Source organism: Pelodiscus sinensis, chromosome 2 (genome assembly GCF_049634645.1).
Source record: "Pelodiscus sinensis isolate JC-2024 chromosome 2, ASM4963464v1, whole genome shotgun sequence".
Taxonomy (NCBI): Eukaryota; Metazoa; Chordata; order Testudines; family Trionychidae; genus Pelodiscus; species Pelodiscus sinensis.
Window position 1 is genome coordinate 165,228,085 of NC_134712.1, and position 144,179 is coordinate 165,372,263.

General features: G+C 41.9%; 1 long non-coding RNA gene across 1 annotated transcript; it reads left to right on the forward strand.

Moving 5' to 3' along the window:
* The first annotated feature begins 10,284 nt into the window (after positions 1-10,284).
* LOC142826805 (uncharacterized) lies at positions 10,285-82,689 on the forward strand. The gene is made up of 3 exons (XR_012901056.1): positions 10,285-11,509; positions 77,378-77,503; positions 82,159-82,689. It is a non-coding gene; the product is annotated as an uncharacterized LOC142826805 (long non-coding RNA).
* The last annotated feature ends 61,490 nt before the right edge of the window (positions 82,690-144,179 follow it).

Consider the following 144,179-nt stretch of genomic DNA (forward strand, 5'->3'; position numbering starts at 1 on the left):
TTGGATATCCCTCTGATCTGCTGGGTGACATCTGACAGCTAATTTCACTGGTTTCTTCTTTTACCCTCTGTGCTATCTATTTAAATTTTTAAATCCTTCAAGACTGGGACTGTGTCTCACTATTTGTGTAGGCCCTACACTGTAGGACAACGGGGTCTTGATCTCAACTGAGGCCTATAGGTATTGCTGTAATACACCCAATAATAATGGGAAGACATTTACTAAATTTTAGCTGTAAAGATGATAGTAATTCTCAAATAAATGGTTTTATAATGTTGTTAGACCCTCCAATGTAGTAGCCAGAGTTGCAAAAGTGAGGCTAATGACATAGAATTAGGTTATTTATACCTCTACTTTAAAAGGTAATGGAGTATAATAATGTATTGAGTCTCAAAGATCTAACTCTGAGAGAGAGCTGTGATTACTTTTCAGGCCAAGAGGTAATGTCAAGTATTATTATTTTATTTTCAATTAAATTTAAAATTTTCTTGCATTACCATCTTGTTCTAGAATAATGAATTTCCATCTGGCCAGGAACCTAAATGAATAGCCACAACCTCACAGTGATGTGTTGCACTGGGGAATTATGGTCCTGCCAATGTTTTAAAAAAAAATCTTTCCAGCCTGAAAAAGTCATTATCCTCCTAAATAAATGTTGATTGTTGGAATATACGGTCCCAGGCCTGACAATTCTGACTATTTTTCTGGAAGTGAGTGTCTGTCTTTTGCAGAAATTCAATGACAATCACCCCATGGGATAGGAAATTTCCTGCAGGATAAGGCAGGATTTTAAGGCATCAGGACTACATCTGTATGAAACTAATTTGATTTGTATCAGTGATAAAGAACAATGGTTTTTGGTTTGGGACAGCTTTCCACTCTCTAGACCAGTGTTTCCCAACTTATGGGTTGGGACCCAAATATGGGTTGCCATTACATTTCAAAAAGGTCACCAAGTGTCTCCCCAGGTGGCTCTGCCCCTCTTTCCCCCCCCCCTCTGTTTTTGAATTGCCTTGGGTCACCAAGTCTTTCTGAATTGTCGAAATGGGTCCCCACATGGAAAAGGTTGGGAACCGCTGAACTAGACACTTCACTCCTAGGACTGCTGATCTGAAAGTAGGAGCGGCCCGAGGCCGGCTGCGACAGCTGGCGCCCCAGGGGGAATGTGCAATCAGTGACCCCGCCTGCACAGCCATCAATGGCGTGATGTAATCATCGAGCGCCCCAGGCACCCCATTGAAGGTGGTGCCCTAGGCGACTGCCGAGTCAGCCTATACTCACGAGCCGTCCCTGTCTAAAAGGCATAGTCATCCACAGGTTGCACTCTTTGGAATGTGTCCTATCAATTAGGGGCTTTGTTAAGTGAAGAAGAAAAGTAACCACAAGTTACAGTAAGACCTTACCAGTTCACTCTGATGACCAGAAAATTCACTGTGAATCACTCAGTTTTTGTAGTCTGACTCCCATTGAAATCAGGTAGGATAATAGTTCATGCTATTCTGTTACATGTTTTGTAGTACAGGAGATTGCTATCAAATTGAAAAGATAGTAATGCTGAACCAATATTTTGCTACACTTGTACATTAATGTGAGATCTCTCTGCATCAATACTAAATATTACTGCTGTACTATTAAATTTTTACTTGAAAGTGTGACTATTTTAGTTTGTGTGCTGATTTTCTACTGTCTTGCAACTAACTTCTTTTATATATTTTTTATATCTACTGGCTCTTCTTATAAATGTTTTTACTGTCCAAACCATTTTTCTTGAGAAGACTAAAAACACTACTGTATCTGATATAAGTGAACTAGCAATATAAAATACAAGATCGCAGTGGCCTTGTTAAAGAAATACATTTAAAATTTCACAGGCCAGATTTCATAGCACTTAATACTTAAACATAAAGGCTAGGAGTTTCAAAAGAGCCTACGTGACTAAGGTCAATAGGACTTGAGCTTCTAAGACACTTATAGGCTTTTGAAAAATATCACCCTATGTCTAGTAATAATTTTGTTTGAAATGTTACAGCAGGGCTATTCAGCCAAGCTTTGATTCTAGGAAGTACAGTTAAATCAAAATCCAGAAGAGGGAGCCCTCTATCAAAATAAGATATTAAACTGAATTATTACCAAAATTCACAGAAGTTTCCACTTTCTTTTTCACCCAGAGTGGTTTCGCTCTGGATTTTTTCCCCTTATGTACTTTAAAGATTAGCCGCTCACAATTTCTGTCTTTAAACAATATTATTTACTATTTGAGACGCATATGTGCAATTTTTATCTGAGGCTAGGCATATCAGAGGTGGAACCTGGTCCACATAAAATAAGTTGTTTCCATTATGCCCAAAAGCCAAACGTTTATATGACCTGTATTCAGATCAGTTCCCTGAATCGTTTTTCAAATCACAATTTTGATTTAGGGAGGCAGTTTCTATTTTGAAAGCAGCATAGATACCTTGGGGCCGATCCTGCTACCATTGAAGTCAGTGGCATATTGCTATCGTTTTCAGTAAGAGAAGAAACAGGCTCTTAGTTATAACAGATGATGTTTATGCAGGAATCTCCCTGTATCCACTCAAAGTGTTTCAGCTCTCAGCAAGAAGGGCCAATTTGTGTCAGAAGGAAAAGGTTATTTTGCTTGTGGATATATGGTTTGTTATTTTTGATGTGTACTGCACTCACTGTTTAACCATTCTTTCCCCCCCCCCCCCCTCCACACACACACACTCCCTTTACAGTCATCCTTAGAAACCTTTTGGCTACGTCTAGACTGGCATGATTTTCCGCAAATGCTTTTAACGGAAAAGTTTTCCGTTAAAAGCATTTGCGGAAAAGAGCGTCTAGATTGGCATGGACGCTTTTCCACAAAAGCACTTTTTGCAGAAAAGCGTCCATGCCAATCTAGAGCAAAACAAATCTGAGCTGTCTACACTGGCCCTTTTGCGCAAAAGGGACTTTTGCCCGAACAGGAGCAGCATAGTATTTCCGCAAGAAGCACTGATTTCAGACAGTAGGAAGTCAGTGTTCTTGCGGAAATTCAAGCGGCCAGTGTAGACAGCTGGCAAGTTTTTCTGCGGAAAAACTTGCCAGTCTAGACACAGCCTCTGTCTGCCTGGAACTGCACTGATTTACTCTAGATCTAGATTTCAGTTGAATCCATTTACATGACTCTAGAAGACTTTACCACTTGTCCATTACTTTAAAGCTGATGTTCAACACAAAAGAGTTTGTGTTGTTGTTATCGGTTTTTTTATACTAGTTATTTTCCTGCTTCATGTATTTGTTTATTTTAAACTTACTAAATAGGAGACATCTCAAGGATGGTCTTCCCTAGCTTTTCAGGAAAACTCAATGGACATCAGATGTTGATTTCCAGCTTCATCTGCCACTAATCTTACCATTTTCTTTGTAGTCCAAAAAAAATCTTCTAGTAAAATAATAGACAAAACAAAAACGATAAATAAATATGTATTTCTAATGCAAAACAAATCTAGCAACCACACAACAGGCTGGAAGAAATCTCTTTCAGGCTGGGTTTAATTTGTAATAAGAGATGCGAGGGCTCAAGCAATTAGGTGCAAAGCTCAAGCAATTTTTTTTTTTTTTTTTTTACTTTCATAAGTGATGCAGCAAGCCTAGCGCTGCTGGGGCTATGAACTGCCAGGACTAAAGGAGCCAAGGCCCATCTCTGTCAAGCCTTGTCACAAATTAAGCCTGCTTTCAGGGTTATTTTATAAACATCTAGATAGAAATGAAGGCAGCTCCAGAATTTCACAAGGGGGGATTATAAGCTTCCAAGAATCATCCACCTAAAGGCATGATTTTGCCCCTGAAGTAAATGTAAATCCATCTTAATTGCCTCTCTGGGCTTGTCTTCATTGCTAAAAATGGATATATTTTTTAAACCTTTGGGTGTACAGGCAGTCCCCGGGTTACATGGATCCGACTTACATCGGATCCCTACTTACAAACGGAGTGAGGCAACCCCGCACTAGCTGCTTCCCCCCAGCAGACTAGGGAGATGCGAAGCTAGTGCCCGACCCAGCAGACCAGGGAGACGTGGAGCGGCTTTTCTCAGCAGACACCTCAGCTTGAGAATAAAGGACTGAGGGAAGTGAGGTGTGGGAGAATAAAACTGAGCTCTGGAGAAATGTTTGGCTAGAGTTTCCCCTACAATATCTACCAGTTCCGACTTCACATACAAATTCAACTTAAGAACAAACCTACAGTCCCTATCTTGTACGTAACCCGGGGACTGCCTGTATCTTCACTGCACCCTTACCTTGAAATAGCTTATTTTGAAATCTGGCGCTGTCTACACATGGATAAATAAAGGCTGGTCTTCCAAATTGTGGTCTGCAAGCTATGAAAGGGAAGGAACTGGTGTATAAGTTCTCTCCCATTTTGTCCCATTGCCGAATGTGAGATTAGGCAGGCAAATTCTCTCCCTCACGTCCAAGGGTTGAAGGGTGAGATCACCCTGGCCAATTAACCCCTGCTGGAAGGTAAGAGTAGATTGCCAAATTAGATAGCATCCCACTTCTAGAGGAAGGGCTTGAATTACCTCAAAGCAATGAACCTTTTGTTTACGTTGCTGATGCTTAAAATAGGCCCAGAGGTAAATAATAGATGATGTAATGGTTTACAGACTATGCTTTCCATTGCAAGATGGAGAAACTTTATAAACAAGGCAACACACAGTGTTTTCACACTGACATTTGGTTTTTTAATAAAATGCAGCCTATTTTTTTTTTTAAAGATCTAAATAAAATCAGTACTCTAGCAGAGCTCACTGGATCACTGCAGTAATGCCCTTAAAGTAACCCAGCAATAAATGAAAAAGCCTCTTACTGCCCAAAGACAACCAGTTAACTTCCTTATATAAAACTGTAGGCCTTTTATTAGGCTACAAAACCATTTCAAACAAATGAAAACCAAATGTGCAAACAATGTGATTTTTTTTTTGCCAATCTCTTATACTTAAAATAGTACAAGTATCTGGGCTCTTCAGGCTAAAGTCTACCTCAATCACTTCCACTCGCTGGCTTGTGCTTTCATGAGTGAATACAGGACACATCTTTTGAGAAACATGCTGCATCCTTGTATTAGACAGAGGAGCTATTCAGTAACTGTATGAGAGAGATTAAGAAACTTCTGTATGGAACTATACAAAGTGAGGAACCCTGAGATATGCAAACTATTATGCAACTCAGATTGGCACATGTTGTTCTACAGCCCAAAATAGTTGCTATTGTAGAAACAGCCTTTTTAAATATTCACATGCAAAAGCTTTCAGCATGTACTAAATCAATGCCTCATCTGGTATTATTGTACATTCTTGTACTAAACAGACATGGAGTCAAAAGCAGTCCTGGTGTAAATGATCCTATTGCCATCAATAGGAATTTCATCTGTTCACACCAGGGTTGAATTTTGCCTATAAACTGCAAATGGTGGTTCTATGTGTGTAAAAATATATATATTATCCTTCTGTGAAGATACACTTAGCTTGTGTCAGCTGTAGGATTTTGCTTTTCAGTGATTGCTTGGAAATTGGAGAACCAGTTTAATGTTTTATTAATAAGAGAACTTAATTTCTTCACATTACACCTGTGGACCCTGCTCCAGCTCCCTTTACTTATATGAGCAGTCACACTGGCCGAAGCGGAACTATTCACATGATTAAGAGCAGAAGGGCTGGGCCCTGAGGCCATTAAGAATTCTTTTCTGGATGGAATTAAGAATAATAACTCCTTGGCAAGGCTTCAAGTCAGGCTGCTCTAGCCAAGTGAGTGCAAGAACTGGAACAGCAATTAGAAATATTACTAAGTGAGACAAGCCTTAATGGGCCAAATGTGGGCTTCACTCGCTAAGAGCCCTGTCTCATGAGCATCCTAATGCTCATTGGTCCCAATGCTACCCAGATCCTATTTAACTTAGTGGCAAAACTCCCTTTCTCACTGTAATAGTGTGCTCTCACTGTAGAAGAGGCCCAGATCCGCAAACCCCACATTTTAGGCACCTAAATTTCACACTCCACTATGATACACAAAAACTCCCATTGAACAACTGTGGGCATGTAGGCTCACTCAGGCTGCATCTAGACTGGCAAGTTTTTCCGCAAAAGCAGCTGCTTTTGCGGAAAAACTTGCCAGCTGTCTACACTGGCCACTTGAATTTGCGCAAGAACACTGACGATATCATGTAAGATTGTCAGTGTTCTTGTGGAAATGCTATGCTGCTCCCGTTCGGGCAAAAGCCCTCTTGTGCAAATGCTTTTGCGCAAGAGGGCCAGTGTAGACAATGCGGTATTGTTTTGTGCAAAAAAGCCCCGATGGCGAAAATGGCGATTGGGGCTTTCTTGCACAAAATCGCGTCTAGATTGGCATGGACGCTTTTCCACAAAAAGTACTTTTGTGGAAAAGCGTCCGTGCCAATCTAGACGCTCTTTTCCGCAAATGCTTTTAACGGAAAAACTTTTCTGTTAAAAGCATTTGTGGAAAATCATGCCAGTCTAGATGTAGCCTCAGTGTTTAAGTTTTCAGGGTAGCCATTACCTCAGCACCTACATTTCTTCCTCTAAGCATGTGCACTGTTGCCTCATTCTAGGTATCCAGACGCCTGCCTTCCAAAAACTAGGGGGAGACAGGGATTCAAGGGCCTATATCATGTGTGGGGCCTGATCCAATATAGATGATCTCAGAAGTTGCCAACTGGATTGGGTTCCATTTGAAATCACAACCCCAGGTTCAATTCCACTGTTTGCTAGAGGGGAGAAGGGATTTCAACAGGGACCTCTCAAGAAAGTGCTCTAATCACTGGGCTAAAAGTTACCACTTATGTTCTTCCTACCCCAGGATTTTTAATGGGACCTGATCCATCAGGCAGCCTCTGAGCATACCCATTGAATTGGGTGGTCAAATGCCTGACTTCCCCTGGTTAATCAGTGAAATTTAAAAGTTGCATGTCATAGTCCCTTCATGGATCCCACCCAAAGTGTCTACAGTAGTAGGAGAGAGGCACATTAGTTTGCCTCATTCAGGACTTGACTCTGCATCACTGAAGCCCCCAGGAATTGGTCAGTGACTTCAATATGAGCAATCACTCTACCAAGCCTGTTATTTCAAAATAATGGGCATGTTATTTTGAAATAATAACTCTTGCTTGTGAAGAGGAATAAGCTTATTTCGAACTACAGGTTGAATCTCTTTAGTCCAGAACTCTGTGGTCCAGAAACATCCATCGTCCAGGATGATTTTAGTTACCCAGATGTCCACTTTTCATGGGTGTGGTCAAGTTTCCCATGGTCCCATAAAGTTTGTTTGCAGCCGCCAGTCCTAGCACTCAGTGGTCTGTGCTGTCATTTAGCTCTAATTTACTCCTAACTGTCCTCTAGCAGCCCAGCAATGAGCAGAACTGTTGCTAATGCTGCTAGACGATATTGAGCTCTTCTCATCCGGAAAATTCTATTGTTCGGAACTGGTCAGGTTCCAAGGGTGCTGGATTAGAGATGTTCAACCTGTAGTTATTTTGGGAGTTATTTCAAAATAAGTTATTTTGAAATAACTTGGTAATATAGATGTCGCCTGAGTGCTTGGGACAGGCCATTCCACTGGTGCATACAATCAAATAGTTGCAGATCTTCTTTACAATCCTCTCTGAAATTCTGTAGGAGCGATACCTCATTCACTATGGCTATTGCAAGTTTTGATGATTAAAGTAAGTGTGCAGAAGCTCTTCCATTGTTTACCATGTATATAAATAAGTTTACTGGTGCATCTCTAGTAACACAGTAACAGAAGCTATTATATGAGTATCTAAGATGGTAGAAACATATACAAATATAAAATTAAGTCAATGGCTCAACTAAATATTGCTCAATGAAATAGTATGTAATCATGCAATTAAAATCTACACTATATTGCAGATGCATAAAGGAGTGTGGTTATATTTGCATATACAACCTTAACTTTAGCATCTTGTAACATTTGAATGTTTAACTGTACTATCACTGAATGCAGGTGGTGGTTGTTTCTTTAGAAATACAGATTGCATATGACACCTAGTCTTCTGTAGAATGATGTATAACATTTGGTTAAATGCATTTTGCTTCCAGGATAAATTATAAAGTATTTAAGTATATTTCATTACACGTTATATTTAATCTTCAGGCAAAACGCATTGTCAAAATATTGCTTTTTATTATCAGGACACATTGTATATTGTCCAGGACTGAATTTCATTGTAGGGAGCTGTGCAATTTGTCTAACCACTCCAAGGAAAAAGGATATCAAATGCATATGAGCAACTCTATTGGCAAAATGAATTTTAATCATGTTTATCATCCTTCCAGATACACTGTATAATGAAATTTGATAAATTTCATTCTCTGGACCTCACTCTGATCACTGATGAGATAGTCATGTTACAACGTTCCAATGGCAGCAAGCTGTATTCCTGCTCTTAATAAGAAGCTGATAATACAGACACTAGTAATTTATCTGTTACTTAAGAAAAGTTAAATAAGATCCTATGGAAGGTGGCAATGAAGCAGGTGAGACGTTATACAGACGTGGCCTAAATAATCTTCATGGACTCATTTAATTACTTCTGGGGAGTGGTTTTGTTTTCATTTTGTGAAACAAGATTGAAAGTCAGGAGACCTGGATTCCATACTTGGCATGGCCACTGATTTTGCTATATGACCTTGAGGAAATCTTTTAGTGTTAACCCTACCCCCTGGAAATTAACAGGAATTTTTCTTCGGTGAAAGGACACAGCTCTGTACTACAATTCCTTCCGTATATAAAATTTGGATAACAGCACATACCAACTTCACATAGCTGTTGCAAAGCTAAATCTCTACTATTTATGGAGTGCAGTGGGCACTTCATATGGACCCTTGTTTTTCAGTTCCACCATTATACGCTTCTGCTGCTGGACCTAAAGGAGAACTCTTTCTCTGCTAATTGCCACAGAGGGCTAATTCTTTGTGTAGGCTAGCCATTACAGAGCAGCATCATTATCACACACTCAAAACAGCACTTACAGACCTTGATCCTAAGTGCGTGGAAGTCACAGGAATTCTTACCCTTGAGTTCACCAGCTTTTAGATTAAGTTTTTACAGTGCTGTAAACATGCAAACTTATTTTATGTCAATACAGGTTGGACCTCTCTGCTCTAGCACCATCAGGACCTGACCGGTCCCGAATGAGGGAATTTGCCAGACCAGAGGTCCCCTGCTACCGGCTCCCTAGGCCATCCTCCCTCTGCTCTTGGCCCCTGATGCACCCCCTCTCTCGCTGCCGTGCTGCTGCAACCTTAGCAGCCCGGACTGCCCTGGCCCCAGTCCCACTATCAGGGCTGCCATGTCCCTGGCCCTGGCCCCGTTATCAGGGCTGCCATAGCTGCCACTTATCCACCCTTGGCAGCACTAACACAGCTGCCACATCTCTGGCCCCAGCCCTGCTACCATGGCTGCTGTGACTGCCACGTCCCTGGCACGTCCAGAGCTGCTATCGTGGCTCCAGTGCCAGTCTCAGCCCCAACTCCGTTATGCTCTAAGCCATTAGCCCTCTTGCCATTGGGGCTCCCAGCCAGGACTCCCTGGTCCTGCCTGACCATGGATGTTGCCAGATGAGGGAGTTCCAGTTTTGGGAGGTCCAATCTGTATTAGGTTTGAAGTTAAAAGAGCATGTAACTCCCATAATATTGTTCTTTTATAAGAACAACAATATTCTATAGTAAAAAAAAGGTCTAAAACCCTATAGTAACTTATTTTTAAGGATGTATATTGCAATTACTGAAAGCTATAGTGTTGTGAGCGAGGACTGTGTATCTTCACAAGCATTTTTGTTTAAGTTATTGTTGTTATGATTTATTTATGACACATAGCAATTCAAGCCTGCTAGGCAGGCATGTGCACAATGTAGAAAAGAAAGACATAGGAGAGAAATCCTGCCCTCACTGAAGTCAATGGCAAAACTTTCATTACTGTGGTAGGGCCAGATGAAAAACTTATCATCTAAGGATGTGATCTGACAAGACTCATGACTCAGATTCATGGAGGGACTCAGGACCTAAATGCAGTTTAAGCTTCACTGTGACCCACAAAACCCCTGCTTAGATGCTACCTAATTCTGTAGGAACCGAAACTCACTCAGCACGTACATTTTCAGAGTCAAAGTTTCTTAGGTGCCTAAGTTTCTGCCTCTGGGCCTGCTTACTGCTGCCTCCATCTAAGCACTTGGGTGCCTATTTACTGCCTAAGGCCCCAAACTGAAAAAAGATGGTGAATGAATGCCTGTCTCACTTGCAGGGCTCCATCTGGTGAATGTGCTCTGAGGCCATGTATTGGATGAAATTCCACTCAAAATCTGCATGGAAGAACAGGAGATGCTGTTAGAACATCTCCTGGATGTAGGAAATCTATGCTCAGTTTCTTTATCTACCTCTTGGGAAGAACAGATTCGAACAAGCATCTCCTGCTGTTGTAGTCAGCTAGAAGCAGATAAGGATGTCAGTTTGTTTCTACAGCTTTGAGTCAGTGAGCTACAATTCTCAGGATGATTGGGGGAATAGATGGGGAAAGAGGCAAAAGGAAAGGAAGTGTGTGAGCTCTGTGAAAGAGCACAAGGACTAAAACTTACTTTTGCTATAATCAAACTTCCCTAGTTTTCCTCAAGGGGGGGAGGGCAGCGTCAAATAATCTATATTCAATTCCCTTCTCTACCTAATGAGGAAAAAGGAGTTGGACAAGGATTTCCTCTCTCTCAAGAGGGAACACAAATCATTGTGCTATGAAATATTCTGATGGAAGGGTGAGGGGTTCTCTCTCAATCTCTCCTGTAAAGCTGTTCCACTGTATATCAATATTTAAAGAGGCACTGGGGCAGAAAGAGACCATAAAGGGGAATGGCTCTATAGCTTGGTGGTTAGGATACCCATCTGGGAGACCCAGGGTCTAGTTCTCTGCTCCAATACTTTCAATTATTTCTCCAAGGTGGAACAATTTCACCAAACAAGATTCCCAAACTGAACTGACTTGCTCAGGTTGATCATGTAGACCTGTGTCACCACACCCCTTTTGGTTTCAGCTTATCAGATTCTCCAGCTGTTGATGTTTTTATAACTCTCATGTGTGTGTCTGTATATGTTTGCATTTTAAAAAAGAAACATTATAATAGTCTATTCCCTTTGCCCCTTTTTGGCTAGGTGCATGAAAGGGCCACCAGCCCAGTCCAACTATAGAGAGGGAAAACAAGAAGAGAAGGGATGGGAATAACAACAAAAATAAAACTATCATAAATTGGTATTTGCAGCTTCATCCCTGCAAGAGACTGCAGTAATACATTTCTATCAATGTGTGGTGCTGTGGATGACTTTCAATCAGCTGCATACCCAGATTTCATTATGTGCTTCTAAAATGTTGAAGTAACTATTGCTGGTTTCTCTTGGGTTACTGGTCTTCAAAGCCCCCCTGTAACGCCAAAGAAACATTCCCTTAAGGTAGGAATATTTCTCTAGTGTGGTAGAAATAGGGATGAAAGGGCCTACCTTTGTAGTATGTACACTGCTGTGAATTCCTCCTCTGTTTCTCACTTGAACTCCATGTTAGGGTATGATGTAACTTAGTCTTTTTTCTGGGTTAACTCACTCTGCTGCATAGGTCTTTTTCTCACTGGTGGATTGCTCCAGAACAATGTCACTCATGGTTGGTAAACAGTCTTGGTTCTGAATTTGCCAAAGCACAAAGATAGTTAAAAATAAGATGCAAATTTCAAAACCTCAAAATGGAGGGATATACAAATTGTATGTGGGGAACATAAAATGCTGTGGGAGTCATCTGTTTAGTGTAAACAATGTTCTCTGTAACCATAGTTTCACAATTTTTCATTTTGATATAAAGAATGTCAGATGATAAATGTGAGGAGATGATAATTTTGTGTGGTAATGTGTAATGTTAACATTAAAATGAGTGATTATTCCTCAAAATGAGGGACAACTGATTCTGGGAAGTATGTGGTTAGTATAAATGGGTTTAAATTCTTCCCTCACATACTCATGCACTGTTCTTAGGGAATCTATGTTGAGTTGTATGTGTGTGTACCAGGGAGCAGTATTTGGCCCATGATGTCAGAAGACATGCAGATTGCTAAGATATTTGTGGGGATATTCTTTTATCTCTTCTTAATAGACAAACACCATGAGCATTGCAGGGTTTCTTATGAAGGTGATTTAAAATTGTACCTAAACATCAAATAGTTAAACTTTGGGCAAGTCTCTTTAAAGTATTTGGTAGAAGCTTGCTAATTAGAAAGCTGTTATTAATTTGTCTCTATTATGGTAGCAGTTGGTACCCCCCAATAAAGGATCATAGTCCCATTGTGCTAGGTACTGTATAGTCACAAAACAAAGACAACAGTCCCCACCCAGAGGGCTCACAGTACAATTGCTGGGTCAGACAGAAAATGACAAGAGGACAAAATAAAATTCTGTCCTTCCCCACTCTGGGATTTCAAAATGAACAGGGTTGAGAAGAAAAGCAGAAAAGGTGACCCTTTCTCTTTGCTGTAACTTTGGTGTGGCCATCACTACTGCTGCTCTGCCTGTGGGTCTGGTATACAGTTCTGAATAGCTCAGCCGAGGTTGGGGGAGAATCGGGAGAGGTTATGGAGTGCTTTTCACTCCCCAAATGCTGACTGGTGCCTCTCCTTTTCTCCTTCCTAGCCAGTTCATGTCAACCCCCTCACTAGTTTTCTGTTCCAGGTTGCTCTGTGGTGAGAGCCTTGTTCGTTCCAGCACAGGTTTTCTTTGTAATTTTTCTCACCCATCTGGTATATAAAAAACTGTGTTAAAGAAGAAATGCTATTGCTTTAAATTCTCAGGAGCTTTCCTGGTCCTGCTTGCTGACTAAGGAACTCCAAGGGAAGCATGTAATCTGGGTCTTTCATCAGTTAGCCTATGAGAAGTCAGCCTACATAAAGGTAGGGTGAGTTCTGCTGCCCTGCCTTAGGGAGAAGCCCATTTTCTCTCTCTTTTTGGTTCTGGTGGTTTAAGGGTCTAGGTTAAAGGTGTGGATTATAAAAAAAATAAATTAATGTTGTACTGCAACCTTCCAGAATGAGTCTTTTTATCTAAATTTGTATGCTGTGACCATTACAACCTCATTATCTGACACTATAGCATTCCCGGGTTAGAGAGTTAATATTAGGAACTCTGCAAGAGTGCAGGTGTGAGATTTGCCTACACATCTCTAGGAAGGCTGCTTTGCTTGGTTCTACCAATAAAGTCTACTTAAAAACTGGTCACTAATATAATCTCACAGATTTATTGATCACATTGGTCCACTAGGTCAGTAGCATAAGGTCATTCAGAGTAAGGTCTCTACCTCTCACAGAATACACTTCTTTCTAAAACTTTTGTGATCTAAATAAAATCATTTTTATAGAAGATTGTCATTTCCCCCCAGAGAATTTAATTGTCAGAATGCCTTTCTAGAAAATGAGCTACAGCCCTCAGTTCTAATTAAGGATGGACTGCAATTCCTGTAAACCTGTTGGCTGAAGTGACATGCTGTTTCACAATGCATTAACAGGTGTGTTGTAAGCAAGATACGAGAAGTCATTCTTCTACTCTAATCTGTGCTGATTAGGTCTCAGTTGGAGTATTGTGACCAGTTCTGGGCACCACATTTCAAGAAAGATGTAAAGAAATTGGAGAAGGTCCAAAGAAGAACAACAAGAATGATTAACAGTCTAGAGAACATGACCTGTGAAGGAAGACTGAAAGAAATGAGCTTGTTTAATTTAGAAAAGAGAAGACTGAGAAGGGACATGATAGCGGTTTTCAGGTATCTAAAAGAGTGTCACAAGGAGGAGGGAGAAAAAATGTTCTTCCTGACCTCTGAGGATAGGGCAAGGAGCACTAGGCTTAACCTGCAGCAAGAGAGATTTAGGTTGAACATTAGGAAAAAGTTCCTAACTTCCTAACACTGGAATAAATTGCCCAGGGAGATTGTGGAATCTCCATCTGTGGAGATATTTAAGAGTAGGTAGATTAATGTCTATCATGGATGGTCTAGACCCGTGGTCCCCAATCTTTCATGGCTGCCAGGCGTCCAGGGGTGGGGCCGCACATGTGCTGTGCTTCCGGGGTCGAGGCCATGCATGCGCCGCGCGCCTGGGAGCAGGGCCACCCACGTGCCTGGGGTAGGGGCCACCCACGCGCCCTGCGCCCGGGGCTGGCACCACGCATGTGCTATATCCCCGGGGCAGGGGCCGCCCATGCGCCCGGTGGTGGAGTTGCGCATGTGCCGTGTGCCTGGGGCAGGGGCTGCCTACACGCCCTGTGCCTGGGGCCGGCACCACGCATGTGCCATGTGCCAGGCACGGGGCCAGCCCAGATGTTTTGGCAGGCGCACATAAATGCCCTGGCAGGCGCCATGGCGCCTGCGGGTACCGCGTTGGTGACCACTGGTCTAGACAGTACTGGGTCCTGTCAAGAGGGCAGGGGACTGGACTCGATGACTTCTCGAAGTCCCTTCCATATTCTATTAATGTGCTGTGATGACTACTGTGCCAGAGAATTGCCAAAACATAGCTGGGGGAAAGTAGATTGTAATATTTTTTGGGGCAAAGGCTTGTCTTTCATATCTGTCTACAAAGAGCCTACTTAACATACTGATGCTAATAACCCTAATAAGGTAGTGATAAAAGCAGTGCCTAATAAACATTTCTGTGTGTGAAGCTAAGGTCATTTGGAATATATGTCATACAAATATCATGCTATACTCAGGTTCTCTCTGTGTGGTTGATTGGATTGTTTTTGAATTTCCAATGTCTTCTATAGAGCTGAAGCTTTTAGCTTTAGACCTTCTGGCTATGATATCCTTCTGAATGTAAATCCGTGTTATGCTATCTACCGGCTTTCAAGGTCTAAAATCTAATGATACCAATTAAAATAAATATTGTTAATTATGCATTGGAAAAGGTTCAGAAAAAGGCAACAAAAATGATTCAGGGTTTGGAATCGGTCCCATATGAAGAGATTAAAAAGACTTGGACTTTTCATCTTAGAAAAGAGGAGACAAAGGGGAGCTATGATAGAGGTCGATAAAATAATGACTGGTGTGGAAAAAGTGAATAAGGAAAAATCGTTTACTTGTTCCCATAACGTAAGAACTAGGGGTCACCAAATGAAATTAATAGGTAGCAGGTTTAAAACAAACAAAAGAAAGTGTTTCTTCACACAGCACATGGTCAGCCTTTGGAACTCCTCACCAGAGGAGGTTGTGAAGACCAGGACTTTAACAGGGTTCAAGAAAGAGCAAGATAGATTCATGGAGGTTAGGTCCATCAATGGCTCTTAGCCAGGATGGGTAGGAATGGTGTCCCTAGCCTCTATCAGAGGAATGGGTGATGGGAGAGGGATTGCTTGAAGATTCCCTGTTCTGTTCACTGTTCTGTTCACTCCCTCTGGAGTATCTGGCATTGACCACTGTTGGCAGACAGAACACTGAGGGTATGACTACAATACCACTAGGAAGCCTAGTCTGCACTAGCGGACATTTAAAAATGGCGGCGCCCGGCTTTATGCAAATGAAGCCCGGGAAATTCAAATCCTGGGCTTCATTTGCAACTCTGGTTGCCTACATTACCACCCTAGTTCGAACTAGGGTGGTAGTGTAGACATACCCTAAGCTAGATAGACCTTCGATGTGACTCGGTATGGCCACTTTTATGTTCTTATGTTAGTTCATTTAAGTAGGAGTATCCAGATAATGTGGGTGATTCAGCATGGCTGAAATTACAACCCCTGAAATAGACTATTCTATCAATATATCTATTTATATATACTTTCTCAGCATACGACTGTGAGAAAAGGGGAGAGAATATCTAGAAAACTAGAGGAGTTTGGGGCAGGATGAATAATCTCTTGGAGGCAGGGGAGGTCTAAATCACTGTTGTGAAATGAATATTATTTAAAATTGTGAAGAAACAATACCTTACTATGTCATTTCTTATGGTTTTCATGTATCTTGAATGAGTTTGCCCTGCGAAGGTAGGTCTAGACAATTTTTTTTTTAAGGAAATATGCAAATTTGACACTAATTTGCATATCTTCTTCTGATCGCTTTTTCAAAAGTGGGTTTTTCAAAAGTGAAAGTAGTCTGGACACGTTTCTTTTCGGGAAAAAACCCTTTAAAAAAAAAAAAAAACCCTCCTCCTAAAAAAAGGTTTATGCAGTTTTTTAAAAAAGTGGTTTTTTTCTGAAAAAAACGCATCCAGACTACTTTCACTTTAGAAAAACCCACTTTCGAAAAAGCAATCTGAAGAAGATATGCAAATTAGTGCCAAATATGCATATCTCCTTTTGGAAAAAACAATGTAGACTAGACATACTTTAAGAAAAGAATCATTCACTTTATCTAGAAAGTTCTGGATAGTCTAGAGGGAAGAAAATAATCTACAGAATTTGGAAAGATCTTCTACAGGTTTCCACGGTCTCTAATTATGAGGTTAACAAACTGTTGCTAGTGGGTTTTTTGTGGGTTTTTTTTACTCTCAACATCTTGCTGCAGTTACTGATCATAGGTATATAATACACATGGGTTATCATTTATTGCTGTGTTTCTTTGACTTCCACTCGTGCCTTAACACTAAAATCATTTCTAGAGATGGGCCTGCACCAAAACTGCCAAACCAAAAACACCTCAAACTTTGTATGGTGGGGATGGTTCTGAAGCTAAGAACTAAATTTTGCAAACATACCTCATCATTTTGGGCTGGATCAAAACACTGGATCCTAAGAACGTAAAACTTTGGAGTGTTTGAAATGAGGATTCATTTCTGAATTATTGTGGTTTGGACCATCTATCATTTGTACCCACTCAGAGTGTTACTTGTTTGTTGCAACAGCAGTCTGAGTCTCTCCTCCAGCACTCTTAAAAAATGATGTATTAGCAGAGTTACTTGGCCCTCTCAACTAACGTGTAGTTTTGATTTCAGCTAGGTGAATTTCACCTTAATTGTATCTTTTATCACTCGAGTTTCTATCTCATGCTCTGTTTAAAACTGTTTTTCATGTTGCACCAAATGAAAAGCAAAAATCTAATGTTAAAAAAGATAGCAAGACTGTTCTGTAAAGTTGTCTACTTCTGAGGTGTGCAGTATGAGGTTCTAGACATGTTAATACACTACATAGACTCTCAGACCTGCAAGTTTTGGATACCAGATTTGCATAAATGGGAGACTGTCTGAATGGTGCTGGTCATCTGATCTTTTACAGGTTTAACACATGTATTGCACACAAACTCTAGTGCCCATGTGGAGCAAACCCTTTCCCCAGAACAGCGTATGAAATACTGGGCTGTGCACTGAGAAAACAATGCAAAGACTTGACCATCCTTTGCCTACAGACAACACTCCATGGCTACTGTTTTTCCCATCACCATCAGAGATGGCTAGTGGATCCATATGGTGTATTTAAGGTCTAGGTCTCCAACTCCTATGCTTAATTCATTAGATCACAGTATCAGTCATAGGCAAGTCATGTTATTTTATAGCCTCAGTTTCCCTCTGTGTAAAATACGGACAGTGATATCGGGTGTATGGAACCATAGCTAATGTTCCAAATCCAGACCTAGGCCTTCATCCTGGTGTGAGGCTGAAAGAACATGTCAGGGTTTGGAGGCTATGAAGGTGAAGAGAAAGCCCTGCTGTGCTATCAACGCACTATACTTCCTTCCTCAGCAATGGACCCATCATCTTCCCCCATTCTGCCAAACATGGCACTAGGGAAATGGAGTGAGAGGAGCCTTCTACGGGAATGTCAGAGCTACTGACATCTCCAGAATAGAACTGAGGATAATTGGCGTGTAAAGGACTTACGTTTCCGATGCTTCCATGCATGTGAGAACAGCATGACCACCAAAACCCTCTCTCCCACTCCGACACACACAGTGGGATAACATTTTCCCTCCATCCCCGATGCCCTTTCCTCTCTTGCACTGCAGCTCTATGGTGGGAATCATTCTTGGGGCTGGAGTGGCCTTCACAGAGTTTTTGCAGAGACAGATGGACAAGGATCCAGAGGGCCATCTAGAGAGCTGTGTGATTGGTAGCCCTGTGTAGCTTGTCTACAAAGCCCATCTGCACCAGCTTGTCCATCCATAAGCATACTCAGGTCAGTGTGGAGTCTCCCACAGGTGGGAGTAAGGAGCTCCCACATCTTTCACTAACATGGAAGCAGTGTACAGAATTTGGCCCAGAGTTTGTGATGCACTATATAAATAATTACAATTCCTAGTTCCTACATTGAACTCTTATTATTCCCATTTTGCAGATGGGGAAATTGAAGCATGGAAGGGAGAAGTGATTTGTCCAAGTCTACTCCACAGGCAATCAGCAAAGCTGAAAACAGAACCCAGGTCTCATGAGTCCCTAATGTCAGCCAGCATGTGAAGAAGAAATAGAACTTGAAACCTGCTGGCTTTTGAACCTGTGCTTAATCCCCATTTGGCTCAGGCATGGAGGGGAACTAGATGGGCTTATGGATGGACAAGCTGATGCAGAGGGGAACTAGAGTGGGGAAGGGATTGCAGAACTTCTCTAACATGCAAAAATTCTCACATTCATATTTTGCAACCACCTTTTGGATTAAATAATTCCCCCTAGATTGCTGTCCCAGTGTCAGAGAAGGGGGAAGTTGGCAGAGCAAGAAAGCCAGATGTACAAACGAAACCTTCAGAACTTGTGTGTTTGTGTAATGTCCATTCCAATCAGGCCAGTTCAGGTTACTAAAACCCATGCTGAAGAGAAATATTATTACCTCTTTTTAAAATAAGTATAGAATGGTCGTAATTGCTCAGATTAGCTGCTGAGGTGCCTCTAGGGGTTGGATTAAAAGGAGGACCAAGAGATAAGACTCAGGAGAAAATTGACACCTAAGAAAAGAATAACTGACTACATTTTGGAGCTTGCAGAGGAACAAGTGTTAGATAAATGCATATGACAAGAAGCCCCCGTTTGATCTCTCTAAGAAGATTTGACAAGTCAGACACACAGGAGCCATAAATTACCTGTAATGGCAAAAATTACATCAGTTATAACCTTTTAAGCAGTTGGGGCTCACACAGCATCAATTCACAGATAGTAATCTAAGGAGAACCAGTCTCTCCATATGTTTCCTTTATAATATACAGCTACAAGAGTAAGCTGTATATGATTTTTCATAAGACATGATAATAATCTAATGGTTACAGACTCCCTAGAGTAAACCTGTATAGATAGCTGGCTCAGACTCCAACTGTTAAACATATTCAGGTATGAACATACTTTCTTAACTTAAAAATGAAGTGAAGATGAGATTGAGAGGTCATGTTTTGAGTATATAGTATAAGCAATGTTCCTAGAATCTATCATTAAATTGTTTTGGAGAAGGCAGTTTGAGCATATATTAAGCATGCTAAACATGGTAGAATATCCCTATTCTTTACACACATGTCTGATAACTTTATTTTTATTAACTGAGCTGACATTGCATTTCTGTGCTTAGGGAGCAAGCACTAGAAAAGATTACAGAAAAGTTTCAGAGGGGTAGCCATGTTAGTTTCTTTCAGCAAAAACAACAAGGAGTCCAATAGGACATTAAAGACTAATACATTTATTAGGGCACAAGCTTTTGTGAGATATAACTCACTATTTCTTCAGATGCTTGAAGAGAAAAGAAAAAAGGAAGGGATACAGAGATGAGAGCATAACTTCAGTGCTAATTAAAAGGAGGATGGGTCCTTCAGCAGGTGTCAATTGGTCTAATTTGATAAAGCTGTGCTGATTTACACCTGCTGAGGATCTGGCATGGGAGCTTAGTGAGCTGCTAATGACTTTCACAGAAGCACTGTATGGTTCAGGTCCTGTCTACATTATGATAATGAGCTATGTTTGATAATGGATTTCTACCATATTTCCTGCTCTGAGTGATGTTGTTTAGAAATATATTTCTGTCTCTCTACTGCTGTGTGTTACTGCATGCTGCTCCCATTTCTGCAAAACAGAATATCTTCCTGATGCTTCCAGAAATTCAATCAGGCATGGGAGACCTTTGACCCTGTATTTGTCAGTCTCTCTGTCCTTAGTGTGCCTGAGCACCATTGTCTTTTGACAGATGGAATGTCTGGCCTGATTGGATGTGATCAAATCTTCCTCTAGTAATTAAATACTGCTACTTGCACATGGCACAGTACTGATGTCTCCAAGTAAGCGTGCCTCTAAGTAAGTGTATGTGAGTGCGCATGTGAGCAAACAAGAGACAGACATCACATTGACTTCTGGTGGCTCCTGTCTGCAGATGTTATAAGCCTTACTAGTCTTATGAGTATGAATGGCTCATGGGTTGCTACCAATAAAGCCCATAAAAATGCCAAGTTTTTCTAGAAAAATTCTGCTGGCTTGTGTCTTTGTTTAAACTAAGCTTTTCAACAACATAATAAAATGTAAAACTGGTATATGAGTGAAAGTCTCTCTCTCATCCAAATCACCACTGGAACAAGCATCTTTATACTGGTCCCAGTGTCATCCATGCTGGGGGGCTGTACATCTTTACCCTGTCAACAAAATCTGTAGGTGTAGTATGCAGAGATCTAAAATTGTGAACTGAAAAAATCTTTCATTCTGGTACAGGACCATATAGCCAATTAAATTCTTCCTCAGAACTCCCTGGAGCATGCTAAGCACAGCCTTAGGAATTGTAACAGTAAATGTCTGTTCTCCCATTGGCCACCAGGTGATAAGAGAGTAACAGAAATACCTACAGCATTACAGAAGTCAACCATAATTAGCTCTTTTATGTGCGGTTCCTGAGATTCCAGAAGATGGAAAATGAGCTTATCTCATCACCTCAGAGTCAGGAATGTGGTGCTTTGAAGAGTCTTGTGGGGAAACTTTCACTGCTGATGTTCCTTCTTTGGGCATACCTACACTAGAGAGTTTACAGGGCTGCAGTTGCCCGGATGCAGCAGTTTAACTACTCCAGCCCTGTGAGCTCTCCTGCTGACATAGCATCTATTCATCACTCCCTGAGTGACATAAGCAGGGGTCCATCAAATTCATGGTCCATTTTGGTAAATGTCCAAGACATAGGATTTTTAAAATTGTAAATTTCATGATTTCAGCTACTTCACTCTGAAATTTCATGGTGGTGTAATCATAGGGGCCCTGACCCAAAACGGAGTTGTGTGTGTGGGGATGCAGTACTTCAACCCTTACTTGTGCACTGCTCTTGGCAGTGGCACTATCTGGAAAGCTGGGCAGCTGGAGAGTTGTGACTTCTGGTCAGGATCCCAGCTCTGAAGGCAGAACAGTTGTCATCCGCAGCATAGAAGTAAAGATGGCATCGTGAGGTATTACCACCCTTACTTCAGTGTTACTGCCTGCAGAGCTGGGTCCTCAGTTAATAGCTATGGCTCTCCGCACTAAAGTGAGCATAGAAGTAAGAGTGGCAATACTGTGACCCCATTACAAAGACAAGAGTTCATGAGCTGCAATGTGTGTTTTTCATGGCTGTGAATTTGGTAGGGTGCTAGACATAAGTTATGTCAACATAAGCGGTAGACATAGCCTTTGTGAACAAAGGGAAGAGTTTGATCTCTAGGTCAGTAAATATGAAAGCTTTTCTTGAGCACCAGTTCACTTAAAGAAAAATGCTTTCCCTTCCATGTTTTTCTCTGAAAACATGTAAATTACACTCTATGGGCAAGAGGTCCAGTAAACATGCCCTTTGTCAAAAGTGCCATTGAGTCAGGTTCCCCTGGATATCAGAAAATATACAGTGATATATGCCTCTATGACTATGTTGTGCATCTCATAGGTCAAATTTTACATCTCAGACTCATGCTAGTTGTGTGCTTTGTGTAAGGGAGTCCCTACAGAGTTCTGTTTGCAGGCTCTGAAAAAAACAAACCCACATTATATCGCTGCACATTTATTGAATGAGCTACAGCAAGCTGAGAGGGATGTGACTTCCTTCCTTTCCCAAACCTTAAAGCACTTTTACGTTTGGAAATGTTTTGTTTTGTGGTGCTTAATACATGACACATTGGGTATGTCTAGACTACCTAGTTTTGTCGACAAAAGTGGACTTTTGTCGACAAAACTATACCAGCGTCTACACTACCACTGAGTTCTGTCGACATAACGTCGACAGAACTCAGCAGTTTTGTCGACGCTGGTATACCTCATTTTACGAGGCATAACGCCTTCCGTCGACAGAACTCTGTCGACAGAAGGGGTGTGTCTAGACTACATGCCTCCTTCGACGGAGGCATGTAGATTAGCCAGATCGGAAGAGGGAAATGAAGCCGCGATTAAAATAATCGCGGCTTCATTTAAATTTAAATGGCTGCCCCGATCTGCCGATCAGCTGTTTGTCGGCAGATCGGGGGAGTCTGGACGCGATGCCCCGACAAAGAAGCCTTTCTTCATCGACACAGGTAAACCTGGTTTCACGAGGCTTACCTGTGTCGATGAAGAAAGGCTTCTTTGTCGGGGCATCGCGTCCAGACTCCCCCGATCTGCCGACAAACAGCTGATCGGCAGATCGGGGCAGCCATTTAAATTTAAATGAAGCCGCGATTATTTTAATCGCGGCTTCATTTCCCTCTTCCGATCTGGCTAATCTACATGCCTCCGTCGAAGGAGGCATGTAGTCTAGACACACCCAAGGTGTTATTGCCTGTAACATTGCGTCCAGACTATGGAGTTCTGTCGACAAAGCAGCTTGCTTTGTCGACAGAACTCAATGTGTCTGGACACTCTTTGTCGACGGAAGTTTTGTCGACAGTATCTGTCGACAAAACTTCCGTCGACAAAACGCGGTAGTCTAGACGTACCCAATGGTACAAAAACAGGCTGTGTCATAACACCTCCCCAATAAGAAACAATAAGACCGAAAACCAAAGCATGTTTGGTTTTATGTACTGAACTCAACCATTTGAAGTAGCAGGTGAACAACTTAAAAGGCAGGGCTGCGAATACAGAAAAAAGTATTATATTGCTGCTGGAGAGCATTGCTAAGAATGCAATACTCCAGTCCTTCGTGGGGTCCTTAGTGGAATGGAATGTTACCCAAAAAGCAGGTTTTATATCTTTCAGGCTGTGAAAACCCTATGATCAGTCAGGAAAAAAAGAAAGGGGGGGGGGGGAGGACATGTTTGGATCATAAGGCTGTGTTGATAACTTCCCATATTCACACAACAATAAACTGGTCCGCCCCCCCAGGAATGAGTATTGAGCCTAATTCATGTCTGATTGAGTCTGAACTAGTAAATTCATGGAGATCTGGAATGAAGTGTCTACATATTTCCTATTCTAGCTCTGAAAAAAGGCAACATGTACAGTGCACACTAATACTGCCTCTGTTACCTGTAAAAGATATGAAAAGATATATACATACTTTTTTACTGATGGTGATGTAAATCAGGAGTAATTCCATTAAATCAATGAAGTTACACAAGTGTAAAACAAGTGTGAGAAGACAATGCCCAACAGCTTCATACAAGAAGAAATAGTCTAAACTCTGTCTTATTTAAAAATACCAAAATTAAGTTACCCTAAAAAAACTTTTTTGGTATTAAGAATTAGAAGATACTTTAAACAAATACATCAGTCATAACATAGGAAGAAGAGAATGCTAATGGAATCCCACCTACCCTTCTGATCATCTACCAGTAGATTACACTTCCATTCCCCACTCCCAACTGTCCCTGGCAAGATCCCTGCTGCCAAAACCTATAACTTTTGGTCCTTCTTTCCTTTCCTTAGTGTTCTTAGAGTGTATCTACACTGCAGGGTTTAACTCAAAATAAACTACGCAAATTGAGCAACGTCAATTGTGTATCTTATTTCAAAATAGCCTATTTCAAAATAGGGAGTGTCTACACAGCACTTATTTTAAAATAGAGCACTCTTCCTCCAACTTCCCTTATTCCTCATACTATGACAGTATTTCAACATTATTTCGAAATAACGGCCTGCTGTATAGACATGGACTAAGTTATTTCGGAATAGCACTAGTTATTTTGAAATAGTGTTGCAGTGTAGATGTGTACCCCCAGTCTTCTGTTCTTGCTGATGGCGTTTACAATCTTATACAGGCAGTCCCCGGGTTACATGGATCCAACTTAGATCGGATCCCTACTTACAAACGGGGTGAGGCAACCCTGCACTAGCTGCTTTTCCCCCTAGCAGACCAGGGAGACGCGAAGCTAGCGCCCGACCCAGCAGACCAGGGAGATGCGGAGCGGCTTTTCTCAGCAGACACCTCAGCTTGAGAATAAAGGACTGAGGGAAGTGAGGTGTGGGAGAATAAAACTGAGCTCTGGAGAAATGTTTGGCTAGAGTTTCCCCTATAATATGTACCAGTTCCGACTTACATACAAATTCAACTTAAGAACAAACCTTCAGTCCCTATCTTGTACGTAACCTGGGGACTGCCTGTATGTTCTACCTCCTCGCTCTTCTGGGACCAATATTGGCTGTCACAAATAAACCCTTATTACTTTAAACAAGTCCTTTTGATATAGACGGGAATATAATTTGCTTGTTCCTACTTTTTCCTAATTGTGTTTTTGGAGATCGCCCACTCCCGCAGGCCCCCTGTCACACCCCTCCCCCTATTCCTGAAAAAATTACAGTTTTTTCTCTCTTGATTCATATTGCTCTCTGGACAAACTTAATTCTTAATGTATTTTTATCTTAGCTTCCCAGAGTCAGCTATGTATCTCTTTCTCTCTCTTCCTTTCATATGTGCTTGTGCCCCCCCCCCCAATATCATTCTACTCAGTTCAATAATGTTGTCTCTGTTCTTCTTGATAGTCTTCACATATCTTACAAACATACCCTGAGACTCTATAGTCCCTTCTTAATCATGATGGACCATTGAAAGAACTATTTTATTTAACAGAGTCCTGTGACATTGTAAAGACTAACATGTGGGTCTTTGCCCATGAAAGCTTGTGCTCAAATAAATCCTTCAGGGTATGTCTACACTTCAGAGAAGATCAAAGTTGCCGTTGTCGATCTTTCAGGGTTTGAATTGGTGGGTCTAGTTAAGACAGCTAATTCAAACTAAGAGGGGCACTCTGGTCAATGCTGGTTGTCCTGCTTCCACGAGGAGTAAGGGAAATCAAAGGAAGAAACAACCAGTGGGGCCCTTGGATGATCGAGATGCTAAAGGAGCAGTCAAAGATGATAAAGTCATTGCGGAGAAGCTAAATAAATTATGTGCTTCAATCTTCACAGCTGAAGATATTGGGGAGATTCCTAAACCTGAGCCATTCTTTTTAGGTGACAAATCTGAGGAATTGTACCAGATTGAGGTGTCATTAGAGGAGGTTTTTGAACAGATTGATAAACTTAACAGTAACAAGTCACCGAGACCAGATGGCATTCACCCGAGAGTTCTGAAAGAACTCAAATGTGAAATTGCAGAACTATTAACTGGTTTTTAACCTATCCTTTAAATCAGCTTCTGTACCTAATGACTAGAAGATAACTAACATGACACCAATATTTAAAAAGGGCTCTAGAGGTGATCCTGGCAATTACAGACTGGTAAGGCTAACGTCAGTACCTGGCAAATTAGTTGAAACTATAGTAAAGAATAAAATTGACAGACACATAGATTAACATAATTTATTGGGGGAAAGTCAACATGGTTTCTGTAAAGGGAAATCATGCCTTACTAATCTGCTAGAGTTCTTTGAGGAGGTCAGCAAACATGTGGACAAGGGGAATCCAGTGTATATAATATATTTAGATTTCCAGAAAGCCTTTGACAAGATCCCTCACCAAAGGCTCTTAAGTAAAGTAAGTTGTCATGGGATAAGAGGGAAAATCCTTTCATGGATTGATAACTGGTTAAAAGACAGGAAACAAAAGGTAGGAATAAATGCTAAGTTTTCAGAGAGGAAAGAGGTAACGATGGGGTCCCCCAAGGGTCTGTCCTGGGACCAATCCTACTCAATTTATTTATAAATAATCTAGAGAAAGGGGTAAACAGTGAGGTGGCAAAATTTGCAGATGATACCAAACTGCTCACGATAGTCAAGACCAAAGCAGACTGTGAAGAGCTTCAAAAAGATTTCGCCAAATTAAGTGATTGGAAAACAAAATGGCAAATGAAATTTAATGTTGATAAATGTAAAGTAATGCACATTGGAAAAATAATTCCAACTATGCATACAATGTGATGGGGACTAATTTAGCTATAACTGCTCAAGAGAGAGATCTTGGAGTCATTGTGGATAGTTCTCTGAAAACATCTTCTCAGTGTGCAGCGACAGTCAAAAAAGCAAATAGAATGTTAGGAATCATTTAAAAAGGGATAGAGAATAAGACAGAAAATATCTTAATGCCTCTATATAAAACAATGGTACACCCACATCTTGAATACTGCATACAAATGTGGTCACCTCAACTTAAAAAAGATATATTGGTATTGGAAAAGGTTCAGAAAAGGGCAACAAAAATGATTAGGGATTTGGAATGGTCCCCTATGAAGACAGATTAAAAAGAATTGGACTTTTCATCTTAGAAAAGAGGAGACAAAGTGGGGATATGTTAGAGGTCTATAAAATCATGACTGGTGTGAGAAAAGTGAATAAGGAAAAGTGTATTTACTTATTCCCACAATATTAGAACAGCAGCAGGTTTAAAACAAACAAAAGGAAGTTTTTCTTCACTCAGCGCACCTCTGGAACTCCTTGCCAGAGTATGTAGTGAAGGCTAAGACTTTAACGGGGTTCAAAAAAGAGCTAGATAGATTCATGGAAGTTAGGTCTGTCAATGGCTATTAACTAGGATGGATAGAAATGGTCTCCCTAACCTCTGTTTGTCTGGATATGGGTGACAGGAGAGGGATTGCATGAGGATTACCTGTTGTGGTCCCTCCCTCTGGGGCATCTGGTATTGGCCACTGTCAGCAGACAGGATACTGCGCTAGATGGACCATTGGTCTGACCCAGTATGGCCGTGGTTATGTTCTTATGAAGAGTGTTCTCCCTTTGACTTCGTGCAGTGTGGACAGTGCCAAAAATCGAGTTAAAGTACTTCAACTTCAGCTACGCCATTAATGTAGCTGAAATTGTGTATCTTAATTTGACCTTGTCCTGTAGTGTAGACATACCCTCAGTCTTTAAGGTGCCACAGGACTCCTTGTTGTTTTTGCAGATACAGATTTTGAATTAACCGTTAAACCTCATTTCACGAGGAGTAACAGTTAATTTGAACTAAGGGGTTTATCTCAGAATCCCGCTTTTCTGCTGCGTGTAGACGCGGGCAGTTACTTCGGGCTAGTTAGTTTCCAAAATGGCGACCGGCCTGGAATATGCTAATCAAGCATGGGATATTTAAATCCCGTGCTTCATTAGCAATTTCAGTTGCCCTCATTAGCCTCCCTAGTTCGAACTAGGGGGCTAGTGTAGACGTACCCTAACACAGCTACCTCTCTGACATTTTATTTAAATAATTATTGTCATTTATTTTTAATGATATGCATCCTAGTATCAGAGGTTGCAAATGATTTGCAATTATGGTAACAAATCATTTCTGTAGATGCAGAAAAGCTCGTTGTTCCAGGATGCTTTGTGTGTGGCTACCTTTTTTTTTTCCTTTGAACTCACTGTGGCTTACAGTATAAACATGTCTATTTGCTGATATAAATTGCGCCATGTTCTCCCTTCGTAGCAAACATTCACTCATTTTATTAGCAATAATAAAGATATCACATCTATCACTAGGAGATTTTTTTTGAGTTATCAGAAAACTGAACTCTTTCTACCCCAGAAATTTAAACCTAGGGAGTTCAGTGGTTAGTATATGACTACTCTGGGGGAACAAAAGGTACCTTTCCAATTAAACTTAATAGAGGGATAACTTCAGACACACAAAGGGAAAAAAAGACACTTACAAGTCCTGGTGAGTTCAAACGGAAAGAATTAAGGTAGACGCACAAAGCATCATGGGAAGTGCTATTCAAGCTACCATGTCAAAAAGGCTGATTAACAACAGTTCCAAGTCTACACGATCACCAGGGAGTCTTACTGATAAAATTATTCACCCCTCCAGAGAGAAGAATCGCCCTGAACTGAACAAATGTTTCACTTTTGAATAAAGATTCATGAAAAGGCAAAAGGGTGTGGGGGTGGGGAGAATAAAGTCTGTATTCACCAAAAGATCTGAAATGTGTAACTTAAGACTATTTATCAGTCTTCAGCTTCTGAATGAGACTGCAAATCATTTGACAGAAAACTGGGTTCAGATCATTAGCTTCAGAGGATTTTTTCTAAATGGTAGTTTGCAGATACAAATTTTCTATCACTGTTGTAGTAGCAGGGAAATAATAATTAGGGACATCTAATGACTTTGTCTGTTTTATGTTACTCAGCTCTTCTAAACTGTAGGGATTTTCATGAGAAACCTTTAAAACTGTAGAGCTAGCTGCAGAAATCACTGGAAGAAGTTCTCTAGTCTGACCTCTACATATAGCACATGCCAGGTGAGTTTAATGGTGACTTTTGGACTTAAAGAAAATCTATAGAATAACCTAGTTTCAATTGGCATTCAATATATAGTAAAATTGCATGTTTTGGGTAAAATTATGGCTCCATTGGAGTCAATGGGAATTTTCCTCTTTTGCTCAATTTTTTTGGGTCAACACCCTGAAAACACATTTTCATTCGACAGCCACTTACAGACGCGTTGCAAGGTCTTACATGTTGTTCACATCGTTCAACTTTTGCGAATAAATTGTTTCTTAGGTCATCAATTATTTTTCCTTTCAGTTTTTTGATGTTGCTGTGTTTAAATGTGACAATAGGCTTATTGTTCTCTCACTTCCCGAATCTGCCATTCTTAACACCTTGGGGAGTTGTGCAATATGAATGCTCTCTGGCAGACTTTTAGTATCTCATCACTTAGTCAGAAGATTATACAAAGAACACCCTAACATATGAAGTATGAACAAAGCCTCAATTCCTTAATAAACAATTAAATAGAGAGCTATTTAGTTAATATTTGAAATAAATCTCCATTTCTTCTAAAAGTAAGCGTGATATATTCATATATATTCAGTTACATTGATAGGTACACAAATATATCTGATCAAGTACATGTGTATTCTAAAATTATAATATTTTGTAGAATATTTTAAGGTGCAGAAAAATGAAATATGCAGTGAGATACATACAAGTATGTGTCTGTGTACATATCTCTGTGTACATGTTTGTATATATGTATCTATATACATACACTTATTAAATCTATCTGGGATTTAAAAGCCAAAGATTTTTTAAATGTGATCATTTGTATAGTCTAATAAGAAAGGGAAGATTATTGATTTTTTTATTTGAATCTTGTAGCACCTACCATTCATGGACTAATGTACAAAGCAATTAATAACAAATAATGGAATATGCCTTGCAACATCCATGTAAATGCAAATTTCTCAAAGGGAAAAGGGAAAGCAATGTTATTGAGTTCTCTTTCCCTACCCTCCATGTCTCATCCTGTGAGTAGCATCTCTTTGACTAGAGAAGATTATAGTTTCCTGCAACAAAAAAATAACATATTGAAGAGATTGCTAATCTGACCACATCGAGGTCCCAGGTCCCCAGCTGGATCTTTCTGGGTAGATCCTTGTACTCGCATGGATCTATTAGGAGGATCCAGTCCTTAGAGAATTGTTTTAAAATCCTAACACGGTTTGGGAGATGTTTTAAAGAAAATCATTTAAGAAACTGTTTACTGACTTGAAGCTTATTGTTAGGTCAGCAGAAAGCATACTTAAAATCACCACAAATCAATTATATTTAACCGCAGATACAGCACACTGAGTCAGCACGCTGTATTACATTTTCTACACAGAGATTACAATTTCTAGGACAGTGGTCCCCAACCTTTCGTGGCTGCTGGGTGTCCGGGGTTGGGGCCGCTCACGCACTGCACTTCCAGGGGCGGGGCCGCGCATGTGCTGCATGCCCGGGGCAGCAGCCGCCCATGTGCCCTGCGCCCGGGGCTGGCACCGCGCATTGGCCACGCGCCCAGGGCAGGGGCTGCCCATGCACCATGCGCCCGGGGCCGGCACCACGCATGTGCCGCACGCTGGGGGCGGGGCCAGCCCAGATGTTTTGGTGGGCACACATAAATGTCCCGGCAGGCGCCATGGACATCTAGGATGTTCAGAACAGCATTTTCTACAAGAGATATTTCCCCAGTTGTAGCAGAAGAAGGGAAGTATTGTCTGCTCCTCCTCACATGTACCACTTGCTTTCGAAATTGTTCTGGGAATCTTATGAGAGAATCTTCGTATGACATTTCCAGGGTGAAAAAGTTTTGTTTTTGTTTTTTCCAATCATACCTCCAAATCTTTCTGCTGTTTTCTCCTTGATGTCTCTAATTCTTATTCTTTTCTCTGTGTCCCTGTAGAGAAAGCTCTTGTCCAAACTTCATACTACTTGTAACAACTTAACACCATGTTGCCTCCACTCTATACAAATTTCCACTGGGGTCTGCAAGGGAACTCCAAGGAATCTGTGGGCCTCATTGATCAACTCCTCCCCATTCCTCCCAGTACCTCCTGGGGCTTGCAGCCTGCGGCTACAGAAGACTTATTTTCCCTGGTTCTGTGCAGCTCCCAGAAGCAGCTGCCAGATGCTTGTGTGTCAATACGCAGGCACATGAGTGGCCAGGAAGGCTCTGCATGCTGGTCTACCCCCACACAGGACATGGCTTGCTTTTCATCCCGTTCCCTGGATGCTAAGGGAGTGAGGGGAAGGCATGCATAGAATTCAAGTACTTTCCCCTCACTCCATGAGAGTTCGGGGAATGAGATGAGATGCAAGCTGCATCCTGGATCCCATGCTGTTGCCCCTTCCCACCCTCCTGAGATTCTTCCCTTGACCCCACAGCCTACACCTCATCCCTCTTCCCCAGTCCACTAAAAGTGAGTGAGGGCGGGGGAAAGAAAGCAACACAGTGAGGGGGATAGGGCCTCAGAGTAGGGGCAGGGCTATGGTGAAGGGACAGGACAAGGGGTCCCAAAATGTTTAAATCAAATTGGGGATTCTTGGGTTGCTAAGTTTGAGAACCCCTGCACTACAGAGATCATCTTCCTTGATCACATCACACACTCCTTTTTTAGCCCCTTATAGAATCACAGTCATACAGGATGGGAAGGGACCCTAATAAGTCATCTGGTCTAGTCCCCTGCATTCGAGGCAGGACTATGTAATAATTAGACCTTATCTGACAGAAAGTCTTAAAAATCTCCAATGACAGAGACTCCACAACCTCCCTAGGCAATTTATTCCAGTGGTTAACCACCCTGACAGTTAGGAAGTTTTTCAGCTAAATTTCCCTTGTTGCAATAAGCCCATTGCTTCTTTTCCTATCCTTAGAGGTTCAGGAGAACACTTTTTCTCCCTCCTCCTTGTAACAATCTTTTATGTATGTGAAAACTGTTACCCTGTTTCCCTCGTCCAGAGCCGGCCCGAGCCATTCGTGCGCCCCAGGCCCCGGGAGCTCGGCGCTGCCCCCAGGAGTGCAATACATGTGCGGCTCCGCCATTGGGCGCGCAGCGCGCCACCCCCCCACAGGTGCCAAGCACATGCGTGGCCCCTCCCCCGGGTGCACGGCGCATGCGTGGCCCCGCCCCCGGGTGCGCGGAGCATGTGTGGTGCTGCCCTGGGTGTGTGGAGCATGTGTGGTGCTGCCCCTGCCTGGCCCGGCAACCCCACGCAACACCCCCTACAATGGGCGGTAGCCCAGTTGGCCTGTGCCTTGGGCTAGCTCTGCTCCCCTCCAACCCTTAGTCTTTTCTTCCCCAAATTAAACTAACCCAGTTTTTTCAATCTTTCCTTATAGGTCATGTTTTCTAGTCTTTTAATCATTTTTGTTGCTTTTCTCTTGACTTTTTTTTCTAATTTGTCTGTATTTTTCCTGAAATGTGGCACTTAGAACTGGACACAATATTCCAGCCTTATCAACAAAGCGCATAGTAAAAGAATTACTACAGGCAGTCCCCGGGTTATGTACAAGATAGGGACTGTAGGTTTGTTCTTAAGTTGAATTTGTATGTAAGTCGGAACTGGCGTCCAGATTCAGCCTCTGTTGAAACTGACCAGCAGCAGCTGAATCGGACACGCCTGGGGCAGAGCAGCTGGGGTGCTGCTGGGTTGGTCCCGCAGTGCCGCTCCTCAGCGCTACTGGACCAACCCGGCAGCACCCCAGCTGCTCTGCCCCAGGTGTTCCCAAGTCAGCTGCTGCTGAAACTGACCAGCGGCTGACTGCAGTTTCAACAGCGGCTGAATCTGGACGCCTGGGACAGAGCAGCTGGGGCGCTGCCGGGTAGGTCCCCGCAGGGCTGCAGACCAACCTGGCAGCCCCCCAGCTGCTCTACCCCAGGTGTCGGCAAGAAAAGCCTGGTCTGCTGGGGGGGAGGGAAGGCTCACTAGCTGCGCCCTCCCCCCAGCAGACCAGGGAGACGCGGAGCGGCTTTTTTCGACGTGGAGGACGTGGGCAGCGGGACCGCCCAGACGCGCTGCGGTCCCGCCGCCCGCATCCTCCGCGGCTTTGCTCCGCGTCTCCCTGGTCTGCTGCGGGGCTCCCCCCAGCAGACCGGGGAGACGCGGAGCGGCTTTTCTCACCACGGATGACGCGGTCCCGCCACCCGCATCCTCCGTGGCAAGAAAAGCTGCTTCGCGTCTCCCTGGTCTGCTGGAGGGGGGGGGGGCGCTAGCTCTGCATCTGCCTGGTCTGCTGGGGGGAAGTGCCCCCCACGCCACCGGAGGCAGCGACAGTAGGGGAGGCACCCCGCACTAGCGGCCCCCCCCGGTTCGTAACTAGGGGTCCGACTTAAGTCGAACTGACGTAACCCGGGGACTGCCTGTACTTGTGCCTTACTTACAACACTCTTACTAATACATCTGGCTTCTAACATATTTGTAGGCTGTTTTCTTGTTACCATCTATGTTTCTGGTTAGTTAATCTCAGCTTTCACTATTATCCAGTTCATACTCCTGTTACCACTTGTAAAACCCTGCAAAATTCTATGCTTTCTTATCTATCCATCTTTGTCTGTCTTCCTTAGCCCCTTCTGCTCCATGAAGAATGTCAGCCTCATCTACTCAGTTGTCAGCTTCTCACACAAACTTGTCCATGGTCCTTCTACTCTGTCTTCTTTTACCTGGATGGCCTCTGCCCCTCTCTACATATAAGTCTTTCATGAAGCTCCACCTCTAATGAGGCCTATGGGAAACTCATTGTCCGTATTCATCTCAAGGAATAATTTCAGTACAACTTGCATGCCATATACAGGCAGTCCCCGGGTTACATGGATCCGACTTACATCGGATCCCTACTTACAAACGGGGTGAGGCAACCCCGCACTAGCTGCTTCCCCCAACAGACCAGGGAGACGCGAAGCTAGCGCCCCCCCCAGCAGACCAGGGAGACGCGGAGCGGCTTTTCTCAGCAGACACCTCAGCTTGAGAATAAAGGACTGAGGGAAGTGAGGTGTTGGAGAATAAAACTGAGCTCTAGAGAAATGTTTGGCTAGAGTTTCCCCTACAATATGTACCAGTTCCGACTTACATACAAATTCAACTTAAGAACAAACCTACAGTCCCTATCTTGTACATAACCCGGGGACTGCCTGTACTAATTGTATATGTTGTACCTTTCTCCCATTTTTAGTTTACTTGCCAGTTTTTGATTCTGAGCTCTTTAGGGCAGGAATTTGCCTTCTTTTTTTCTTTGAAGAGTATATCATCATAGGTATTACTCAGAATTATGAATAATGTGTGCATGTGTGTGTATGTGTTATACATCCAGTCTTTTTAATTAAAAATAATGTTGAAGTAATTTATATTTCACAAGTTCAAAACAGTCATTATTTTTAACCAAAATGTTGTTGGTTTCTTGGTTTCAGAAAACCGTATCTTAATAAATAAAAAGTTTTGATAAATGGAAAATTTTGGAGAAGCAGACACAAAACTTAGTCAAACTTTTCACAAAATCTTTTGTTAGTGAAAAATCCCTGCTTTTTTTTTTTTTTAGATTAAAGCTTTTCATTCTGAAAATTTTAAAATTAATTTAATACAATCTGTGTAATCATGTGAAATTCCGGAGACCTATCTGAACCAGAGAAGGCTCTCAAGCTTTGCCCAGATGTGGGGCAGGACAGATATGTTTAAATCACATTAGTTGGATGTGCTGGTTATCTCAATTTCAGATCTGACTTGCTAAAGGTATTAAACCATGTCTATACTGGTTCTAAGCAGGGTTCTCATTCATGTGGATTAAGCTAATATGCTTGAAAAAAGCACCTTTTTTCCTAATCTGGGCAAGTTCTCAGTATCTTGAATGTCATCCATACTAAGACAGACCTCAGCTACACACAGGTCAAAATTTCAACAGGCTATGGTTTTATGTAAGAATAATTATCACTTATAAATTAAGAGATTATTCTAAAACAAACTGCTTAAATAAGTAATTTAGGGCCTGATTCTTTTACTTAGGGCCTGTCTACACTTAAAATGCTACAGCAGGATGGGAAAGAGATGACCTATCCCAATAGGAGCGGTACTCCCATTGGTGTAAGTGTTCCATTTCCCCAAGAGGTGATAGTTAGCTAGACAGGAGAATTCTCCCATCAAACAAGTACTCTCTATGCTTTGGGTTAGTAGCACCTTAGAGACTAACCAAAAATAAATTGATTGATAGATAGATAGTATCATGAGCTTTCATGGGCACAACCCACTTCTTCAGGTGACGAATATGGGTTGTGGGTTGTGCCCATAAAAGCTTTTGATACTATCTATCAATATATTTGGTTAGTCTCCAAGATGCTACAGGACCACTGTTGTGTTTTTTAGTTACAGACTAACATGGCTACCCCCTGATGCTTTGGGTTAGGTCAGTTTAACTGTGTCAATAAGGAGTGTGAATTTTTCACATTCATGGGCAACATAATTATGCCCACTTCATTTCCCTCATGTAGACCAGGCCTTACAGGAGTACTGCTGTTGGCTTTATTGGGTTTACACTAAGGTAAAAGCATTACAATGAAATGAGACTAAATTTCCAGCTTGGTGCCTAAAAAAAGGAGAACTTAACAGCTATGGTTGTATTATGTGTCTCTGAATCCCATATCCTCTTAAAGAATATAGTTTGGTATTTCACTGGGTACCAGAGTACTGCAAGTGTTGATTGTCTTCTCCAAAGGCTTATAAAGAAACAAAACCAACAAAATATGGAAAGTATTTCAGCAAAAAGTTTTTCTTTGATACAAAACACCGTCCTCCTCATAGTGCTTTGATCTCAAAAAGCACGCTGTGGAGAAAAAATAGTGTATTTTTTTTCTTCCACACTAACATTTAATGGCAAGGCTGATGAACTTCTGGAAAACTAGCATAACAGGTATTCCATTTTCATTTATTGAATAGCTTTCACTTTTGGGTATATTTCATTTAAAGAGGCTGTTTTCATTTTCCTCCCTTTCAGTTATTTGAAAAGCATGACCAGCCAACACAGTACTGCTCAGCTCAGCTTCCAAACTAGCCAATGTGGGAAAAAATCATGTTAATGTTCTCTTTTAAGGTGGGGACATCAGGGAGAAGAGTGTACAGACATTGTAGCTGTACATTTGTGAGTTTTGGCTCTGTCAGCCTTTTCCTTAAAAAACTTTATTTCCATTTAACTTGCCAGGGAAAATTCCTTCTGGGATTAAATATATTAACCTACATACTCGAAATGTATTAGAAATGGGAGCACTGATTTGAAAAACATTAGACCCCCTCCAAACCTCTAGCCTTATCAACAGCCGAACCTTTTGGAAAATTCTGAAATGTCTGGCTAACATTCTCCCGCACTCTTACTTCACTTTTTAATACCTCTACAAGTATTCTGGGATTTGCATCAAAATTGCCAAAGTACAGTGAGAGTAGCTCACCTTTGTATTTCTGGCTCAACTGGAAGCTGGGGGTAAGAATATAAAAAACAGCCATTCTGGGTCAGACCAGTGGTCAATCTAATCCAGTTTCCCGTCTTTCGACAGTGAGCAGAGACTTTGGGTTAGGTCAATTTACAGAGAGAGTGAACAGAACAGGGAAACTTACTGAGTGACTGATCCCCTGTCATCCATTTCCAGGATCTAGAAGTCAAAAGTTTAGGGACAACCAGAGCATGGGCTTGCATCCCTGACCATCTTGGCTAATGGCCATCCATGGACCTCTCCTCCATGAACTTATGATTCTTTTTTTAACCATTATAATTTTGGCCTTCACCTCATCCCTTCTCAATCCACAGGCTGATTGTGCATCATGTATTTTTTTAAACGTTGTTTTAAACCAGCCACCTGTTAATTTCATGGGTAACCTCTGGTTCTTCTGTTATGTGAAGGAGTAAATAACACTTTATTATTCACTTGCTCACCATCATTCATGATTTTATAGACCTCTATCGTATCTCTCTCAGTTGATTTTTTTTCTCTAAAATGAACAATCTCAGCCTTTTTAATCTCGCCTACCCCTAATCAATTTTGTTGCCCTTTTCTGAACTTTTCTCATTCCAATTAAACTGATTTGCTTGGGATTTAAGTTAAGCTTATTGGCCTGTAATTGTTAGGGCTGCCTCTGTAGCCTTTTAAAAAATAATCAGCATCTCATTAGCTTATGTATTATAGCCATTGACCAGCAGTGACAATTAAAGGGTCTGTCTTCATGACAGATCAAATTTTCTTTGCATAACCAGGCTGTGCACTAAGGAAGTCCATGTGATTCAGAAGTAGAATGCTCCCTCCCTAATCTAGACATTAGTGATCCAGAATCAATCCATCCCTGTGACTACATTCTCAGCCTCTCCATGCCACTACATCCCTGCTTTGGGTGGAATGAGTATTGTGAATCTAAACTAGGGAGTCTTTATAGAACTCTACTCTGCAGCAGTCAGGGAATGAAGTTCAAGCTTCCCTGAACAGGCTTCACAAATTTTGCCCCAGCTATGTGCTTTATGGGATCACATCAATGTTGCTGTTTCTCAAGGCCCTCTAGGCTTACAACAAGGGCTGGATGAGCTAGATTTGTCTCCTTGGTGTTGACCAATTAAAAACATCATGGTATCAGCCTGCTTATAACACAACCTGGCCCTTCCGAGATGGATGGGGTGCAGTGGTTCTCAAACATTTAGGCCTATGGCCCACCCTGCTCAATGCAGACCTTTCTGTGGACCAACAGCCAACCATCCATGATAACAAAATGGGTACAGGAGGGGGTGGGGATGGCTGGAAGGTTGGGTGCAGGAGTGGGCTGAATGTGGGGGGGTCTTGTAGGGTGCAGAAGTGGATTGGTGGTGGGGGTTAGAGCCCAACCTCTAGTCTAAGCATGAATGCCTACACTGCAATGTCTAGACTTGCAAGCTCGTCAGTTGACCTGGGTTCTGAGACTGGGTGCCACAGGTTTTTTTTGTTTGTTTGTTTTTACTGTAGTGTAGACATACCCTAAATCAATGTATAATCATGTTATAATTAAAATCCTCCCATGATTTAGCTCTGGCCTTTTCCACAATGCTATGCCAATTTCATTTTTACTCTAGGATAGAAGATTTCAATTAACAAGCAGAAAAAAGGGAAAAGCATCCTGCTTTTTATGGTCCAAATTCTGCAGTCTTTCCTCAGGCAGAAACCTCATGGATATCAGTGGGAATGTTGCCTGAGTACAGAATGTGCTATTAATTAAGTTTCATCAGGAAACATAAAGTTGCCACACATCCCAAAGGACACCTTGCAATTGCAAATTTCTTTCCGACTCTCTGATTGTTACACATAGATAGGAACCAACTGCAAAGACTAAAGGAGAAAAATACATCTGGGTTACATTACAGCAGCAGTGGTATTGTGTTTATGTGATAAGTTATTTCCTGTTATTAATTGACTAAATTTAATTGTAAAAGTGAAACTTGTTTAATTTATCATTGAAGTACTACAAAGGACTGTGAGGTAGAGGCAGTGGAAGAAAGGCTGTATTCTTAATTAACCCTCTACTTACCAGTCAGTGAACACAAGCTAGCTTCTAATTAGCACTGTGCAAGATATACAATTTTTCTTTCATTGAATTCTATTCAAAATTGGTTACCTTTTCATTTTTGATTTTTTGCATCATCTCCATTCAGCTTTCTTCACAGTTACCATGAACATGATGATTTTGCATTGAGAAACTGCAAAAACATGAACTGACACTTCTGTCTACGTGAAAAACTTCTTTGCTCAAAAATTTAAAAAAATTGGTCCATTTCCTCCCCACCCCCTTCAAACATGCTCTTAAGCTCCAAAGTAGACTCTTGTTTCACAGGAATATGGAGCCCATTTATTTCTCAAAAAATTGGCACAGCTTAGCAATTTTTTCCATTTAAAATGAATTCTGAGTAGTTGTGTATTTTGTTGTAAATATTTCAAACACCTCTACTTTGTCCATTTTACGGGGCTAGAGTTGAAGATGTGTTAGGGGAAAATCTTCTCAAGCTACAGTATTTTTTCCCCCTCTTCCAAAATTGCTTTTTGTGGCATGGTTGTTTTATAGATGATTTCAATACAGCACAACATCTGCACATAAACGTTTTACTTTCAATTTCTGATGCCATCAGAATACAGAAACCACTGGTCAGGAAACAAGTACTAATAACATCCTTACTTAATTTCCTCTTAAGATTTATCTTAACATAGTCTTCAGAAAAGCAAAGAGAAATTATGCACAACATGATGAATATCCTGATTTCAAAAAAATGTGAATGGTAAAAGGGTTTCTGAAAATCACTTAAGTAGTAGGTTTCCAAAGCTACTATATCAGTTCAACTCCTGCCATGTTAAGCCAAGGGACTAAAACTCTATCAAAAAGTCACTTTTGCTTAAAGATAAATCTTCCTTCCAGTTGAAAATGCCTTATGCTTTTTAAGGCTCTTCGGTGTTTTTAATGGATATGAATGCAAGCTAACCCTCATGATTGAGATAAGATTTCATGTTGATATGAAATAGATACAGACTTGACCATGCCTTAAGGCTTAGAAAGGACCATTCCTGGATAAAAAGCAATAGGTACAGATGGCAAGAGAGAGATTTCAAAAACACCAACATATTGACCATATTTTGAGTTGAGGAACTGATTTGGGCTGGGCTGCAGCATGATGCTGTCTTAACCTTCACCTAACCAGATGAATAATTCCAAAAACAAGATGCTGGATCTCTAAATCAATATAATTACACTGGTTTATACTCACTGAGAATCTGGGCTGATTATTTTAAATGTAAAAAACTGAGTAGCCCTGTAGCACCTTAGGGTATGTCTAGACTACATGCCTCTATCGTCAGAGGCATGTAGATTAGGCTACCCAGCATAGGGAAATGAAGCCGCGATTTAAATAATCGCAGCTTCAATTAAATGTAAATGGCTGCTGCGCTCTGCCGACCAGCTGATGATCAGCTGATGATCGGCAGATCGGGGCAGTTTGGACGCGCTACGGTTGACAAGGAAGCCTTTGTCGACCGGCGCAGGTAAACCTGGTTTCACGAGGCATACCTGCGCCAGTCGACAAAGGCTTCCTAGTCGACCGCAGCGCATCTAGACTGCCCCGATCTGCTGACAAATAGCTGATCATCAGCTGGTCAGCAGCGCGCAGCAGCCATTTAAATTTAAATGAAGCCACGATTCTTTAAATCGCAGCCTCATTTCCCTATGCCGGCTAGCCTAATCTACATGCCTCTGACAACAGAGGCATGTAGTCTAGACATACCCTAAGAGACTAACAAAAATATATACATAGTATCATGAGCTTTCATGGGCAAAACCCACTTCTTTATTTTAAATGTGCTGAGTCAGCAGCTTCAGTTGAGTTCCTCGCAGACAAGTGTCGACACCCACCACACTACCTTGCTTGGCACCTTGTTAATAGTTTCCTAAGGCTTGAACAGGCATTGGAGGTATTCTTCTATTTTCTCAGACCCATTCCCAGCCAATGGGAGCTGCAGGATGTGGTGCGGGCTGGGTCACTGGTTCTTGCAGCTTTCTTTGGCCAAAAACAGTGAACCACAGCCAATAATACATAAACGAAGCAACTGGCCGCCTACCAGGGGTTAACCCTGCTGAACCACATCCAGTCCACAGGCTGCTTATTGCTCAACCCTGGTCTAAATAGTGCTTCGTCCTGCCATGAGTGCAGGAGACTGGCCTTGATGACCTCTCAAGGTTCCTTCCAATTTCTATGATGCTGTGATTCTACTTACCATGCTGCTGCCTTGACCCTTACCAGGAAAAAACTCAGGACAACGATGAAGAAAGAAGTTTAAACATATGGGTTGTTGGGGGAATTTTTGTATTTGGATGCCTCAGTTCTTTAACATGTTTGGCTTTCTTTTATGTGTAATCTTATTCTTAACTCTGAATTCCTATGTTTATAATGTTTATTTTTAGAGACAATTACAATGTCCCTATAATGTTTTTTTTACTCTTGTTTTTGATGTACTCCCAACCTTAGCTCCATCTTGATTTAATTCCTCCTCCCTCCCTCCCCTGGGAATGTACGTTTAAAGTGTCTTGGGGTGTGTGCATATTATTGAAATTTAGTTTATTCTTCTAACAAGGAAGACGAAATGACTCTAAGAGCTAGCAAGAGTAAATGCGGTAGTACCATGCAGTAGTTCATTCCATCCAGATGGGTCTATCTCAGGGTTTTGCACTTCCATTCATCAGCAGTATGTGAGTTCCTTCCACATAAAATGGATCTTCAGTAGCGAAGCCCCTAGGAGACTTCATGGAGTCTTTGGCTTTTCTTTGTTTTTGAAGTTATAGATTCCTTTCCTTCCCAAGGATCTCAATGAGCAGCTGCTCTCTGTCATGTAGGATATGAAATGGCTCAGTACTCGCTCTTCTTCAACATTTAGGCCAGTCTGCTTGGAGAGACTGAGACACGCCATGGACCACAGGCACCAACTTCCCAAGTTCCTGGGATGTGCTCAACCCCCATTCTGCTCCAGGTCCCAGGTCTACTCCAACCCTTCTCCCAAGATCCAGTCCTGCTCCTTCCCTGCCTCATTCTGCTTTCTGCCCCTACTCCTCCCAGCACTTTCTGCACATTGCCGAACAGCTGATCAGAGGAGGCGCTGTGAGGGAAGGTAAGGAGCTGATTGGTGGGGCTCATCGCATGCAATAGAGCTGGGAGGAAGTTGATCTACAGGCCTGCTAAGCACCCATTATATTTCTTCCATGAGTGCACCAGCCCTGGCACATCCTCAGGGTTGGTACCTATGTCATGGACTCCAGAACCACTAACATGCAAACTATGATAATGGCAGACTTTAATGGTAATGGTTGACAAACTGTGAGTCCAGGAGAGACAGACAAGATGTTAGTAGGAAGTAGGAAGCTTTCTAAAGTTCACAAGAACTCTGTCATCTCATTTTGACCACCTAAAATTAGATTCAGAGTGGTGCAAAGTAGATTATGCTGGATTCCTAATTCAAAACATACAAATTGTTACACTGGGAAGGAATGTCTTCTTCCATCTTTGGTGTATTTGTGATTATACTTCTTCTTCTAGGCCAGACACTTGGCAATCCTATTCACAATTTCCAAAGTGTGAAATTCCTGATAATATATTGGTTACCTGCCTTTTTCTTATTATGAAGAAAAGAGTAAATAACATTGTGTAGTTCTATATCCCCTTTTATCAGGGATCTCAAGGTACATTGCAGTCCTCCAGGATGTTATCTATATAACATCCTCATGTCAAGCCTGTTTTAGAGATGGGGAAACTGAGGCACAAAACAATTAAGTAGTTTGCCTAAGGTTACCCAGGAAGCCTGTAATAAAGCTGGGCATGGACTATTCTGTGCTTTATCCACATCTTTTCTCTCTCTTCCCTGAATTCTTCTAAATCACACTTGATTAATTATTGTGCAGGCTAGTGAAAATAAGGTAGGGATGCTTACAAAAATTTTTTCATGCTGTTCTAAATAAAATAATAACAAAAATCTAAATGTGTGTATGCAGGGCTGGCAAATCTGTAGGTAATATTTCCCTTGGCATTTGAATTGAGGTTTTACTTCAAAGCATTTTCAGATAATACTGATAATATCAGATAAGAACTGTGGAGGGTATGTATAAACTGGGAGGCTTCCCTGAAAGATAGGACAGCCTTGTGAATGAGGCACTGGACATGGCCTTAGGAGATCTAGGTTCAGGTCCCAACTCTGCAGCAGACTGAGGAACTTAAATCTCCCTGTTCCTTCTGTAAAGTGTGGGGACGATGATAACGCTACCTGCCTTTTTGTCTTTCTAGTCTCTTTAGTTTGTAATTGCCCCAGCACAGGGTCTGTGTCTTTGTGTGTGTGCATCATCTGCCACTGTGGGCATTCCTGTGGTTGCTATTGTCACACAAATAGTAATAATGTATGGCCTAGTGAGCAATCTTTAAAATGTCTGTGTACCTGTATAAAAGTATCATTAAAAAAAATTCTAATACACAGCACAGTTATTTTGAAATAACTGACATTATTTCAAAATAACAATGCGAGCGTTTGAAAATAATTTCAAAATAATGGCCAGCGTATTTCAAAATCTGTAAACCTAATTCATGAGGAATAACACTTATTCCAAAATAGCTATTTCGGAATAGCAGTAGTGTGGACACTCCATTGCTGCTATTTTGAAATTGCTCCTCCCCAGGGTCATTCAAAGCAATTACTCCCCAGTACTTCTTGGGGGGTCTAAATTGAGGTAGCACTTCCACATTAGGGAAACCTGCCTCAGACTAATTTTAAGGCTTCCCTGTAATGTAGACGTGCTATTTTGAAATAAGCTATTTTGAAAAAAAAATATTCCAAAATAACTTATTTCGAAATAAGCATTCTGTATAGACGTACCCTAAGAGAGCCACAAGCTGCTGTGAACTCTCAAATCATATGCCTAGATTCCAGCACATTTGAGCCAAGCACATTATATAAATCCTGACTCCTTTTGTGATATACTGTCTCTGAGCATAAAACATAACTTTCTCATTAAAGGCCTTGATTTATCCCCCCCTCCCTTCATCCCTCCAACCATTTGAAATCGGCTTAGCTTTGCATCCTGCCTCTTGTTTTTAAAAGTGTACTTGGTGCCAAACCATGCTGCAGATCACCATAATTTTTAATGTTAATTAGCACTCGGCACAGTCAATAGCCACAAAATCCTCAGGGGCTCAGTCACACTTGTTACTCTAGCGTTTTTCTGTGCGCACAGGTCATCTGGGAGAATAACAATGAGGTCCGCTCTGACAAAGTGTCACAGTCAGCATGAGCATAACTTTACAGTGTCAGAAAAAGAGAGCAAGAAAAATGTCTAAGGCACATTCTAATAAAAGACCCCAGTACAGTGAAGATTCCATTTTCTTAGAAAGATTCTTAAGAAGTTCCTCTTTTTGTGTCTGCATTATTATCAACTCCCTACCTGCTGTGTCTGTCTCTTTTCCTCTCTCTATTACTTTCAATATGCATTGCAACGTCTATCTCCTCCTTTGTTAACGCTAGCAAGATGGGTCTTTTGAGAGGAAGGAATGGGGACCTTTTGCTGGCCTAGCTATCAAATATTTTTTCACCTCACGAATAGTGGGGGAGGCAGTCCAAATCCCACAGTTCTGAAGCTCTTTCTTCTCGGATCATGCTTTGGAGTGGCAACGGGGTGCTGTTTACTTTCCCATTTGTTATTTGACAGATAGTCACACAAATCCTGGAAGCTGTCTGAGTCCTGTATGAATTCTTTTATCCTCAAAGGAACTTCCTGGAAAGCAAATCATAAGGGATGTGTGTGTGTGTATGTGTGCGTATGTATGTGTGTTTTCTATCAGATTTCTACTCCAGTAGTGTGTAAGAAACTATTTATTTAATTTTGACATTTTGAGAGGCTTACTTTCCAAATCCTATTTGAACAGACTTATTCCTCTACAGCAGGAACAAGAGACGAATGCAAATAAAAGCCAAACACAAGCAAATGGCAATGTTTAAACAGGAGTAACTGTACAAAGCTCCCTTTGGAAGATACTGTAAAATGAATGGCAGGTTCTTGCTTTCTGCACACAAGTCTCGTACCGTGGTTTGCAAATGGCAAGAAATTCTAGTATATCATGGTTAAAGAACAGGTTAAGGACTATTTACAAAAGCTAGATATACACAAGTCCATGGGGAGAGATCTAATGCACCAGGGCAGATGAGAGAGTTGGCAAATGTGGTTGCACAGCCATCGGTTGCTATCTTTGCAAACTTGTGGTGATCGTGGGAGGTCCCAGATAATTGGAAAAAGGCATATACTGCCCATCTTCAAAACAGTGAAGGAGAATCCAGGGAACTAAAATGGGTCTGCCTCACCTCTGTCCCTGGAAAAATGGAGCAGGTCCTCAAGGAAGCCATTTTGAAACACTTGGAGAAGAAAGCGAACAGGAAGAGTCAACATAGATTCACCAAAGACAAGTCATGTCTAACCAACCTAATTGCCTTCTGTGATGAAATAACTGGCTCTGGGGAAAGTTGTGGACATGATATACCTTGACTTTAGTAAAGCTTTTGAGATGGTCTTCTACAGTATTCTTGCCAGCAAGTTAAAGAAGTATGGTTTAGATCAGTGGTCATCAACCAGTAGATCAGGATCTACCGGTAGATCTTGGAGTCTCTGACAGGTGATCCTGACTGGTTTGGCTGGGAAACTATGAAGAGCTGGCACTTCAATCGCCCCTCCACCCACTGCCCTGCTGCTCCTGATACCTGCCTTGGAGCTGCCCCCCAGGAGCCTCCTGCTTGCTGTGCAGGGTGTGGGAGGAAGAAGCGGGCACTGATGTCAGGGTATCCCTCCTCCACCCACTTCTGTAACCTATTTCCACACAAAGGCTACGTCTAAACTACAATCCTCTTACACAAGAGGAAATGCAAATGGAGCACTTATTTGCATATGTCTCACTCTCATTTGCATTTCCTCTTCCTTTTCTTTTCGCTCTAGAGATTTTTGCTCAGAAAAGCACTGTGTAGATGGCACCTTTTTGGGCTAAAATCCCCTTTTGCACAAAAGCCGTTCTTCCTCATTTTCTTAAGAGGACGGAGTTAGGTTGTTTTCAGTGGTGGCACATGAGAGAATGAGGAGCAATGGTCTCAAATTGCGGAGGGGGAGGGGAAGATCTAGGTTGGATATTAGGAAAAACTATTTCACTACGAAGGTGGTAAAACACTAGACTGGGTTGCTTATGGAGGCGGAATCTCCATTCTTACAGGCTTTAAGGCCAGGCTTGATAAAGCCTTTGTTGGAAGGATTTAGTTGGGTTTGGTCCTGCTTTGAGGACCTTCTAGATGATCCCCTAAGTTCTTTTGCTATCTGTTTGGCAATACTGTCACAGAGAAAATGAATGCAAAAGTCTTATAAAAACTGAAGTGTTTGTTTAGGCTTGGGAAATTCTTTCAAGAGAGAATTGAGTATTGAAGCCATGTGATTTATGGAAGGATCCAGCATAAAACATCGGATAAAGTAACTGCTACAAAGGTTGTGCAGTTATGCTCTTTCCTAAGATATAAAAAAAATTTCAGTTCCCCCTTTTTTCCAGGATCTTTCAATAATCTTGAACCCTCTGACTTGGTTGGTCAGAGAGGATGAAAATAGCAGCGTACAAATTCTAAAAAAGGCTTAGAGACTAATTCAACTATCAGGGACACGTCTGAAGTCAGACTTGCCAGGCCCCTGGCCAAGGTGGGCTCCATGCTCTTGGAAGAGGCGTGGCCTCAGGAAGACGGGTCGGACCTGAAAGCAGACGGCTCTCGGTGCCACCAAGTGCACCATGCCACCCCCTCCCCAGTTCTCTCTGCCACCCCTGGATACATCACTCCGGGCCCCTTTCCTAGAGCCACCTGGAACCTGCGATGCAACACTCTGGCAGCAATTTAAAGAATCTGGGGCTCTGTCTACCACTGCTCCTTGTGGTAGTGGTGGCAGCAGCCAGGACCCTGGAACCTTTTGATGAGCCGGGCCCCATGGTAACTGCCTCCTTTGTGCCCCTGTTTATAGGCTAGGTGAAGCTCATTTTAAGTCCTCTGTAAATTACGATGTAGAGCCAAATTCAATGATGGTCTAATTTACACATTGGTTGGAAACAGGGCGGATAAAGAGGACAGCTGTCCTAGGGTCTAGCGATTGAAAAGGATCTGGGGCTCCTGGCTGCTGCTACAGTGGCAATGGCTCTGGCTGGATCCCTGGGCCCTTTAAATCGCTGCTGGAGCTCTGGGCAGCACTGAATGGCTGGTTGGGAGGCAATTACCCCAAGGCCCCACCCCTTGTGGCTGCCCAGAGCCACCCCACAGACACTTTGTCCAGGGCCCAGCAAAGTCTGTCGGCCACCCTGGTTGGGAAGTGGCAATGTAGCGTGACTAGTACACACGTGTGTTCATAGCAATTGATGCAGATACAATATTCTGAGAATGGCCAAATTTTGCTTTGCAGATAAGCAAATACACCTCCCATTGAAGCTAATGGGAATTTTGCCCAATTACACCAGAACTGAATTTGGTCTCAGGAATTTTGGGGATAATTAAAGTGTGTGTTTTGAGGGGGAGGGGCTTGTTCTAGTGGAGCTTGCTTTAACTCAGGGGTGGGCAAAAAATTTTGCACGGGGGCTGCTTCAAAATTTTTTGAAGTAGCCCCAGGCCACCCCAGAAAGGGTGGGACCTAAACAGGAAGAGGTAGGGACTAAACGGGAAGGGGCAGGGCTACCACACCCCCAGACCATGATTGGTCTGGGGGTGGGGGAGCCCCTTCCTCCCCCTTCCCACTACTCACCCATGCCTTGGAAGAGGCTTGGCACGCCCCTCTACCCTCAGGCTAGTCAGGGCCTGGGGGCGGGGGAGTGTGGGAAGCCTCCTCCCACCCTGCAAGGAGCATGTGGCACTTTGAAGTGCTGCAGGCTCCTTGCAGGGCCGGGGCAGGGTGAAGGAAGCTTCATACAGCTCCTCTGCCCCTAGGCTCTGATTGACCTGGCGGTGGGGGAGTGCGCAAAGCCTCCTCCGCTCTCCCCCTGCCCTGCGAGCAGCGTGTGGTGCTTCAAAGTGCCACTTGCTCCTGGCAGGGCAGAAGGAGGCTTCATGCACTCCCCAGACCCTAATTGGACTTGGGACAGGGGAGCAGCAGGGCCTCCGTGGGTCGGATTTGGCAGGCCGGATCCAGCCCACGGAGGTCCTTTTGCCCACCCCTGCTTTAACTTGTTCATTAAGGCAACAATTTTGTAAATTACACTCATTTTGGACAGTGGCTGCTGCTCATTAATGTAAGTTGCCCTATTTTATCACTTATATTCATTTAATTTTTCACTGATTTGCAGGTGATGTTTCACTTAGAACGCCAGTTAGGGCACACCGGATTTATCTCAGAGACTTATACTTGCTTACTCCAATCTACATTGAGTCAAATGAGACCATAATGATTGTGGCATTGACCCAGAATTTCCTCCGAGATTATTGTATTGTTTCACTTTATGATACTGGAGTGTCAATATCACATGCTACTATTAAGGCAGTTGTGCTTGCATATCACTTGTGCCTGATTGACAGTGCTGTAAATGAGTTGAATTGGCTGTCAATGCCATTGATTCATTACTGCATTAAACTAATTTTATGCCAGTTTAATTCAGTTGAAATCAGTGGAGTAGACATTAGCAAAAACATGGAGAAACACAGTAGGATATCAGGCCTAGTTTATGGACGGGTGGCCCTTTGACATGATTATTAACCAACTCTTTTAATGATGATCATTAACTTTTGCCATCTGCTTCCAGCCTGAGAAAGAGATGTCAGAGGTAGCTAGCCCCACTTGTGTCATAGCTGGATTCGATCTTCAGTGTTTTGGCAATGCTAATATAGGCCTGGCAATGCCGTGCTTTGTTCTAGTGGATGTAAATATGAAAATTGATTCAGAACATGGCAAAACATTCAGAATGTTGGCAAATGTCTTTGCGCCTGGAAAAATAGCTACTCTTCCAGACTAAGGGGTACTGTCATGTTTCTGTAATTACCATTTCTGCCTTGGGTTCTGACTGGAACCTGGAAAAATTAGAGATGGGCTGGCAGAGATGCTTTGTTAGAGTTTAAACTTGAAGGTTATTAGGTTACTAGGGCTTGGATGTGAGGACAGAAAATCTTGTGAGAGAAGCTGTGCTTGCAGGCTTCAGGGACAGTCTGAATGGGCAAATAGGACTCCTATTGTTTTAGATCCCATTCCAGAATCAAAAGCATCGAGGTGGGGTTGGGTTCAGGTATTTGAATCTGAATGTGCTCTCCCTAATGTCTGAAATTGATACTGAAATGAATACCCAAAACCGAAACATTATATTTTAAGGGCCATGTGTGGAGAGAAGTTAACTGAATTTTTCCAACTCTCCAAAATATGTTTGGGGAAGATTTAGCTTAGTTCTGATTCTATCCAAATAATTTCATCCACCAGTAGTATTTGCTAGAAGTTTGACCTAGCATCGCTCAGCTCCTTAACTCAATTAATTTTTGTTTTTCTTCATTTAAATAATTGCTCTGGGCTGGGGCTAGGAAGGAGGGATTCAGTATTCAGGCTGCCCCGGGGAGAGAACACTACACCAACCTTTTTTCATGGCAGCATCTTGGGGCCAGGTGAGAAATGCTTCTCCATGGCCCCTGCAGCTCCAGCAGGCACAGCTGAGGGAGGGGTGCATGTCCCCCAAATGAAGTAGATCCAGAGTCATCTGTCCCTTGGGCTCCCCATCCAGAGTGAGAAATCCACTTCCCCCTCACTTGCTGATGAGGGGGAACATATAGAAATGTCCCGATATATATTGGGAGGTTAGGGAAGCTTCAGCCCCTCTGCCAACCCTAAAAGGTGGCTGAGGCAGGTAGGAGGCTTGGTGACAGTTGAATGGTTAGCACCTCTGAAAAGCAGAGCCTTCATATATTTTTTCAACTGGTATATTTTTAAAATTATGAACAAACAGGGGCGGCCCGTGAGCCTAGGCAGACTAGGCGGTCACCTTGGGCGCGCCCAATGATGATGTCACGGGGCGCCCGGGCGCCCGATGATTACGTCACAGCCATTGATGGCCGTGCAGGCGGGGGCACCGATTGCGCCTTCCGCCTGGGCGCCAGCTGCCGCAGCCGGCTTTGGGCCGCTCCTGTATACAAATGGGTGTCCTATATCCCCTTACTCAACAGGAACAGCACTTCACTGCACTGCTTATTTCTCCAAGAAATGAGAAACATGCTAGTTGGTTAATAAAGATGCCCTTTCCCCCATCAAGGGTGACATAGGATGGAGTTGTCCTCAATGAAACACTTGCCCACTCCATAAATGAAATCCAATAAACCCTTAAATTAATTGTCATGCCCGAAGATAATACAATCTCATGTTTAAAGAAACAAAGCAGATGGCACTCCCTCCTTTCAACTTGCCTCTTCCCCCTTTTTTAACCCATATTTAATACAAAAGCTACTATGAAAACTACTGTGAAAGGAAAATTCAACTATTCAGTTGCAACTGCTTCCTGGTGAGGCTGCCTGGACTAATTATTGGGCAATAGACTGCAAAATACCATTTTTTTATAATAAATTTTTTGCATTGCTTTTAAAAACTCAATTTCAGCAGTTACTTTCTTCTTTTGGGGTAAAAGTTGAAGAAAATATGAACCCTCTCACCTTTCTCTAGCTTCTGCTTCTTTTCGGTGGAGTATTGTATTGCCTTTTTCAGAATTACCTCCTTTTCCTCAAACTTTTAAAAGTTCGATTATAACAGCCCAAGGAGTTTTCTCTACCAGTGGTCCTAGGCAAGAAACCTATATGCTCTCTCCATTTCACAACTGTCAATATCTTCACTATCCAAAACAGCTTAAATAGAAAGAGTAGTGAGTAAATGTAAACCCCAGAAATTCCTCTTCCCAACTCCTATTGCAAATAGACACCATCATGCATTTTCCAGCTGCCTTTTCCTATTAGTTCCACTTTTTTTTTTTGAAACTACATCATCAGCAAAAGGGATCTGAAATTCCCTCCCACACCAACCCCTACCCTGAGCCCCCCCCCACTCCATGACCTCCCTCCAGCACCCTCCAACCCTGCCCTGAGCCCTCCCAGTCCCTGCCCTCATTCCTGCATTCCCACCCATGGCCCTGAGTCACCCCCCCCCCCACACCCAACCCTGTGCCCTGCGCCCTCAAGTCCTGCCCTGACTGCTGCACTTCCCATGCCCTATCCTGAATCCCCTATTCCCTGTCTGAACTCCAGCACCTCCACCCCTTGTCCTGAGTCCCTCCACATCCATCTCAGTGATGACAGAATTTCTTGCATTCCTTATACCACCCTCTGCCCTGATCCTCCCCCCCCACACCCAACCCCCTGCCTGATTCCAGCACCCACCCCCCAAGTTCTGCTTTGACTTCTGTACATCCCACTCCCTGTGCTGAGCTCCCTACACATGCCAGCCTTCTTCCCTGACTCATGCGCCCACACCCCCTGCCTTGAGCCTTCCCATACCCAACACCCTGTCCTGAGTCCCCCACACCTCCCAGATTCCTGTTCTGACTCCTGCATCCCCTACCCTCTGCCCTGAAGCCCCCTCTTCTCCCCGCAAGTACCCGAGCAATACCAGGTAAATCCTCTAGTTTTAATATAAAGTAAGATCAGGATGACCTTGCTAATAACGGACTGAATCCTATAACCCTTATTTAGTCTTGGCAGAGAAAACTTCTAGAGAATTGGCATGATATGTCTCATGCCACTCTGATCTCCCCACTGCTGTGATGGCAATAGGCAACAAAGTGTAATTTAGGACAGACCCGGGGTCACTCTCAACTGCAATGGCAGCTTTTACTGGGCCCAGGGAGCTACAAAAGTGGAATAAACACCTTTCCCCTTACTCCCAGATCCTCTACCTAGTGCAACTCAGCCAGACTAAAGACGTGGGCCACACAATTTACTGTCGGGAAACATATGTGATGAGAGAGAGTTTGAGATTTCGCAGATAAAATTAAAGTGATCGGATGTATGTCGTAGGGGTAGCCAGCCACTGGGATTACATGTGTATCTGTTCTGGAACTACAGGCAGTCCCCGGGTTACGTACAAGATAGGGACTGTAGGTTTGTTCTTAAGTTGAATTTGTATGTAAGTCAGAACTGGCGTCCAGATTCAGCCGCTGCTGAAACTGACCAGCGGCTGACTACAGGAAGCCCGAGACAGAGTTGCTGGGGCCAACCCGGCAGCACCCCAGCTGCTCTACCCCAGGTGTCCCCAAGTCAGCTGCTGCTGAAACTGATCAGCGGCTGATTCCAGGAAGCCCGGGGCAGAGCAACTCTGCCTCGGGCTTCCTGTAGTCAGCCGCTGGTCAGTTTCAGCTGCGGCTGACTTGGGGAGGCCTGGGGCAGAGCAGCTGGGGTGCTGCCGGGTTGGTCCAGTAGCGCCGAGGAGCGGCGCTGTGGGACCAACCCGGCAGCGCCCCAGCTGCTCTACCCCAGGCGTCGTCGGCGAGAAAAGCCTGGTTTGCTGGGGGGAGGGGAATGCACTAGCTGCGCCCTCCCCCCCCCCAGCAGACCAGGGAGATGCAGGTGGCCGGACCACCGAGACGCGCCGCGGTCCCGCCCGCATCCTCCACGGCTTTGCTCCGCGTCTCCCTGGTCTGCTGGGGGGGGGGGGACTCCCCCCAGCAGACTAGGGAGATGTGGAGCAAAGCCGCGGAGCACGCGGGCAGCGGGACAGCCGCGGCGCGTCTGGGCTGTCCCGCTGCCTGCGTGCTCCGCGGCTTTTCTCCGCGTCTCCCTGGTCTTCTGGGGGGGCTCCCCCCCAGCAGACCAGGGAGACGCGGAGCAGCTTTTCTTGCCTCCGAGGACGTGGGCGGCGGGACCGCGGCGCATCTGGGCATCCCGCTGCTCCCATCCTCCGGGGCGAGAAAAGCCCCGTTCGTAACTGCGGATCCGACATAAGTCAGATCTGCGTAACTCGGGGACTGCCTGTAGTTGTTTGTTGTGGAATATGGAAATCAAGGGTGCTCCAGCACCAATCAATCACTAGGGCCTCTACTTTTTAATTTTTTTATCTACCAGGAAAATCATTCATAAAAAAATACTTTGTTTAATAATCTCTGGGTTTATCTGAAATATTTATTCCACATACTCAGGACTTTACCCTGTGCCTCTGGAAATTGCACTCTGAATATTTCTTTAGCCCTAAATATTAAACCCTTGGGCCAGACTTCATCACAGAATCCTACTCCTTTGTCTTGTGTTTTTAGATTGTTGTCCTGGCACTTGCTTATGTCTGTTTCTGTTGGTGCTCACCAGTACTATATGAAAAGCTAGCATGGTTTAAGTCTTGGTATCAGATTGGCTTTCTAGTTCATCTTTAGCTGAGCTATTATCAATGGTAGGACTTAGTATGCCTGCTTCCATGTAAACTCTCAAAATGGAAGGTAAAAGCAACCTGTAAGCTCGGCCAGAAAAATAAATATGTTCCCCACCAAGTCATTCAAGCACAAAAATGATGCAACAGATAAAAGGGTCTTTAATGAAGGATGAGCTGATGTTCCAAAGACTCTTCTGCCTGATTCTGGTAAGTGTCCAGAAGGAAGTTAAAGAACCCAGGAATCTTTGCAAAAACAGCAGAGTTTCAGCACAATGGACCAAATTATACCCTATGGTAAACTTCTGCAGTCCCAGTGATGTCACTGGGTCTAAACATGTGCAGTTATTCTAAAGCACATGAATATAAGTTAGAAACTAGTAGAGTTAGCGAAACCAAATATGGTAGCTGACATTTAGGGCTAAGTATGCCTAGAGGGGATCTACACACACAGGTGGTATTTTTTTTAATTATACTTGTATAACTACACAATCATCTCAGCCCTGAGGTATGAACACAGTCTTGTGAGAATAAAGGTGCTTTATATTAGTATTGTTATTCCTGATGGCAAGAAGAATATTCATAGTGGTATAAATGCATCCACACCAAGGGATGTGCCAATATCACTCTTTTAACAGATATAATTACGTCCCAAACCACAACAGTTCTAATGCCGCATAAATTTTTTTCTCCAAAACATTTGTAACTAAATAGAGTTACTCAGAGACAAATGGGGTCTGAGCTGCTAACTATGGTGAAACACCAACAGGCAGACCCAAGCCTGGTAAACTTAGTGAATGAGTCTCTACTGCAGGGGTGGCCAACCCGTTATAGATGAAGAGCCAAAATAGTGGTGGATACAGTGCAAAGATTGGAGGGAAAAACATTGAGGAGGAGGGGGGGAAAGCCCCAGATGCCGTCCTTTTAAGAGCAGAGCAGGCATTGCCATTTTAAGGCAGCCATTTTGAAGTCTCACAACTCAAGCGGACAGAAACACGCTGCCCCTTTCTGAGCTGCGAGCCGTGGGTGTGGGTGCGGGTGCGGGTGCGGGAGCCGCAATTTTATCTTTGAAGAGCCACATGCGGATTGTGAGCCACGGGTTGGCCACACCTGTTCTACTGCTTGAGCTATAAAGCCAGCTGGCTCTTAGTTAAGGCTGTAGAGTAAACTCATTCTTTCTCTCTCTGTAAGGAGTCTAAGTGCCAGTACCTGGGACAGTGAATCACACCCAGGAGGTATGTGGGTTACAATGGTATAGTACCTGACTCTCTCCTGATTTTCATTAGTGCAAAGAGAGAAATTATTATCCATTAAAATCATTTGCGGAAAATCATGCCAGTCTAGATGTAGCCATTGGCGTCTAGACTGGCATGATTTTCCGCAAATGCTTTTTTCGCCATTTTCGCCATTGGGGCTTTTTTGTGCAAAACAATTCTCAGTTGTCTACAGTGGCTCTCTTGCGCAAAAGCATTTGTGCAAGAGGGCTTTTTCCCGAACGGGAGAGTCATTGTATTTGCGGAAGAACACTGATGATCATACATTAGATCGTCAGTGTTCTTGCGCAAATTCAAGTGGCCAATGTAGACAGCTGGCAAGTTTTTCCACAAAAGCAGCTGCTTTTGCGGAAAAACTTGTCAGTCTAGACACAGCCATTCTGTTTTTTTAAGAATATGGTAATGAGCCAGGTGTGATGAACCTATTGTCTCGCACATTTTACATGTCATGTGGAGCTAATATTGGTGAAAGGTGCTGGTAGACCACCCTAGAGACTGAAGTCTGGTGTCTGTACACAGAACAGGCACAGTATGAGCAGTCACCCATCAAATCTCATAGGACAGTCCAACACGGTGCATCTGCTCTAATCTGAAGTATCACTTGTAGGAGGGAGGTTGCAATGAGTTGTTCTGTGTCCTTTCTGCAGTCTGTGCAGAGTGGCAGCAGTGGTCGTGATTAGTAACAAGTATGGCAAGTTTTTGTAAAGTAGGTATCTGTCCATTGGGACTGTATGTGAGAGCACCCGCGGTTTTCACATAGGCCACTAAAAACAGACATAACAGCAACAACTTAAGGTTCTTACCAAGGATGGTTGGATTTCAAAGAGTAAACTATAGGTGATATGCTATATATCTCCTTTTAGGGCATGAGCTGTGTGGACAGTACCAGGCACAACAGGGCTCCTGTTGTGACTGTGATCTTGGGCAGTATTGTAATACAGAACATGACATGAATCACCAGCCCCCTGAAACATCTAGTCAGGAGGCTAAATTCCCTACCACTTTTACAGTAGAATATCTGTTGCCTTCACTGGATTCACACCAGTCAGAGAAGAATCAGGCCCTAGTCTGTTTTAAGTAAGCAGACATGTGCGGGGCTCATGCCAGAATATGGCTCAGAGACAACATGCTCTAGTTGTATAAAGTTTTATTTTATTGTGGCGTGTTTCCCTCTACTCCTATATCTACAATCGTAGATGTAAATTTTGGCAGCAAAGGAATAATTCTTCACGCCTATGCGGTAATTTACAGCCACCTTTGGTTTTACATAACATACACTTTCAGTTTTGGACATGTTTTTAGTGTATCGAGGAAAACTTTCAGGTTTTATTAAACTGGCATATATAAATTGATTTTCCAGCTGGATACAGCCACTTGGCAAACGTTGCACATTCTAACTACATATGAGCTAAATTACACAGTTTAATAGCATGTTTGAATTATTTTATGTGCACCATGTAGTCACAGGAGTACCTAGAAGTTTCCCAATACTCTGCTTAACTTGAGTTTTACTCCTAGCTGGAGAGATTATAACAGAGACAGACACAAAGAAACATTTAAGAAAAAGAAAATGTGTACTGTACATTTCCATTAAGTAGAACTTATTTAATTTGTATTCGCTGGGACAGATTGTGGATGTAAGTGCTACTCAATGTGAGTAAAGGTTGCAAAATGAAGTCCTATATTAGCACATTTATTAATGCAAAGTAGCATAGAACTAGACTGTGGCATCCTCAAATCAAAAGGACTGCTTATTTGAGTGATCACTAGTATGGGTAAGGGATCTACAAATTGACCCACAAACATTTAAGGGTCAGATTCCAATGACCTGACTCACAATGTGTCATTGTATCTCACTCCTCAAGTATTTCAGTTTGATTGAGTGCAATAACTTACCAAGTATGATACTACTCAGCATTTGTGAGGATATTGCAATCTGGCCCTAAATACTCAGTCCTAGCTCCATTGCTCACACTGAGTTAGTAGTACTAGGACTAGTAGTTCTTTGTTTCACTATGATTTACACAGACCAGTACAATCAATGTGCATAAAAGTGGCAGAACCGGTCCTAGCACCTATGAAGATGGAGAGTGAGAAAGGAAGGGTATAAAGTGCAGTTGAACATTTGCCCATCAAATGCAGGGATGTGCTTTTACTCTACACAAAACCCATTCTGCATAGCCAGTGGTTTACTATGTATTAAGACTGTTTGACTGTGAAATGTTGGGAGTCACGTGTCCTATCTAGAACATTTGCTTTGTCCTGGGTGACGGTCATTGACTTCTAGAACACTGTAGGGTTTTAAATAGGGATGGGATTTTGGGGGAGAGAAGCAGATGGGAATTTGGGTGGAGCAGAGAAAGAGTTGAAGAGCTGTAATACCCCCCATCTCTTTATTCAGCAGAAGTGATTTATGGGGATGTAATCTGCATCCTTGCTAGCTGAGTGATGGAATCAGTCTTAGACTATGCATTAAGTGTTCAGAGTTGGGATGTTGCCATTATTCTTGTTACCGTTCCTCCAAATGCATACAGCTGAATGCAGAAAGGACATTACATTTGCTTTATTAGGCTACTAATAGCTGGGGGCTTGTCATACGATATGCTGTGATCAATAAATCACATGCTTATAGTGGTTATTCAGCATATCAAATCCTAGTCTCCATTTCAGTCTCCAGACTAGAGTATTTGTATGGCTTTCTCATGGTACCTTTCCAGCTCTGCAGCAAGGATTTTACTTTTGGCTCCTCATTAACAGAATATGACTTTTCCACTCTCCGTCTCTGTTTAAAAAAAAAATGGAGGATCTGATCCTGCTTCTGTTGAAGTCAAAAGAGTTTTGCTGTGGGCTTAGATTGGAAGAATGAACACAAGATTCCATTCTCTAAAGTACTGCACAGTATTGGCATCTTTACTACATGGAACTCTCCTGAGCACTAGCGTCTGAAGGAAAAACAGGATGTATTTCTGGTCAAAAATCTTTGTCACCTGATTGTCATGATAGGTGACCCCCCTTTGATCAATCTGAAAGTTCAAAGCCCCACTGAATATGTACATACTGTGTTATCAATTTGGTTCAGTAGGAAACAGGCTTTGGAATGCAGTATCAGATCAGACTTGTAATATGGGAATATCATATTGTACCATCAATGTAAGAAACAAACCATATTGTTGCCTTGAACATTTCCTTAGTGGAAGCACAAAATCCCATGATATATCTGTGAATGTTTTGTTACCCTGAATGAATAAAAAAAAGAGCCACAGGCCTGTGAAAGTCGACTATGAAGCTGTAGGGATGCATATGGAATCATTAAAGGCCACATCCACCAGTTTGGCAGCTGCATGTTTTCCTGTAGCCCTATCCCCACACTGCAGCCAAGTGCACTGGGCTTGCTTAGCACGGAATAGAGATGCTGACAATGTGGTATAGATCAGAACTAGCATAGGGGAAAGGAAAAATTCAACGTTGATGAATGTCTGATTAAATAATATATTTGGGATCTACTGGGTCAGGAACTGTGAGAACAATTCTTGAAAATAATGTGCCATAACTTAAAGAGACAGGTTTGTGACAGTTGCATAGTTGTTACTAGGCATGCAAGCTATTATTTTATATTTAGATTGATTTAAAAAAAAACCCTGTAATTTTCAGTTAGAACTGTACTTATACTCCATTCTCCCCTTCCTACGTACACAGTGGCTTTTCTCAGACCTACAACGTGAGTTCTGAGCCATACCAGCATTGCAGCCCTACTTCCTTTTCATTTCTGCTTGAATCTGGCAACCTTAAGAAGAGCCTTAATAAGAACCTTAATAAAGTGCTACAGAGTCCTGTATTTTGTTTCAGCTACACCAGACTAACACGGCTACATTTCTATCATTAATAAGAGCCTGTAAAAGTGCTGTGATATGTCTTGACCCCTAGAGGGTGCTAACAGCATAATGTAAAGTGATTTTGTGTATGCAGCCAAAGTTTTAGGCGAGACAATCGACTTTAGAGTTCTTTTCACATCTTTACCCTGCATTGTTCCCCAAAACATGCTTAAAGTGGATAGGCAGCATTGATTTCAGATGGTTTGCCAACTTCATGCCTCCATTCTCAGACTGAGAGAGGGTTCATCAAACCCCACTTCATGTTCCCATCAGGAGAGATCCTTGAGTGTGTGGGCAGAGTGAGGCCGGTGTGCCTGGGAGAGATTCTTATTTTCTGTGGTCGATAGAGGCCAATGGCAAATATATGTGAGAGGATCGTCAGTTGGTGGCTGCAGCAGGAAATACTGTGCAACTCAGCCTCAAAGGGAGGCAGTTGGACTCTATAAAATTGACAGACCTAGTTCAATCTACAAAGTATGATCAGCCCTTTCAGGGTACACTCCACACTTTAGTCATAGGCAGTGGTTTTCAAACTGGGGTGTGAGCTCTAATCGGAGGGGTATATGGGAAAAAAATCCTGTACAGGCAGTCCCCGGGTTACATGGATCCAACTTACATCGGATCACTACTTACAAACGGGGTGAGGCAACCCCGCACTAGCTGTTTCCCCCCAGCAGACCAGGGAGACGGGAAGCTAGCGCCCCTCCCCCCCAGGAGACCAGGGAGACGTGGAGCGGCTTTTCTCAGCAGACACCTCAGCTTGAGAATAAAGGACGGAGGGAAGTGAGGTGTGGGAGAATAAAACTGAGCTCTGGAGAAATGTTTGGCTAGAGTTTCCCCTACAATATGTACCAGTTCCGACTTACATACAAATTCAACTTAAGAACAAACCTACAGTCCCTATCTTGTACGTAACCCGGGGACTGCCTGTAATGGCAGACAACACGTTTTATTAAGTCAGACTTGACAATCTAACAGTGATGCCATACAACATTATCTCAGACAGGGGTATGCGGTAGACTACGTTATTTGGGAAGGGGTACATAGCCTAAAAAAGTTTGAAAACCTCTGGTCTAAACAATAAGAGAGGAGAGTAGAATGGAGGGTGACACCCTTTGTTGTTCAACGGATATGCAAAGAAGAAGGCAATTTAGAACTGTAAGCAGTGTGCTTTAAATAATATATTACTACATTTCTTCTCAAACTCTCATAAGGTATTTCTTCTTGGAAATTTTAAATAAAGAAATAATTAAACAAGTGGTGCAAAGACATAAAAGGTGCCCCGCTTCCCCTATGTTATTTATAAAGCTAAGGCAGCAGACACAAATGAACACATATACATTTAAACCCTTGCTGCCAACATTTCAGTTAAAAACGTCTCCTATCTTTACTATTAGGCTACTGGGCATCTTCACTGAATTGATTTGATACATTGATTCTATTATAGTGGGACTTGCAAAGAGTAAAAAATACATAAAGTATAGTTCCCTAAAGAGCAGGCCTCTGGCTCAGAAAGGATTCTGACAAGACTAGCAGCAGAAAGAGCACTACTAAGTATGTTAAATGAAAGCAGATACAAATCCATAAACAATTACCTACGTGCTTAAAAATTCTCCTCTGGACACCAACGTATTTGCCGGCAGAAGTCACCTTATGAATATCAGCAGATGAATTATTCTATATGAGTAAGGAGTTGGAAAAGCAAAGGACATCTCACTTTTTTGCTTTAACCTTGGGAAATATAAAAGATCTGGCTTTTGCATCTCTTCAAAAACAGGCACTGCAGGGGAAAATCCCATATCCACTCTGAATACATCTAAATAATAGGCATATCAATGAAATGCCAGACTCTGGCTGAACGATGGCCAGTATATAAATCATACAGCATGCTGTGTACCTTGTATTTATGCCCAAGTACAAATCTAAGTGTTCTGTCTTCCATGAAGTTTGTACATTTTGAAGCGAGTCAACGAAGAATTATGTCTCTATATTCCAATTCTGAGAGCAGAGCAGAATTGACTATCTTAAATCTATAATGTAAACTAAGCATCTTCCTTTTATGATGGCCATATCAACAGGATTTGCTGGCTAGAAGAAAATCCCTGTTTTCTCAATGAAGTTGGAATAAATAGACAAACCAGAACTGACTATATTCTTTGAGAGGCTTGACTTGAGAATCATTTGCAAAGCAATCCTGCCTTCTAAAAATGCAATAATTTTTCCTATGTCTTTGTTGTATAGTTTTGATACATAGATTTCAGCCTGTAGATTGTTTGCAAATTGTTTCTTCCAAATATTGTTATATTTCATGACTGAGTATCTAAGGGTATGTCTACACTACCCTCCTAGTTCGAACTAGGAGGGTAATGTAGGCATACCGCACTTGCAAATGAAGCCCGGGATTTGAATTTCCTGGGCTTCATTTGCATAAACTGGGCGCCGCCATTTTTAAATCCCTGCTCGTTCGAACCCCGTGCCGCGCGGCTACACGTGGCACGAACTAGGTAGTTCGGACTAGGAAGCCTAGTCCAAATTACCTAGTTTGTGCCGCGTGTAGCCGCGCGGCACGGGGTTCGAACGAGCAGGGATTTAAAAATGGCGGCGTCCAGTTTATGCAAATGAAGCCTGGGAAATTCAAATCCTGGGCTTCATTTGCAAGTGTGGTATGCCTACATTACCCCGCTAGTTCGAACTAGCGGGGTAGTGTAGACATACCCTAAGATGCATGGTATTGTCTCTGGCTACTGATTTAGCGGCTCACACTTTTTAAACATGTTTTAACCGACAAATAATGAACTTTGAATACAAGTTAATTATTCAGTAATGTGAAGAAAATGCAAAATTCTCAAGAATGTCAACAAATACCTGATGTTGCTATTGGAAGTGTCTCAGATAACGAATTCATAGCCAATGGGGAGGTATTATTACTTCCTAGATTATGTTTCCAACTCTTGGGATTATAACATAGTTCTTGTAATACCTGGTGGCTTTTCTCAAATCTGTTGCTTCTGGAGACATTGAATTAGGTGAAAATCTATTTTCATGTTTATAAAAGTAAGTTTCTAACCCTCCTGATTTTTAGTAATTTCTTCACAGAGGCAACATAAAAGCTTAAAACCCAGAAAGAAAATAAGAAATTTATTTATTGGTTGTATATATTTTTAAATTCTTCTCATGGTCTCTTGAGTCCTGATTCAGGATTTTTAAATGCTTGAGGTTGGCAATGCTGTAAACGATTAAAAATTTATCCTCTATTTTTTCTGCAAGCCAAAATATTGGTGTATTTTGCAGAAAGAAGGAAAAGCATTGATCATTGTGAAGTTGGAGTAGGGTCATATGGCCAGTGTTCAAAGTATTCCCTAGCCACCTGTATTGTTAGCTCAATGTAACTGTGATCTGAACACATTTTTTACTTTCTGATTTGTTGTTCAAGGGTCAAATTCCTTGGTTCCCAAGTGCAATGAAATCCATGACATATTGCCCTGCTACAACGAGAGCCTCCCTACAGCATGCAGAAAAAGAAGATAAATTTCCTTCTAAGAATAAAAAAGCACCATGTTCGTGAACAGTAAAATTTAAAGGTTTGGATGATGAAGTTTGTGTCTGTGCATGGTGTGCACATTTTATTCATAAATAGATATAAAATGTAGAAGATAGCATATTTACAGAGAATATAATAGTCCTTCTGAACTGACCCCTCTAAATCATTTGTGAACTGATCCAATTTCTGTGAATGTATTCCTTGTTTATATGTACTTTTAGAATAGGAGAAATAAATAGTAGATAGGGTAAATAATTTTCAGACTATAGAGTTTTCAAACTGGTGATAATCAGGCCTGATCGAAATCCCATTAAAATCATGGAGAAGACTTCCTTTGACTTCTGTGGACCTTGTATCTGGCCATTTTATTAATGGATTACTGAATAACTTTTTTCATAAAATATTGTGCTCATAAGGATGCCCTCTCCTGGCCCAGGAGTCTCTGAACTGTTAAGCTGGCCCATACCTTTGCACTGGGCTGAGCTAAGTTTCTGCATCCAAATACCTCTTAAATGTGGGGATATTTTTTTATTTGAATAATGTAGCTGAAATCAATGCAATGGAAAGGAATAAAAAGCCAGAAAAAGTAATGTACTGTAAAGGAAGTAAAAATGAGAACAACTATGACTAGTCCATTAGTGATGTACGTATTAAAGCGAAAAGGGCATGTTACTGCTGTGAAAAAAATAAGAACACTTTTTCAAAAAAGAACAATAATAGTATATAGTTGCTGGAAGGGGGGGGGGGAGAGAAGGTGTTGTCTTTAACTTGCACTCTCTGCCTTTTCCCTTCCTATTTTCCTAATGTGGTCTAGATTCATTTCCTTTGGTTGTTCCCTTTTAATGGAAAACCACAACCCCCTTTTGTCAATTCCCTATGAAATCTGAACAACTGTGACCTGGGACTGGGTTTATGGGCAACTCTCTAGCTTTCATGTGAATTGCATCCTTTTCCTGAGCAGCGTGCTCTGCCTGGTGTTGGCATAACTTTTTTGCCACCTGTAAGCCATGCATGATGCTGAACAGTTCAGTCGTAAGCGTGAAGCAGTTCTCTTCACTTTTTTTTTGTTTACTTACTGTTAAGTGAAGGAGCGAGGAAGGAGGATAGAAAAGATAAAAATAGAACTAGAGAAATAATGGAGATGAAAGAGAAACCAATCAGCGTTCAAAGCTTTTCAGGAAGAAACACTTGTTCAGAGTCCATAAGAGCTAATCACAGAGCAGAATACTAAGATGGATATTCAGAAGCAACAAGCAGCTATCATATGGAATGCATTATAATCGTCTAACAGAGAGGGGAAACTGGCACACAGTTGACATTTTCATCCTAACTGAAAATCACTCTTGACAAAAAATGATAAAATGGAAGGCACAAATTCTGTATAGATGAGAAATGACAAAGTCTTCTTTTAAGAAAAAAATCTATGCCCAATAGTAAGACATGAGTCTATTTATGATCATATTTCTCCAAAAGCCAGATATAGGCATGGTTTTGAGAGGAAGTGCTGGGCACAGGAATTTCGCCACTTCTCAATAACAGACCATTGTTATCTACAGGAGAGTGCAGTGAGTATAGCAGGGCTATTCAACACATGGCCCCTGGTGTAGTTTGGGTTTACATGAGGCTCAAAACGTGGCCCGCAGGTGGGATCCTTTGAACATGGCCTCCACCGGGAACATGCTCCACAACAGCAAGTCAATATAATAATCTTCTGATGATATGTGTTTTAGTAGTTAAATTCCTGGACTGTCAGTGCTCATTAAAAGTGCTGTCATATGGGTTGAAATCAGGTAAATATTGCATTTTATTAATATCAGCAGAACTGACTTAAATGGGGCCTGCATGTTGCGTAGTCTTGCCTTAATCTTTGTAATCATGCCTGTCAATATGAAATAAGCTATTTTCATATATTTGCCTATATGTTTGCATGTATATACAACCACTCTTAAGTTGCGGCCGTTGGAACATGCTGTGAGTATCATTGTGGCCCCCAGGGCTTCCAAAGTTGAGTAGCCTTGGCATATAGAGTGCACTTTGTGGCTGTGTCTAGACTACATGCCTCTGTCGGCAGAGGCATGTAGATTAGGGTTGTAGGCAAAGGTAAATGAAGCCGCGATTTAAATGATCGCGGCTTCATTTACATTTACATGGCTGCCGTGCTGAGCCGACAAACAGCTGATCAGCTGTTTGTCGGCTCGCCGCTAGTCTGGACGTTCTCCCAGTCGACATCAAAGCCCTTTGTCGGCAGCCCCGTTATTCCTCGTGGAATGAGGTTTACCAGAGCTGCCGACAAAGGGCTTTGATGTCGACAGGGGGAACGTCCAGACTAGCGGCAAGCCGACAAACAGCTGATCAGCTGTTTGTTGGCTCAGCGCGGCAGCCATGTAAATGTAAATGATGCCGCGATCATTTAAATCGCGGCTTCATTTACCTTTGCTGAATAAACAAATCTACATGCCTCTGCCAACAGAGGCAGGTAGTGTAGACATACCCTGTGTCTCTCACCAGCCGTAGATGTGGGACTGTGGGACTTTTGTGCAGTCAACTCTACTAGTATTTATACAATGCCTGTTCTTCCTTGTGTAATAACAGTCCACCTACATTTCCTGATGTTTTTTACAGCACTCAGCAACTACCAGTTTTGTTATATAGAGATGAAGAAATAAGGAATACTCTTCTAATAAGGGACTATTGGCAACCTTAGAGAAGGCAGTGGCACACAAGTCTTGAGTAAACCTGTAATAATAGATTACACAATATTGACCAATGTATCCAGATTTTTCCTCTTAAGCAGTGATGTCATCCTCACATTTCTCTGGCTGTAAAAAGCTGCAGAGCTATGTCTGCAGAGATCACTTTGGATTTCAGGGATATGTTTGGCACTGGAGAATCAGAAAGTAATTCCAGGAAAGTAAAAGTACATAACTTGCACCTGAGTCTTAGCAAGCCATCTAAGTTTTTATCAGCCTTTTGTTCTAGAAATTTCACATCTTTCAAAAGTGGATGATCTGAGATTGCCAACAAGCAATGGAGCCTGCATATTTTAATGACTGATTGAAAGGGTCAGGTACTGTTGACTTGGCTGTCATATGCATACAGGTGAGGGAACCTAAATACTATTGACAGAAAAAAGAAAGCTGAGAAATACAGCTGTGAAAATAAGCATATGAACAGCAGAAAAAATGGTTAAGAGCAGTTCCTCCCCTACCACTTCTAATGCTATTTTTTGGAGGGACAAGGGAAGGGAGTCAAGCCATTTTGGAATTTCTCTTGAATAGCTTTCTTTTGAGGCAATGAAGTGTGTGTGTGTGTTCGCGTGCATGGCACCTCAGAAATGTACCTCTATCTTAATTACAAAACCTGCCCTTGTACTTTGTGAGGTGGATGTTGTCTTGTCATCTTAAGTTTTTATTGTTCACGGGTGAAAAGTAATTTGGTTCCTCAAAGTTCATTGAACCCCAAAGTAATAAACCAGCCACCCCTGGAAACCCAAATGCTGACCAGAGTTGCACATGAATAGTGCTTTCCTTCGCCTTTCTTTGCTGCCTCCCCCACTTCAAAATCAATTACTGCTGTCCTTCACAGTTCTTTGTTGGGCCCTGCTACTGATGCTTTCTCTGTTCCTGTTGCCCTCCTGGAAGCCAAAAGACCTGTGGCCTGTGGAAAGGGATATTGAGATCTCCCCCTGTCCACCCTCGGTGGGGAGAGGGGTTGCCAGGTTCCTCATTCATCCCCTCAGAAGCAAGGATTCATCTGGGATAAACTGGGATCTTCATTGCCCCCAAACTTTGTGGGAGTTGGAAGTTTCGAGCAACCCATACCTCAGGCTTGTATAGTACTTAGTTTTGGTCTGGGTTCTCCTCACTATCCTTACACACACACACACACACACACACACACACAAAAGATCAGAGGTGGGATGGGGGAGCCCACGTCAAAGCTCCTGTCCTGCAGCTGCATTTGGATTTCTGAGTGCCAGTGGAGGAGGAATGCTAAACTGGGACCAACTGGAAGCGTAGCTATGTAGGCATTCAAGAAGCCATGCCCTGCATTTAGCATCTTTTGTATGCACCAGATTCACATATTGCACATTTCTGAAAAGGGTTCCACACTGTCCCTTTTTGTGCTAGGTTCCTCAAGGATGAAATTAAATCACCTATGTTCAAATGATGCAAAGCCTTTGTCTTTGTGATATAGCAACAGATAAAATCTCCCTGGATCAAAGAAAACATGCTCGTGAACCTGATCCAAATTACCACCCTTTGGATTTCTGTACCACTGCAGCTGGACTGCTGGCAGGCCCAGCCTTTGGGCAAAGCAAGTGAGGCATTCGCCTTGGGCCCCGTGCATTCAGGGCCCCATGGCTCCACACGTTCAGGGCCCCATGCTGCCCAGCTCCTAGCCCCGCCACTGGGCAGGGAGCCGTGTGGCTCAGCATGCTGCCTTGGGCCCCACATGCCCTTTGGCTGGGCCTGCTAGCTGGTACCCTTTTCAGAATCAAAGCCCCCATTCCTGAAGCCACTAGATGGAGAAGAGTAAAAGAGGTTGGCAAAGAGTTGTCTTACTTTATAGCAATATAATGATAGCTTATGGTTCTATAGCAATTTCTTTTTGAGACTGTAAAATAACCTTCCAACTCTTTAATTGAACCTTGCCTTCCTATCAGGTGTGTGTGGTGTAATCCCAATTTCAAGATTATGCCAAAGTAACAATACTGATGAGTGGCATTTGGGGAACAAGATCCAGGAGGCCTGACTCAGGTTCTCTCGCTCCAACAACTCTGACTTCTAGAGATAAATAGTGATGCCTTGCTGCCAAACAAGAGATTTTGGGGTCTTGCAGGCCCATTTCCCATTGGAAGAGAACTTCGTGACAGGACACTTGAGTAGTTTCTTGGCATAATGTACACAACGAGCAGTTCTTGAACAAATATGGGCACACATAGCATGCTGGCAATCCCCTTTTTCAGGGATCACAGCCAAACCACCAGTGCTCAGTTCTCAGGGAGCAAATCTGAATTGAATCTTATTAGGAAGATTAAAGCAGGGAGCTTGTGCTGGTCTCTATAAAAGGAACTGTTCAATAAAATAAACAATGCAGCATTTCTTCAAAGACAGATCTATACTCACCTGTCTGTATTGGCGCCACCTGCTGACTCCTGACAAACAATATTTGCTGTAAGCAATTAAGGATGGTAAAAATGATCACCCCAGCCAACAAAGTAGTTTTTTTTTTTTTTTCTGAAATACTATGGAAATATTGTTTAATACACAGCCACTATTATATCCATCTGATTTCTGCAAGAAAAAAAATCTATCCTGAGTTTTGTCCGAGTTGTAGGCAGAGGAGCATAAAATATTCAGGATCTGGCTTTGTATTTATATACATAAATACATATGCAATTATAAATAACACACATTTTTACATAATATCCATATAATATTATGTGTATACATTCTTAGGAAATTTGAGTATTAGCTCCAAAGTGTTTCTTGCAAGTTTACAATATCTCTGTGGTATAGCCCTTAAGCCTCATTCTTCTCTCTTGCTTCTTTTATGGCACGGGTTTCTCTGTTTATGTTGATGATATAGTCTTGAGATGCAATAGTTCTCCTTCACTTTAAACTGCCTAAAATTGTGATTTAAAGCAAACCATATGAGACTTCTATAGAACGTAATTAAGTAACATGATTTAGGAGTAAGGAAAAGTACAGCAGAGAACAGCAAATATTTGGCTGCTATCTTTGCCACATTCATACTTTATTCCTGAAATATTGTTCTTATTTTTGTGGTGATTTATGGCTGTGATGTCACTGGCTCATCTTGACAATGGATCCTTGTGTCATGAGTCAAAATGCCATTAAATGAATCATGACACAATCATAGCAAGACTGCAAACAACTTCTTAAAAATCATCATCTTTAAGCATCTAAGCCGAGTCTCATGGGACTAGAACTGTGATATTTTGGTTCATTTTGGAGTTTTAGAGCTGTTTTATTTTTTATGAGTAGAAATATATAAACATTGGCATATGCAACCTTGTAATATTAACATTTCAATGAAATACAATCACTCAAATAAGGACATTTCTCTCTCTCACTACATAACTCCAAAGTGATGTTAACAGAGGCCCTGGCTGAAAACACAATACTGGCTGTTAAATCATCATAATAGCTGCATTGTTCTCCCAGCCAATGCAAAAAGAGATGCTTTTATTTAAAAAAAATTCAGCATTAGACTTCCTGTTCATCATCCCATTCCCATTGTGTATCAAATGTGCTAGAATTAAATTAAATACCAAAGAGGTTTTGTACTTTGTATTTGTGGGGCAGTCTTTGTGTTCCAGAAGACCTAATTTCTTATTGAATTAAGAAACTCAGCTGCCAGAAGCTAGTGAATGTATAGTCCTTCTGTAGGCCAACTGCAAATCAAATAGTAAGGAAGGCAGATCACTTCTCTCTAAGCATTGTTTTCCTGGCTTCTGTGTGGTTTTCTTGACCTCAGCGTCTTGATTTCAGCACAGAAATGTACATCACAAAGTGAAATATTTCCCATCTAATATATGTGACAGGAATTTACAGGTGAGAATATTGAGACCTCAAAAATAAACATCATGTTTCCTTTACTGTCTTACTAATAAATTAACATTGAATACTTAACAGTATTTAGAGAAGCAATATTGTCTTGTGATTACACCATGGGACTTGGAGTTTGTGAAGGATGTGGCTCCAAGATTTTACCTCTGACCTTTCAGCTGGGTTGTTGCTGACTTGCTGTGTGACTTTGGGCAAGCCACAGCGCCACTCTGTGCCTCCTATTCCTCATCCATAAATGAAAATATTTCCTTACTCAGCATGTGAGGCTTAACCAACCAGGGAATGAGCCATACATGCCCCTTGCGTTTTATGGAAAGTCTCACATGGGTACCATTGGACTTTGGATCAGGCCTGTAATGCTTGCAAAAGAGCTCTGAGATCCTTCAGTGAAAGATGCTGTAGAAGTGCTAAATATTGCATTAAAGAGCACAGAAAAAAGTTAGAAAATTAACCTATTTGAGAGTCAAAAATTAATTGTATTGAGCTGAATTGAAACGACATGAGTAAATGGAGCAAGAGAGATGGACAGTTCTGTCTGATTAAATAATAATAATAATAATTACTTGGTGGATCGAGCAAGAATGGGGTTCTATTCCTGGCTCTGCCTTTGACTTGCTAGATGAGCCTGGGCAAGCCACTTCACCTCTCTTTGCTTTTAGTTTTCTCATCTGTAAAATGGGGATAATGATACTGAGTTCCTTTATAGAGTGTTTTACAATCCACTGAAAAGAGCTGTGTAGCTGCTTGGTATTATTTATTTATTTGGATTTCAGCATAACAAAAATGCCTACCTAAGGTGCCTAAGCATCTTTGGGATATATTAAAAATACAAACCAACTGAAACCTTGATTCAGCAAAAGAATTACCGGTAACTATGTTCATAATTTTAAGCATGCAAGTTGTCCCATTGATTTTAATTGATACTACCCATGTGCTTAATGTTACGCTTGTGCCTTGTGAGACTGGGGCCTCAACAAACAACGAAGTATAGATGGCGATATTTCTTCAACCTAAAAGGGGACAAAAAGACCCCCACTCCATCCAGTCAGTCAGGGCCTGATTGTACTAGGTATTGTGCAAACACATCAGAGATGTGCACCTTGGTCTAAATAGTGCAAGATAAGAAACAGTTAGGCTACGTCTAGACTGGCATAATTTTCCGCAAATGCTTTTAACGGAAAAGTTTTCCGTTAAAAGCATTTGCGGAAAAGAGTGTCTAGATTGGCACGGACGCTTTTCCACAAAAGCACTTCTTGCGGAAAAGCGTCCGAGCCAATCTAGACGCACTTTTGCGCAAAAAAGCCTTGATCGCCATTTTTGCGATAGGGGCTTTTTTGCGCAAAACAAATCTGAGCTGTCTACACTGGCCCTTTTGCGCAAAAGCTTTTGCGCAAAAGGACTTTTGCCCGAACGGGAGCAGCATAGTATTTCCGCAAGAAGCACTGATTTCTTACATGAGATCATCAGTGTTCTTGCGGAAATTCAAGCGGCCAGTATAGACAGCTGGCAAGTTTTTCCGCAAAAGCAGTTGCTTTTGCGGAAAAACTTGCCAGTCTAGACACAGTCTTAGTGAGTGTAACAAATTACAAGGGTGAGAGATTGGGAGATACTTCACAGTAACATTCTCTGATTTGTTGGTCTTTAAAAAAAAAACAACCTACCACCATCAGAAGCATCCTGAATCTACTTCAAAATCTATTTAAGCACCATTTTGAGTGTTTAAGTGGTGCAGAAGCATTGCCCTGGACTTCTACATAGGTTGAATTTCACCTAGTGTCGATGGTGGATTATGAATAATGAATACATGAAGCTATAGTAATGAATAGCTTGTGAATATGTTCCCTTTCCATAGTGAATATGTTCATATAAACCATTTATTGAATAATTTTGAATAATGAACAAACTTGTAAAAATTCCGTTCATAGATAATTTATGGGCAGAAAAAAGACCCACAGTAATTGAATAAATCATTCACCACATACAATTTCCGTTCTTTAATCTCTCCAGCAATATACTTAACTCATCCATGTTGAACTTCCTGTGTTATGGAACACACTGAAAAGCATTCAGAGTATGTATATACATTTAACAAGGAAAAACAGGAAATTCACCTCCGTGCAAAGTTCCACCACAAGATTTGTGCATTGTGGCAGAGTTAACATTGCAGTAGGAATTGAAATGTTTTCATTTCCTGACTTCTTGTGATACCGCATGCAAATTTAACTTTGCTGTCACCTTGGACCAACATTGTCAAAACAGGTGCCCAAAGTTGGACTCAGATCCATGTTCAGGACCTAACTAAGGGTACATATACATTGCAAACAAACAAACAAATAAAACAAACACAAAAAACCACCAAAAACCCTGCAAAAGAGAGTCTCAGGGTATGTCTATACTAGCCCCCTACCTCAAACTAGGGAGGCTAATGTAGGCATTCGAAGTTGCAAATGAAGCCCGGGATTTAAATATCCCGGGCTTTATTTGCATCTTCCCATCTGGGCGCCATTTTTAAATCCCCCTAGTCCGAACCAACTGCCCATGGCTACATGCGGCAGTCAAACGTTAACTCGAACTAAATCTTTAGTTCGAGTTAACTGTTACACCTTGTGGAATGAGTTAACGTTTGACTGCTGTGTGTAGCTGCGGGCAGTTAGTTCGGACTAGGGGGATTTAAAAATGGCACCCGGACAGGAAGATGCAAATAAAGCCCGGGATATTTAAATCCCGGGCTTCATTTGCAACTTCGAATGCCTACATTAGCCTCCCTAGTTCGAACTAGGGGGCTAGTGTAGACATACTCTCAGAGCCCAGGTCAACTGAATCATGGGACTTGCACTACAGCCTTAAATTAGCAGTTTAAATGTTCAGTCTTGGATGGTAGCCCAGGCTCTGAAAGCTAGAGAGGGAGGAAGGAGCATGAGAACCTTGGTTCCAGCCCAGTGGGAAAGTCTATCCTATTTTTAGCCACATAAGGTGACCCCCTGAAAGCTGAGTTAGTTGACCTGGGCTTTGAGACTTGCTGCTGTAGATTTTTTATTTATTATTAACACATTTACCCAGCATTGCTCAGGTCCTTAACTCAATTAATTTTTGGGGGGAGACGGGAATAAAATAAAAATGTATATGCTTTATTTAAACAATTGTATTTTTCAAAAATACAGTGTTATTTTTATGAAGTTAATTTTATTTTAGATTTCTAAAAAAAGGAGTGTTGAAATTTGTCCATTTAATTTTTAAGTACATTTTTAAAATGAGAATTTCATCAAGTATATTTTTTTCTTCATCCCTATAAACACCGATCATTCACTGTGTTTTAACAAAAAAAGAACTATAGTCAATTTGTTTTACAAATACATTGTCTTCTACTTTTCAAAGCATACACATTGATATGGTTCTGCCAAAACGGAGCACTACTCCAAATTTCTCTATTGTATCTGTGTTCTGTAAGGTTGATTGAGGAGCAATCCTGTTCCAGGTTCATCCTATGTTTCTGGCTCATCTTGGTTCTGTCTCTTTCCACATTTGCTCAGTTATGTCAGTTTTGAAGCCTGTACTTGATTTGGTAATTCTATCGCTTTTCTGTTTGGTTTTATGAGAAGCAATCCCATTCCAGGCACATCCAATTTTCCTGGCACAATTTTCCTTGTGTTGCTTTAAGTTATGCTAAGAGGAAGTTGCATACCAAATTTGGTGGTCCTTGCTCTGACTATTTACGAGGAGTTCTTGATCAAACAGACAAACAAAATCTCTGAAATATATAGTAGATTTATTTTGCAGTGTAGGTGTACCCTAAGTGGCCTGATAGTCAAAGGTTCCAACAGATCCTTTGGCTTTACTGAAAGCTGTTGGGTTCTCTGCCCTATTAAAAATCAGCCCACATTTTTTTGCATTTAATTTTGTAGGAGATGTTTTGGTTTTAAACACAAATATTGCAAAAATGGCAAATTTGGGGTATTTTATGAAATCATATTATCAATTAATTTTCTTTGGTTGGTTTATAATTACCATGCTGTGGCAAACCAGTGATTCACATAGTTCAGTGTCCCATGTCTGACAATGGCTAGCATCTGATTCCTAAGGGAATGGTGCAAGGAACACCATAGGGCATGATGTATTCTAGATCAGGAAAGCTGGCTTAAGGTATGCAACTCTAGCTACGTAAAAGGCATAGCTGGAATTGGCTTACCTTAAGCCAAGCCTTGGCAGAGGCCATGCTGCTTGAGGTGGACTGGACGTCGGCAGGACCTGCTCTCCGTGTTCAATTTCTGGGTCTAAACTAGACCCACTAAATCAAATGCCAGTAGACTGACCTCCGAAGCATCGATCTTCGGTAAGTATAGATGTGCCCTAGTGGACAAACCATGAATAACTTGCCCAAAGGGTAAATACCTTTTTATGCCCTTGCAGCAAGGGGGCTAAATCCCTTCTAAAAGATCCTTTTTTATTTTTATTTTATCCTCTATTGGTTGCTACTTAAACTGTAGATCTAATAAAGCATTTCTTATTTGTGTTCACACAATCGCTAGGAAACTCTTTAGGAATGTCATGGCCATTGACATTTAGAAGTACATTTATAAAGTTGTAGCAGTGATCTTGAGTTTATGCAGATCCTAATGCTTAATGGCTGTTAGCTGCTTGTTTGGACATTACTTCCCAGATCATCCCCAAACTCAGGAAATGCCCTGTGTATTGTTTTGCCAGAATATTCTTTTTAAGAAGCAGCTTTCCCAGTTACTAAATCAGTGGCCCAAAGTAAGATTAACGACTTACAGCTTTTGCTGAGGGTTTATATACAAATGTACAACTAAAAAGGATTTTAGTTTATGTGAAAGGCTGAGTTTCCTGCTAGTGTTACTGCATACTTCTGGCATCAAAGGAAACCTGGATTCTGAGAGCACTACCAGGCAGACAATGAGGAATCTGTAGCCATTAACGTCTCCGTGAAATGGAGAAAAGAGGTCAAGAAGCATTACATCTTCAGCCCTCAATAGCATAAAGGTGCTCTGATTTGTGGATAGCATTAATAAGGCAGACACTGAACAGCACTTGCTTCTGGCCGCAGCGTAACTTTGTACATAAGGAAAGATGCATCTAGTTGTATTTAAAGAACAGTGCAAAGATCAAACAATGTAAACAAAATAATGGTAATAAGAATCCCTATATACAGTCTCATGTTTTCTATGATATTCTGCAATAGAAGTTTCACATCTCACTCTACATCTAATGGATGTTGTGCTGAACTGAATTAAAAAACATAACAAAGACGCATGTGTTTTCATTATTCACTGAGGCCTTGAACACCAGTCTGGTAGTGAAAGGTAGAATTTTCAGGTATTGGCCAAACTCTGCTATTCACTGAAGTCCGTCAAATGTCTTTCAGCTGTTGTACAATCAATTCCAAGAGTTAAGAAAAACACTTTTGAATGATTGTCCACATTTATATTCCACTGTAGGTGAATATGTGCCCTGTGCATTTCATTTCAAGACTGTTGCTGGCAGCGTCTCCAAGTTCCTTTGTCTTCCTTATCTTCTCAGATAAGGGCACAAAAGGGGCATGTCTGCTGTCTCCCCCCCACATCCTTGTGACTGCCAATGGCAAGAGATGGAGTTCCCCATAGTTTTAGCCTTGATTAGCTAATGTTGTAAACAACTGGTTTTGCAAATAGTTAACTTATAGTCTAATAAGTTAGCATTTAGTATGATGCAACCAGTATATAGTATTTTTTGTGATAGTTGCATTTAGTACCTGGAGGATTCATTATGAAGGTTTTAAACAATGTGCCTCATGCAGGACTGTTATCTCTGTCATGGATGGGTATGCTAATTTAATTTGTCCACGGGGGAGACATTTGTTCTGTTTGTACTTCCTTCCTCATCAGAACTCAAAATCAGAGGGACAGTCACCTGAAGATTCACCTCATGAAGGAGGTGATGTGACCTGCTTCTGAGCTGAATACCAGTCAAGATATAGGGGACTATCTATCCAGGAATTTTTCATTTGAAGTACAAGTCTGAGTGAAAAACATCATATATTGTCTTTTCACTCAGATTCAAAGCATCCAAAGTGACCTGACTCTGGCAGGGATTCAAGGATTCATTCTTCTTTGTGGAAATCCTTGACCAGGCCTTCTGATACTGCTTCAAAGCCTTCCAAAGTTAAATGCTCACTGATTCTGTTTTAGATGGCACCCTCAACTTTGGTTCCTGGGGCCCATCGAGACCAGCATCTCCAGCAGTACTGAATACTTCTTCTTCTTAGCCAATTCAACTTGCATCAGTATGTCAGCTATGCAAATTGTGTATCTTTTTTTTATTTATTTTCGAAAGAGGCTATTTCAAAATTTGGCATGTCTACATGGTGCCAAATTTTGAAATAAAGTGCTCTTTCAAGCCATCCTTTATTCCTCATAGAATGAGGTTTATTGGGATGGCAAAAGAACATGTCTGTTATTTCGAAAAAAAATCGAAATAGCGGACACATTTCTTGGACGCAGCATTGCTATTTTGGGATACTTCCGGTATCCCAAAATAGCAGTGCAGTCTAGACGTACCCTGCAGGTTTACTTATTAATGTGAAATCTTTTGTTTTTCATTACCTGAACAGACTCCTTTCCTGCCTCCATGACATCAGCATCATTGGTGTTGTCGACAATGTCAGGGACTACGCGGGCACTAACAGCTCTGTTGATACTTATGACCCCATGAATACAGCTGCACTGCCAAAGCATACCTCTTTACTGTTATGCTCTCTGATGCCCACGCTATCAGCATGCCTCACACGCTTGATGCTGGTGCCAATAACTTGTTTGGCACCATCACTACAATACTCTCCCTCTCCCCTTAGGGCAATGTTGTTCAACTGATGGTGATGACTGCAAAGTCTATGGTAAAAGTCCTAGGCAGGGTTATCATTGCACCTTTACAATTAGGCCTTATGGATCCCAGTTAAATCTTTTGACTGCATATGTCAAACCAGGATGAGATGCTCTGTCTTTTTCTTGTTCTTTTCCTTTGTTCTCCTAGCCCCCACCTCCTTTTAATAAAAGCTACTGCAGCACAGACATATCAAAAACCTGAAAGTTGTCTGGCACTTCAGATCAAGGGGTGGATTCAAATTCACTGCCTCAGGATATATGTCAAGTCTCTGTACTTTTCTTCTTCTTGTATTACTGACTTTTCGGCTTTCACTGCAGTAGCTCTCTGCTTTTGCTTGTTGTGTTCAAACCACAAGCAACAGAACCTAGTAGAAGTTGGTATCTGAAAACTCGAAGTGACTCTTTTCCCCTGATGTGTCTCTTTGGCTAGAGAAAGAAGAAAATGAGACTGGAAGGGGTAGGGTGTTTCAAAATGACACGTGATGGAACAGTTGATGAGTATATATTCAGAGTGATTTGTATTCATTGTCACACTATGTGATTTCTAGATACATTCTGCAAAACAACTGAGTTCATATTTATTTGTGGTAGATTTAAACCTCTTTCTGCAAGGTGGCTTAGATGAGTCCTCCATAGTGACCTGAAAATCAAAACGCAATCCTACAAAAAGTGGAAACATTGATAAATTGCAAAGGAGGAATACCAGTACTATAGCAAGAAATTTGGAGGTTTCTGTGAGATAACCTAGGAGCCTCCCCTTTGTTTTAATAATATTCTATTGTCAGATTAATCAAAACATTCAAATAAAGCAAAGAAATCCACAACAAGTAATTGGTTGTGAATATCTTCGGAACTAGACAAATAAATAGTCTGTCCTGTTTTACTCTTAGAAGTGCAGTAGCTGAGGTAATAACTTTTATTGGTCCAAATTCTGTTGGTGGGAGAGACAAGCTTCAGAGGTACACAAAGCTCTTCTTTGGGGCATGCTCTCACCTGCATTTTACAAAGCAGTGGATAACTAGTGGGAAAAGGTGTGTTTTTCTCACCTTTTTTATGCTAAGCAGTGAAGTGCCGTATTGACAAACTCTTCTATCATGCCCTGCTAGTACAATGTTTTGCAAATGTCACTTTCTCTGGACAGTGTAACCAGTCCTACAAAATGTTCCTGAGATGTGGTAAATCTCAAACAAGATTTTATTTACTTAAGTTATGAGAAACTTTCTTTGGTAGGTACCACAGACCTTGGAGCTGTGAGAAATGGTCATTGAAGGGCTCAGGGCGGCCATACACGGTGCTGCCTGGCTAGGGAAGAGGCGCTTTTCCCTCCGCTACAGCAGCAGCTCCCTGTTGAGGCACAGCAGTGAATCTCTCCCAGTCAGTAGGCAGAGAACATGTCCCTACTAGCTGGGAGAGATTCATTGCTCTGTCCTCAATAGGCAGCTGCTGCTGTAGCTGACGGAGAAGTGCCCTTCCCCCAACCAGGAAGCTCCATGAGGGGCTCATTAAGCAGCTGCATTGCTGTGCTGATGCGCAGCTTAGAGGGAACCTTGCTGTGGACTCAAGTTTTAACTAGTTCCACAGGCTCTGATATTCTTCCTGCTGTCTGTTCAGCAGTGACCAATACCTCGTCAAATCCGTCTTCATGATAATTGTGTACTTCTCTATGAGTAGATTCAAGTAATTTGTTGACATCATCAAGACCAAGCTTTAAGTTCTGCAATATTTGGTTTCCAATATTAAACAGTAAGTTATGCAAAATTACAAGTGATATGAAGAACCGAAATGGAGAGTTCATCTGCAAGTGATCCACCTACTGCATATACCTCATTATCTTTAATTTATTTCTCTTCATTTCCACACTGCTGATTGCGTGCTCTGGGTATGTCTAGACTACATGCCTCTGCTGACAGAGGCATGTAAATTAGACTACCCAACATAATCAATGAAGCAGGGATTTAAATATCCCCCGCTTCATTAAAATAAAAATGGCTGCCGCGCTGTGCTGGCTCAGCTGATCATTGGCACAGCGCAGCAATCAAGACGCGGGTCGGTCGACAGGGAACACCTTTGTCGAATGCTCCCTATGCCTTGTGAAACGTGAATCTGTCGGCAGAGGCATGTAGTCTAGACATACCCTCTGTGTCTGAAACCTCACAGCTTTGACACTTCTAATTTTGTTCTCTTGCCTTCTGTCAGAGAGAGGCTTCAATATTGTTTTCAGACAGGATTTCAAAACTGACCATTGAGGTGAAGCTGCGAATATATTCATTGAAAAACATTGAAAAAAGTTTTCAACCTGTTTGAAAAATTTACTTCTTCATTCAGCACTGGGTTTAAGGAGTGCCTTTTTGTTCTTTTGAATTAAGTAAGTTTGTACACCTTGATGTAGCCCTCTCATATTAGCTTTTTATCCTATAATCCTATCCCCTGCAATTATCAAATGTTGTTATACCATGTCCGGATAACTCCTCAGGTACCTCATCTGAGAAAGTTTTTCCTGCAGTTCCTTGCACAAGCAGAAATGATAGGAGATGCTCTTCATTTACTTCTATGTTTTGGATCTTTCCATCTCTCAAAATGACAGGCATTTATTCCTTGTGTATGGTATCACATGTATGGTATCACATGTACAATCCAAAATAAAGGAAAAATATTTAATCTTGTTATGTTGTTGTTAATCATATTTGTTGCCCATTGAAATAAATTCAAAATGTATTTATTTATGTTGTACTGTAGGGTTTAAGTAATAGTGGTTTTCTTTTTTTTAGCAAAGAACTATCTACATGTTCCATCATCACAGGCTCAAATTTATCCATTAAGTCAACCTGTCAAGAGATGTTTCCATTTCCACACTCATTCAGGATGTCCACAGATCCATGAGATGCTACGTTCAGGTAAGTGAAGCACAATGGCCATAATTCTTTCAAATACATCTTGTAGGTGTTGTGTGTCAGTTTTGAGCAATGATAGTGAAGTATGGTCAATTGGAGATCCTGTTTTCAGGCGTAGTTCCAATTCTCTGCACTATATTTCCCGTGTGGACGTGGCTTTTTCTCATGAGTTGCCATTCTTGAACACCACCAGCAATTTTATCAACCCCAAATAATTTGCAATAAAATCAGAACACTGCATCTATTTGATGCGCATATGAGCTAGTGTCATTGTACTTTTCTCCATTTTTCAATTTGCTTATATAATTTTCTTCTGTAAACCTTCTCTTGTGAACTTACAATGGTCCATGACTCTTTATAGTGATTCTAATTTTGTCGTCTATGAATTTGGGCCATGTTGAAGGATCGCTGACATTAAAAAGCAAAATCAGTGAGGATCTGTACCACAGGTGTTCCCAGATTAAAGACACCCTGCGTTCAGCGGTTCAAGTGTATAAGGGTAATTAAGCTCTGGAATAGGCCTCCAAGGAAGACTGTGAAATCCCCATTACTGGAAGTTTTTAAGAACAGGTTGGGTAAACACTTGTCAGGGATAGTCTAGGTTTACTTGCTCCTGCACTTTGGTTTCACCAGCCGTACATTTCTATGAGTCTGTATTCCTCCTGAACCTTTGAAAAATCTAAAACAATACAATACTGTTTTAAAGATTTAAATTCAGAAGACTTACATAGGAAAAAAAAACAACCATGTACTCTGCAGATCTCTTTACAAACCCAACAAAATATATCTTCTAACAAAATATTTACTCAGACATTTTGCACTCAAAGGGTGTATAAAGGTGTATGCTTTTATATTGTGATTCAGATTCTATCATTTGGGAGGTTTCTTTCATATGATGTTTTGGTATCTTCTCATACTGATTATACCCCTCCTGGAGAAGGGAACCTGAGTTATTAGAGAGAGACAAGTGATAGTTATGATGGACTCAATTATTAGAAATACAGATAATTCAGCTTGTGATGCTTAGAAGAACCACAGACTGAATTACCTGCCAGGTGCAAAGGATGGAGAACTCCTGAGCCATCTATATATACATTTATGTGCAGTTTTGGATAGGAACTGATGATCATGGGGAAAGATAGGACAGATATCTGAAAAGTCAAATTTAGTCTGCTAGATAAGAAATTAAATATTCAGGGTTCACATGATAGCATTCTCTCCAGTTCCCTGTATAAGGCAATTAGATGGGCAGAACTAGAGGTTCTCTGTGTAAGGATGAATGATGGTGTTGGGAGAATGAATTTATTTTGATAAGGAGCTGGGGAACCTTTTGGAAAAGGAGGAGCCTATGCAGGAAGGATGGTTCCACCTAAACCAAAAAGGAACAAGATTTCTGGCAAATAACAAAACGGTCATAAAGGAGTTTTTAAAGAAAGTATTGGGGAAAGGCTGACAGGTGAGAAGAAGCCCACTGATTGGATGGAAACATCCATTAGGGAAGGATGAATGAAATAGGATACTGTATGTCCTAGTAAAGAGAAGAGGCTAGAAGTTGGTAAAGTACAGGTAGGAACTGAGGAGAAACCGTCAAATGGAAAAGATGCCCATACAATACATGAATGCAGACAGCATAAAATTTGTCAGTATTGAAAGTGACAAATATTTGTATACAAATGCTGGAAGTTTAACTATGCAGTGGTGTTGCTGTCGTGTTGGTACCTAAACCTGTCTGCTAAAAAAACATGGTTGGGTGATAAGGGATGAATTACTTGATAATTTCCTTGTTCTGCTCTGAAGCATTATGCCTTGGCCACTGTCAGAAGACAGGATGCTAGGCTAGATGGACCATTGGTCTGGCTCAGATACCACCACTTTTATGTTCTTATTAATCTTTACGGTTTTGGCTTTCGGGAGTGTATCACGTGCTTTCCAAATTTTGCTCTGCAGGAGTTTGTGGCTTTTTTCAGGTTACATCAAACAACTCTGCACAAAACATAGCAGAATTTCACTTCATTTCGGTCAAAACCACATGCTTCATTTACTGTAGCAAATGCTATCATCCTTCTCTATAAGACACGAGTAAGTAAACTTTGCACAGAGCATATAAGAAGGTTGAGGAAAGAGATTCTCCCATCGTAGTCTCATGGGTTGGCATGGGATGGCTGTATAGCTGCTCCACTCTCTGTACAGCTCATGGGTTGTACTAGGAGAAGTTGGTTCCTCTCCAATGCTCTTCATAGACTCATAGACTTTAAGGTCAGAAGGGACCATTATGATTATCTAATCTGACCCCCTGCACAATGCAGGCCACAGAATCTCACCCACCCTCTCCTAGAATAATCCTCTCACCTATATCTCAGATATTGAAGTCCTCAAATGGTTTAAGGACCCAAAGATGCAGAGAATCCTCCAGCAAGTGATCTGTGCCCCATGCTACAGAGGAAGGCGAAAAACCTCCAGGGCCTCTGCCAATCTACCTTGGAGGAAAATTCCTTCCCGACCCCAAATATGGTGATCAGCTGAAGCCTGAACATGTGGGCAAGACTCACCAGCCTCACTACATGGGGAAGTTGGATCCACACATGCCTCCTCCTCCCCAGCCACTCCCCTCAATATATATGTAAACATTCCCGCCACATTTCTGAGCTGCTAGAAAGAGAATATAATTGTGTCAGAGAAGAGCAGCTCCTCTGCTCTGTGCAGCCTTCCACATTTACAGGGGCCAGGGAGTATTTAACTTAACAGCGTTGTCTATTCATATTTCATCATTATATAGAACCCATATAGAAATAAAGTCAGACTTGAGAGCAAGGAACACTTTTGACTCACTCTGGAACAAGTCAAATTAATTTCTCTGTTCCTCCATTTGTCCTTGTGGCAATAAGATTTCATAAGTTTGCCAATTGGTTCCTGAGGATTGATTAGTTAATATTTGTGCAATGCTCTTTTGAATAGATCTGTCTCTATGTACGGGCTAAGTATTAAATACACCAAATGTCTCTATACCCTGAAACACACCACCCTATGAAACCACAGTTCTGGCTTCTAAAGGCACTTGATATTTATAGAAATAAACATTACAGAGCTGCCAGATAACTTCATCCTTCATCTTAACTCTGCAGTTAGGAATGAGCGGATTTATGCAATAAAAGCAAAAGTTCAATCTTTTTGTTATGTGCAAACCACTGTCTCCACCCCAGAATAAAGTGCTTACTCTTTGGGTACGGGATGAGTTTATGGGAAATCTACATTTAATTTTATTGTTTAAAATAAACAAAGAAATGACACTGTAGAGGACTTGCAGGCTTAAGTCTAGCCATCGTGAGCTCTAATCTTAGTTCTGCCACCAACCCACTGTGTGACCTTGTGCAAGTCTTTTCATCTTTCTGTCTTTTTCTGTCTGTGACTGAGGAGAAAAAGAATGATTGTTCCCATTTTACAGATGGGTCCAATAATTCTTTTTCGCCTCGGTCTCAGGGGTGCTGGAAGATCTAGTAAATATCTATGCCATGATTTGAACATAAAATGCTAAGTATTAATACATACAAAGATAGGTTTTTCCCTGCTGGAATAAAGCCAGCATCTGTGCTTTGGCTTGAAGAGAAAAGGGAAAACTCACTGTAAAGAGCAAAAGGAACACATAAGATTTATTTTAAAAATAAAGGAAAATGGGGATTAAAAAGATACATCACAATATAGTGAAAAGCTAACTAAGTCCTCAAAAATGTAACACAGGAGACTGTTACAGTGTGATATACTAAAAACAGTTTATTTGAGCACTTGCTGTCCGACTTCAGTGTCTGAGAAACAGTGGAAGGGGGCATTAATAAGTTCCACTACAATGAGGTTATGAAACTACTGAACAAACTAGCTGACTTACAAAAAGACTACATGGAGGATGCACATAAAAGCAAATAGCTCCACCAATGGAGGTGCATACAAAGCTGTTCACTTCATGGGATTTTACAACTGAAGAGGAGAACAGTACATGAGCAAAGTCAGTGATCCATGCAAGCTGTGTATAGTCTGACCATTAAGGTACATCAAAGTACTGTTACCTGCTGGGTGCACATTGGCATACCATACATTTCCCTCAGGAAATACTGAAACAGTTGGAAAGGGGGAAAGAATTTGCCTGGTATTATATTTTTGTAACTTAAAACTCAATTTCTATGTGCATGACTTATGGAAATTATTTAAAACATGTAATAATTAAATAAAAGGTATCTTGATGTGTTTCTTATCTCAGAAATGATGTGAAGTTTGTTGAAAAAATTGTAACCTGTACTAACTGTACTAGACATTTAAACAAAGATACTCTTACTCTCTCTATATCTATATCTATATCTATATCTATATCTATATCTATATCTATATCTATATCTATATCTATATAATGAGTGGGGATATAGATATAGATATTCTCTCTGTCAGACACACACACACACACACACCATTGGAGATATTTAAGAGCAGGTTGGATAGACATCTATCAGGAATGATTTAGACAGTGCTTGGTTCTACCATGAGGGCAGGGGACTGGACTTGACCTCTCGAGGTTCCTTCCAGTTCTAGTATGCTATGATTCTAAGAATGGGCAGGAAGAATTTGTAGGGTATCCAGGAATTCAGTTTTAACCTTGTTGAATGTCATTTAAGGGTGATAGCGCCAAGAGGTGACGTCAAAGAAACAGGTGGGATGCAAGATGGATCCAGGATGGAGAAGCTTGCTTGAGTCATTCCTGGAATGTTGGTGTTTGAAATCATGGGAGTAGATGAGATCACCCAGAGAAACTGGAATTTTATCGAGTATGATGAACTGCTTCAGGAAATGGCCAAAACAAGGAAATAGTCAGACCTAAAGGAATATAGAATATGAAAAAAACCAAGAAGTTCAGATCTGAATTTTATGTTGTAACAAGCTATTTTGGGGGAAGACAGTTTAATTGTAACCAAATCACATGTGTCCTGGCGTTACTTCCAGTATCTTTATCTCTGATCAGGCCAAACTATCACAACACTGAAATTTGGGATGCAAATTGAGGTTCAATTAAAGTTGAGTGCACTTTCCATGTACTTGCTTAACTTCCAGGGTTGTTTTCTTCACCTGTATATACAAACCCTTCTTCCCCTTTTCCAGGCTCAGGCTATGTCTATACTGCCATTTTTTTCCCACAAAAGATACGCAAATTGCGCTCTCATTTGCATATCTTCTGCCAAACCTTTTTGCAGAAGACTTTTTGCCACTAAAAAGCCCCGTGTAGATGGGGCCATTTGTTGGAGAAAGAACCTTTTGTGCAAGATCCCTTAGTTCTCAAAAAATGAGGTTACAGGAACTGACGTCTTTCTTGTAGCTGGTAAATATTCATAACCTGTCATTTTCTCTTTCTTCTGGAAGAGATGACACATTCTCATATTGTGAGTTTTCTTGGATAAAGAAACTAGTTTAATCCAGTTGACGGCTCCATGCTTGCTTATTGCAGCCAAAACACAATTCCTGCCCTTGACAAGTCTGAATCAGGTCTTGCAAGCAGTTTTCAGACATTAAAAGTTCTCCCTGGCTTCTTCAGGACAAGGGCAACAAAATCATCCTTTCATGGCACTCTGTTGTTTGTTTGTTTTTCTTTCCCTTATGAAATGTACAAGATTTTAATATTCATGAGAGATGTTGCTCTATTTAGCCTCAGGAGAAGGGAACCTACAATACCATCAAAGAGGCCAGGATAAGGACAAAACTCCAGCTGTATATAACATGCTAGATTGACAATGCTGTAAAATGAAGGCCTCCTTTTAGTCACAGATTAGAAAACGTCACAGGTACTGCTTCCCTGTGCTAAACAGCAAAAAAGCTCTAGGGTACTACCTCTGCCATTGAAAGGGTCACTCATTTCATGTTCTTTCACACTTCATCTTTTCTACAGCTCTCATCATCATGCTATCTAAGCAGTTAGGTTAGGGTTAGCTTAGCACTTTTTCTTCCCCTCTCTCCCTGGAAATGGGGAGTCAGCATTGAGGGACTATCAGTTACAATAATCTAATAAACTAACCCCTGTAACATACATTAGGAACTTGTTGCCTGATTCAAAGCCTAATGAAGTCAATAGAAAGACTTTTGTTCAGGCACTTTGTCCATAACTTTTTATACACTACTTTGAATAACATACTCCATTCTGTCAGCGCTGTCTGCAGCACCAGGGCTCCATCCAAGACCCTTCATAATGTCAACTGCAATAAATAATGGAACAAACTATTCACACGTCACATGTGAAAATGGACCCTCATTTTACAGCCCATCTATCAAATATACGTGTATTCCAGCTTAGCAAACTAGTAGATTTATGATTGTAACTGCCCAAACACTGTTTTAGCTGCTTTAAAGAACCATTATTTCAAATGCTGCCATAATATAATAATATATTTTAATGTATTGGAGTCCATGAGACCCTCTGGGCACCTTAAAAAAACAAAAACAAAAAATCCAAACTAAATCCAACATTTTGCAAAGGACCTAGCAAGTCTCAAAAACTAGCGTGGGAGCAGATTTAAAACATCCTAGCATTCATGAGTATTCAGGTCTGCAGTTTTAATTTGGTCCTTTGTAAAGATAACAGAACCATTTCAAACACACAAAAATTAAGGAGATTCAACGTTTTGGTTCAAGTATACCTGTAAATCTAGGGCTTCCATTACCAGTTACCACTCACAAGGGTTAATCTATTAAACTATACAGCAACTGTAAGAGGATGAAAGTGTATATCTTTTCCTAAAGAGAGTTGAAAAAATATAAAATTAGTTGGATGAAAGACAGAACACAGCTAAGAAGAGATTTCTTTTTTCATATTAATGGAGGAAGAGAAAATATAGCCATGTCTCTCAAATGACCAAGGCTCAAATACAGATTGCCATGTGTGACAAAGACTCAAAATATGAGAGAAGGGGGATTTTCATGCAAAAAATGCTGTAGATTTCCTTTCTTTAGTGTAAATAACTCTTTTTACAATTTTAGGTTCATGTCCCTTTATTTCTGAAATCTGTCTGGCTATCTGTGGGATTTAAATGGGTAAGATCTAGAGCTGGTCCAAAAATGGAATTTCCCATAGGAAATTCTGACATTTCAAAATGTCCTTTCCTTCCAAACTGGGATGTACATTTGAAATTTATAGCTGAACAATACTCTCTGAAATATTTTGTTTTAGAAAGTTCAGAATGCCCTTATAAAATGCTTCATTTTGATAATGTCAAAACATTAATATAAACTATTAGGTAGCATATATATATAGTATTAAATATAATTCATATACATATAATAACATAAATTAAAAGTTTTAAAAACAAAAATAAAGATAGTATACAGCAAAAGGAGCATGTGGAAAGGAAACAAAACATTTGCAACAATCTTCATTTTGAGTCAAATCTTTTTGAAACTTTTTCTGTCAAAATGTTTGTGAAAATTGACATTTTCCTATGAAATGTTTAGATTTTGATAAAAAAGCATTTTAGATAGAAAGTTGTTTTGTATATTTATACATATACACAGAGAGAGGGAGAGAGAGAGAGAGACCAGTTCTAGTGACATCCCTTCAAATAAGGGCATTTGAGATCTCTCAGCCTTCTGAGCTCTCTAAGTCAATTATGGCACCATGGAGAAGCAGAGCTGGCAAAAAAAAAAAAAAAAAGGAAGAAGGGAAATGGTGACATTTGGATTCTCTCCCTGAATGACACTGTGCAAATTCCAAGTCATTTAATAGGACTTTCCAGAGAATGCTGTCCCATATTTAAGGCTTTGATTATGTAGATGGTAAAACTGGCAGGCACCTCCATTCCCATCTCAGGGAACACACAAGAGCTATAAAGTTGCTTTATTTGGAAAATTCAGCTCTGGCAGAAGTTACACATGTATGACTGGCAACACCAAGCAGATAAACAGAGCATTAGCAAAGCAAGTGACCACAAACCATAGAAAGTTCTTAGAATCATGGCATGACAAAAAGTGCTCAAAAGACACGGAAGGAACGATTTATTAAGACTTACTCTCTTGTATATGCATACTATTGCGGTTACTCTTGGAAATACTTTTAATTCATTTGGCACTGTATGGAATAGCAGGCCTAACTAAAACAACCTGCATAATATTTGTATCCTTATCTCTACATCACCAGCACGTGTTAGGCAATTCCCCTCACATCAAATCATTGAAGGATTTTGAATGCACACCAATCTTCGCACCTGCTTTCTACAAAGCAGAGAGAATTCCCATAAAACAGGGATAGAAGAGCTTTTTCTGTGCAGTTTGATAGTGAAGTATGGGAGGATACTCTGGTGTCACATAGATACATCCATATTCTTGGAGGGCCAGTTTATGAATACTGTGGTTGGCAACTACACAGACAATTCTACTGAGGCTAATGGGACCATTTGTGTGAGGAAGTGCCCATGTAAATTTTGCACAATCTGGCCCTCACTGTCAAGTGTTTGATGGATATATCCCTTCACCTTCTCACATCCCAACTCCCTTGCAGAAAATTCTACCATTTTAACTCAAATATTAGCTCCTACTTATCTCACAGAACCGAATGGTCTACTATGATGGTGGTTTCTGGTTGCAGTGGAACCTCTGATACTGGTTGCTGTAGTGGCTTTACACATATGCTCTCTGGCTCCTACTTTTTCTCCCCATGGGTGTTTTCTGTTGCAGTACAAAATAGCTACCAGGGCTTCCAAATGCAAGGATTTATGAATACGAAAAGAGGAGATTGAAATCATGTGTGCTTGTATAGAACAAAAGAATTTATTTTAAATTCCATTAAACTCTCCCCAGTTCCCCATAAATGAGCAGAAAGAAGCACAAACTACCCACTTTTAAAAGGTGTGGTATTGAATACTGCATATAAAGTTTCAGAGCAATGATACAGGAGGTCAGATTGCTGTACTGAAGCAAAAAGAACTGGCCCCAAAAGTACATGTTCTAAATTGGGCAGGATTTGTTTAATTTGCAAAGAATGAAGTTGAATACAAACTATGTTGAACAAATGGGGCTTACTTAGACCACATGTGGTGCTTTGTCCCTGTGGCTCTGTGGCTTCCAGTCTAGCTCTTCACATTCCCTATTTCCTCAGTGGCTCCTCCAGGGAACATAGTCCTCCTGACTCTAGTTTCACTTATCCTGATACAGGCTTAAGGCTAAATGTGGTCCAGATTAACCATAATTAACTTGTCTGTTTCTCGGAGGAATGGGTGGATTTTGTCTTTCTCAGAGGAAGAATGACCCTTCTTGTTTTGGGGGGAGGCTTTTATAAACATAGGCCTCAAACCTATTTGTGTACTTATGACTCGGAGGCAGTTAGATCTTCAGAGAATTCTGTGCTAACTTCAGTATAACTGGATCTGGACTCATTCAGCAGATCTATCCAGTCTTGCCTAAAGAGGCATATTAAGAATTCTAGAATCTTGCTCAACTCCAAGTTTGATTCAGAAATCATAGGTTGAAGTTCTATGTATGTGGTCAGACTAATGATCATAATGGTGCCTCTGGCCTTAGAATCTATTAATCCTATTCTGAAGTTAGTGTTTCTTGCAATTCAGAGAGATCTACAGAGGCTTTTCTCTTACAAACCACAGACTATCCCAAGAGACTTGCTCATAGCATTACCACAGCATGGTCTTCACTCCCATCATTATGGCTGTGTCAGTGTTTCCATCATTAATGCTCATTTTCAGAGGTTTATATAACAGCTGTAAAAATTAGCTCCAAGGTGAAACTTGGCAGACAAAATTTAGCTTGGGAGTGAATGTTTTGCTTTTGGTAACACTTACAATGGAATAATCTTCACCATGCTTAAATATGCATTTCCCTGTCTGAGTTCATTTATTGTCCCAGGTGCTCCTTATGGATGAAGGCAGATTGAGTGGTAGAAATTGGGGAAGGGAAAGTATAAATTTGGGTGTGCTGAGGATGGTCTTGGTTTCTAGGAACTAGTCCAATCGATACTGAACTTGTCTTGATTTCAGCTTTCTGTTGTGCCTAGAGTAAGGGAGAGGCACATTTTAAACATATCTAGATAAACAAATGTCATTTAAATGGGAAGTTTTCACCCTTAAAAACTTTCCCATTTTGTACTTTATAATTAGTTGATATCTAAACTTCCCTGTACTTATGGAATACCTAAGCAACTTGTGAATACCAAAGTATCATTAATTACCTCAGGAAACTGAAAAGATTTTAAGAGTGACTGCTGCAATACAACAGCTGCTGTATATCAGTGGAATAGCCTCTGGTTATTACAAATGTTTCCAATGCTTGTGACTGCAATACTGCCAAACCCAAATTGCAAAATTAACATGTCAGGGTACGTCTAGACTGCATTGTTTTTCCAGGGTATCAGCGGTATCCCGGAGAAGCAACACCGCATCCAAAGAAAGCGTCTGCTTTTTGTAAACGTTTTCGAAAAAGTGGACGCTCTCTTTCACCATCCCTGTAACCCTCGTTCTATAAGGAATAAGGGATGTATCAAAAGAGCACTTTTTTCTGAAATTTGGCACCATGTAGACACACCAAATTTTGGAAAAGCCTCTTTCAAAAGTAAATCAGAAAAAGTTAATCTTTTTCCGAATTAACATTGCTGTGTAGACCTAGCCTCAGTCTCCAAAAGAAATCGCAAGATTTTTTTAAAATAAAATGCTACAATCTGCATGCTTTTTATTTGAATTCTGGGTTTTGACCCTTTGGGATTCATATTTTTAAGTTTTTCTTAAACAGTAAGAGGTAGAAAGTCTCTCTCTCTCTTTTTAAATGAAAATGGAGATTCTTGTGTAATAAAATGAGTTCAGGAATTGGGGTTGTAAGAAAAACATTAGCCTTCCCATGATTCTCAGTAACACCTCAAAGGCTGGTAACACTTCTGATAATCAGCAATAGGCAACAATACTAGGCACTTTCAGCGCACCTTTACTCCTAGGATCTCAGAATTCTTTAGCATTTTATTAAGCCTCATAGAAATCTGTTTGTGGTAGGTAATTATTTTTAGTCACATTTTGTTGACTGGTAATTTGAAATGATTTGCCACAGGGTGTAGTCAAGGGCTGTGTCTTCACCAGGAAAAAAAGGTATGTTGATGTAAGCAGCATTTGAAGGAATGCTCTCATTACAGCTACCTGGAATGGCAGCGAAATCCTAGGTGTGTCTATGTAAATACAGTTTGCTCCTGCTTCACTTAGACATGTTAGATATTCAGCAAATGGAGGGGTATTTTGCTCATTGTAATCCACTTAATTTGTGACCAACACCAGCTCTGTTTGTATTAAATTCAGGGATTGCTAAAATATGTTTACAGAAAAGTAGGACTGTTCTAAATTGGTCCAAATGAAAGAGCTCACAGTTATCAGAAACAACGAGGAGTCTTGTGACACCTTGGAGACTAACTGATTAATTAGGACATAACCCTAAATCCACTCATCTCTAAAGCACCACAGGACTCTCTTCAAAACAATACAGACTAAAACAGCTACCCCTCTGAATTAGCAGAAGTAATCTTGCAAATGAAGGGGCTCAACTTTTAGAGCTGTATGAGAGGTAAGGGGTGAAAGAAAGCAAATGCAGGACAATGTAGCACTTTAAAGACTAACAAGATGGTTTATTAGATGATGAGCTTTCGTGGGCCAGACCCACTTCCTCAGATCAAATAGTGGAAGAAAATAGTCACAACCATATATACCAAAGGATACAATTAAAAAAAAATGAACAAATATGAAAAGGACAAATCAAGTTATTCTCCTCAGGAGGCTATATAGCTTCCCCTCCCTGGACTGGTTTGATCCCCTCTCCCCCCCACTGGTCAAAGAACAGAGCTATATAGGCATCCTTAGGTGCCTCTTTTCTTATGTTCATTGTGTTGGAGTTGTGTTTTTTTTCTACCCTGCTTGCTAAGAGTTGAAATCACTGGGAGCTGAAATAATTTGAGACTGATGGGCAAAAGTCACAGCCAGGAAGTGGATGGCAGCGGATGGTGACTCAGAGCCCACAGGGCAGTGGCAGAGAGATGTGACAAACAACCAGAAGAGCCGCAAGGCACAATGAGTGGCAAGCAGGGCAGTGATCGAGAGGTGTAATGAGTAGCCGGCAGGGCAGCAATAGAGAGGTGAGACGAATGGGCAGCAGGGTGGCAGCAATCAGCAGTGAGCAGGTGGATGGCGAGTGACCAGCAGAATGTGTAAGATGCTTCTTTACCTTTCTCCCACTCTGGATGGGAGGTGAACTCTCTGGATCTTCCTCTGAGCTCTGGGTCTGCCCTGACCTAGGGCAGTGACTGTGAGTGGGCTGCAGAGAAGGGCTGGGCATGTGAAGAGGACAATTACATTGCTGGACTTAAGAACATGAGAGGAAAAGGACATTGCCCAGCCTACTTGGGGTGAGACTTTTATTCATGGTTTTGGCTATAAACTCTGTCTGTGGTGTTTTCCCAAATTAATGCCACGTTACTTCCCTCCCCTTTTATTAAAAGTATCTTTTCTACACTCAGACTCTGTGCCTGCGAGTGGGGAAACATTGCCTCCCAGAGGCCCGCAGGGGTAGTGTGTGAATTTCCTAACTTACTGGGTGGGGATTCCAGCCAGTTCTGTGTTGGATGGATGGAGAGGAACCCCTAGATATTGAACTTGGCGCTGACTGCTGCTGGCTCTACCAGGCAGAAGGGTTACATTTATTACTAGACATGGCAGTGAAGGCACTTGCAGTCTAGGTGTTAACATACATTACATTCTGCTTAATAGCAATCCTCATGTGACCTTCTAGTTAATGTCACCATTGTGCTGGGAATCAATCCCAGCCCATGAACAGCCATGTGAATGGGATTCAGACATTGGCAACAACAGGCCATTTATGGCAACTATTTTTTTTTTAAGAAAGGCTCCACCTGTAGGCAGGTTTTCAAGGCTGCCTCCTAGAAAGAAGTGCTAGGACATGTGCTCCCTGCTTGCAGTCCCTCAAACGCATCTGCAGTTGGTGATCAGCCAGTCCATGGCTCCCTTCTGGGGCTGCAGCCCAGCAAACCCACCTGTGGCTGGGGTCACCCAAGAGGTAAGGGGCTAGCAAGGGAGGAGGCGGACAGGGTAGTAGCAGGGATGCAGCTCTTGTATCGGAGCTGCAGAGTAGCTCTCCCTGCACTCTCCAAGCTGTGCCCTGCTGGAGCCGGGGAGGGGCCATACAAGAAAGAAAGTGCTGGGACATGCTGAGCCCTAACCCCTGGCGAGCAGAGGGGGAGGTTATTATGGTCACATAAATCACAGTTACTTTGATCCCTGAGGACCGCTACACTGCACTGTGGCATAGCTGCAGCTAACTCAGACTCACAGGACTCCGGCTGTGGGACTATAAAATGAAGCCCAAGCCTGAATATCTATCCTGCAGTTTTGTAGCCCTGACTCTTGGGCTCAGTGCCTCAGGTTGTTTTAACACACAGTAGACATACCTGGATTAGCTAAGCATGCTCCAACTGCAAACTTTACCAGTGATGATTTTATGTTTTCTTTCAGACCCTTGATAAAATTATTAAATAGGGTGGAGCCAAGAATCCCATTAGAAACAACCTCCTCAATGATGATTTCTCATTTAGAATTACATTTTGAGACCTATCAGCTAGGTAGTTTTTAATCCATTTAATATGTGCCATGTTAATTTTACGTTGCTGTAATTTTTTAAAAATGAAAATGTTATATGATATCAAGTCAAATGTCTTACAGAAGTTATCACATAAATTCTATTACCCTTATCAACCAATCTTGGGATATTTTTAATGAGACTGTTAGTTTGACAGAATCTATATTCCATAAGCTGATGTTGACTTGCATTAATTATAGTCTCCTCCTTTAATTCTTTATTGAGATATATATCAGCTGCTCAATTATCTTTTTTTGGGATTGATGTCAGACTGACAGGTCTATAATTACCCTGTTCATTCTGTTTATTCTTTTGAAATATTGGTGCAACATTAGCTTTTTTCTAATTTTCTGGAATTTCCCCAGTGGTAATGAAAATAAACAGTAATGCTCTAGAAAGTTCCTCAGCCAGACCTTTTTAAACTCTCAGATGCAAGTTTTAAAATGAACCTGTTGGTATTAAAATGTTTAACTTTAGTAGCTGCTGTTTATCATCCTCTTGAGATACTATGGCATGGAAAGAGTGTCATGTTGTGATTACATCATCATTTTTTCTGCAGATACAGAATTCTGTTGCCACAATTCTGTCTTTTCTGCTTTAATATCAATAATTCTACCATTTCCTTCTAATAATAGACCAGTGCGATCTTTAGAACTCTTTTTGTTTCTATACTCTTTAAAAAATATTCTTATTGTCCTTAACTCTGTTGGCCATATTGGTCTCCTCGTGTCCTTTGCTTCCCTTATCAATTTTCTATTATTCCTTGCTTCTTATTTATATTCCCTTTTCTTCTATTTTTTATATATTTTAAAATATTGTATAGCTGTCTTCACTTGGTCTCTTAACTAGGTTAGCAATTTAACCAGCACAATCTTCTTCCATGATTGGGGCTTTTGGGTCATCTAGTCAAGAGTTCTTAAACAATTTCCAATCATCATTTACATTTTTCTGCTTAAATTCTTCCTCCCAGTTACTGGTCTCAAAATTGTTTTCAGCTTTGTGAAACTGGCCATTTTATAGCACTAACTATATAGACTGTATTATTGGTTTGGATCTTATTCTGTTTGTGCATTCTAAATGTGATCAAATCATGGTCACTTGTCCCAAATCTATCATTAATTTTTAGTTCTGTGATCAGTTCCTCTTTATCTGTCAAGATGAAGACTAACACAGAACAACCCTGTATTGCATGCAACGTTTTTCTGAGTTAAGAAATTGTCATCTATATTATTATAAAATTCCAAGGATATTTTAATACTAGAAGCTTGAGACCTCCAAATTATGTCACTCAAATTGATGTCCCCCATGTCCATGCAGCTTTTTCCCCCTATATTTTATAGATAGGTGCATAAAGGGCCTATTCTCCAATGTGATTTTGTGTCTAAAGCAGACACCAACTAGCACCCCATCTTATACTTTATCTGTTAAGTCACTGATCCATGAGCATTCCAAGTTGTCAGTGACTCAGAAGCAAGTAATGGCATTTTTGACACAGTGACCACACCCCTCCTCTTTTGCCCACTCCATCCTTCCTTAATAATTTATAACTATTTATTTTAACATTTCAGTAATGTGACACATACCACCAAGTTTCAGTCATACCAACTAGATAGTATTTATAAATAAGCAATGCCTATTTCTCTTGTTTGTTATCCAGGTTCCTAGAATGATGCATGGACAATTAAAGAATTTCTTCTCTTTATATCCTTTGGTTGTTTGAATATATTTTTTCTCAGCATCTCTATTACTGAGCCAAATAAGTGCTTATATCTTCTTCTCTTTACCCTCTTTTTTGGTTATTAGTTTAATACCTTCCTGACTACTCTATCTAGCAGGAAGTCAGACTAGATGATCACGATTGTTTCCTGCGGCATTCAAGTGTATGACGTTGGGCCAAGATGCCACCCACAGATGAATCCCCTACATTTCTTCGCTCTCTAGGACCATTCCAATTTTGAGAGACCTCTTTCACAGTTTCCTTGCTGAGGTCCTGGTATCAATTGTAAACTTCTAATTGTGTGGACATCCCCTTGGTCCTCTTCTCTGGTAGCCACAGTTTGCTCATGATCTGTATATTGCAGGGATGGACAAAATCAGTTCTGGGGATTGGATCTGGCCGGCAAAGCATTTCTCTCCATTCCACCCAGCTAATTAGCGGAGATGCATACTTATGGCTGGTAACATATGTTCAGCTGCCCTTCCTCCTACCTTGCTCCACCCTGCAGCCGAGCTACTCCCAGAATTCTCCTGCTAGCTGTGCAGAGAGGAGGGAGAAAGGAGTTCTTAAATCAAGATTCCCCCCTGCCCCTGTACCCCATCTCTGCAGAGCAGGGATTGGGGAGAGGGAAACACACAGCGGAGCTGCTCCAGTCTGAAGCATGGATGGTAAACGACTCAGAGGAGTGCTTGTCTTAAGAGGCAGTGCACTGTTTCTAGGATTTCAGCGCTTGTGTTCTCTCTCTCTCTCTCTCTCACACACACACACTCACACTCACACTCACACATTCCCTCTCTCTTCCCCTCATACCCCCTCTCTGCAGAACGGGGGAGGGGAGAGACAACCAGAGCAGGATATGGCTTCTTTTAGAAATTTACCCAGAAGCATCCAACGCTCACTGTCTCTGTAGCCCAGCCCCACCCCTTCCACTTGAAGCCCCACCCCTTCCAGGAAGGATGGAACCAGCCCGTGTACCAAAATTCATTGAAGTGGCACCCTGCGAAAATTATTGTCTTCCCCTTATATATAATCATGGAGAATACTGCCTTGACCTCTTGTGTCTGGTAGTTACCAACTGCCCAAACTCCTTTCTCTCTCTTTCTGTCTCACTGCCTGATACCCATCTCATTGCATTCTCGAACCTAAGGTACTGATGTTTCCCAAACCTGCTGTCTAGGAACTTCTGAGATTGTCTGATTCTCAGTAGTGCCTCTACTTGTCCTTCCAACCTACAAATCTTTTCTTCCAGCACAGCCTCCGGCATACACAGCACCAGTTATATCATGTATTCATTGCAAATCTTAAATATGGTTTTCATCATCATTTGGCAACTAGCTAACATTCAATATTGTCATCTCAATATCTGGAAATGCATTTTGGCAATTCAGTGCAGGCAAATCTGGGGGGAAACAGTTTAAACGTGTGTTACATTTTATGAAAAGCAAAGAAAGATGAAAGCTTAACTTTTTTTCTAGACAATGGTATGGCCCACCATGGTTGGGGAGGTTTGTATGTCCTCCTTGGCGCAGAGTGATGTTAACCGAATCATAATGGTGACTCTGGGATCTGCAACCTGGGATCCCAATCCACAGGAATCCTTTAAAAGTCAAACAGGCCTATGTTTGAACAAGGGTTCCAAAAGTTGTGCCTTGTTTGAATTGACCTTCCTGATGCTCAGGAGCTCTGGCACACTTAAAATCCCAAACACTGAGAGCGTCCCTGGCTTGATCTGTGCAAGGGCACTTGACAGCATGAAGGGGAAATGTCTGGGCCTAGTTCCAGATCTCTTTGGACTCCAAATCCAATTTCATGGATAAACCTATGAAGACCATCCCAGGGAAAAGGAGTGTCATGCTGGTAGCTGAAAGCATGGAGGTGAGGTGGAATGCTTGAAGGTACTGCTTATTGAGGGACAAGCAGGCAGTGTTTAACTTTAAATAAATAGCTTTTGTTTTTGCTCAGGCCCACCTATGGGGACGGGAGGTGCCACAGGAGGCAACTGTCCTGGGTCCCGGCAATATAAAAGGGCCTGGAGCTCCCTGCTGCAGTGATTACTGCAGCAGTGGTGGCAGCCAGAGCCCTGGACTCTTTAAATCACTGCTGGAGTGCCACGCGACACATTCCAGTCAGCATTGCGGGCTGTCAGGGAGAGGCATGCAGCTCTCAGGGTGACTCTGAGGGCTGCCTAACCTCAGCTCTGCCCTTTCCACCTGAGGCCCCCCCCTTCCTGGGGCACAGAGCTGGGTCCCCCACCTTGCCCAGGGACTTGGCGAGGCTGCTGGCACTGCTGTTTATGCTATTCTAAAGTAGTAATTTAATTTTAAATAGAGTCCTGTTGGAGTGAAGACAAAATCTTCCTGAAACACATTTCCTGGATTGATTCTGAGCCCCATTTCTGTTCCCCACCACCACCTTTTGTATGCAGTATCGAGGAGCAAGAAAGGGGGCAGCAGGGATTGCTCATCCTCTTGGTTAAAAATTAAAAGTCTGATTATGCAGGATCTTTAGCACTTTCAGCTCTCATCACCCTCCCACAGGATTGGGCCCAAACACTGGCTAAAGGCAGATGTTTTAAACAGTTGTTTCATGTTCCTTAATGTTGTTTTTCGCACATCCCAGCTGATGCTAAATCTTGTTAGGGAGGTGTTAAACATCTGTAAATGATATGGGCTCTATCCATCCCTGGAATGAATCACCAAGACTAGAGGACTGAATCCAAAAACTATCACCAGCCAGGGCTTCTGAGATTTTTTTTCTCCTTTTCATTTTAATGGAGATATTCATTCCATTCCCATGAATCTGAATTTGGACACATTCCCTACTTTTCTCTGGACATATTAATAGCAAATTTGGAAAGGCATAGTGATGGTTTTTTTTTTAAGAATAATAATCCTTTGCATAGGGATTTCATCTGAAAAGTTCATAATACTTTACAAACTTTATTTAAGAATTTGCCTGGGACATACCAAAAGTGAGTGTGGGTGTTTGTCCCCATGTTACAGATGGGGAAATAGAGGTACAGAGGTGTAGTGACTCGCCCAAGGCCATTCACAAATACACCCCAGGAATACTGACTTCTATCCCAGACCCCTGCTCTAACAAATCAATAACACTTGTGATCTCCCTTTCCTTCTCAGTAGTCCCTTTGGGTATGTCTACACTACAGCACTAATTCGAACTAACTTAATTCGAATTAGTTAATTCAAACTAAGCTAATTCGAATTAGTGCATCTAGACCTAAAAACTAGTTCGAATTAGCATTTTGCTAATTCGAACTAGCATGTCCACATTGAGTGGACCCTGAACCGAGGTTAAGGATGGCCGGAAGCAGTGCCGGCAGGGCATCAGATTAGGACTTAAGAGTGTGGAGCTGCTGTCTCAGGCTAGCCGAGGGCTGTGCTTAAAGGGACCCGACCCCCACCCCAGACAGACAGTTCTCAGGGGTTCCCCGCTTGCAAAGCAGTCCTGGCTTGGAGTGCCCTGAGTGCCCACACTCGGCACATCACAACACTCAGCCATCAGCCCGGCTGCATTTGCTGCAGGCTGCCATCCGGGTGCGGAGGGGTGTCAATCAGGAGGCTGCAGGAGAGTTTCCACCCCGAGAAGCCTGCAGAGCCACCCCAGTCCTCCCCATCGGGGGCTCGTACCCCATTCCTCCCTCACCTCCTTCCACTTACCCTTCCCTAGCCCCCCTTCCTGATGTACAAAATAAAGGACACATGTGTTCAAAAATAGAAACTCTCTTTATTGAACAAAACTCGGGGAGACTGGGAAAAGGAGGTGGGAGAGGGGAAGAGAGAGGGTGGGAGAGGGGAGGGCAACTAAAATGATCAGGGGTTTTGAACAGGTCCCATATGAAGAGAGGCTAAAGAGACTGGGACTTCTCAGCTTAGAAAAGAGGAGACTGGGGGGGAATATGATAGAGGTCTATAAAAGCATGAGTGGTGTGGAGAGGGTGCATAAAGAAAAGTTCTTCATCAGTTCCCATAATAGAAGGACTAGAGGACACCAAATGAAATGAATGGGTAGCAGGCTTCAAACTAATAACAGAAAGTTCTTCTTCACAAAGCAAATAGTCAACCTGTGGAACTCCTTGCTGCAGAAGGCTGTGAAGGCTAGAACTAGAACAGAGTTTAAAGAGAAGTTAGATAAAGTCATGGAGGTTGGGTCCATGGAGTGGTATTAGCCAGGGGGTAGAAATGGTGTCCCTGGCCTCTGTTTGTGGAAGGCTGGAGATGGATGGCACAAGACAAATGGCTTGGTCATTGTTTCGGTCCATCCCCTCCAGGGTCCCTAGTGTTGGCCACTGTCTGCAGACAGGCTACTGGGCTAGATGGACCTTTGGTCTGACCCAGTACGGACATTCTAAGCTCAGGGCTAAGGGTCGGGGGTCTCAGTAGACCACCTTGATTTTCATGCAAACCTGCTCCTGGGTGGCCAGGCTGGCAGCTATCCTGCCCTAGACGGTCACTTTCCTGTGCCTAGTGCAGACGTCGTGGATGAGGTCCATGATCTCCGCACTAGACCAGGCGGGCGCCCACCTCTTGCGGACCAGGGCAGGCTCCCGGGAGCCGCCAGCCTGGTCCCAGGAAGAGGCGGAGGGCTGGGTGGCAGCGGGTGACCGGCTCGAGCCGTGCCAGTTGCAGGGTCTGCTGGCTGGGTGCTGGCAGGCTTGCACCTGGCACGGGCACCGTAGCCAGCCCGTGCTCCGGGACCGGGAGGGGGGCAGACGAGTTTCCCTGGTGGTGCCCAGAGTGGCCACCAGGGAAACCTGGGGAGGGCTAGCCTCCCACTAGTTCGAATTAAGTGGCTACACAGCCCCTAATTCCAAGTGCTTAATTCGAACTAGGCGTTAGTCCTCGTAGAATGAGGTTTACCTAGTTTGAATTAAGCGCTCCACTAGTTCAAATTAAGTTCGAACTAGCGGTTTGTATGTGTAGCGCCTATCAAAGTTAATTCGAACTAACGTCTGTTAGTTCGAATTAACTTTGTAGTGTAGACATACCCTTTGTTAGCTCTATGAATTGATGGGTCACAGACACGGACCTAGGGGCTTTGTCTCTTCCCTCCAGACAACCAGACTGATTTTAAACAAGTCCAAATATCCATCCAGTTTTGTTCATGAGGAAACAGGCCACTGTGCAGTATCATTGCCCAGAAAGTAAAACAATATGAAAAAGTTGGAGACCCAAACTCTACCTTGCACACACATACTACACATCCCCCCTGCAACCCATTTAATGTGTATTATCCTATGATTTGTAGTTTGGATACCTCAAACACACACACCCTCCCCACCAACAGAAAACGCAGAACACCACACCAACACTGTAAAAGAAACCATGATTTCAGAGAGCTGCTGAAAATGAAAAGCAGGAACAGGCACCAGAGATCTTTCAACAAATGTAATTTAAAGGGCTCACTTTCAGCTCTCTGGGCATTTTGACAAGCATTTAGTGGGACTCAAGCAACTACTGAGTAGCCAGGGGCAGCTGTTTCCCTGCAGCTTGGCCATGCTGAGGTAGGGAGAGTTGGGCGGTGCATATTTTGAGTCCAGTGCGAAACCACGTCTGGAGTGTGTGTGACTGCCTGTCATGACTTTCACTAGGCAGGGAGTCAACACCCTTTTCGGTAATGAGTCTGATAGTAAAACTGCCCTTGCCAAGGCAAACAGCTCATTGTTTCTAAGGCCTTGGGGATGCTAAGGGAAGGGCTGCAGCTCCAGGTGGCTGAACTACAGGAGAAGAGGGAGAGAGGGGAGGTGGGACTAGCTGGTCTGACAGGAAAGAACAGCTCTGAAAGAGCAGCAGCAGCCGCTGTCTTGCATTAGAGATAACAGGTTTAGAAATTCTTAGAGGAGATTGTTGTTCAGATCTAACAGTGGGATAAGGTTTTATTCTAACACAACTTTCTCCCTCATCATCTGAGTGATGACAGAGGACAATACTGTGATGTTTCCATTGGATCATGTATTACAAGAGACTAGATAGCTTATCCCAACAAATGACTTAATTCCTCATTTCCTTTACAATTAAAAATGGGCTCAAGGTGCAGAATCTTCTTCTGGATTTAGGGTTGCCAGATGGTTTCAACAGAAATACCAGACACATTTGACATTACATCACAATCTACATTACATCTTCTTTAGAAAATACCGGACATTTATATTTTCTCAATTTGTTTCCTGAACAGAAAGTGCAAATACTGCACTGTCAGGTTCAAAACTGGACACCTGGCAACCTTACCTGGATTTCAAAGACCTCAAAGTTGGTTCCACCCATTATGACAATAGGAGGGTAACTGCAAAATTTGGATCTGGATTAATACCTCAAAAGTGCAGGGGAGCATTTGGAATCAAGATCTCAGTTCAAGATTTTCTTCATATTTCCAATAATAAGAAATGGCAGGCCTTGCCCTTCAAGAGCAATGCCTTGCTCTCAAAGATCTTAAGGTACTAAACAAAGATGAGTTAACTGAGCTTCAGACTATACCTGGGAAGTAGGGAGCACTGTTTTCTTCATTATAAAAATGAGTAAGCCAAGCCTTAAAGAAATCCAGGACCTGCTCCAAAGGCCATTGACATTTAGGAGAGTTTTTCTTAATTTATATTAGGTTTGGGCTAGGACTGTTATGCAACCTTACAATCTCCTTAATTGTGGGTGCGAGCAGCCAGACTGAGCCCTCAAAATTATGATATTGGAACAAGCTCAATAAACAGCAGAACTACATTTATTTATTACTGGAAGAGGGTATACATGGAGCTCCCCTCCTGCAAAAAGCCTCCCCCTCCCCAAGACTGAATTTTCTTATGGCTATTTCCAGAGACAGCTGTCCTTTCCCTGGGAGACACACCATACCTTTCAGGGGCTGTCTGAGAGTGCTAAGAAACACCCACTCACCCAGCCAGCATGTTAACCCGGTTACTGGCTCCAGGTGACTTTCCCAAGGTAATGTGCATTTTTTTTTACCAGGTACAATCCAAAATCAATACAGGGGAGGCATGTAGGGGGAGCACAAATTCCAGTTCAGATCTCATGAGATTACAACCATACTGTGCCAAAATCACACATGTACAAAGTTCTGAAACTTTTGGTGTAATTCATAATAAGTTGATCCAATCTGTGCTTCCTAACATGAATTAGCATCCCACCTTGCCTGAAGCACTGCTTGTTTGGCCATATATGGTATATCTATCAGGTTCTCTCGACTGGCTTGATTTATTAATGTCATAGACCTGGCAGTGTACGAGCCCATCCTGAATAACTTTCTTGATGCCTGGCCACCATTTAAGGCTCATGCTGTCTACCAACACTTGCCTGAGTTTCTTGGGAATTACTATTCTAGACCCATTCATTAGAAAGTCTCCTTATTCTCCCAGCCATCCTCTCTCCCCAAAGAAATCTCTAGCTAGAACTGAGACAGCTTTTTTCCATGCAGGCCAGCCACATCTTGCGTACTCCGCTATGCGCTGCCATTCTGTGTCTTCCTTTATAGCATGTTGAACGGATTCAAGGAGTTGTTTTCCCACATGACGACAGCTTTCCATTGCCCCAGGAAAGGCCTGAATCTCATCTTCTAACTCCTGCCAGTTTCCACAGATCTTGAGAGAGCTCATCAATGACACATATTTTCTTCCCAAGCACGTACTCAGCTACAGGATTGAATTTGAGCATATGCATCAATAAATATGCACAATGCAAGGGGGCTTTATCAAGATTTTTCCCGTTAATAAGTGGCCCAGCTGTGATCAGTGATGTGTTTGTATGATCCCAGTCCACAAAATTGTTGGTAAAATAAATTCAAATGACTGAATACTGGCCAAACATTATTTTTTGATGTGGGCATATCTTTGTTCTGTTTCTGTGAGAGTCTGTGAGCAAAAGGCGACTGGTCTGAGTTTTCTATCATGCTGCTGAAGGAATACACCACCCAATCCATAGCAACTTGTATTTGCACTAACAACTATTGGCTCATTTGGGATGAAGAAACCAAGGACTGATGCTTCCGAATCCACTACCAGCTTCTTCACTTGTTCAAATACCTTATCCTGGTCGTGTCTCCAGAGCCATGATGAGGACCCTCAGAGGCTGAGGGTCCAGACCCTACGTCCATGGAAAATTGGGTATTTCCCCAAACAAGAAATCATTCCCCAAACAATCTGCTTTGTGATGCTCTCCCTGCTCTTCTATTGATATTTATATGACCCTCCCTGCTTGTCTATTGATATTTGTGAACCCATTAACTATTTCAAGAAGCAAGAGGATGAACATAGATCTTGTCAGCGAAGTGCCATTCACTTCAACTCAGGGAAGAATAAAGTCAAATGCTTCTTTCTCAGTCACTCACTGATACTCGGACTCACCTTAGGGCTCTTGCCATCTCTGAGCCCATCAGGGTCAAAGAGGAAGGTATGAAAATAAATATGTGGCATGTGCTGTGTGGCATGAAAGAGACATTTCTGGCAGGACCAGATTAAGAAATGGGCTTTAAGGACTGTTGCTCAGGGCCCTGGGCTAAGAGGGGAGCCCCCCTTAGCTCACAACTCTAGGCTGCAGGCAAAAGCTCCTGTGGGCTGAGTTCCGGACCAGCTTTGCCTGGTGGGGAAGTGGGGGATGGGAGGCAGCACCATATGCTGCTATTCTTCCCTACCTCCAGAACCACATTGTAGCAACAAGAGCCACATCGGGGAGCTCTGACCTGATGCTGCCCTTGCCTGCAGGCTCCACCCCCACAGCTCTATTGGCTGCAATCCCTGGCCAGTGGGAACTGGGGAGAACGGTGCCTGCAAGTGAGTACAAGCCGTGCAGAGTCGCTTGTTTTTCCCACACACACCAAGAAGAGCTGCCACAGGTAAGTGTCCTACGTCCCACCCCCTACCTCAACCCCCTACCCCCTCCAAATCTTAAGTTCCTCCCAGACCCCCGACCTCCAGCCTCTGCCTGAGCTCTCTCCCACACCCTAACTCCCTCCCAGACCCTGCATCCCAGCCCTATATCTTCTCCTACACCCAAACTACCAAGACCCCACCCAACACCCCTCACCCCAACCCTGAGCCCTCTCACACACTCCAAATCTCTTGGCTGCAGCCTGGAAATCTCTTCATCCCAAATGCCTCATCCCCAGTCCCGCCCCAGAGCCTGCACCACCAGTCAGAGCCCTCATCCCCTCCTGCACTGCACTCACCCTCCTGACTCAACCCACAGCCCCCTCCTACACACTTATCCCCCTGAATTTTGCCCCTACCTCAGAGCCTACAGGCAGCCCACGAAATTTAGCAGCTTTAAACAGTTGATCTAGCCCTGGTTCCTGAGCTAACATCTCTGTTGCGGGGAGGTAGATGCTTAACAGTGGTCCCAGACCTCCATCATTATAGTAAAGAGGGTCCCACCACAGCCTTGGTCTCAGGAAGCAGCTGCAGTTTGCAGGCCTGAGGTTCAGCCCCCTAGCTAAAAACATGACTTCCTTGTTAAGCTCTGGGCAAGTGTTCCTGCTTTTGCAATCCCTGGTGAAAAGTAAGAGTCAAATCCTTGCAAACATTTGTTGAATGGAAAAGATATACTAAATTATACAGAGAATAAGTCAAAGTCTGTCTCATGGTCAGATTTAAAGCTCATGGAAGTCTCTGGGATGTTTTTCATTGCTTTCAGGGGCTTTGGTCAGTTCAGGGAAGCTGACCTTAATGGAAACATGCAGCCAGACTAAAGGTGTCCGTTTCTGTTAAGAGATCAGGAATTACTAAAATAGACAGAAAACATCCTATGGTGTGGCCAAGAGAACAACGGGATACACTGGCAGAATCATATAGTGAGGAAAGCACCAAAAATGTGTTGAAACCTCTTAAGACAATGCATACAAATTCTGCATTGTCAGGCCAAAATACCAGGAATATAGGGTAAAGACAGTCCACAGTATATATAAAAACCTAGAGAGAGAGGAAACCTATTGTAAATATATTTTTGAAAAGACATGGCAAATATACTTTCAACACATGCAATATACTGCAGGGTGACTTTCATTCAAATGTTTTGTTTTGCAAGTAATACCCATATGTAGGCCATTCTGAAAATATATTAATCATACATATAGCTATGCATTTGGTAGAATGTACTATGTACTCTTGCTGATAGAGGCATCAGGTAATCAATATCAGATTTATATATTTTCCATTGTTTGAGACAGTTAAACAGCCATCAGGATATATTGAATGGGAATACATGGGATATTTCTAACATCAGGAATTCATATAGAGCCTGATTTTCATAACAGGCCCTAAAGTTGCACTCATCTAATCAAGGAAAAGAAACATACCATATAACTCATGTAAAAAAATGTTTAAAAATACAGTTTTATATTGTGTGCAATTAACTTCTTTCCGACAATCTAGAGGCCAAAGACTATTTGCATAAAATATTTTATTTGTTTTGAAACTTTAGAATGTTAATAAAGTCAAAAAAAGGTAAGCTGCGCATGAACAATTTGTACAAAGGAGAAAAAAAGCTAAATTTACGGAATTAATTATTTTCTATGAATTATTCATTTAGCTTGGTTATATTGCCTGAATACTAATACTGAGTAACATCCTATTCAAAATTATTCTGATAGGCTATGTCTAGACTGCAAGCCTCTTTCAAAAGATGCTTTCGAAAAAGAGCGTCTAGACTACAACCAGTACTTTCGAAAAAGCAAGCCACTTTTTTGAAAGCGAGCACCCAGGCAGTCTGGATGCTCTCTTTCGAAAAAGCACAGTTTGCATTACACAGCGCCTGTTTTCGAAAGAGCACTTTAAAAAAAAAGGCATTATTCCTTGTAACACGAGGTTTTCCGCCATCAAAAAAATTGCCACGTTCTTTCGATTTACTTTCGAAAGAATGCAGCAGCAGTCTAGATGTAGGGGAAGTTTTTTCGAAAAAAGGCCACTTTAAAAAAAAAACAACCTGTAGTGCAGGGGAAGTTTTTTTCGAAAAAAGGCCACTTTTTAAAAAAAAAACCCTGTAGTCTAGACACACCCACAGTGATTATCTTCCTTTGAATTCTGGTTTTCAGTTCTGTTATTGTGTTATATGTTCAGGACCCATGCACCTAACTCACTGCTTTACCGGGGGGGGGGGGGGGGGAGAATGTCAACCAGTGCTCCCTCTAAGCTGCGTGGCGGCACAGCTTCACAGGTGATTAATCAGCCATGCCTGGTCAGAGGCACAAGGCTCCATGCACGGAGTGGACTGATTGGGTAGGGCTGATTAATCACCGGTGAAGCTGTGCTGCACTGATGCCAACTGGTGACTGAGCAGCTATGTGATGTTGAATAACTCTCAAAAATGCCCTTTTAGGTCAGCGAGGGAAGCTACAGAAGATCATGCCCTTAGTTTGCGTGATATTAGGCTCTGATCCAAAGCCCACTGGGACCATTTCAAACAGTCTCATTGGGTTCTGTGTGACTGGGATCAGGCTGTTAGTGACCAAGTAACAGTATGATGGAGAAAGTGAAACCATCTTCAGTTCCTTGGTCATGAACATGCTAAATGAAAGTATTCCATGAAGGAGGCTTTTATTTGTACACATCATGACTTACTTGCTGCTTTGAAAAGAGAAAGGAAAAAAAAAGTGGTCCCTGTCTCTCAGAATTTACGGTCTAAGGGCCTTGTTCAAAGCCCTTTTATTTGAATAGTAAGATTCCTATTGACTTCAGTGGGCTTTGCATCAGGCCCTTAATGACACAAACACACAGCATTAACACAAATAATGGACTGGGGTAAGCAGCAATAGATGCATGAGCATTAAAGCAAAAGTATCTGTAAATTCTGGTATTTTTAAGCAGTTTAAAGTAGGTCAAGGAGATTGGAGTAGGTAGAATAGGAGAAGAAGCCAAGTGTAGAAAGCTTGTTTTGAGGCAAGATTGGAAAGGGTAGAATAAAGAAGGATGGTGTACATGTAGGAGCAATGTGGAGAAAAACAGCACAAAACTGAGTGCGTGAGGAAGAGACTGGTTCGAGGCAACAGCAAATGCTGAATAATTAGAGCAGAGGGTTTTCATGGTGGAGTGAAGAGAGATGAGCTGCAGACATGCAGAGCATGGCCTAGGGCCTTAAGAGTGATCCTGTCTTTATGGAGAAACAAGGCATTAGTGAGGGAACTTGAGGAGTGACATTTTGAATGTGGCAGCAGAGACAAAAATTGTATTTTAGCTACTGAAAGCTAGATAGACTGGAGAGTAAAAGAGGAATAGCCAGGAAGGCCTGAGAGGAAGAAATTATATTAGTGCAGGTGAACTAGAACAGTGACATGAACCAGGCCTTTAGCTCTGAGCATGGAGATAAGGGGCATATATTGTAAACATTAGAAGGAGAAGCAACAAAATTTGGCAAGAGCTTCGATATAAGCTTTTTTAGGGAAGGGGAGGAATCTAAATGAGCTTGAAGGTAACATAAAGTGAAGCAGACATCAATAGAGTTGTCCATGAAGATGGATTAAGTGGAGAGGATTTAGGAGGAAGGATGAGAAATTCTGTTTTTGCCATGTTTATGATAGGACATGCATGAGGACAAATCAATAGAAGGAGGCATGAGCCTGGTTAGAGTGGAAGAGGTAGGGATTTGACATAACTGATTTCCAAGCACACAGACATCACATAGCTTGTTTAATGAAAATAAATGGGCAAAAACTATCTTTGAGTGAAACATCATGAATCCATTTTTTTCTTTAATGCTATGTTTTGTGGCATGCAGTCAGTTATCAACCATGTAAAGCCAAGCAAATGACCTGTACTGTTTAACTAATTTCCCCTCCTGCATCCATTGATAGATTCCAGAAGATTTATATGTACCTTTTACTTGTGGCCTGAAGTTCAAATTGCTAAGGAAATGCAAGTCCACAGAGTAATGGAATCCACAGCCTAACCCCAACAAAGCATTTGTTTATAAATAGGAAGAGAATTTTCTAATAACAGGAGGCAGATGTTTAACATCTTGATTCATTTCAAAAGTACTTGGTCTAACTCAATGAACTCCAAATCAAACAACAGTGAAGAAGCATAGCTTTATTTATATCCTTGAGGGTCACATTAAAATATATTTGGTGTTTTCTGCAGCTTGTGAGCTGACTACAAAATAGTTTGAACAAATTTGGGAGAGAAACTTTCAGAGCTGATTATAAAAACCATTTCATCATATCCTGATTTCAGTTAGTATTATTTGTTTAATATTTTAAACACTCTGCATATTAAAAAAGCCTCGCATGTGCCTTGGAGGTTTGTTAGTATGTTGATCATTTTACACACATTTTCTCCACCTCCTTCCCCCCATCATTTAAGGTAACAGTACAACATAGAAAGCCGTTGAATGTTTATATTTTCAGTGGGTTGCATGGCTTTGCAAACTTAGAATGCTCACTCATGATTTTCTGCACTGCAATATATATTTTGCAATCCTGCTAGTATAGAAATAGGGGTAAAAGAATTAAGTTATTTTGAATTAGATAGATCTAATGCAAAAAGCCCACTGAAGTGTTTCAAAGCAAAAAAACAAAAACAAAAAAACCCCAACTTTTTTTTACATATTGTAATAGGCAATGTTTATAAAATGTATGTAAAATTTCTAATGATAAATATTAATTCCAATATGTTTTGACTGCCTGATGATTAAATATTACAGAGCAGATTCTTAGGACGTTTTCATTCTGCACTTCACAGCTATTACCTAACAATGTTACAGCTGTCCCTGAATCCAGATGTTGGCTGTAAAGCTCACTGAATTTAATATAGCATGCAATCCTCCTGCCTTTTCAAAACTGGATGAAGCTACAATGTCTGTGTTAGCTTTGCTTTTCTACAAGGACTATTTCAAGGCACCTAATCCCAGTGTGGTTTGGAAAGGACTCAGATTTCATCTAAACTTGTGCACAATCACTTCATTTGTTTGAAGTTATCTTTCTCATTCAAGGTGAAAGAGCTTTCTGAACATGCATGATGCATTCTGTTCCTGCGGGCATTGGCTTTAGAGGCAAATGCCTGACATTTCTCTGTGATTAGTCCACACCCCCAACGGTGCCCCTCAATTAATCCTGGCATTACTAAACAAACACTCCCAGCAACCTTTATGAGACTTCAGCCTGGAACCCTTTGCAGGAAAAATACCAGTATTTTTGTTTTAATGGGTCCTATCATTCTAGGCTCTTTTGCCTTACCCACTGATACCTTCTAACTTATTCCACATCCAATCTCCCTTCACTTTGCTTACTGTTTTACATCATTTTCCAAATAACGGGTTTACATTTTCAAACCACTTCACGAAGTGGCAGCCACACAACTCCCATGGAAAAATATTAACTTTCTCTTCTCTGCTGCCTGCCAGCTAAGGATCTCTGATTTCCAGATTTGAATGAATTAAGCCTTCGGGCAGCCCTGTGAATCAGGTAGGCAGAATTATCTCCCCCTTCATCAATGGAGAAGCACAGAGAGGTTCAGTGAATGACTCAAGATAGTGTATGGCACAATCAGGAACAGAACCATCTCGCTCACATCAGTGGGAGCCACTTGGCTAGGGCTGTGAATGATTACTTGAAAATCTACCTCTGTGGGAGGAGAGGAGTTGATTGTGAGCTGTTTCTTGTTGGGAGGGTATGTATTTTGATTCACTCTGTGCCACTTGTGGCTTCATCTGTCTCCTGAGAGTTCAAAAGAGCATTGACAAAGGTGGCTAATTCCTATAGTATTCCAGCCTAGGGTTGAGATGTGGCACAGAGTATGTATGTCCTTCAAATGATACTTGAGCAGCTGATTGTGAGCCCCAGCAGCAGGTATGACATCTCAAACCCTCACTGCCACGGACTTTTAAAAACATCTCCAGCCCCCTTGTTTTCCCCTTCCTCCATGTGTGTAACACTAAAGAAAGACAGATTTTATAATTACAGTAAGTCTGAACAGGGCATGCCTTGTTGGGCCATAATCACACTTCTCAGGCAGTTGATGGCACTTGCCTTTAGGAATCATGTCTCACTAGACACTTAGGGAGTGTAATTATATTACAATGAGTGCCCTGTTGTGCCTTATTATTCAAGCTAGCTACTGAAGCAAGTGTTAGTGTGTGCACACATGCAGAGACAGAGCACATATGAGCAGATTCTTAACAGCTAATTAACAAATGCACCATATTAACCCTTTCCCCAACTTTATTTAATTCAAATGTTCTGCAATTTTTGCCCTGTGGCTTACTTAACTCATGGTATAATAAACCACCCCCACCCCCACCACAGGGAATGTAATTCTTGTGCAAGGTGCCAAATTAGTCTCCAAGGCTATCAAAATCACATCTTCATCCTCGGAACATCTAAAACCTAAGCAGTGGCTGCACTACATCCCCCTCCTTGACTCCACTGCCCTGCCCTGCCTGGCCTCCTCACCAGAGAGGAAATATTAATGTTTCATTCAATTTTTGGCTTGTGTACCAAAAGTGCAACAAGAATCCCATTTTAGCACCAGTAGTAACAGTGGTTTTCATGATGCGGACACTGTTTCACTGGGAACTGGACTGAAAGTCCCAAACTCATTTCACATAGAGCATACAACTGTCTGAGGGTGTGGATCTGAACTGACAAGCTGGAGGTGAAAGGGCCAGTGGCTCATTTTGGAGTCCCTGGGCTATTTTATCCTTTGTAAATTTTTGTTTAATGTTTTAAATTCAGTGTAACACAGATACACAGAAAGGATATCTAAGGGTATGTCTACACTATCCTCCTAGTTCGAACTAGGAGGGTAATGTAGGCATACCGCACTTGCAAATGAAGCCCGGGATTTGAATTTCCCGGGCTTCATTTGCATAAACTGGGTGCCGCCATTTTTAAATCCCTGCTCGTTCGAAACCCGTGCCGCGCGGCTACACGCAGCACGAACTAGGTAGTTCGGACTAGGTTTCCTAGTCCGAACTACCGTTACTCCTCATTCCACGAGGAGTAACGGTAGTTCGGACTAGGCTTCCTAGTCCGAACTACCTAGTTCGTGCCGCGTGTAGCCGCGCTGCACGGGGTTCGAACGAGCAGGGATTTAAAAATGGCGGCACCCAGTTTATGCAAACGAAGCCCGGGAAATTCAAATCCCGGGCTTCATTTGCAAGTGCGGTATGCCTACATTACCCCGCTAGTTCGAACTAGCGGGGTAGTGTAGACATACCCTAAGGTATTAATTTTCTGTAAAATATCAACATACAGCACAGAAGACCATGATCCTGAGCTAACTTCTGATGTGGTGGATCCCTGCCGACACTTGGAGCTCATTTCAGAAGCCCAGCATGAACATTTATCATTTCTTGCTTTTAACTAAGGAAACTATTTATAGTACTGTTGTATTCAGGAAGGGAGTCCAATCTATTATTGTTCTGTGTGCTCTCTCAAATTTTTAAGCCATGAGAATGGAACGACTCCTGTGATCCACATGTTCTTTGGAGGAGTCCTTCCAGCACTGAACAATGTGAATTGCAGATGTTATTAGGATATCATTTTTAGTGGTCTTTCAAAAAGATATACAGTAAACTTCCGATAATCCGGCACCTTTAAGACCCAGGGGGTGCCGGATTATCAGATATGCCGGACTATCAGAAGGGGGAGCTATGAGGGATCTGGAGTGGGGTGGGAGGGGATGCCACCCCAGACCTCTCATAGCCCCCCCTTACGATAGTCCCGCTCTGCCCCAGGCGTCCCTGATTCAGCTGCTGCTGGTCAGTTTCAGCAGCAGCTGAATCGGGGATGCCTGCAATAGAGCAGCTGGGGTGCTGCCGGGTTGGTCCCGCAGCGCCGGCGCTACAGCACCAACCCAGCAGCACTCCAGCTGCTCTTGGGGACGCCTGGGACAGAGCAGCTGGAGTACTGCCTGGTTGGCCCCGTAGCGCTGCCCCTCGGGGCTGCGGGACCAACCCAGCAGCACCCCAGCTGCTCTGCCCCAGGCGTCCGGATTCAGTCTGCTGGTGAAACTGACGCTGCTGGTCAGCTTCAGCAGCGGCTGAATCCCATGGCCTGGGGCAAAGCAGCTGGGGTGCTGCTAGGTTGGTCCGGTAGCGCCGCCCCTCGGCGCTGCGGGACCAACCCGGCAGCACCCCAGCTGCTCTGCCCCAGGGGTCCCCAAGTCAACCGCTGCTGAAACAGATCAGCGGCTGACTCCAGGAAGCCCCGGGCAGAGCAGCTCTGCCCCAGGCTTCCTGGAATCAGCCGCTGATCTGTTTCAGCAGCGGCTGAATCGGGGACTCCTGGGGCAGAGCAGCTGGGGTCCTGCCGGGTTGGTCCCGCAGCGCCGTCCTTTGGCGCTGCCAGACCAACCCGGCAGCACTCCAGCTGCTCTGCCCCAGGCGTCCCCAAGAGCAGCTGGGGTGCTGCCGGGTTGGTCCCGCAGCCCCGAGGGGCAGTGCTACGAGACCAACCCAGCAGCACCCCAGCTGCTCTGCTCCCCGCTTCCCTGATTCAGCAGCTGGTCAGTTTCAGCAGCAGCTGAATGGGGGAAGCCTGTCCGGCTGCCCCAGCACTTCCGGGTTCCTGATGGTGCCGGACCATCAGGAGTCCTGGAGCTTTGGATGCCAGACTAATGGAGTTTTACTGTACTATTCCCAAATTCTTGAGCTTTGAGCAGCCTGGATTCACAATCACAGCTTGTCTCCCGCATTGCAAAGGGTGCTAGGAACTGGAACACTGTCTTTGCAGATTGCCAGTGTTTGTCATTGTTCTGAAGAACTTCCCCAATTCATGATGTGAATTTGTCTTGAGAATCTAGATTTGTGAGAGCTGGTCACAAGCAAGACTCTCTGGAAGGAAATCCAATTTTCCCCAGTCAGGGCTGGTGACAGACATCACTAGGCCCTGGGCAATGTGTGAGGGGTGTTAGCACTGGACTCCAGAAGGGGCAGGATCTTGGGCAGAAGGGGTGGAGCGAGGGGCACCCAGTCCTCAGCACCTTCTAGACCATGCCATGCCTCCCCCAGCCAGCCCTCAGCACTGCCCAGGGCTCTGGCAGTGATTTAAAGGGCCTGGTACTCTGGCTGCTGCTGTTGTGATAACAGTAGCAGGGGTCTGCAGCCCTGGGCCCTTCTATATCATTGGTGCTGGGGGCAATTGCCCACTTTACTGCCCCCGTCACTGGCCCAATCCCCAATACTGGATGTTATTAGGCTGGGCTCTCTTAGGCCCACAAACAAGGTACTTGAGCTTTAAGTATTTTGCGATGTCTATTCATTCTGCTATGTTCTGTTCGTGTAATGGTTACAGTGGCTTTTCTTTGCATCCTCCCTTGATATTAGAAGATAATCACTAGCACATGGATACCTTTAAAAAAGTGTTATGTTTACTTGGTGGGTTTTTTTCTTTTTCATTAAATCCATTCCCTCTCTTCCTACCCATTTCCATATGGTAAGAACATATATCTCACATAGCTATAAACGCATATCTGCTTTCAGAACTATTGTTTAAGTCTTCCTTGCAGGAAGTTATTGTGTTCTTTTCATTGGTAAGACCCAGCTCTGCCCTCCAGAAACTAGTATATCAATATATCTCTCATAGATGCTACAGGTTTGACTAGGAATTCTTCTGTGAATAGTCTGAGCACATAGGAAGCTGATCACTGGAGGACTTCTGTCAATTGATTGGGAGGAAGGCAGTACAGTCTGTTAATCTGATGGACATGAGGCCTAGTGGTTGGAGCCGGCATTGGTACCCAAGGACTACAGTCAGAGATGGAGTCAACAGTCAGAAGCCAAAGCCATGGGTCAAACCTAAGGTCAGGAACAGGAGCAAGCCGGGTAGTAGTTATGGAAGAGCAGGACAGAGGCATGGATTTGAGCACAGAGCAGCTAGTGTGTTGCTACTGCTGGTTGGTGAAGAACTGGCCAGCTGGCACTTCCAGTCAATCAGGTGGTGAGGAAGATCAGGCCATCTGCTGGTGGTCAGTTGTATTGATGAGGCTGCCTGTAGATTAGCTCAGCTGCAGGCCCTTATGCCTGACGGAACTGCCCTTCATGCCCCTCTTGAGAGTGCACCTGGTTTCTCAAGCTAAGCGTGGTGAGGGCAGGGGACTGCACTCGATGACCTCTCGAGGTCCCTTCCAGTCCTAATATTCTATGATTCTATGAAAGGCGTGCAGGAAATCTGAGGTACAGACATATTCTGCAGGTTCCAGTGAATATTCATCGGGGCTGAATAGGTCTCAGTCAGATATTGTAGTTTCCCTTCAACCTGATGAGGGTCTAAAATTTGCCAAACCACATATTCTTCTTGTCCCCAAACAGTTATAGGTGGAGGAGAGGGAATAGGAGAGAGTGGGAAGGGATTCCTGACTGATGGCTTTAGAAGAGAGACATGGAAGACAGGGTGAATCCCGAGGGAATTTGGCAGATGTAACTTGAATGTAATTGTGTTAATCTGTTTCATGTTCTGGAAAGACACCAGCCTTTTATGGTCCTGCTTCGTGGAGGAGCAAATGGATTGCAGATTCCAGGCAGATGGCCACACCTTATCCATGATCCTGAAGAAGGTGTTGGCTGCTGGGACCAGTGAGCATTCCATTTGTAGATTGCTTTGGTGATTTCTATCTATTTCTGGAATTCTTGGTATATCTGCTGGTTGTGGGCTGTGAGGTCAGTCGCAGATGGCAGTGACGGTCTGAATGAGGGGGGATTTCTGAATGAGCAGAAAGATGGAAACATACTTTTCATCGGAGGAGTTGGCTTGAAGAGGGTGTGTATGGCACTGTAAGCAAATTCAGCAGTCATTTTGCTGATAGTTTAGGAATCAAGAAAGGCACTGTTGAAGGCTATTCATTATTGACCTGATGCATTATTGACCTGATGCATTATTGACCTGACCATTGGTTGGGTGTTGAGTTTAGGGCAACAGTACTTTGAAGGTGTAGAAATTCTTGCCAGAAGTGGGAAATAAACTGAAATCCTCTGTCATATACCATGCCTGTAGACAAGCCATGGATGCAAAAGATGTTGCTCACAAATAGGCTTTTTCCTAAGCAGCTCTCCTTCTTGCAACAATTAGAGGCATTCATTCAAGTCAGACCTATGATCTTTGATAACCTAAGCCAAACCATCCCCACTCAATAAACTTAAGATGACCCTTCAGGGTCTAGTCCATGAGGAGTTACTGAGGGTGTAGTAGGAATAGGAGTTGACTTTGTTTCTGGAACTCCCCAAACTTGTCCTGATCTTTGGCAAATTTGTCACGCAGTGGACTCTTCAGCCCTGGGGAGGACAGAGTAGGAAAAACCCATAAAGCAACCTGCACCTCGGGCTCCATTCTGTCAGCTGGGCATCTTAGAAAGGACCTTAGTAGCACTGGAGAATCATGACCCTAATTTTAGGGACTGTTCAATCAGCTGACTGGAACAAGGGTGGCTTAGCCTAGAGGTTGGACCAGGCATAAGGAACAAAAAAAAAATGGGGTCAGTGGTCAGGAATTGGAGCCCAGGATCAAATTGGATGGCAGGAATTGGATGTTACAGCCAAAGCTCAAACCTGTGTCAATAGTCAGATACCAAAGCCCTGGGCAAAGCCAGAGGTAAGAAACTGGTATCAAGCCAGGAGGGATTCAAGGCAAGAGCAGGGCGGAGGCAAGGCTGGGTGCAAGGCAAGAAAAAGGTGGCACATTGGTGGACCAATCAGATGACATGGCAATCAGGCAGCCAGCTTCAGGAGGTACCTAGAGGTGAGTTCTATTGTGACCCCGATTCCTGATATCTCCCCACAACGCTTCACACATGCCAGAACACCTGATGTCCCTGGAAGTACACAGGAGAGAATCTGAAGAGGAAAGAGAAAAAGGAACGAACCTCTCTACCTTCTAACCATTCAGGAAGGAGGCACGAGAGAGGAGATTATGGTCTCCTACTCAGTAGGACTTTACCTTCTTTTCTGCTTGGAAAGTTCCTAGCACATTGTGGGCACTACTGTTGATAGGAAATAATAGCAAAGGATTACAAAATCATGGTGTGATGCCTGCATAACACTGCAATACTTTCATCACAACATTGCATCCATGCCACATCTGCCATTAAAAAGTCAGCAGTTACCACACAAGTCATGCCTAAAGCGGCAATTTCCAACAAGGGAGAATTTATGCTATTGTAGATACTCCTGAAAGATAATGCTTGGTACGTTGACGCCCATATGCTCTAATTTCATCCAGTGGGGGTCACCACGGAACAAAGGCTGGCTAGGAGACAGTCATGGCTCTTTTATATTATGCACAACTGCATATGGCAGCAAGAAGCTTTCCCAGCAAATGAGGGTTGCCAGAAGCAAGAGCTCTGTAGCTATAACCAGTTTTTCCTGGCTAAAGCCTCTGTGCTGCTGGCTGAGGGAAAGGTGGTGTTGAACAGCTGTACCACCACTTGAGAATGTCACCATGGCAGTGGACATCCCAAGGAGGTAAATTAAGCCAGCTTGGTCACCGTTGATGCCGTCAGAGCAGAGCTGAGACTTCTGCCCTCACATATTACTGGAATCCACTGTCCATGGTGATGTCAGTCCAGAGCATTTGGGCTCCCCTTGACTCCTTTAAATAATGAGGTCTCTCTCCAGCTCTATAAGAAAAAGCATCTCTGGTTCATAGGCATTTCATTGCCAACCACAGGATTTCAGTTCTCAGCTTGGCATACAATACAGGATAGTCTTTTCAATGATATCTCCATGAAATATATGCTCTCATCAAATTAGCCTCTCTTCCCTTCCAAATTTGCATGCCTACCCCACTGCTTTGATGTGACTGTACGGAAGAATTTAAAAGACATGTTTTTTTTTTTCCAGCAAGAAAACATGAGAAAATTATCTAATATGATAATTGCTGAAACTGATTTACATCTTGTGAAAAGATTAAGCTGCTGCTGCCTTGGAAATGCCCCATAAGGATATCAAACCTTCAGGCCTAAGGAGAAGTTCAGAAAGGCAGTTTGACAACCACTGGATAGATATCTTCTGATAAGTCCTCCATGGATTTTCTGATAAGGCTGAAACTTGAAGGATTCTTGCTTCCGGTTGTCTCACCAGGCAGAGGAATATTCCTCTCTTTACACCAGTACTTCAGTTGCGCTTTTGAATTTGGTAGGTCTTTAGAGAACAAAAACTACAGCGAAATTATATTCATACAGTGACAAAAGTTTCAACCAGTTTATAGTATCAGCCAACAAATCAAACCCAATGCTCTTCTACCCACAAATGTTCACATCATGTCAGAGAGAGGTCTGCCTAGCTTTTTGGTAACACTTCCTCCCTTTCCTTCTGTTTCTCCCCATGAGTCATCTTTTAGATCCCCATCTTGCAAAAGCTTTTAAGCAGATGAATAACTTAGCATTGAGGGAGACCATTCATACATAATTTTACTTCTCTCTGTAAATGCTTGCAGGACTAGAGACCTGATCCTGTACCACAGAAATCAATCAGAGCTTTATCTTGGCTTTAATGGGGATATGAGCAAGGCCCTGGTCCTTAGTTTGCTTTTTTTCCTCTCTCAGTTTAAGCATCCCTCAAGTATGTTGTATTTAGAGCTTAGTGAATTTATGCAAAATATTTTAGTTATGTTAATTCCCTCTTTTGGGTGTGTATGTATATCTTTTCAGCAAATATTAGAGGAACTGAATTTTTAATTGCAGAGATAATTGTGGATATTGAATTTCAAAGTTGAATGGATGATTATTAACATAAAGTAAATGTTAAATTCTTGCCAAAATTATTTGCATTCATCCAATCAGAGATTACCAGGTGACTTGACTGGGACAGTTCTTTTGATAGAGGAGACATACATAGAAATATGGTAATGGTATACAAAATAATTAATATATAGAGAAGGTAAACTGGGTGTTCTATACCCCATTTCTCATAATAGAAGCACATATGGGCATTTAATGAAACAGAAAGGAAGAAAACTTAAACTTAATGGAAGTAAATGCTTTTCCACAGAATGCGTATTTAGCCTATGGAACTCATTATCACAAGATACTGAGTCCCAAACCCTAATAAAGAGCTTAGCAGGATTTTAAAAATTGAACAATTATGCGGATAATAAGATCCTCAAGTTACAATTGTAAAGATTAATCCTTCCCTACTCCCCAACACACTAAATAAAATACCAAGACTTCTGGAAGGAACATAAATCCTTCCTTTAGGGTACATGTAAACTTCTAATTATTGGAGCATTTTCTCACTAGTCAAGTTTTCCCATAACTGCATGGCTGCAGGTTTTCTTGAACTAAAACATCTGTGACTATTATGGACTGGGGCATAGGCAGTCTGGCCTACTGGTCTCAGCTGGTAGGGACATGTCCCCTCCCTATTGCCTGGGAGGGACACACTGCTCTGTTCTCAGCAGGCAGCTGCTGATGTTGCTGAGGGAGAAGTGCCCCTTCTCCCATCAGGCAGCTCCATGCAGGAGTCCTGAGCCCCTGACTGGGCGGGGCTCCTTATGCAGCTGTAGGACTGTGCTACTGCACAGCTTAGAGGGAACACTGTTGCCGAGACAACTTCCTGGGGAAATCCCCAGAGTTAAATAGGGAACCTGGACAATATGAGGTGGTTCCCTTAAGTGATTCTTAGATGTGGCATCTATTCTCCACAGTACTCCCTGGCTACATCTACACTGGCCCCTTTTCCGGAAGGGGCATGTAAATTTCACCTATCGTCGTAGGGAAATCCGCGGGGGATTTAAATATCCCCCGCGGCATTTAAATAAAAATGTCCGCCGCTTTTTTCCGGCTTTTAAAAAAGCCGGAAAAGAGCGTCTACACTGGCCCCTATCCTCCGGAAAAAGTAGGAATAAGACCCTCCGGAAAAGGGCGCTTTTTCCGGAGGATCGGGGCCAGTGTAGACGCTCTTTTCCGGCTTTTTTAAAAGCCGGAAAAAAGCGGCGGACATTTTTATTTAAATGCCGCGGGGGATATTTAAATCCCCCGCGGATTTCCCTACGACGATAGGTGAAATTTACATGCCCCTTCCGGAAAAGGGGCCAGTGTAGACGTAGCCCCTAGGTGTTGCATTGCATAGCTTATTGATAGCACTATAGAAACACTGATGGTCCCAGGTTCTGGTTTAGAGACAACACGCAGAAATAGATAAACCAGTGGTCTAATGCAAATATGGCAATTCCTATGTGCTTCTGACTAACTCAACTGGTTCAGCAATGCAGCTTAAATTTTGCATATTTGAGGTCAACCACGGAGTAAAAAATGAGATCAATGTTCACTTAATAATTTTAAACAAATACATTAAAGGAACTTGGGAATGGCTAAGTGGATATCTCATGGGTGAAAAGAGGAGAAATTAATCAAATAAATTATTCACTGTGAATCAGTCATTCAACATTAATCATGTTTACGTTTCAGAAAGGTTGTGTTATCCAATAAGGCATGCACATTGATTGCAGTGGTAGGTACATTTCACTGATTCTCTTTCTTTCAGATATAATACGAAATATAAACATGTTTGCAACATATTTGATTCTTCATGTTTAAAGTGCATCTACCAGTACACAAGTTTTAGTCAAAGAAAACTAAATTAAAACTAAAAAGCTGTAACTGACAATTTCAGATGAGGGCAATACATTAGCCAGAGAGGTAAAAGGATGTCTGAGATTGAAGAGGGTTCCAGTTTTTATGTCCAGCTTCATTCTGATCAGATCTAGGTCCATTTAGACTGGGGTAGTCAGTATAAAGAGGAGGTGGTTTTATGTGATTAACCTATGGGGCTGGAGTCAGATGATCTATGGTCTATCACCAACTCTCCTACCAGCTCACTGTGTAGCCTTGGGCCAGTCACTTGACTATACTGAGCTCAATATCTCCATCTATAAAAGGAAAAAATAGAGCTTCCTAGCAATGTTATTGGACATGATCACTTTGTGTATGCTATTTATGATAACTAAGTTGGCGGTACACAAGGACTCCAGTTCACAATGAATCTGTAGCCTGTTTTGTTAAATTTGGAGTATTGACAAAAGGCTTGTCCATATGCCTCATTAATGGCTATTTTTGCAGCACAGCAAGTTTATTGTTTTAAGAAATCATGAAATCCAGAGATGGAAAAGCCTCATCCTACCCTCTGCTGGTATGATACGTTTTCTAGCCTAATTTTAAAGGTTTCAAATGATCCAAAATTAATGGATTTCATTGGGCCAATTTTATCTCTTGAGTAACTACTGTAAAGTCAATGGAATTTCCAAGGTTTAATTTTAGCCATTTTCAGGATGTTTTCTCTGATATTCAACCTCAAGTTTCCTTTACTTAATTTCCTCTGATTAATCCTGGCTATACATTCATCCTAAATAATTATTCTTCCTCTTTGGTTTTTACATCCTTTAAATGCATATTAAGTCTCTTACTAAATAGATGTTGATTAACTAAGCTAGATTCTTTTATAGTCAACAAATTTAAAACAGATTAATATTTCAGAATCACTTTGCAGTAGCCTTAAGGAATCTTAAATGGCCATTAGCAGTTTGTTGGGGTATGCAGAGAAGTGGCAAACTCTAGCCATTAGGAGTACAAAAACATTTATAACTAAAATAGTCTTTATGGGTGGGATTTCAAGTAATGCTGCATCTTGACCTAAATCTGCTTCCATTAAAGTAAATGCAAAAATTCCTCAGTTTCTCTCAACTTCAACTTCTAACAGCCAGATTTTCAATAGTGAGTACAGGCAGTCCCCAGGTTACGTACAAGATAGGGACTATAGGTTTGTTCTTAAGTTGAATTTGTATGTAAGTCGGAACTGGCTCCAGATTCAGCCGCTGCTGCTGAAACTGACCAGGGGCTGACTACAGGAAGCCCGAGGCAGAGTTGCTCTGCCCCCAGCTTCCTGGAATCAGCCACTGATCAGTTTCAACAGCGGCTGAATCTGGACTCCTGGGACAAAACAGCTGGGGCGCTGCCGGGTAGGTCCCCCCAGGACCAACCGGGCAGCACCCCAGCTGCTCTACCCCAGGCGTCCACAACAAAAGCCTGGTCTGCTGGGGGGGGGGGGGGCGCACTAGCAGACCAGGGAGACCCAGAGCAAAGCCGCAGAGGCGGCGGGGTCCCCTGCCTCTGCGGCTTTGCTCCTGTCTCCCTGCTGTGCTGGGGGAGTCCCCCCCCCAGCACAGCAGGGAGACCCGAGCAAAGCCGCACCGGCGGCGGGACCCTGCTGCCCGTGCGGCTTTGCTCCTTTGCCCCGGAGCAAAGTCGCACAGACGGCGGGGTCCCCCGCCTCTGCGGCTTTGCTCCTGTCCCCCCCAGCACAGCAGGGAGACAGGAGCAAAGCCGCAGAGGCGGGGGACCCCGCCGCCTGTGCGGCTTTGCTCCGGGGCAAAGGAGCAAAGCCGCACGGGCAGCGGGGTCCGCCGCCTGTGCGGCTTTGCTCGGGTCTCCCTGCTGTGCTGGGGAGTCCCCCCCAGCAGACCAGGGAGACCCGGAGCAGCTTTTCTTGCCCCGGAGGACGCAGTGGCGGGACCGCTGCGCTCTGGGCGGTCCTGCCGCCCGCGAGCTCCGGGACGAGAAAAGCCCCGTTCGTAAGTACGGATCCAAAGTAAGTCAGAGACTGCCTGTAATACTCAGTTAGATCACTCCTAGAGTAAGTTGCTATTCAACATCAGAGAAAGGGTGGCCAAAATTCACCCAACTAGAATAAGCTCTTCTAAATATAACTTGTAAAAAAAATCCATTTTTACTTGCAAAAGTAAGCTTTAATGAAACTCATGTTTTTTCTTGAGAAAGTAAGCTTCTGAGTTTCATTGTCTTCCCTGATTTCTCTTAGCTGTTAATTAACCAATAATCTCCCCAAACTTCTGTAACATATGTTCAGAGTTTTGTAAAGTACAGGTTTGTATTTGCATTAAATTATTAATGGAAAATTCTCTTAACACATACCAACAACCTCTTGCAGGATTGTATAGCGAGGCTAACAGCTAGAGAAATTACTTTTAGTTTCCTTTAAATGTATTGCCTCTTTCTCTAATGATTGTCTTTCTCTGATGAAGCAAAAATTTTATTTCCTATTTTGTTTGTTTGTAGGTGACCCTTTGTGAGAAACCCTGAAGCATTTAGTCATAGAAAATGACTCTAATTATATATCTAAATAAAACATGGAGAGTGTTTATACTGCTGCAAACCTATGAGATCAGCTATTTTAGGGATGCTGATATTGTAGACATGGATTTGGTTTACTATAATTTATATTCTTCTGTTTGAAACTCATACACATTTATTTAAGTTCTTTCAGCAAAGTGGAACATGTAAGACTATTTGGTCATGTAAACAACATCCATGCAAGGAGTTCTATACACCAATCTCAAACTTGTCTTCCAAAGAAGATGTGTTTGAGTGATATCTGGGAATTTTAATTACTCTTAATTGCGCTTGAATACCTCTCTGATTGGTGAGGAGCAAAGATGGCTGCCTCAATGAGTTCAGCATTGTTGGAGCTCCAGGATTGAAAATGTCTTTTTATCTCAATCGTATTTGCACCTTAGGTGAGCTTTCTAGATGTGTCCTACAGAGCTGTTGCAGAATTTCAGAACTTGTTCAACTGCAAATTATCTGCATTACTTGATGTGTTTCTTTGGGAATGCATAGAAACATGTTCCCTCTCATCCCTGCCTGATGGAAAGGCTTTAAAGAATTTAACAACAGGGGCTATAGAAATGTGATAGGACCACATAGAAACTGCTGTAGAATATAATACAGAGTAATATTCTTTTTATAGTTTTTTTAAACTATTCTATACAATCATATAGCTGGGATATAATTCTATATTAAATTCTCGGGGGTAGGGTGGATTATAGAAAGGTGGTTGTTCTGTATTAAATTCTTTTGGAGTTTCCCGTAAAGGCATTGTAGCATTTTTTGTCTTTCCCTATGAGTCAATCACTCCCATCCCATAACTTTATATATATTATATACACTTCACTTTTCCAGTGAATCTCATGGAGAATCTTGTTAAATCCCATGAGAATTTGGAGTTCTAAAGAGAGAAAAAGACCTATAATAGTTGTGTAGCTCTCTCTCTATATATATAAAAAAAGTTTTTCCAGCCAGGTGACAGAATGACATCATCACATGCTCAAGCTCTCTGGCCATAAAAGCAGCCAGAGAGAGGGGGATAGGTGAGTGAAGCAATCATGGGGTGCAGCCCGCTAATAAAACTTGAATATTTCGGTTCAAAACACCATCACTATTCTCTGCTCATCACATAGATTTTCTGCATCCTTCCGCTTTAATTATGCAATAAAGTGTGACAGGTATTGCATGATCCTCGCATGATAACTGCACCTTCTGGAGTAGCATGCATTCCAGCTGACCTGCCTGGCTCATATGAATTAAAACATTCACACTCTGATCTGATTTTGAATGCTTCCTTTGCCTAGGCAATTTTGCGGAGTGTGGTTTAAAGGGATATTCTGAAGGCACTTTCCCTGCAGATTCAGTTTCTTCCAACTTTGGTACTCAGACCACCTGATGTGCATGTTATATATATTGCTTATTTTGTTGATGCCCTGCAAATATCATTACAAGTCTGTTTCCTGCTCTGTGTGTGTGTGTGTTTCTGTAATAGCTCTGTAGCTCTGTTTGGTGTACAGTATGCAGGAAATGTAAAGTAAGGCAAACCAACACAATGTGCAAATAGAAGAATTCTCCCTTGTGGATAGTGATTATTGTGCTCCGGGAGGCTAATATTAAAAGTCCACTAACTTTGCTTCAAAGACCAAACTGTGATGATAACATACTGACCTCTCCCATCAGAGATGGGTGTGAAGCAAAACCCTAGATCTGAACATGCTTCAACCTTCAGTGAAATTTGTGACCTAAATTTTGTGAATGGCCCCTTTCTCTGCAAGGGCAGAACTACAATTCCATGCCTGAATTTTTGGGGGCACGTGTCTGTTTTCATGACGAAGGATCCTTGCATCCTTTACAAATGTTATCACAGGATTGATAAATGATTACCCCAATTTAAATCTGGTTTGATTATATGGTAGAAACAGGCCTATATTTATGCTTTCAAAATATTGCTTGCACGGCAGAGATGGGAGGAAGTGTTCTAGTTGAACTATTTTTGGTGTAGTATATGACAGGGCAAGCTGCTGACTGGATGTTCTTCAACAAGGCCCCTCAACTTTGGAATTAGCTCTCTTCTCATGGTCTGAAATAGCCTAAGCTGGACAGTGGGGCATATGCTAGAAATCTCCTCTGTTTTGGCATGCATCTGATTGGGAGTCCTAATAATGGCTGAGGGCTTTGCATTGGGAGAAATTAGCAATTTGCAGGTGTTTTGGAGGGCAGTCTGGGTTTTATAGGTGGACTGTTTTCCTTTAGAGCTAAGCCATTTGATTGCCACTGATCTCTTCTCAATTTGATTGTATTATTAATCAATTAGGCTGTCTGAAGCCCAAGGTAGGACTTCTTTTTATGTCTGTATGTTTAAATCAAAGTATACAGCTACAATAAATACACAAAAAGGGCATTGATGTGGGCTTGTATATGGAGTCATCCAGCATGGAGCCATCTGTTCAGATCATGTTGGGCTGAGTCAGAAGTTAAGTACATGAAGTATCAGGCAGCTGGTAGTCTACTCACTACAACACATTTATCAAGCCTCCGGATGGCAGCCACTCCCTAGCGTGTGATTTCCTGCAGTGTGATTTCCTAACGGTTTGGAGAACCAAAATGGAGCACAGCTTTTACTCATTAGAAAGAACATTTAGGACTGAACTCTGTTCTTGCAGTGGAGGGAATCAGTGATATCTCCATTAAAATCGGTAGGTTTACACCGGGGTAAAAATGTAAGGTCAGAATCAGTCACTGAGCTTTTCTAAAAGATATTAATAGAAGTTCTGACCTTTTCCTAGGAGTTTTATGTCTTTTAACTGCATCCATAATGTTAGGAGATGTTCTGGGTTTTTGAGATCATCCACATTTGAAGACCCATTCTTAGTGTACCTGCTGATTGTAGAATTGGGAATCTCCTGATTTCTAATTTGCCCCAACTGTTTTCTTGACTGTCTTCTCTAAGGGCTGTTCTATGTAGTTTTACCTCTTCTTTGCTTCTTCAGCCCCTGAGACACTGGCTGCTTGACAATCAAACAGCACAGGCTGGAAAGGCACGTTGCTCCCATCTGCAACAAAAAGGTGTGAGCAGCAGTAGGAGGAGCACTACAATAGCATAAGCTCCAACCCTGCAGTTCAGAGGAAAAAGTATCTTCTGGGAGGTAAAAGGAGTGGATAGACTCTAGCAAGTGGGGAGGGAAGAAAGCAAACAAAGGACAGTAAACACACACAGAGCAGAGGGAGAAGGAGCAAGAAATAAGACTGAGACCTGAGAAAGTATTAAAAGCAAAGAGGAGCCAGGCCTAAAGGAGGCAGAATTAATTATAAAAATAATAATTAAAACTATATATTAAAACCCCACTACTGCATGACGAGAAGAGGGAACTTTAAAGGAGGATCAATTCACTAAACTGGCTGGGAGCAGGTTTGGAAACTCTGGTCAGGATTATGGATCATTTGGCAAATCTAGAGAGCCAATTTCTAGGGTTCATATGAAACTCCAAAACCAGGAGCAATTGGCTTGGTTTTACATTTCCTCACAAAAGGTCCACATGTCTCTGTTTAACATCCTGCTCTTGTGAAAACTGCAGTGGGATTTCTAATGACAAAGTGTTCAAGAAACTGCTTTACTATCTTTTTCTCAAAACCTGATTCTTCTGATAATACAGAACCCCTGGGCAAACGCACCATGGGTTTGATTGTAGTTTTCCTTCAGCAGTGGGACCAACAGCCTCACAAGGCCCCTGAGCAAGCCGGGGCAGAGGAACTGCGCTCTGCACCCCTGAAGAAGTGGGGCCTTGGGCAAATGGAGAGGGGCCAGGGCAGCCAGCCCTCAGCGCTGCCCAGACTGCAGTGTACCTCCACCACCCCCACCTCCAACCCTCAGCACTGCCTGGAGCACATGGTGCAACACTCTGGCAGCAGTTTAAAGGGCCTAGGGCTCCAGGTGTAGCCAGGAGCTCCAGGCACTTTTGTATTGCCAGGCCGCAGGGCAGTTGCCCTGTTGGTTCCCCTTTCCCACCATCAGTGGGCCTGTCCTTCTGTAAAGGGTGGCATGTTGTTGCTCTGTACTAGGAGCAGACCAGAGAATGATGGAGACTCAGTCTGAATTCTTCCTCTTCATCCCCTCACTCCCTTATTTTTAGGAAGGGGAGTTAAATACCTTTATGGCTATGTCTAGACTGCAGAGTTTTATTGGAAAAAGATACCCAAATTGTGAACGGCAATTTGCATATCTTTTTCTGCTTTTTTTTCGGAAGAGGCTTTTCTGAAATTTGGCCCATCTACACGGGGCCAAATTTTGGAAAAACCTCCTCTTTAGGAACATCCCTTATTCCTCTCACCAAGAGCAATACAGGGATGTCAAAAGAACAAGCCTGCTTTTTCGGAAACTGTTCCGAAAAAGTGGACACATTTCCTGGACACGGCAAAGCTTTTCCGGGATACTGGAGGTATTCTGGAAAAACTCTGCAGTCTAGTGAAGTAGATGACTCCTCTGCGGTCTAGTGAAGTAGATGACTCCTCTGGTGTGTGTCCGGCCAGCTACTGTGGCCAAGTAGATGGGGGCATAGAAAGGCACAGAAAGAAGGATTCTCCTCATCTCAGTCATTTTGCCTCCTCCACACATACTTGCTTATAGCAGAATATTCCTGCTCTCTTCAGCACAGGTTGGCAACAGGAGCATGGGTGGAGATACGGGGAGTGGCCATAGCTGAAGAAGGACTGTGATAATTTCTTCCTATTCTGGAATATTAATTTCATACTGGCAATCGCCTCTGCAGCATGAGGCACATTAAGCCTGGAAGAATGTAAACCTTTCAACTTTTATCTAGCTACATATGAGTCAAAATAAAAGCTACAGAATCCTAGGGAGGCATTGGTCATCAAAGCAACAAGGCAACAATCCTGTAACTACCGAAGTCAATGGCAAAGCTCCAATTGACATCTCGGGTACAGGATCAGGCCCTTTATCAGGCGATGTAGCCCACCAGATAATAATGTATTTTGACACAGTGATCTGGATTATATTTTTATGTTAAATTTTGTTATATCAGAAGCACATGCTGCAATTTTGATTCTGTGTTCAATCTCTCCCCATGCATTGCTGTAGAAAATACAGTACAAGATTATCCTGAGTGTATGGTACTTGAAAGTAAGATAAAACTAGCTACATTAAATGAAGTCAAAGTGATCAGATAGCTAATTATGTAGGGGGAAATGAACAAACCTTGAGTTAGCTAGATAGTTCTGCTAAAAAAAAAAAGCGCAGGTATTTTTGATAGATTTAGGTACAGAGTTTTGCTTATTTGACACAATGATACAGCATGCTATTACATAACCTGCATTATAATAGTGAAACCTGTGGTGTGGGGGAGGGGTAATGAGCCTCCAAATACATGATTTTCAGTTTAATTGCGGTTTAAATTAGGGGTTGTTTCTTGAAATTTGGTGGCTTAAGGCCAGTGCTGGATTAAACTAACAAAGCTACAAGGCATTATGAGGGGCCTCTAAAAAAAGAAAAATGGACTCCATGTCAAATGTTATCAAAATCATTTGATAAATAAACCAAGATATAGGAAAAAGAAGATTGTCTCTAAATATCTACATTTTAAAAAAATATGACATGAATATACTGTATATATTTGGCTATACAAACACCCATAACTTTCACTAATTATTCATTCTTGACAGGTGGGAGGCCAGGGCTGAGAAAAAAATAACAACTGCACTTACAAATTAGTATTTCTAGAAGTAAGGCTGCTATCCTAAGGCAGCGTTTTGTTGGTCAGCTGGTACTTGTAAAATTCTGACCGTGCCTTCATGAATAAATAAATAAATAATCTAACTGCCAATAAAATGGGGGAAAATGTCCGGTCAGGGATGGCAGTGTCTTGAAGTCATTCTGCCAAGCTCATACTTCTTGTGGGAGTAATGACACATATAGTGTCCCCCTTGATGGAACTAGAAGCCTACTATCTTTTCTTTACTGTCTAGCATGCTCAGTCGCATAGTGCCTTCACTCCTCTTTTCTTTATTTTCTTACATGTTAGTGTGTTCTTTCTTCTTTTGATCTGTACATATGTGCAATTGTGTATTATAGTGCCGCTTTCTGCTTCAGGGGCTATCCATGCTTCACATGATTGAATTTGCAGGTGATCATCTTACGGACTTGGCCAAGTAGATCTTGAAGAAGAAAAATTTATATTGGCTTCCTTCTGTCAGGTTCACAAACCTTTCCTGTACTTTTATATTATGGCAAAAGAAAAATCCCAACAATTCATTGTGTCATAGTGAAAATGAAAACAGAATAAATATTTGTAAATATATTTTATAGATAGTCTTGATACACTTTTTATTTCCTTAACAAAACTAATTAAACTTTTTTCATTTATTCATCTGAAAAGAAGAAGAATTTTCTTTATTCATCGTATAAAAATCCTCTCTTGTTTTCCTGTGAGAGCAGAAAGCATTTATGTCATATTCTGGATCAGTTCAAGTCAGTTTTTTTCTAGGAGTAGTTTAAGGAAATAATACCCACTATTAGAAGAACAATCTCTGTGCAAGCATTTTGGCAGAATCCATTGTGTAGGGTCATTTATGTACCCAGAGCAATGAATAACTATCAAAGCTTATTCCTCCAGATATACCTGGTCCTCAGATGGCACTATGTGTTTGGCTCTAGAGGGCACTGTGCATTTTGATGGATTTCTAAGCTTACATAGCCATTATGCAAAATTGTATGCTAATCTAATTCCATGCAAAATTATTTATTTTTCATTTTTTCTATTTTCCCTCTTAACTCAGTTTCTCACTTTTGTGCTACAAAGAGCTTATGTAGCTAATATTGAAAACAGAAGGTAAAGTGCCCGTCTGTATTACTAACGACACACGTGATCAACTCCATTAGGATGAATGAATCCATAGTTGGAAGATGTGTCAGTCCTCTGTGCTAATTTTGCTTCTACAACTGGTTGGCGGGTTCCCTTTAGGCAGGTCATAGTGAACAATTTCAAAAGTGATCTCTAATTCTGCATGGAAATGGATTAGTGTACAAATGGCAATGAATCTGTATAATACTATAAAAACTTATCTGAAATCTGTCAAAATACACAGTGCCATCTGAGGACTGGATATGTCTGGAGGAATCAGCTTTACTTGTTATTCATTCCTGTGGGTACAATGTGTGCAGTAATGTTCCTCCCTAAAACTTCTTGCAACCCACCTCTGCAAGAATACATTCCCCACACACTGTAGAGGGCCTGCCCAGCAGTTTGAGAATTTTTAGGCTAGATAGTCTGTGGATTTGGTTTTGATCTCTCTCTGATTTTTATACTGGGGCATGTCCTTTGACTTTCATGAGGTTAGTCTGGAGTTCCACCACTGTAACTCAGAGCAGAATCAGGCCTAAGATCCTTTCTTCCTTTACTTAAGGAGAACTGAGTTATCACAGTGCAATTTGAATCTGAATAAAACTAAAGAAATGAAATTCTATAGCCAAAGGCTTCAGCTAAATCCCGTCATCAGAGTTTAGCCTAGATTGACGCTATTCTTTTATTCATAAATTCAATTCCAAGGAGGAATATACCCTGTCACTTAGTGCATAAAATCACAATTAATGTACTATAATGGTCTTCTAAAGGGAAACCCTGTAGAACTGATTTATATCTTATAAAATATTACATTAAACCCCTTCTCTTTCTCTTGACACATCTGTTTTATTTCCATTTCCCACCTATGTTTTATGTGTAGCTCTGTTTTTTGTTTCATGCTTGTACTGAAAATCAGCAGAAAGGAGATAATGGAACAAGATGAGAATACTGACCAAAACATAACCATTTTTCAGTCACCAAATCCAGTGCTGTAGCACATTCTTTTGCATTTCCATTAGCTTTTAAAGAAAAGTGATACAGTAAGGAGAGGAGAGAGCAGAGAAACAGCAATGTCATTGGATGATCCTTTGCAGCTGGTACCTAAGGATATAAGAAACAGGCAGTTGCCTATATTCATTCAGTAATTAGATATTCAGGGCCAAACTCTACCCTTAGTTACACTTGTGAAATCCCACTGAAGTCATATATATAGCAGTCAAGCAGCATGCAACAGAGGGTCAATGGGGATGATAAGATGTAAATGGGGGCAGAATTGGAGATCACCATTTATAGAGCCCTCCACGGATGCAAAATTTACATCTGCATCCACATCTGTATCCACAAAAATGAGCCATAGATATCAGCAAATGTGGATACCTGTGGATATAAAGTGAATATCTGCAGGGCTCTATTTACCTCTGTCACCAGTCCTTACAAAACTATAAAAATTCTCATCAGTATTCAGTTTACTAAAATTGCAACGGTATACCTGACTTGTGAATGCATTTTCCACAATTCAAAGCTAAAACTGCATAATTTCACATGCCACTGGAAATTTGAGGCTAACTCATAATTTGCATGTCAAACCATGGTGTAAATTTTGCAATTGTGCATAGTTTTTTTCAGTGTGGAATTGCACGCACCCATGTCTAAAAGTCAATCCACTGCAGAAAAAAATCGTCTCATGAGTAGGAAAGAAAGAGCTGGTTTTGATCTATAGTTGCACTTTCCCAAGTTACAGTTCAACATGCTAGAAAAAACAGGGGACCAAATCCTCAATTGGCGTAAAGCACCATAACTTGCAAATTAGTGTTGCTCCATTTTGACCAGCTGAGGATTTGGTCCATGATGAAATTCTGCACTTAGATTGCAATCTTCTTTTTAGATACCACTTCAGACCACCAGGTCTTCCACCAGCATTTCTGGTTTGTCAGCACCTGGACAATCAAGCAGAAAAGTAACCATAACAAAAGGCACTGAACTTTGAATCTTGTAAATGAACAGGCCAATGTAATTAAAGGTACCTGCTGTGGCCTGTGAGGCTGATGGACCCTGACATGAGACCAAAAATCTTAGAAATCTATGCAGTCAGTGGAGAGGTGCTTTTGAAAAAGGCCTACAGTCCTCTTACATTAGCAATTGAGGCTGTCTGGGCAACTTGCACTGATACAAACATGAGGGTGCAGCAGGGGTAGACAAACACACTGATGTGCCAGGAATAAAGCTGCCATGCAGTCATACTGGGATGTGTTAGCTGTTGCTGTGTCTTATAGAAGTGTCAAACCCTTTTTATCCTTCAGAGGGCCCTGCTGACAGCATAATGTTTATTTTATTGTTTTTGGTCCATAATAAATATGTATTGGATAACAGACAAAGATATATGTTATAAATTCAATGACATCCCCAGGGTACATTAGTTTAAAACTATTGCTGGACCTTCAGCCATTGTAAATCAGTATAATTCCATAAGAAATTATCATATTTTAACTCTACAATTCAGTCTGCAATTATTAGAAACAAATTAAATTTTGATCTAAATAGACTATCACAACTGGAGGAATAAATGGGATTCCTTTAAAGCCTCGCTAGTCAGAATCAAGGCCATCTTACACTTTCACAGTTCTTAAGATCAGCACCCTGCTATTTTCTCAGAAATGTGCTTGTTGGTATGTGGGTATGTTTTGAGGCTGAGACTAGAAGGGAGAAAAAGAAAATGGTATAGTTTAACATGAAATTCAGAGTTGGGAGGGGAAGGGGAGAGCACTGATTCAGGAACTTGTTTTCCTTCAGTAGTTAGTATATCATAGTTGAAATCAAAACCCCAAAGCAAGCTCCCTGAAGACAGCAGCATAATAAATAGGTCTTTAAGGTCTTGTCTGAATGACATGGAATGAATGCCCCTCTCCCCCGCCCCCATCTCTCCTTCCAAGATAGAATTAGAAAATGATTATCCACATACGTACATGCGATCCACAGTAATGGCAGCAAATGAGAATGCCAGCTGCTCTTACGCCCTCTCTTTCTCCCCTCTCCTCCTCATAAGTGCTCTGGTAGTAGTTTCAGGCTTTATTCCCGCCTTGCAGTTTGAGTAACAATAATAATACTTTGCACTTCTGTAGCTTCTTTCATCTGAGGGCTACAGAATGCTTTTACAGATTTATGCTATAGGGGTTCATTTTGCAATGCTCCAAATATTTTTTTTTAATGCCTGCAGTAGACACTACCACCATCATTGTCTTCATAAATCCATTTCTTTATGGTACAGTGCACATAAAACAGACAGCCTTCAGCTAGTTATGCTCCTTTTTCTTCAAAGTCACCTTTATGAGCACTTGCAAAGAGACCAAACAGAGCAAAACAGTAGTAGAAACCCAAGGATAGCAGCTTCAGTCTACAGCAGTGTTTCCCAATTTTTTTTTTGCTCGACAAATTTTACCTTGGCAACCCTAGGGGTTCCTTGAAATCCTTTCAAGCTGAAAAGGGTTCCATGGCCAAATAAAATTGGGAAACACTGGTCTACAGTAATACAGATCTGTGGGTGTGACTCCAGCTTCCACACAACTGTTCTCCTCCAGTTGCCTCCCCAGCAGCCCTGTATATTTTATTTGTTCCTTCGAACATCTCAGAGTTAACTGGTCATGACATTAACCCTTTGGGGATGTGCTTTAGGGTGTGTCCTAATGCCCTGACAAAGCACAGTATAAATCTGCAGGAGGTGTGGGAGAATTGTGGAATTCCACCCCAAAGCCTGCCCTCTGAGGCTGTGTCTACACACCAGCATTATATCAGAATAACTGACATTATTCCAAAATAACAAAGAGCATGTCTACACAGCAAGCCACTATTTCAAAATAATGTTGAGCTTGGAAGACTTCTTACTCCAACTCCTGTAGCCCTCATTTTGTAAGGAGTAAGGGAAGTTGAAGGAAAAGTGCTCTTCCTTCAACTTCCTGCTGTGTAGACAGCGCCAAAAGCTGAATTAAATTATTTCAGCTTCAACTACGCAATTGACGTAGCTGAAGTAATATAGCTTAATTCGACTTTTGCCCTACTGTGAAGACATGCCCTAAGAGTGTGCCAACAGACCCAAGAAAGGAGATAGAAATGCAGATAGCCCTGAAATTGTGACAGAAAAAGCCTTTTAGTTGCATGAACCATGGCTGGAACAGGATATTATTCAGGGTTGACATTATAAACCAAGGACATTCTGATGAAGTGTTTCTAATATATCAAAAGCCTTTAAATATTATGCTTCCATATATCAAAATACTTCTCTGTGTTTACTGTTATCTCTGCCAGAAAACAAAGCTAGTAACTCAGTCTCTAATTGTCTAGTTAGAATTTGAGGCTTTTCCTCAAGGAAGTTTAACTTGATCCACTGTCACAAACTGGGTACTACTGGTGGAAACAAAACAGAAGAGGATAATCATAACCAAAATGGAGCAATTTCTTGCCACCAAAAATTGGAATTTCTATCAGTACTGAAGCGAAAAGATGAAATATTTTTTTAATAGAATGATAAGATCAAAAAAATTCAGTTAAGAAACATTGATAGATTTTTGTTTTGAGTCATTTGGACATTAAACTGCATCTCCCAAATGTGTTACAGTGCCTCAGGAGAGGTATAATTCAAGTCCCTCGTAACCTTATTTTTTCCTATGCGCTGAACTCTCTGGATGGACTAGATGTCCCATGGTGCACCACCACCAGACGTGATCAAGAACAGATTGCTGGGCACCATGGGAGATGTAGCCTAGCCAAGGATCCCCTGCAGATAGCAGAGTTGGGAGGGTGTGAAACACCCAAATTACACTCCCTTGAGAAATCGAGGCACTGTAAGCAAATGCAGTTTAATACTGAACTGAACCAAAACAAAACATTTTGTTGTGATTTTCCTGGCAGAAAAATCCAAAAGATTTTGTGGGAACTGTTTTTTCTGTCAAAAAGTCCTGACTTGCTTTACTAACTAGATGTGGGCCTGAACCACAAAGTTACTCCAAATGTTGAGATTAGGATTCATTCTGGCCTATTGAGTCCTTGGGAAACATCTCTCATTTTGTTAATCTTTTCACATTCAGATAGTGATGCATTGAACATGATGCCCACTGAAAGGATTACTCACAAAGTCAGAAAATACTCAGATATACAATTTAATTCCTTTTTTTAAGCCAAAAATATATTTTACACATGCTTGTTTTTTGTTTTGAATAGTGAGTTATGAATAACAACAGTATAATTTCTTAAATAAAAATACCCTTATTACTGACAGATGAAAAGTGATTGAATTTTTAGAACTTTACTTCATAAATTACCTTTAATACATTGAATAAAACTAGTTATACCGAAATGAATATAAACAAAATTGCTACAATAGGAACTGCATCAAAATACCATATGCCTACATCTTATTATATCATTGTTAATGCTTTAAAATGAGTTTAAGATAAATTTTAGATTTCATATGATTTTTGTTGTAAAATCAAACTCCACTTTTGAGTTAGATTTCTGAATTGACGTTTTTATCTCTCATTACTATAGTTAACTTTTTATTTATCTTTTCAGACTGTTTTTTTATTTTGTTACAGAACGCTGGAGTTCATTTTCAAGTAACTACTTTTATAATATTTTGACTGGACAGTGGTCTAGGGACATTCTGGATCTGGATTATTTTAGGCGAGGGTTTGGACTGCATGATTAAATTCTTGACTGCTGGTTCTGTTAGATTTCAGTCTCAAACTACAGAAATTTCATAAATTAAGCTACTTCAGCTGAGATTTCTACAATTTCAAGGTAAAAAATAACAAACATCTCAACAGAAAAGTTACTTTTCTGTGAATTTATAAGCAAATATCTTATTTTTTTAATGATAAGCAATTAAAACAAATCTTTCGTGATTTGTTATTGGTTTTTCATGAGTTTTGCCTTTTATCAGATCCTTCTGGCACAAACTACAGAAAGTACTGATATAAACAATAACTCATCTGTGGGTTATTTCAAAACCCAAAGCACAAGTTGATATTTATATTCATTAAAATTAAATTATTTGATTTAGTAACCCTATTGATCATAAATCTTTCTACTGACACTACAAAGTTTGTCATGCAATATTTTTATGTTTACTTATGCATAAGCCCCTACCAAATTCATGGCTGTGAAAAACACGTCACAGACCATTTAATCTGTGTGTGTGTGTGTGTGTGTGTGTGCGCGCGCGCCCTGTACTATAAAGATTTCTTGGAGAAAAAGAGCATTTCTCACACTGGGGGTCTCAACCCAAAAGCTGCGTGTGGGGAGTATGTAGCCTTCAGGTTATTGAAGAGGGCTCATGGTATTGCCCATCCTTACTTCTGCATTTCTGCTGTCAGCAGTGCTGCTTTCAGAGCTGGGTTCCTGGCCAGCATCTACTTCTGTACCTGGCTGTAAAGGCAGTGCAGAAGTAAGGATGGCAATACTGTGCCCCTTCCCACAAATCCTGCTTTTGGGTTCCGAGCCTTACAGTTACAATATTTGAATATATGAAATGTATTACAGTAAAACTCCAATAGTCCGGCATCCAATTGTACAGCACTCCCGATAGTCCAGCATCAAAATGGTAAGAGCCTAGTGAGTGAGCTTCGGCAAAAAACGAGTCACAAGGCAGCAGTGGCAGCAGCTGAACCGAGCGAAACCGGATGGAACCAAGTCAGTCTGCCACTGGCATTATGTGATGCTGGACAGTGCTTATGCTACAATAAAAAGGGTTAAAAACACTTTATATAACCATTTTATAGTACCTCCTGATAGTCCGGCATATCCGATAATCCAGCACCACCTAGGTCCCAAAGGTTCCAGATTATCAGAAGTCTACTGTACTTTTAAAATCCTATGACCATGAAATTGACCAAAAGAATCATGAATTTGGTAGGGCCCCCCCTACCTTTGCACTCTATAATGGGTATTATTGAGTACATTAGTGTATACAATTGGAAGATATTCAGTATGTCTTGAATTGTTAAGGTACCTTTGATTTTTGTGGGTTGTATATAAAACTCTGTAATTTTTGCATAAAATATTTTAAAAAGCATTGCTACAGTTTTTGGCAAAAATAATGCAAGAGAACAGTACTATTAAACTAGTGTTAGTTTCAATATTTTGACAAAAAACATGACAAAAACCAATGTTTTTCAAAAAATCAAAAATTGTAATGAAAAAATCCATTTTGATTATTATTTTCGCAAATGAAAAATGTTGAAAATATCTTTTTGCTGAACTCTTCCTAGAGTTAAATGCTTATATTGTAAGCTCATTGCTTTGTTATGTGTATGTACAACATCTAGCACAGTGGGTCCCTTGATTCATGATTAAGCTCTCTAGGCAATGCCACAATTCAAATAATACTGATAGATATGCATTTTTATCCAGCAGTGGACTGATGCTGCAGTGCTGAGTAGCCACACTTAGCTCCTGTTGATTTCAATAGCAGTTGAGAACATGCAGCACATTGCGGGAAGAGCCTGGAACCTCACAGCATCCATCCTGTTGAGACACCGAGATGGGAAAATATAGTAATGTGTGCTACAATGACAGGCCATTTCAAAACCAACCTTCAAAAGCAATGACTCACACATCCTCCACCCGAAACTAGTCAGTTAAGGAACGTATGTTTGTATAGTACATGCTTCAGGCATAAAACACGGTAACAACCTCTGTAAATAAGCGAAACTGTTCAAAACCAAATGCAATTAGACATTCAGGGCAAGGTGCCATTGACTTCAACATGAGCTATATGTGTGTATTTGAGGGTAACATTTGGCCCTAAATGCAGATTATTTAATTTCTCCCTTAGGAAAACAGTGTTTCAAAATATTGGCGCTAGCTTGGTGTTTACAAGGTAACAGTGACTAAGGTAATGAGTAGATGGAAATGCTTTATTCCTTGGATGCTGATAATTCATGAAGCTATAGAGGGAGAGAAGAGGCAGAAGTGTCCTGCGAATGGGTGGGGACATGGAGGCATGGGAGGGAGAGCTATGGGAAATATTGAGCCATGTGTTCAGAAGTGGGGTAGCCAGCTCCAGGTTGAGAAGGAAGGTGCCAGTTCCTGCATGTTCCTGAACCCATTCCACTCCTCTGGGTCCCACTCCAGCCTGATCGTGGACCCCACAGTGGCTACTCAAGCCTCCTCTGGGTCTTTCTCTCATCTCCACCCTGACCCCGCAATCTGACATTCATGAGTTTATTCAGAGCCCACACAATATTTTTTTTTGCACAGGCACTGGGCTTCACCTGTTCCCCCAGTACCACCACCCCTGAAGCTGTATACTATTTTTTTTAGAATAAGATTCCTGAGGTTTCTAGTATCCATAATTGCATACCTATATCTGTCCATACAATAACTGCTGTCGTGCGTGTGTGTGTATAAACTGGATAATTGGACACTGAACTCATCATTTTATGTGCAATTCCTCTCTCTGCCTATGCAGTCATAGTAACTATGCATGGAGATGTAACTTTAAAAAATGATAACTACTATCTGTGGATCTTGTAGAGTCATCGGCTATGTCTACACTGGCATGATTTTCTGAAAATGCTTTTAATGGAAAACTTTTCCGTTAAAAGCATTTTCGGAAAAGCACATCTAGATTGGCAGGATGCTTTTCCGCAAAAGCACTTTTTGCGGAAAAGCGTCCGTGGCCAATCTAGAAGTGGTTTTCCGCAAAAAAGCCCCGTTCGCCATTTTCGCGATCGGGGCTTTTTTGCGGAAAACACTACTGTGCTGTTTACACTGGCCCTTTTGCACAAAAGTCTTTCAGAAAAAGACTTTTGCCCGAACGGGAGCAGCATAGTATTTCCGGAAAAGCACTGACGATCTTACATGAGATTGTCAGTGCTTTTCCGGAAATTCAAGCGGCCAGTATAGACAGCTGGCAAGTTTTTCCGCAAAATCAAATGATTTTGCAGAAAAACTTGCCAGTCTAGACACAGCCATCAAGTCCAGTCCCCTGCTACTTCTGTGGAAGGCTGTTTCAAAATCTCATTCCTCTGATGGTGAGATACTTTCTTCTAGTTTCCAGCCTGAATTTATTTGTGGCTAGTTTATACCCATTGTTCTTCTGCCAACATTGTCCTTTAGTTTAAAAAGGTCTTCTCTCTCCCTGGTGCTTACCAAATCACATGTCATCTGGGATGTATTGACTCTGAAGCAGAGAATACCTGACAAGGGTTTTATGAATAATCTAATTGATCCTCCCCACATCCTAGAGGATGCCCCAGGGTGACTACTGGATCAAGTGCTATATTGCTTTGCAGATATACCCCAAAATACTAAGACAGATTTTGGATTGCCACCAGGCTCCTGGTTAATAATATCTTGCAGTGTTCTTATTCCTTGCATCCAAGGATCTTTATAAAAACATTAAGGAATTAAGCCTCCCAAAAACTGTGTAAGACACAAGGAAGTCTAGAGCCCAAGGACACAATGCAAAAAACAAATCAGATCTTTGGACTCTCAACTCTTGTGCTTTAACCTTCCAGTCTGTTAATTTGAACTTCTCACTGAAATAATGGGCCAGATTCTGCCCTAAAATAAAATCGTTTAAATCCATTATAACCCCATTGATTTAAATGTGGGTAGTCAGGATTTATGTTAGTCTATTTTAAAGCAGATTTAGACCCAAGATTGCTCAAAATTCCATAATATTAATTTGTGTTTGTTATGGCATCTTGGGAGAGTTTTAAACTGAGCTACTTAGCAGGTATATTGTGTTCAGCAAATATAGCATGTGTTATACCAGCATTTTTTTTAAAGGAACCACTGGGATTTTCGAATTGTACCAAATCTTTAGATCTATTTCCAAAAAGAGACCTTTAGAAAAAAAATAGCTTCCTAATAAAACTTTAGAATTTGGAAGCCACAATTCTCAGGATTATTTAGACTGCTAGGTTTATTGAAGAATTTTAGTGCTAATATTCTTTGGCATTTACTGTGCTGACATATGAGAAGGGCATTACAATGAAAGTGGAGTGTATTTGTTCCCCTTGCAACTAAGGACAAAAGGGTCAGAGAAAGTGCTTTAGCTGCTTCGTTTATCCATTCTGTTTTGTTATGAGAAAGTTGCTTTAAGCCAACTCTGCTGAGCCCAAAGCCCTGTTTAGACATAAGAGTCATATCTCACTGATCCAGCTACTCCCAGCTTGCATTAGCTTTGCCCTCCACTGGTGTCTTGTGGTTGTGAAATGAATCACTAAGACTCATGCCATTTTGACAGAGAGCTTAAAGCAGCTCAGCAAGTCAGAGTTAGACGAAGTGTGTTAGGGCACATTGGGTATGATGTGTTAAACTTTTGGCTGTGCAGCTCAGCATCTTAATTGTGTTTCTGCTCTTTACAAGCTGCAAGAGTTGCAGAATTGGTTCCTAATTTTTCTTTTCATTTAGCTAATAAGATGTTTCAGAGCTTAAAAGCCACAGGGGCTTGAAAGGAAGCCTCCATTAGTTGCTTAAAAAAGATATCCCTAGATTTCTGCAGTGATTTGAGTAACTGTCACATTAACCTAGGAAATCATTGTAAATGTTGATAGATAATTCTAAGGAGGACAACCTGACCTTTTAGCTGGAAGAAAAACAATGCATTGGGCTTATAACAGAAACTTTTGCCCGAATACATAAAAGTGCTTTAAAATTATTTGTAGTTCTAATAGTAGTATTGTTAATGCCAAGCACTTAATACATATGCTTTTTACCTCAGAGGACTTCATCTGAGAGGGTACCATCTCCATTTTACTGAGGGGAAAACTGAGGCACAAAGCCACTAAAATATTTGCCAGTAGAGTTTGAGGCAGTGCTGAGAACAGAATCCTGTTCAACAGACTCTCAGACCTATGCCCTATTTACTATACTGCTTCCCTTGCTACAGTTATGTTTCATTCTTCACCAATCTTAGAAACTAGGGCACAGAGAATTCAAGTGACTTTCCCAGGGCTATGAAGTAAGACCCCAATTCTTTACTGAGCTGCACAGTAATCCTGTACAGAGTCAGGATCAGTGTCTCTGTTAGGAATAGAACTGAGAAATCTTGATCCCAATGCTTGAGCTGTAACAACTAGCCAAGACTTCCTCCCATCTCTAGCTAACATAAAGTAATACATTAGTAAAATATTATATGTAAAAAGTTAATTCCTTATATATGCAAGATTTATTTGTTCATGAGTCCTGTAACAGGAACTACTGATCAGTGGCATACTATCAAGATGTTACAAAATTTTAACAGCCATAATTTTACCTTTTAAAAGTAAATGAATAGAGAGAGAATGTGGTGATAAATTGTATAGTGCAATAGTGTGATGTAGTCAGGAACTGTGAGAAAGCTTTTCACCTGATGATTATTTTTTAAATAGCAATATAGAATTATTATTTTTTTGGAACTCAGAATTCAGTTTGCAGTCTTTTTCACATCCGTTTTTATATGAAGCTCAGTGCATCCAAAATCATGTCTCCTGAAGCTATGAGTATGACATTTGACACAGTGCAAAATGTGAAATCATAGAATAATAAACTCAAGAGTTCACAAGCCCCAAATATCCCAACTAACAGTATTTACCAGCATCTGAGTCTGAGCCACACTTCTTACATTTCCAGCTTTACTCACATTCATCCTTCCAAGAAGAGATCATATTAAAGCCAAGATTTGCCTTGCAAACTGTGCTGAAGACTGATATTCACACACATATAGGCTATGGCTAAACGGCTGTTTTTTGCAGAAGACGATATACAAATGGAGCACTCATTTGCATATCTTCTTCTGATTCTTTTTTCGGAAAAAAAACCCCTTTTTCACAAGATCCCTTATTCCCCAACAATCAAGGTTTACAGGATCTTGCGAAAAAGGGTTTTTTCCCGACAAATGGCCCCGTCTACACGGGGCTTTTTAGCGGCAAAACCTCTTCCACAAAAAGAATTGGAAGAAGATATGCAAATGAGAGCATGAAAAAAATGGCCATGTAGCAATAGCCATACACTAAGTTAACTGTAGTGGTCGGCAAAGACAGCAAGATCTGAGAAATTCAAAGTTAAAGCTAAAACTGTCTTTAACCCTCCCTTTGGACCTTAGATTTTTCATCTTTTACTTTATGGCAGGTGATATTTCTAATGGTTCTGAAGTTCCCTGATACAGCACAGTATCAAGTACATTCCTTAGCCATAGTGGAATAAATTAGCTCCTTTGTACACAAACTCAGATTATTTATGAAGGATACAGGTTGGACCTCCCTGGGCCAGCACCCTCAGGACCTGAGTGATCCCAAATAAGGGAGTTTGTTAGATCAGGGGAGGTCAGGCCTTCAAGCTCTCCTGAGGCTCCCCTCTTTGCTGCTACTCCAGCAGAATGCAGAGGCCTGACTTCCCCTGGCCCACCTACCAGACTCTGCTGCCCCCAGCCCACCTGCAGGACTCTGCTCCCTGCCCCTGGCTGCCCAGCCCCGTGCAAAGTGGGAGCTGCTCCTGGGGGGCCATTTGGTTCCACGCAGGGCAGCAACTATACCCAGGTCTCCCTGTCCCTGGCAGCCTGGCCTTGCACAAAGCAGCAGCTGCTCCTGGGGTTCTCTGCCCTTAGGTTGCTGGCCTTGCAGTGCCTGCCAGACCACCTCCGATCCCAGCCGTACTCAATCTCTGCAGCTGGGGCTCTATGGTCTGGCAACATCCGTGGTCTTTCCAGACCAAAGATGTTGCCAAACCAGAGAGTCCCGGACGAGAGAGGTCCAACCTGTGCATTGGAAACTATCATTGTAAAAGGATTAATGACAGACTAGGACATGATTCTTATTAAGAGTAAGGAGCCTTTACACTGTGCTAGCAATGTACAGTGTCCCCAAAATTCCTTTATGCTTGTGTTAGGGCTCATGCTACCGGAGCATTGCAGAAGATCTCAGCATAAATGAGAATCAGGCTTAGTCTTAATTGCAGTTTCCAGCCTTTGGAAGAGATAGGACAGAGTGGGCTAATCTTTTAACTTTTTTTGCTGTGTGTTTCTCCCCTCCTTCCCAAATGCTACATTTAAATCTCTACTGGAAATGCAGTAAATCAGAGTTCAGACACATTTTAAAATTACTCTTTACAGACCATGCTCCTGTTGCAGCTTGTTTTGTGGAGAAATATTGGTTTAAGTGCAATATAATGGCCTAATCACACAGAAGATTCTGACTGATTTATTAGAAGGAGGACAGGTGGGGATGTTCTACCTCTCTAAATTATATGATCCTTGCTTAATATGTTCAGCCATTTCTAGGAAGTGTAATATACCTCCTTTCTTCTTCTATAAAGTATGGGGCAGACCCTCACCTTACATAAGTTCATTTAAATGGGCTTCTGATCATTTACACTAGCTGAGGTTCTACCCCAGTTTCTTTTTGATATTTGCATAATCATTTGCCAAATGTTGAGAGTTTAGAGATGGGAAAAGACCTATTAGGTCTTTAGCTTACCTCCCCATCAATGCAGGGATGTTCTCACTGCATTTTACTCATGTTTTATCCAGTCTAGTCGTAAATGTTTCCTGTGATGTGTCTTCCATGGCCGATTATTCCACTAAAATATATCAGGAAATTTTTAGTGAAATGTATCTCACATGTTCCCTTTCTTAATTTCATTCCATTAGTTTTTCTAATATGTCCTTGTTCTGTCCAAAACAATTCCTCTTTCTACGTGGTGTTTACATCCTTCAAATAGCTTTGACTCTTGTCATGTTTGCCTTGCCTCCTCTCCTGCTCAAGTAACTATTTAGTCAATTTATATAATTCTTTTAATCTTCTTCAATAATTATATTGCTGTTCTCAGAATTCCCTCCTAGTTTTCAATTTTTCTTGTAATGAGATACTCAGAAATTAACCCATTAATCCAGATGCTATATAAGAAAGGACGATTTTTTGCTTGCCCAATAATGTTTTACTGCTATAACCCAAAGCATTTTTACTGCTGCATTACTCTCTAGGGCTACTGCAGTAGGACTTTTGTATATAATTTGCTGTCCAATATCACTTGTACGTCTGTTGGCATTACTACTCATCAGGTTTCTCCCTCCTATTGCATGAATATTTCCCGTATGGGTTTTGGATTGTTTCTCTCTTTATGGGAAATAGTCTCACAAATTCAAGATTTCAGTGTGGTTTCCTATGTGGACTAGGCATTTCAACAAAAAAATCAGTGCCACCTGTGGCAGAAGGAGAAACTGAGCTTTTTGCATTCCTTAGGCAGGGGTAGCTGACCATTTTCCACCCTCAAACTCCCAAATCCTGCATAATATCAAAAACAATACACACAACTTTAGATCAGAAAAGTAATCATTCAGTGTTCTTGGGACGGTCCAAAGTTATAGTCTTTGGAGTTTTCCTGGTCAATATCTGTATCTGTGATATGCAATCATAAATGGCCAAAATGTGTCTGAATTTATTTTTGCATCTGACCTAACCGAAATTTGAACAGTTTTATCTGAGGGCAAAAGTCTAATGCACAAAAGTCTCTGTTCTCATTGTTTTGCTAGGATGGCATTATTATTTGATGTAATGTAGATGTGACAGTGTTAATTTAGACAAGCTAGCCTGCCAGAACATGACTCAGGGTAATAATGTTGGTTTGGGAGACAGCACAGTGACTTCTTCCACCCAGCATAGTACACTGCCAGCCACACTTTTGTAAACAGATTCTTCTTGGAGCTTGTAATGAACTGGTTCAGAGAAAGACTACAGAGCGACCAGACACTACATGCTTTTAATTAACAGTACATTTCACACTCAGTGCTTTGAATGTGATATTCATCCATCACTTTGAAAGAAAGTAGTAGTGGGTTATAAGGCCAGGTCCAAAGAAAGACTTCAATTGATTTAGATAGACTTTAGATCAGGCCCACAGAGCCAGCCCTGGATGGTAATAATGAAAACATTTTATAGTCTGGTGGTGTCTGTTGAAATGGAGTTTAATGGCATTAGTCCAGTTAAAAGTAGACAACGGGCCATGTTACAAAAATTTCTAACACAAAATTGCTAACACAATTGGCACTGATTGCCAGATTTACTGGCAATCCCAGAAGTGAAGCCAAAGTGTGAATAGACATGGAAACTGAGCTAACCTCTCAATTCTAGATGTTGATCTTCTTCCAGGTCAGAATTGAGTCATGTTAATGGATGTGGAGCATACAGATCCCTACCTAAGCCCCTGCTGAATCTGTGCTATAGCTTAACCATGGGATTTCTCTCTTAGGGCTTTCAATCCCACATATTTCACAAGCACTAAAATTAGAATTGGTCCAAATATTTTTGATGAAAAGTGTGTGCATGGGAGGTTCTTGTTTTGCTTGCTTAAACCAGTTTACAAGTGCCTCCTCTAGGGGATTATGCTTAGAATCCTAGGGCTGGAAGAGACCTCAGGAGATCGTCAAGTCCAGCCCCCTACCCGAAGCAGGACCATCCCTAACCAAATCATCCCAGCCAGAGCTTTGTCAAGCCAGCTGTAAAAACCTCTAGGGATGGAGATTCCACCACCTCCCTAGGTAACCCATTCCAATGCTTCACTACCCTCTGAGTGAAATAGCTTTTCCTCATAGCCAACCTAGACCTCCCACATTGTAAGTTGAGACCATTGCTCCTTGTTCTGCCATCCGTCATTACTGAGAATAGCCTCTCTCCATCGTCTTTGGAACCTCCCTTCAGGAAGTTGAAGGCTGCTATCTCTTCTGCAGACTAAATGCTCATATGATGGTCTCCTCTGAGACATGCTAATTATAGAATCAGAATTAAATCAAAGAAATTGTGGAACAAGTTGATTGCTGGAAAAATAGCATTCAGTTTTGCTCTGTGGTAGAGTGAATGGCTACATTTACCTGAGTGAAGGGCTTCTGGCCAAGTTGCCCGTGTGTAATTGAAAGAACTGAGGGAATAGCTAAACAGAGAATGATACTCTGTGGGACGGTAGTGAGAGTAATATTTTTGCATGGAGACTATTACACGAGTAATCCTTATCTACACTGGCACTGCCCTAATGAGATTGGCATGGTAGAGGATAACACAGCAATTAACTTTGCTCTGCGCAATCTAATCCAAATGGTCATTGGAGTACCTTTGTATTTTTGTGTGTGAAAGCTAAGTGTGTTACAAGAATATTAGGGGGATGTGATTGGTTGTACAAACCCTACACTGGAGTCGAAGGCACGTGGGGGGCTATGCAGCGCACCCTGCCACACCTGCAATGCATCCACAGGTTGCAGGAGGAGTTTAAAAGGGGAGCTGAGTAGCTTACATGTAGGTAGCCAGTGGAAATGAGCAGACCTAATCTCTGAATCACCCATGCTATATCCATACATGAAATGCAATCTTTGGCGGTCACTCACCAGAACAAGTAATATCTGTGCTATTCCAAACACAGTGATTACTACCATCTTAGTCTAGTACAAATCCTCACTCATCCTCTCTCAAGCAACCCAAATATTGACATCAGTGAGGATTATTAGATAATGGGCTTCAGGATTTACCATTCTTTTGCTGACTACGAGATCTGAATGCTATGAGAGGCAAATTATGTGAGCCCATGGTGCCCAGGCTCCAGGAATATTCCTTGCCTTGGGGTCTGGCTCCATCAAAGTTCGGGACCGGGTCTGTCCCTCGTCCCCACCTGTCACCCTCACTCATCTCCCCTGGTGCATCCTCTGTGCCTGCCTCCTGCTCCCAAGGTGACTTTCAAGGGCCCAGGAGCCTCTACCACCACAGCAGTACAGTAGGGCTAAAGCAGCTTTCTTCCTGCTTTTACTCTGCATGTGGCTACTAGCATGTCCCTGTAGCCCCTGCTCAGGTATGCTTGTGCGTGTGTCCCCTCATTGCCCCCACCCCGAGTACCCCTGTAATCAATGAGAGCTGCAGTGCTGGTACCTGGGCAGCAGCATGCAGAAATCTCCTGGTTCCCTTTCCTAAGAACCACTTGCCCCCAGACAAGTGCTGCACACTTTATCTCTAACACCTCCCCCTGCTCTTCCTCTTCTCCCTAACTCCCTCCTACAGCCTGCACCCCTCACTCCCACCTCTGCCCCAGCCTAGAGCCTGCACCCTCTCCTGTACCTCAATCCCCTGCCTCATCCCAGAGCCCACACCCAACCTCCCTCCTGGAGCTTGCACCCCTCACCCACTCCTGCACTCTCTGCCTCAGCCCAGAACTTGCACCCAGTACACAAACTGTCACAGAGCCTCCATCCCAAGCCCTCTGCACCCAAAACTCCATCCCAGAGCTTGACCCCTCATCTCTTCTGTACCCAAAATCCCTCCCAGAGCCTGCATTCTGCACCTCCTTGTGCACTCCAGTCTCGATCCCCAGGCCTGAGCCTGCACCCAAACACCATCGCAGAACCCTCTCCCCTCCTGCACTCAAACTTCGTCCTAGAGCCTGCCTCCTGCT